This window comes from Erithacus rubecula, assembly GCF_903797595.1.
Source record: "Erithacus rubecula genome assembly, chromosome: 3".
NCBI lineage: Eukaryota > Metazoa > Chordata > Aves > Passeriformes > Muscicapidae > Erithacus > Erithacus rubecula.
Window position 1 is genome coordinate 131,200,199 of NC_136689.1, and position 144,179 is coordinate 131,344,377.

Sequence of the window (144,179 nt, forward strand, 5' to 3'; positions counted from 1 at the left end):
AAGCCACCTGCAGCAAAGATGGGCAGGAGCCTGCTGGGGTACACCTGAGAGAGCAGTCAGCAGGCCAGGGAAGGTGATCCTTCCCCCTGCTCAATCCTGGTGAAAAATCTGGGATGCTGTGCTGGAGCCTCTCAGGACCTGAGAGACATGGACAGGCTGGCAGGAGTCCAGTGCAGATCCACAGAGGTGAGGAAGGAACTGCAGCATCTGACATAGGACAGGCTGAGAGAGTTGGGATTTTCCAACCTGGAGAAGAGCAGGCTCAGGGAATCTTACCAGCATGTAAAATACCCGATAAAGATAAGCTCCAAGGCTCTTTTCAGTGATGCTCTGTGACAGGGCAAGAGGCAACAGACACAAGTTGAAATACAGCAAATTTTACTTAAACATTAGGAAAAGTCACTTTTACTGTGAGTGTAGTCAAACACTGGAATAGATGTCCCAGAGATGTTATCAAGTTTAAGTTCCTCCCTACAAACTTGACTCTTTCAGTTTTCCCTAAGAGCTCTAGATTGTATCAACTATTTATTTTCTACCACTAAGATGAACTATTTGTTTGGTGAACATGCATAATTGTCCTATTCTTTCTGCATTTCTCTCTTACTGCAAGTGAGTTATTTTTTTCTGCTTGTTTTGAGAGGTTCTATGAAGTTTATAATATGTGTGCTCTTATTGATGCACCAGGGCAGCACTAACAAACATCTATTACACCTGCACAAATCCCTTCAGGCTTATGCTGGCATTTGGAGTCACTCTCAGCACTTGATTTCAGTGGGGAAATTTAAGGGAAAGCAAAGTTGCATCTGAGATGTTGGTTCATGTTGCTGGGAGAGCTGTAGCCTGAGTGAATGGTATTCCATTCACTCCAGAGAGGTATTTCTGCCCTGCACACATTTTGGATCCAAACAGGCAGAAGAGAAAAGCTCTTGGTCTCCTAAGGCCAAATCATGGGACAAAAAACAAAATATAAGAAATCATGGAAAATAATAACAATCAAATATGATAAACTTCTATTTTGTGTAGAGGAAATAAATGCTCCTTATTGTTAACAACCATGTATATCTTATAGCTTGGATATATACAAATATGAAATAATGATAATAAGATTATAATAATAGATTTCTCCTGAAATCTTCACTTAACTTGTAGCTTCTAATAAAATAAAGAACAGAAAACACCTAGTGTCTAAAATAAGTGTCTCTCATCCAGCAAGTATGATTTTTGAGATGAGCTCTGTGATGGGCATACCATGAGCTTATATTAATTTCAGAATGTAGTTATGCAACTCTACTGCTACCTCCACAGCAGAAAGAGGTCCTGTAACAATGGATCAAATCCCTGTTGATCACAAATGGGTTTTTCTTTCAAGTTCTAGTCAATAACTCTATGAAAGTAAACAAACAACACCACTCCCAGTGTCTGGGGAAAGTAGAGACAGCAAAACAGATTTGTCTCATATGCCACTGATTTATATCTGAAATACAGCAAAGCACTTTTAGGAGGTAATCATGTAAAGATACAGGGTATCTGGAAAGGCAGGCTGTATTATGTTCAGGCAGACATTGTCATTCAGGAGAACAATGACCAGAAATTACAAAGGGTAATAAGTTATTTAGCACATAGGACACACTTTTAGGAAGGAAATAGGAGATGACAGCTCTGATTGGAGGAAGTTCTTCAAAAATTGACCCTTTATAATGTAAGCATGCCATTTTAAAATGTTGTATCCTACCCTGTTTATGCAGAACAATTAAAAGAGCGAGTGAGGCTGTGAGAGGACACAGTGGAAGTGTGGGAGAGGCAGATGGCCATGCCTACTGCACTGAAAACAGGTTAGCCTCACTTTCTGGAGATCATGTCTAGTAACAAGTTGCACATCAAAGGAACTTCACAAGCTGTTGCTGTTACTCCAAAATAGTGTGTGACAAGATGCTTGAAAGAGACTGTTGTGTCTGGTGTACTAGAAAACATAAGGGACCATGGACTGAGCTTGCATAACAAGACTGCATTTTTCTAAATTATAAAATCTAGCTTCTTTTCCCCAGTGCTATGACATTCTGGACTGTCAGGCTGAAGTTGAACAGGCTACTTCTATTATGACTTCTTAAAATAAATATTTTGGTGCTAAGGAACACTATTCTGCAGGTGATAATTGCCTGTAGTGAATAGAAGGGAAGAAAGTAGCAGCTCAGGCTGCATCATTTATATGATGCAGGCACAGACGTGGTGCCTGTTGGATCTGGAGCTGGCAACCAGATTGTGGTGAAGTTTGAGTGTTAGCATAGCACAGCCACTCTGCCTCATTGGAACTAAATGACTTTACTATCCTTTATTTATGACTCCTCTTCTCCAAAGGTTTCCACCCAGTGTCCATAACAAAGTTAAACTTAGAGCAGTTGTTTTGTTCTCTGCCAGCAGTTTCATCCTTCACTTCCAGATATGAAACTGACTTGTGCATTGGAAAGAGTGTCTGATGCCTGGAATGCTAGGATAGGAGATAAAAGATACTACTTCTCCCTAAAAGCATTATTCTTCTATTATAAACAAGAATAGGAAAATAAACTTTACTATAATATGCAATTATGCTTTTCACAGCCAAAGTGTTTTGCAGGTTGTGTTGCTTTTCACCAGAGGCTAGTGAAAGAACAATGCAAAGAAAGATCAACTGGACATGGTTAAAAACAGTATAGAAAGGGTAAATATAATCTAATTGCAGCACTAAATAATTACAGTTTTGTAAGTGCCTGTCTTGAAGATTCTGACTATGTGTTGAAATGCTATTAAAATTCTCTCTACCACCACGTTCATCAAACACAAATACACTCTTGGTGACCTCTGTGTGCATAAAAGCTTTGCAGAACAGCACTGACTAATTAATTACAAATTTAGTTTTAAATAAGAAGACACTGGAATGGATTTTCTTTCCTCATGTAATGAGAGCTGTCTAAACACCAATTTTTTTGATTATGGTTTCAGCAAAATAGCTGGATTTCAGAAATCTGATCTCTAAGACTGTGCCAGAAGCAGCAAGTCTACATGAGCATATTAAATGCACAGTGGGGAATAAAAGGCTGCATCAAAAAAATACCTCAAATGGAAACACATTCTTCTAATTCTTTCTACTTCAATACTCAAAAGACATTCTTTGAAGGGATATCCTTCAGTAAACCCAAGTGAACACCGTGGATATATAGGACAGCTGCCATCAGCAAAGCAGCTGAATGTAAATTTGAGATGTATATCTCATAAGACTAACAACTAAAACCTGTGTTTATTGACAGTGGGTGTAATCCACATATATTGACAGCAGTAAGAGAAATGAAAAACAGGTAATCTCTGAGCTCTGCAGCAGGGATTCAATCTCCAGACTTCTGGGGGAAGATATTTTTCTCTCTAGCCTATTCAGAAGGATTTATATTTTATTTTTTCCCGAAGGATTCTATCTCATGCATCCTTTCCTTTGTGCGCTAGGCCATTAATTATCCCTAATTGTGCTGTTCATGCTGCAAATCTCATTTGATAGTTTTTGGCTGGGAGGAAGTCAAAGTCTGATTTCTGTCTTCAGTTGGTTTCCTTTGTTCATTAAGACAAAATATTGAAATTCTTGGAACACATTAAAATTAGCACAAGTCCTCACAATCCAAGAGTTCTTTCTGCTCTCTAAAACATCTGCTTTCTGGAGCCCCTATTTTAAGAGACTGACTTTGAGCAAGGCTCACACTTGACAGGTACATGTCTGGTAAATCATGTGCCTCAGTTCCATGAAAGATGCTCCCCTCTTAATTGTGGCATCTGTGAGGACATCACAGGGGCATCATCCTGCAGTCAGTGCTCCCCACCATAATGGTTGTAAGAATCAGTGACTCTTTAGGGGATGCCAATGCAAAAATGTCTTTGAGCATTTATTTCCATGAGAGGCACTCTGGTGCTTTGTAACCTGGTTATCACAGTTTCTGGGAGCTCATGGTCTTGGCTGCACTTACTGCCACAGCACAGGCAGAGAGGGGCTGAGACTGTGCCACGAGGCACTGGCACAGGACTGCAGGTGGGGGAAGTCAGGAGAGCCCTGCTGTGCAAAGAAGAAGAAACAAACCTTTTGGGGAATTCTCCTGATGCCAGATGAGGCAGTTGTATTGGAACACAAATTCTTCTTGCAGTTAAAATTTCCAATCTTCTTAATGTCTTGGGGTTGTTTCCAACAGAACATTTCTCCCAGTTTGTTTATTCATTTTCAGGAAACTTTCCTCTACTTAGAGTAGATCTATAGAGCATTTCTTTATGTCCTGGATTCTATTTAACTTATTTTCTTCAGTTGTTTATGTGTTGTTTCCCCAGTAATGTGTCTGGGATGGGCTAATGTATGAATTGCAAAATGTGAGGTAAGCAACAGGTTCTTTGCATCACCAGGGACTGTGTCTTTGTGAGGCTTGAGTAATTAAAGTTTGCAATGTTCATTTGGCAAAGGATTAAAAGAAGTAATGCTCAGATCCACCTGCTTATTTTCCCCAGGAAACTCTGTAAAAGAGAAACAAGCTCTGAGGGGGAAAGGGGAAATTTTCCCTTTAATTAAATTATAAACCACTCTAAAGGTTGAATTGGTGTGCTACTGTGGTGTCTTTTACAGAATGACTAAGGGGTTCAAAATCTAATTTTTGTGATACACATGACTCATTCCTTGTCAGCATGACTAGGAGCTGTCCATTTAATTAATCCATCATTGCTCCAGTCTTCAGAATATTCTTTTTTATAGTCCCTCATTTGAGGAAATTAATTGAAAATTAATTACAATTAATTGAAAATTACTGTAGTGTTTTACTGATCAAGAATGGAAAGACAAGGCAAAAAAACCTTCTGCTTCTTCATCTGTTACCATCAGTCCCATCAATAAATAGGAATAGATAAAAAATTTGTTTGGTATTTTTTTCAAGTTGGTTGAAATACAGAATATTGATTACTTGTTCATGGAGTAATTATTCTGACTGTTGATCCAGCTGTTAATAAAAATTAAAGAAAGCAGTGAAAACCTGTGTAGCACAGAATTTGCCTTTCAGAATGAGTAGTTTCTGAATTGTGGTGCTGGACCAAGGAAAACCACAAAATTGCACTGCACTGTATCTCCTTTAATAATGCCACATGAAATTGGAGGATAAAGCTTGGTAAGAAATATTTTTTAATCTGAATTCTATATCAAGAACATGGTTCAGAACTTGCAAGTTGAGGAGATAAATATGTGAACCAGAGACAAAAATACCACATAATATTGAAGTTCATCACAGTATGTACCACTTCCAGCTCCTTTTCCCTCCCTTCAGCTGCCACTGCTTCTTGAATAAATCAGCATGAGGACTGATCAAGGAACATCCTTGATTTTACATAGGTTAATTGTTTTCAAAGAAAATATTTGCTAAGATTCCTGCAAATATAATCTTTCTGTATTAAAACTAAACTATTCCTAACTGGATGAGTAATCAAAGCTGTAAAATGTTTATATTTGGGTGGCTAATCAGAGCTGCCTCGTTGCTTAGAGCTAGACACGCTTTCATGTCAAGCTGAATAATTAAAATAGAATATTTTCCAGTGCAAAATGAGATACTCAAGGCCTAATTTGCAAAATATTTTAATATTAGAAGCTTGAATCCTCTGTGAAGCTAGAGAGGAAGAACTAAAGAGCCCTGTAAGTATCTAGGCTTTGAATTAGGATTTGTTTTCTGCCAGTGGAAGTTCAGCTTTTCAAAGTAATCAAAGTTGGGGGAAGTTATGTCTTAAGAGTGGCTGTCTCAGAGATTCCATCTGTTTCAGCTTTAAGGAAAGATTAAAAATAAATCCATACAATTAGGTGCACCTGCTCCAGTCACAGTAAATATTAGAGTAAATGGAGGATTTGGTAATTTTTATCTCCAGAGTCTGCAAGTCTTTTGGGAGTGCTCTTGAGCTCCAAGCACTTCAGGCACCAAAGAGGGTCAGCAGGCAGGGTGGGTGTGCATGTGGAGGGCACCTTCCAAGCAGCTCAGTGCATCCTCCAAGACCTGTGGGAGAAAGCACACAGCATCCAGATTGAAGTGACAAAAAAGAGATATGAGCATGGAAGTACAAAACACAACAAACCATCAGCAGGCATCTGGTCAGGACTTGAAAAGGCAGAAGTTAAAATGATTTCAAACCCAGATAATTAGCTAGATTTTTAGCCATGATGATTTGGAGTGTAACTTGCAATGTCTTGCTGTCATCACTGCTGAAAGGAGCTTGAACAAACCCACTCACTTTCTCTCTAAGAAAATAAAGGCAGTCCATCTAAATGAGCAGAGTACTCTGGTGCTGCAGCTCCTCTTCACCACCTTTAGCCAAGTACTAACTAAAGCAGAGGCACTCTTGTTTTCCAGTCCTAATCTCATCTGAAGATCCCCTTGCATTTCAGATGTGCCAGCACAAACAAAGGGGGACAGAATTCCATCTGCATGATGGTGGCTCTGCCCATGTAAATTATTCCCCTCCCTGTGCTCAGGCTCACAGAGCACCTGCAGCTCCCTGTCTGGCACATTTGCTCCCAGCTTTACCAACTTATTTTTGTGCCAACAATGAGAAGTGCATTTCATGCTGGGAGGTCCAACTCCTGGGCAAGACTGGGCCTAGGGATATCTTATCAGGTGTTCAGTTTCTCAAATTTCCACAGACAGCCTGATTGCCAAGGCTGCTTAGGCAAATCTTCACATCCTCCTGTTTAGCTCTCCTCCAGGTCCATGCTGTCCAGCACTCTCATGCTGCCTCTGCAATTCAGTCAGACTCCAGACTGGACACAGATTACACCTGTGTGCATTTAATTGTTTAGTTAATTATATGCACACTCTTTGGAACAAATTCTACCACATTTATTAAGAGAGAAGTCAATCCTGTTGCATACAAATTTTTTTTGAGGGACTTCTTGACACTGGTGCAAAAGAAAAGTAGCTCTGACTAAAGATGTCAGAGCTTTGCCTCAGCTGTGGCATTGCTGGGGTTTCTTTCCTCTTCTCAGTATCTTATTGTGGTAAAATTATAAAAAACATACTTTGAAGAGTTCTTTGTGTCACTGTTCAACTGGGTGGGAATCAATCAATGTAGAAAACCAACCAAAAACAAAAATAATTTTTCATTTAGAAATTAATTTTTTTATTTAAGAAGAATGTTTTTAAATTTAGTTGAGAGCACCATCAAGCTGAGAGCATTCTTTACACTTTATGAAAAAATATATATCTTCCAAAAATTCAATGAGTAACAATTGTAAATGGCACTTGAATGCCATGGTATATCAAAGGATCAAAGATTTCTCTCATAGAGAGAAAACAAACCAATTTCCTTTTGTGACTAAAAAGATGAAAAAAAGAGAGAGAATAAAGCAGGCTGACAAGATCAATCTTTTTTGATGCAGCGAAAACAAATCCCTGTCAACTAGAACCACTCCATGTGTCACAGAAAGAAGGGTAATAGGTTTATTCCTACAGAGGTGATACTTCTACGACATAAAAGATCTCTCTTTTGTGCTTCTTCTCAGGTTCAGCCTGATGTTTTTTCCCTTCTCTCCTTAAGACATTCTAGTAGCCCACTGCAGGTACAAACCTCCTCAGGCAGACAAAAAGCAATCTCTCATGGGCTGGCTTGCTGCCCCTAAAGGCACATGAAAAACACAAAAATTATGTCTCACTTCTTACTGTCTTCAATATTTGTTCTGTTCTGGGAGTTGAAAAGGAAAATTCTCTCCTACCAGAGAATTATCCCTTGGAATGAATGCACACCTGATGGTGTCAGAGAGAGTCTCAGAGGGCAGGACAGAGCTGGGAGGAATTTCCCTGCTCCACCGCAAACAGCAGCAGGGACAGGTCAGAATCCATTCAGGGAGAAAAACAGACTGGAAAGGGGAGCTTTCCAGAATAACTGCATTTTCAGATTCCAAATAAAACACTAAAAACCCCCAAAGGTTCTAAATGTGCTGTTTAACTCCTCTCAGAAACAAAACTCTGCTGTGAGCTTCCAGGGCCTTCTAGGAGAATACCACCATCTCTTTTCAGGTGAGGAGCAACATAAAGACTGAGGAGCAATCATAAAGAAAAACACCTAAATCTCATCAGGAGAACCAGGTGGGATGAAAATTCTCCACTAATAGCATAAATTTTAGCACAACTTCATTTGTGGTAGAGTTGGGTATTCTCCACAAGAGCAACTGCTTCACTAAGAAATGTTTAATACTGCTAATCAAAGACCTTTTTTAATGTAATTTATTGAGAAAGCCAAAAGCTTTATCTCTCTTTTGTCAAACAGCTCTTCCCCTCTCTTTTGTGTACAGCTGCAGGGATGAACTCCAGAACTCATCTGTTGACAGTGCTGACCTACAGCCAGCTCCTCAGTGCTCCTTTTCATCCAGGAAAGGCAAAGTGTGTCTGTGAGTAAGTCTGAATCCTCCTCAGGAAGGAGGAACTCTGGCACTGCAGAGTGCTGTGATTATGACCCTGTGCTGAGTGTGGCTGAGCCAGCATGTGCCAGGGAAAAGGCACCCCCTGCATCCACTCCTGCAGACTCACAACCACTTACACACTGCTCATCTCAGTGCCAGAGCAGACTGAAAAGATAAAGATCTAGCATTCTCCTTTGGGATCACTTTTTAACCCTGCATCAATAGCATTTGAGCCCAAAGGAAAATCCAGCACAATACAATTTAGCCTGAGAGCTGTGGCCAAACTGGTGCCACCTGAGCCCCCACTGCCAGCAGGGAAAACCTGTCATGGTTTCACATACCTGTGTTTAAAACCTTAAAATGAGGAGAAACAAACAAGTTCTGCCAAGCAAGACACCAATTTCATGTTTATCATCTAGCACCATAAGTAAATAGCTCTACATAAATAGGAATCACTAAGTCCTCTAGTTAAGGCAGCCAGTTGGACAGCAGTGTGAAGGTATAATTCATTCTAGGTATTAATCCTCAATAAGTAAATAATAAACTAAATAATTTCTATTTGTATATAGAGCTAGGTGTACAGAGTACTTTATAAATACATGAATACATGAACTTGCCAATATTTACTTTCTGGCATTCAAATGAAAGCCAGCCAAAATCCTAGCAGCAAAAAGAAGTGAGGTGCAAATGGAGAATATGAATTGAACCAAGCAACAGATTACTTATGTCATATCTTTACAAACAAGTGCTTTCTACCCATATTGAATCTTGACCTATGTTTTCATATTCTAAACCTGAAGATTACTAATGGATTTTGAGATTTTAGTTTGTTGAGGAAATCATTGGGTTCATAAGTTTCTGGGATTCAGTGCTAACAAAGCAGCCAAAAAAATTAACCTGTCTAGTAATATCACAGGCAAAAAAATCAAAGTTGAAGCAACAAAGAACGTGTTTCAGTGTTTCTACTCCCACTCAAATTTTTACCAACTGACCAACGGACCTTGAATTTTGAGGGCATCACATTTTGTGGGGTTTTTTTTTCATCCAACTCACTGCAGTCCCTGTTTGATGCCTTACAGTACATAGCTGCCTGCCAGGTGAAGCCAGACACATTCTTACATTGGTAACACACATTTTACCAAGCAGCTGGAATGGTTAAAAAAGTAATTTAAAGCAAGTAAACAAACAAACAAGCAAACACCAAACAACAAAACAAGAAAAACGTGAGATGGTGTCTGAACAGGAAGACCACAGAGTATGTCTTTACAAACAGGACTACTCAGAAGGTGATATAAAAGAATGCACGTAGAAAGGGAAATCAGAATGGATATGCACAGTTATTTAATCTAAAGATAAATGCACCCCCTCTCCCCAAGAGAAATAAAAACATTAAAGTGCCAGATGATGTATATATATTAAAAAATGCTTGTGAAGACAAGTCATTGACAGTCACATCAGCAAAGGGTTTGAGCAATGTGTTGAGACTAGAGCACATTCTTCTTGTTCACCACTTAGAGACAAGCCTGCCCAGGCCAAATTGGAGCTGGCAGAGATGCTCAGCAAGCCACTCTCCAACATTTATCAGCAGCCCTGATCAGTCCAGGGCATCTCAGTTGACTAGAGGTCAGCAGGTGTGACAGCCAGGGACAAAATGGGTGGGAAAGAGGATCCCAGGGCTGTCATCCTGAGCTCAGTGCCAGAGAGGGTCATAGAGCAGATCATCTTGAGTGGCATCACATGGCTCAACAGAGCAAACAGGGGATCACACTCAGCCAGTGTGGGTTTGTGAGAGGCAGGTACCTCCTGGCTAACCTGATCTCCTGCTTGGTGGATGAGGGAAAAGCTGTGGATTTTGTCTGCCTGGACTTTAGAAAACCCTTGGATGCCACTTCCAATAGCACTCCCCTGGAAAATCTGGCTGCTCATGGCTTGGACTTCTTCAGGTTACTGGAGACATTGAAAGCAGCTGGCTGTCAGTTCACTAATATCTGATTACATCTCCTTACAAGTTTAGCAATACCACTCTCCAGTCTCACATTAATATGATGTGATTTTTAATATTCCTTCAGAGTAAATCTACACAAACAGTGTGGTGCACTATTACTGTTTACCATGCCTGTTCCTTTCCAAGGAAAGCACAACGTTAAGAAGTCCCACTCATGTGGGTTAGGGCATATATGCCTTGCAAAGTCTCAGCCTAAGTGCAGAGAAACCATTAATGAGCAGCTTTTCTGGGCTGCTGTTGTTCTGCTGTGGAGCATTTACCTTTATGCAGTTTCCAGTGAATGTCTTTCCTGATAAATGTTTGGTCTTCTGACAAAGACACAGAGGAAAGAAAGAAATCTTGTATACAAACTTTTATATTTTTTTATGAAGGTGGCAAACCTGTATTTTGACTAAAAGTGATTGGTGTCTCTTAAGAATTCTTTTAATTACTCTGATTCAGTAATAAAAGAAGTTAATATTGATTTTGACACAATATTTTTAGAGGCTAAGGCAAAAAAAACTGCAAAGAGTAGATTTGCACATTAATGAATACATTATAATACAGGTACTGTACATAAACGTAAAGTAGCTACAGAACAGAACAATATATAAAAATAAACAAGTTCATTTTAATCTTACATGTATTCCAGTCTTAGCAGAAGCCCCAGCCTTTTTTCTAAGTTCTTTTTATGGGGATCTCTGAATTTTCAAGCTGGATACTGGCTGAGTGTTTTGTCTTTCAAATGTTTGTTTATTGATTCAGCTGGTTTCTTAAAGCACCAGCATGAGAACATGTGAACCCCAGCAGGCTCATATATACCAAAGCTTAGAGTTATTAATTTCCCTAAGCAGTAGAGCCATTTGTAACCCACTGCCATATGGCTCTCTTCTCTCCTCATCTTCTGTGCATATTTGCATGCATATAAACACATATGATAATTTATTTAAAATACACCCTTGTCTTCCTCTGAATAATTTTCTCAGTTGGCAGTAATCATATACTCTATTTCCACTCAATTTTAATGGGAAAAAAATTAAAACAGCTTAAAAGACGATGTACCTTCCTTGGCCTGGCTTTTGAAGAATTTTCCTGAATCTGGACTCTGTGCTATCATCATAGGAAGTCTAACCCCACCACACCAAAGGCACAAAAGTTTCCACCATTAAAATAGAGGAGGAATCAAAGGCTGGCTCAAAAGGGACATTAAAGCTACACAGCTTAGCCATTGCTCAATAACTGCACTGTCTCACAGAACCCTTTGGACCAGACCTGCTCATACCCATCATGCTACCTTGAAACTCATCTTACAACTCTCCAAACCCATTCCCAACATCTTTCAGCCTTCACTCCCCTGTCCCTGGAGACATGCTTAGAGTTTACCTGTGCACATAGATGGGGAAATCCTCCAGCAATGCCCCAGAGGGCAATTCAGCAGTGCCCTCTGGACTGCTCAAGCACACACCCATTGCCTGGGTGTGCCTGGGATGCACAGACCCACTGCCTGAAGCTCAGGAGGGCTCTGCTTTGCCACTGACCTGGTTTTGGCTGGAATAGAGCTAATTTTCTTCCTAGTTGTTTGTACTGTGGTTTGGATTTAGGATGAGAATAATTTTAATAACACATTGCTGTTTCAGTTGCTGATGAGCAGTCCTGACTGACTTTTCAGCTTCTCACCCTACCCTGAAATTGAGGAGGATGGGGGTGCCCAAAAAGCTGGGAGGGGACACATCTGGGACAGCTGACCCCAAATAGCCAAAATAATATTTCATATGATATGGTGTCATGATCAGCATACAAATCAAGGGGAAAACTGGCAGGTGACCACTGCTCAGGAGCTGTTGGGCATTGGCCAGTGAGTGGTGAGCAATTGCATTTTGCATATCTTGTTCTGTACAATAACAACAAAACAACATGTTGTTGTTGTTGTTGTTGTTAATACTCTCTTCAGTTTCTATATTAGTAACACATTTTAATCTTAAACCACAAATTTTCTCTAATTCTCCCCCATCCCACTGGCAGTGGGGAGTGAGGGAGTGGCTGTGTGGTGTTCAGCTCCCTGCTCTGTTAAACCACCACAGCCACGACCACACAAGGCAAACCCTGGCTGTGTGATTGTAACCCAGCACACGACAGTTTCCTCTGACTGAATGGCAGAAACACCAAGAGCTGGGCACAACCTGGCAGGTTATAAGGAAAGCTGGAGCTGTGCCATTGGCTCAAATCCAGCAGCCTAAGGCTGGAGGGCTCAGGGCTGCAGACAGCACAGCACTGGCTGCCTGTTTGCTCAGGACAAAGCACGAGGAATTGTGCACCCCAAAGCAGCTGCTTAAGGGAAATGAGAGATGGACAAATTGAGCTTTGGCCTGACCACTTTATTATGTGTTTTATATCTCACATCCACTTACATTTCAGAGGAGTGTGCTGTGGGTATGGACACAGCTGGACATCACTGGTACAAACACATTGTTGTTTTAATTCACACAGTCAGAATCTCTGCAGAGCTGTAAAGCAGGAGGGGTTGGGTTCTGCAGGATGCTTCTTCCTAGGCTGTAATCTTGCTTTGGAACAATGAGGGCTGCTAAACTCAGGAAAGTGGTGGGATTTAAGCATCTGCACTCCCTTTGCATTGGTAGGTTGCTTTTAAAGCACCACGAAGTTTTCCCTAGTTCTCTCTGGTCCTGTGCACTTCGACCATTGCCAGTACTCAGGAGGCAAAGCTCCACTTGCTTAATCAGAATCACTTAAGATTTCAAACTGAACTAGTTCTTCATAGGTTTCAAGAAATTTAGTTCGTATAATAAAGGCAGAATAACCAGCTGAAGACTAAATGAGAAGTGCTAATTATCTCCAGTTCTGAATTAATGTTCTCATATGTTTGCTTACAAATCTGTGAATAATTCCACCAGAAAATGTGAGTTGTGGGAATTCATTAATTGTGAACATTAATCAATTGTAGTCAAAACCATGTAACTGATTTGTCATGGTATAAATCACATTAGATATAGAAATATATCTTCAAGAATCTACTGTGTGCTCTTTCCTTCCACAGCAGATACTGCAGTCAGTCAGCAAGGTAACTTAGTTCTGTTATCAAAGGAAACAGACAGTGGGAAATAATTTGAGATGGCAGATAACTGAGTAAGAGCAGGAAACTGTAGATATATCAGATGGACTCACATAGTGAAAGGTGCTCACAGCTCCCTGTTTGGGCACCTGAACCTTCCAGTGTGCTGAATTACATGGGCCTCAGAGACTGCAGCCATGCAAACAGACAGTGAACCTATTGAAATAACCTGACTTCACTTCTCCCCACTTCCTCAGGGAACAGCTGGCAGCCTAACCAAGCTGCACACTGATTGTCCCTGAAACACAACTGAATCAGTGACAGATATCCTGCTGCCCCCACGGCATTAGGAGACATGAGGTTTAAACTTTAAGGATATTGCATCTTTCTTTAAAGCACAGGAAAACATTTCTAAGAGAAGAAAGAAAAATATTGTTGATGTACTTCCTAGAAAAAAAGGTGAAACAATAAAACAATCTGAGTTTTAGCATTTTGGAGGGTTTTTGTGTGTTTCTTTGGGTTCATTTGGGGTTTTATTTTTTTGTTTCTGGGGTTTTTTGTCTTCTTTTTTGTTCATTTGTTTTATGTGAAATGGCAGATTTTATCAGATGTCACACTGGATGCAAAGAGGCTCATAACTGTGTTGCTAACAGCAGCCAATTCTTATAGCCTATAGCTATGAACTATATATTATGTAACTATAATGATATATATAGCTATAATTTCATATATAGCTATTTCTATAGCTAATGTAACTATTAACTATTTATTATAGGACCATTAACTGAATTTTTCAGACAGCAGCAACCATCTGGAGCTACACCAGCTATGAAACAGGACAAAAGGAGTGACTCCAATCACACCAGCATCCAGGCAGTTCTACTGGTGACTTACCCTGGCCACATGCAAAGAAAATGACCATAGAGGAGGTCGTGGTAACAAACAAGCTCTCTTTCTGCTTGACCCAGCTGCTTTGAGCAGAGTGTTGCATATATCCTAGATTTTAAAAGGGAGCCTCTATGTGTATGTTTTATCTTGCCTAAGTAAGCCTATTCTCCTGTGAAGAGAGGCAGAGAGTGTTCAGTCCAGAGAAGGCTCCAGGAAGATCTTGGAGCACCTTCCAGTACCTACAGGAAGCCTAGGAGACTTGGAGAGGGACTTTGGCCAAGGACATGCAGTGACTAGGACAAGGGGTAAGGATGTTAAACTGAAAGAGGCAGGTTTAGATTAGATATGAAGAAGAAATTCTTTACTGTGAGGATTGTGAGGCACTGGAACAGATTGCACAGGGAAGCTGTGGCTGCCCCATCCCTGGAATTGTTCAAAACAGGTTGGATGGAGCTCTGAGCAGCCTGGTCAAGTGAAAGGTGCCCCTGCTCATAGCAGGAGTGTTGTAACTAGATGATCCTTAAAGTCCTTTCTAACCCAAACCATTTTGTGATTCTATAATGATTTTGCACAGAGTCCCACGTTTTTACTCTTTTTAGAATCTGAAATTGCAACTCATGAAAATGTCTTCAAAGCATCCATTTTTATTTCTGCTCAGATGGCCACCAGCCCTTGATCAAATCAAGAGCCTGATTTCCTGATCTCTTTATGACTGGGTGTATCCATCTTGTACCTCATGCCTGTATTTTAGATACTGCATGTGCAAACATAATTCAGTTATTCTGAAATTCCCGTAAACTGCTCAACCTTGAATTACCATAAGGGACTCTACGTTTATTAGAGAGGACACATGCAACAGAGAGAATGGGTAACTTCAAAGAGAAGGATCATTAAAGGCCAATCAGCTGCAATTTCAGTGCTGAAAGTGACTGAATTAGTATTCAGTGGGTCTTCTTTCTATTTGTTCTGATAAAAGCAAATGCTTATCACTTCTGCACCAATTCTGCCAGCTTGAGGCATCTACTCAATACTTGGCCTCTGAGCTGTTTAAGTTTGGGTAAAATGAAATACTGAGATATCTCATATTTAATCCTCAGCAGAGGAAACCACCACAGGATTCATGACTGATGTTTTCACATCAAGCAGTTGTCATTACATTACACCACTTGTTTGGCAGACTCATGAACGTGTTAATAAAGAACCCAAGCTTTGCTGGCAGTAAAGTTAAAAGATTCTCCTCCCCAAAAGTCACCCCACCCTCCCCAGTACCTTAAGGCAGTATGAATTCACACAGGTGTGTGCATGTACAAGTGAAAATTCAAATGTATATACACAGTCAAGTCCTGCACATTCAGAATATAACTAATACATTAAGAAATTTATTATTGAAATACACTAGAAAGTGTATATTCATCACAGCATAATGAAAGACACGTTCTAAAATGATTAATTTTTTAATATTTGCTTTCCTGCACTTTTTTCTGAGAATTCCTTGCAACTGACATTAGATTGAAAAATGCATTGGAACGGTCTATAGAGGATATTTTGCATAGAGCATTAGATTGGTAAAGACTATGTAAAGTATTTTCCAGGTCTGCACCTGAAACTGTTAATTAGATCTATTTTAATCCATATCCAGCTACCGCTTCACGATAAAGATCTTTGTGTAAAAAAAGCTTTTCAGAAGTACATTAAACCTTTTATAAAGGAAAAACAATTATCCAGCAAACACTTCTCCAAGAAAAAGGGACTTCACCTTGAGTTTGAAATTATTGCAATAGTATTGATGAAAAGGTTTGCTTGATGCTTGGCTCTTCTACGTCAAAGATGTCAAGTTATCTTTAGACCTTGCTGAGTTTTATCCATAGCACAAGTGAACTTGTATTGGGGAGGAAACAAATCTGATCAGATTTCCAGAAATATATTAAAAATGGCACATACGACTGACAGCACAAAATTTTAAACCAAAATTTTTATTCATGGCTAATATGTGATTGACTGCAGGCTTCAAGTTCATCTAATCTGCATAATGAGAATAGAAAACAAATTGACAGAAGGCAAGGAAATTAAAAAGTTCTAGTGGCTCATTGAAACAGAGCACAAAAAATTGAAATAAAATATAAGCTTTAACCTTATTTGTTACTCTCATAGGATCTGTTGTTCCATTAATAAAGAGCCACTTTTTGACAAAGGACAGACACACAGACCAAATCCTCTTTTCCTTCACTTTCCTGCAAGAAAGTACCCATGTTGAGGTAGTGGGAGCAGAAGGAAGGACAGATCTCTCTCCTGCCTTTAGAAGGGCTTGTCCAGATCATTTGGGCTTTGTACATAGAGAAGACACAGGATCAGAGGCACATTGTGCAATTTAACATAAGAATACATCTGAACACTTATCAACCCCCTCCAGTAACTACCTCTGTAAGTTTGTGTTGGCAGAAATGGAACATTAGCAAGGGGATTTAAACAGGGAGTGCAATAGTGCATGTCAGGGCAACAGCACTGGCCCTGCAGTGCAGACACCTGCTAGAACTTTGTCCTAGCAGAAAACTCTTTAACACAAGCTTTATTTTAAGGAATTTCTTATTTCTATTTTTCTATTTTATTTCAGTAGCACAGGAAGGCTATACATTTGAAATTGATATAAATCCTTTGAAATAATCTTAAAATTTTAACATATTTCCTATTTATTTAAACTTGTAGAAGAATACATTATGCATTCCAAACATGCAGTCAAGAAAAGCACTGAAAAATAATACTAAAATCAAATAATGCAGTAACAGCCAAGTAAGCCTGTAATAGTCAAATATTTTCTCAGAAATTCTGTAAACAGATTGTGATTGGGATCTATCAGAAAGAACTGTCTGAAAAAAGTAAGATTTTAAGAAACAAAATCCTAGAAAAATTGAGGCATGGTTGTCAGAAAAGCATCTTTTACATATCCATATTTTATACTTTGTATAAGCTTATTGAGGATATACTGAACAAATGAGCCTTCAGAGTAATTGAACACAGAAATGGAAATACTGATAGGGAGTGTCTTCTGGTGGCTTGCAGCCATTTAATTATTACAGAGCATTTGGAAAGGGACCTTAAAGGTCATCTAGCTCCAACTCCACTGCCATGGGCAGGGACACCTTGCACTAAATCAAGTTGCTCAAAGCCCCATGCAGTCTGGTGCTGAATTTCAAGGGATAGGGAATCCACAACTTCTCTGGGCAGCTTTGTCCTGTGCCTCACCACTCACACAGTAAAGACTTTCCTCCAGTATCTAATCTAAACCTACTCACTTTCAGTTTAAAGCCATTATCCCTTGTCCTACCACAACATGTCCTTCAAAACCCCTCTCCAACACTCTTGCAGGCTCCCTCTATGTACTAGGAGCCTGCTCCAAGGTCTCCCAAACACTTCTCTTTCCCAGGGTGAACAATCCCCACCTCTCAAGGTGCTCCAGCCCTCTGATGATCCTCATGTCCCTCCTCTGGACTTGCTCCAACTGGCCCATGCCTTTGTTATGCTGGGGTCCTCAGAGCTGGATGCACTTTTCCAGGTGGGCTCTCACCAGAGCAGAGGGGCAGAATCACCTCTCTGGACCTACAGGCCATGTATTTGACATGATGCAGCCCAGGAAATGTTTGGGTTTCTGGGCTGCAAATGCACATTGCTGGTCCATGTTCATCCTCTCACCCACGAGCACTCCCAAGTCTTTTTCTCCAGGGCTGCTCTCAATCCATTCTCTGTCCAGCCTGCTTTTGTGCCTGGGATTGCCCTGCCTCAGGTGCACAGTAGCTTGCTGTGCAACAGCACTCCAGCTTCCTCAAGGTAAAAAATAATTTAAATAATATTCTTGACTCTAACAGAAGCAAAGTAAGAGAGACACTACTTGATACATCGTTCCTGGGAGCCATGATTACAAACAGATTAATAACATGGAAAAGGGATTAAACTTTTCCCTGTGTTCAGTTATTTCAGACAACTGTGTTCAGTTTCAGATGCAAACAAGACCTCCCTTGAAACAGACACACATTTGGAATGTGAGTTTGAGTCATTGCATATTGTAATACCTCTGAAGAGGCAACCATTTTGTTTTGTTCCCTCTGTTGCAGGAGGCAGCAGAGCATGCAAGTCACAGCAAGAAGAATTTGACAAAGAACAGCTGAAATTATCATCTATATTAAAGCTGCCTGCAGTAGACCAGAGGTGACAAAAGCATGTTTACTGTAGCTCTTTTACACTTTCATTGCTCCATTTCCCAAATACTACATTCTTAACTCCATGTCCCCAAAGATTAAACCCCAGTTACTAAGTAATATTCATATACATCTAAAAGCACTTACAGGACCTCTGCAGGAATTCTACCACCTTGTTTGACACTGGGCAACAAATAAAATTTAGATGCAGAATAGTCATGTAATGGTAATACATTCACTGAGCCTTTCCAAAAAGCATTTTCAAGACAGTTTAAAAAGGACAGAATGAAAAGAGGTTTACAAATCCTGTCTGTTTTAACTTACCCAAATAAAAGTAAAGAAAAGCTTTTCAATATCGGATTGACAATATAATCCTGCTGTGAGGAGAAGGAAAATCAAGCCCTGGAAAAGCTTCTGCATTTGGAGGGTTATTGCAAGCCACAACTATTTGCCTCCCTCTTGCTATTTAATCAGTTCACTGGTACAAACCTGGAGAATTTACAGGAGAGTCAAAACAATCACAACTAAAGAAACACTCTTCTCTGAATTCTTACAGAGCTCTGAAATAATATTGGTAGGGAGATGCAAAATGGATTTGTAAGCCAACTACAAAAAGAGCCCAACCCAGGGTAGAGCTGTCACAATTGACTCTTTGGTTTAAATGTATTGACAATGCCAATTTAAAGTAAGAAACAAAAACCTTCAGCTACAACTCAATCACACCAGTTTGTTAAACTAAAGCATCCTCATTGACTTGAGCACTCTTGCATTGCACATATACCACATTTTGGCTTAGGCATCACAGACAGAACAGTTAAGTGACAATGCAGCATTTACAGCATCTGAGGCAGAGGCAACATCTCTGAGTCTCCCATTCCAGGTTACAATACTGGCACTTTTCTTGTCAGCTGTTTTCTCATTATAAATGAGTCATTTGAAATGAAGTATAAAGTCAAGTGAAAATGGTGCAACTGAGTATGACAAGACCTTAAGTAACAGCACTCATTGTGTAACTGCCAGCTATATATTGACCCTTAATTTCTTCTGGAAAAAGCTAGAAAAGTGTATTCTAGAAATGTGAACTGATTTTACTCCAAGTATAAATAAGTCCCAAAGCAATAATTTAAAATGTGCATAAACAGTAAAATTGTTCCATTTAATTACCTGTATAAGAAATAAAATACCCCATTCATTTCACTCACATTTCATTCAAAACTACTGAATGTCAAAATATCAAATCAGTTGTTTTGGTCAACAGTATTTGAACTGGAGATTTGTTTTCTTTATGATACATTCTACTTTCCACATCATAACTCTTTATGTGACTACTTTTTTCATAGGTTAACAGTGGAAACAGTAGTGAATTCTCAAAACTCAGAAATATAGCAAATAAAGTCACTTGGAAAAAGCAATGCATAAATCTATTCACCTATGCAATAGCAGCATCTGACAATTACTTTGACAAAGATGTTAATGCAGATGATATTTTCTCATAGCTCTGAAAAACTTACTTCCATGGCAGCAAAGTCAAAAAATTTACTTTCTTAAAGAAAAAATCTAATTAAGAAAGTTGATTCCCCTGTAAAACATCCTGTTTGATTTTCAACAAATTGTACTGAACTTGTCAGATTGTCTACCTATTCACTTCTATAACAAATCGTTAACACAAACTCCAGCAGAGCACACTGAATAATTAATTTCCAGAGTTCACCTTTATTAAAAACAAGGTTTTTGTTGTGAGAACAAATAATCTCTCAGTGGTAGCTTGAAAGCCTAAGATAGGATCATTGGCTTCCAGGGTTGCTACCAGCTGCTTAGCAACCTGTCCTACTTGTCTTCCCTCCTTCCTGTTGTACAGAACTGTGGCCAGAGGAGTCGGCTGGCGATAGATGAAAACGCGGCGCAGGCACTCGCACAGAGCAGCGTAGGAGTAATCTGGAGCACAAGCCATGAACTTCTTGTCTTGCTTTGATGCTTGGACATAACCTGTGCAGCCCAAAACCACATAGAAGGGATAAGTAATATATGGGTTTTAAGAGAACTTAACAGTGAAAGATTGAAAAATCAAGCTTAACTTAAAAAATAATATGCGATTTGTAACCCAACCGAAAACAACCCAAAACAAACAGCAACAAAAAAACAACAAACAGAAAAGCAAAAAAACCCAACATCAACCAAAAAAACCCCAAACCACCAAACAACTCTTATTATATAAGCCAGTACTTTCTGAAGGGATGCATTAACCAGTTTAATACCAATACATAATTCTTGTGTACCTCCTGGTGTATTGGATGAACAGGTCTTTCATTATCTCAGCTGGATATAAGGCTACAGACATGGTCCACATGGGCAACCCTGGCCCAATACTAGTGGTCTAAGTAGAGTAACTATCTTCTCTGTCCTCATCTCCCAGTGTGTTATTACATTTAAAAATTAGGATTTCTGAGCCTACCTAATCTTGAACAGACACTTAAAATTTGTCTTCTGCTTAGAACTGACTGAAAAAAAAAACAAGTTACTTTTTAACACACTCAGAAGGAAAAAAAAAAAAATCTGTCTTTTCCACTTTCATTACAGGACTCTAGCATCAAATAGACTAATTTTAGACTGATTTCCTTTCACACTTCTGTAAAGAGAATTGAGATAAAATCATTGCAAAGTGATCTTTCTGCAAGGTTATTTGCTTCACTTCCATTGAAAAATGTATGCCAATGGTTACTACATGGGTCAAAAAGACAGGAAAAATCTAAAGGTCATTTATTAAAATACCTTACCATAAGATTATATACACATAGACATATAATCAATTAACTGAAGCTATTGCCCTGATGATGTCTGTGTGAATGTTAAGGTGGTGATTATGCTTTTCAGTCTCAAAGTCACTTATCCAAGGAACTCTCCATTTTACTATGCAGTTCTGTGCTTACATTCTATACAAGGTCTGAAAAAGCTTGTTTTACTCCAAAGGCACCAACATTTCATTTCTGTGTTCTCTCATTTCTAAAATTAAGCTACCATGCTGCTATCAACAGAATTATAATAACTTTCAATTCAGATTTAAGTAAATTAAACATCAACATGAGCCATACCAGAACTATTCAGATAGAAAAGTCTCAGAGATGTAAGTCTTCTTACCTAAAGCATTAAAAGTTGCAATGTGCTCCCACATATTCTCTGGTTGGTCAGAGTGAGGCTGCCAGAGAAGAGCATCAACATCATGCCTCAGGCAGAAGCATGGCATTTCTTTGGGATTCACAACAACTGAGAAAAGATACTGGTTGCTTCCAAGATTAATCTGAAAACAAAACAAATACACAATATTGATTCAAAGCACAAACAGCAGATTCTGTTACACATACAGCCAAAGTTAGATGATCAACAGTTTAATGTTTGCTACTTGACAAAATGTTTGAATACATTAAGCTGCATCCCACTGATCCACGGCTCAATACACCACAGGTACCTTGCATAGTGCAAGGAGATGCAATTAAGTTTGTTAGAGTAATATTCAGAGAAACATTATGTCCACTACACAAACAAATGGGAATGTGTTTTGTGCAGAAATTGTTTTCTAGGATAGATCCTAACCAACAACTTCTCGTGTTAGGAAAGGATTCTCTCTAAGTAATCACAGCAGGTTTTCTGCAGGGCTAACAGGGAAGGAAATACTGTCCCAGTAAGGTAAAAGCTGGCAAGCAGTGGAACAAGGATTAGTTGGAATACTAAAACTATGAAATGTCAACATTTTTTAATTTACTCACAATCAAGCAGTTAGTAAATTTCAGATTAGCACTCTTCAATAAAAATGTTTGTAGGAATTGTGGGTAAAAAATCCCATTTCTGAAGCAAAAGGCCCTATAATTGCTAACAAAAAACTCCAAAAAACTTGAAAGAAGAACAAAATCAAAGTCAAAATATATTCCTGTATGCTGAAAAATGTACTAAAATATTCATACTTCTACATACTCTAATAAGGACCAAAACTACAAGTTCCCATAGAAGAGGTTGAAATTAATATTTCCTACTCACAGTAACTGTCCTTTGACCATAAAGCTTTAAACACATTAACCTTTGAATTACTTTTATGCCACCCATTTTAAGAACTCTTTACAAGCACCCTTCAGTTCAAAATTGCTCCACAATGTCTTGCTGCCAGCTAGAAAGAAGCCTTTTGTGACCCTATGAGCTCATGCTCCTCCTGATCTGTGAAATGTCTCTGGGGCATTTCTTACCCTTCACTGTGAGAAGCAGTAATTTAGGCTGAGTTATTTAGAACTTTATCCAGTCTAGCCTTAAAAATCTCAAGGACAGAGGTTGCACAACTTACTAGAAAACCAAACCATGCTACAACAACACCATAGTTTTTGGTTTCATCCAATTAAAAAAAAAAGACAAACAAAAAACCCCACAATGACTTAATCTGAAATGTTTTCATATGATTTTGTTGTTTCCAACTCTAGGCAACAGCCCAGATCAAATCTTAGCTTACTGTTAGGGTTGCTTACAACCCAGATCAAGCCAACTATTGAAGCATTTTGCCCTCAATCTGTTATTTTCAAAGTGATTGACAAGGAAGTATTATCTATGCTCCAGCTTCTTAGTAAAAAAGGTCAGGTTCTACCAGGCTGTCTGAAAAATTACTGAAGAAAAAGCAAACTAAGTCATTTAAAGAATTTTATGTCATTGAAAAAGACCCTTTTCTTATAATTACTTTGATGTAACTTGGTTTTTTCAAATGGCTCACTTGTGAAAGTATATGTATTTTTTAAAATCAGAACAAAAGGAGCTTTGTTTTTGTATTAAAATGACACTGAAGGATACATATGGATTGACAATTTCTGTTGCTACTGTGATTTGCCATTATGGGAAAAATTTATGTGATTTCAACAGTCTACATATTTTTGTACTGATAATAGAGGTCAAATTCCAAACAAAAAATGTTTTAAAGTATTTCTGTAATAATTTGAAGTACTTACTATATGAGTGACTTTCAAGGTATTGCCATCAAATCTACACAAGCTTGCTCCATCTTCAAGAAAAGCATCACATTCTTCTAACTCTTGAGCATTACAAGGTGGCTTTTCCTTTTCGGGGTTTGGATTCTGAAAAAAAGAACAAACTGCACTGAAAATCAAAACTACTAAAACAATATATGAATAAAAACAAAACAAAACAAAACAACAACCAAAGAAGAACTGAACATGAAGAATTATTTGCATATCCATATATACTGAAAAATTAAGCTATTATGTAGTTAAAATTAATAAAATGATTTCTGCTGTGGAGGACAGCAGAAGTGGTAGGTACAATAAAATCAATTGCAGTTTGAGGAAAGGTACATAAGCCACTAAAACATGGACAATAAATTCCCTTCTCTAAGTAGCAAAAGCATACAATCCTGAAAATATATGCAAAATTAGTAAATGTACATCAATTTAAGATTGTTTCAGCTTGCCATCAGTAATGCAATTAAAAAATTAATTAATTCACTTTATAAACAGCTCTAAATACATGACACATTTTAGTTTTGCTAGTAATAACTTTAATTTATTAAAATATGTTTAAAATTAATGAAAACTTATGATTAAAAATCATCACATTAAGCTCAGTATGAAGTAAAAAAGAAAATAAATTTGAAGTTCCAAATAAATCTATGGTCAAAAGATATAGGACAATATCTTGCTCATAAATACTGAGGGAGAGAGGAAAGAAATCAATCTGGAGTACTAAACAGAATTTATTTTAATAACACTTTTCAGCCTTATTAAAAACAAAGTAATAATCCAAACCAAAGATATCAAAAGCCACAGGGAGGCACACTTTACAAGTTTCAAATGAGATGCCATTTTCTAATTAAACCAAGTGTCAAGAAAATAGCAGCTAAAAATCATATTTTATTTTAAGTGGATTTCCTTTGTAACAAAAATGCCAGAAAGTTCATGAGTCATGATTTTAGTTTCCTAAGTCTTCCTTTCAAGCATGTCATTTACACTCACAGTGTGTAGGTCAAGTACAGTACCCTTAGGAAGACAGTATAAAAGTTTTGCTAACCTATTGATAAACAAGAAACAGACACCTTTCAAAATCATTTAATTAACTGCTTTGAAACAAACTGGCACATTCCAAATGGTGGAACAAAGTTTATTTTCACTGTTAAATCAGGCTTCTCTTCATTGCACAGACACCATCATAAATTCAGTCCCTCTTGAAGATGGTTTTACTGTTCAAAGTACATTCACAACTCTAGTGCCATTAGTTTGTTACAGTTTCAATTAAAAATTAATGAATAGTAAATGAACTGATGAGCTGGGTCAATGCAGTGCAAATTAGAGTATCAAGAAAAAACAACATGCAAAAGTACAAGAATTATAAGTGTTTGATTCTTGACTCTTTACCATTACTTCAGAGGTAAGATGCATCAGGCTTTCAGCTATTTCAGAGCACTGGGAAGGGTCCATAATGAATTCCCCTCTTGTGTCACCAACAATTAGCTCTGGCCACCGGGATCCCTCATTTTTCTTAATCAGAGAAATTTCCAAACTAAAATGCAAAGAGAAGACAAAGAGCAGCACATGAAAACACCACATCCATTTGTCTGATTCATCAAAAAGCTCTAAATGTAGATAAGAGCACTTCTCTTCAAACTGAATTAATTATGAAAATCACATAACAGAAACTATTAGCATTCAAATTATAAAATAAACTATTCTAACAAAAATATTCTGAAGAAAAACAGACCAAGGATGTGATTTCTAATACACAAACCTCAGGGTTTTCAATATAAGTGCAGTTTACCATGAAGCAGTCTCATTAAAATATTTCAAATGGTAGGAAATTACTTGCAAAGTAGTCTATACAAAGACTCTCAAAATTTTACTATACAGGTTTATTTGAAACATAAGTAGTAGTTCTTAGGGCTGCTTAAGTGTGCCCTACCTCTATATAAAATCTAGGACAAAAATATTTGTATTTTATAGACCTCATAAATACTGTATTAATTAATGATGTATATTATCTATCTAAAATCATACTCAGAAGAGATAATATTTCCATAGTATGCTAAAAAAAAAACCCCAAAACCAAAAAAGATAACTCAGTATAATCACTAAACTGCTAGGAATAACTAAATGAGCAAATGAGAAATAAGACACAGCCCAATGCACCAACACAGTAATTCCATATAAACACAGTGTTGGATAAACACATGGATATAATGATAAAACTGGAGTCAATTTTATTATACTCACTTCTTAGATACACTTACAGGTTCTCCAGCAATAACAGCTGTAGTGCTCCTGACAGAAAACCCTCTAAGTTACTAATTACTGCACCATAGCTCCAACTATTTAGTGAAATCTGAATCAGTTTCTAAAGCATTACATTGGTATTAGGAACAGAATACTCTTATAGAAGACATTTGGAGCAAATTTTTAACTTTTAATCAATAGATTTATAGCAGCACTGCAGTATGAACAATAAGAACGAGTGCAACTTACACTGAAATAGGGAATTTATCTCTCATTAAAGTAGAAGTCTGAGATTTATGCAATAACACTCAGACAACTCGAAGGGTGGTCTTTGTTTTAGATGAACAGCTATGAGCTGTTGAGTGGATCACCTGGTGGTGTACATGTTTCTTCCTGAGTCCATTAAAGCTGTGAATATCTCTGAGATAACCAGACCAGAGCAGGTAAGTGAATACATAGCTCAGCCCAGGCAGAGTATGGAAATTACACAATGCAAAAAAGAAAAATCACACTGTGTTTTAGGGAGCTCTGAACTGTTGCTTTGCATCCTCTCCATTCTTTCATATTTTTATTTCAGAATGAGAAAAACATCTAAAAGTTACTTCTGAAATAAAAGCAGGAACATTTCTATTTGAGGTCTACAGTATGTTAAGTTCACACAGACTCATTTTCTGTAATGCACATTATATATAATTTTTTAGGAAAATATATTAAGGAATTTATAAGTCAAGACTAAAGAATTTCCATTGTATTATTATTATAATGTTTGTTTGTGGAAAGTAGAAGAGAAACTAACACAAACAACAAGGTACATTTAGACTAATCAATCTTGAAACACAGTGAAAAAAATAATTGTTGAACTAATTAAGTTTACTCTTCTTACAAATGAATGCTTAACATTTTGATATTGGGAGGGTTTTTTTTCCTGGAAAATAACTGCAAAAGGGATTATTTTCACAATTAGATAAAGAAACAGTACTGAGACAGCAAAAGCCAGTGAACTGTTTTCAGGAGAGGAGACATTCTTGCAAGAAGAGACATGGAGTGTAGCATTAAATGAGACCATCCCAGAAGGGCCAGAAGTCAGATATGGTGTATGTTTTGAAATCAGTTCTTATAAATAAAAAACCTAAAAAATATATGCAATACCTTTTGTCCTCCCTAATTACCCATGTGCAGCTTTCATGGTCCACAGATGAATAGAGCTTTCCTTCCATCAAAGGAGGCTGGTCTTTTAGTGTAACACATATATTATCAGGGGAAAACCGTATTTTTATGTCATCTTTTGTGATGTCTTGAGGCAGGTGAACTGTTATGGTCACATCATCTTCAGTCTGCTGCCAGTAGTACAGAGGGTCTACAATTGGAAACATGCAGCAAAATACAAATTAGGTTATAAGGATTACTGGATTCCACAGCATTCAGTGCTGAGACATCTGCAGTTTTCCAGGAGTTTTTAAAGAGTTGAAATTATCTTTTACACTGAACAATTTACACAAAATATATTCTCATCATAAAATGGAGAAACACCTTTTTAGTGATCAAATTCATTTGTGTCCCTCATTTGAAAAGTGTCATATCAAATATGCTGATAGATATTACAACAGGCATTATTACTCTTAAGTTTAATGTGATATTGGAATGCAAAATGTACTTAAATACAATGAAACATAAATGATTAGTAATTTGGTTGAGGAGACATCAGGGGCAGTATGCTGAGACGCTTGAGTGCATCCAGAGGAGGCAACAAGACTGGAGAAGGGCTGGAACACAAACCCAGTGAGGAATGGCTGAGGGAGCTGGGGGTGCTTAGCCTGGAGAAAAGGAGATTCAGGGGTGACCTTGTCACTCTCTACAGCTCCCTGAAAGGTGGTTGTAGTCACATGGGGGTTGGTTTCTTTCTCCAGGCAGTAACTGACAGAATGAGAGGACCCAGTCTTAAGCTGCACTAAGGGAAATATAGGTTGGCTATTAGGATAAGGGTGATAAAGTGCTGGAATGCTCTGCCTGGGGAGGTGGTGGAGTCACCATCCCTGGATGTGTTTAATAAAAGATTGGATGTGGCACTCAGTGCCATGGTCTAGTTGAGGTGCTAGGGCGTAGATTTAAGGTTTCTTCCAACCTACTGTGACAAGCTACTACATGCCTAAAGTACATGCCATGCAGAGATGTGAACACTTCTTTCTTATATATTTTGCCATAAACTAAGCTAACTATTCAATAAACATGATTTTATAAGACTAAGTAGTCTTAATCTGCCTCAGCTAATGGAGATGGAATAAAACTGTTTGCCCTGAGGTAGTGATTGACTTTTTCTACTGTGTCTAGAATCTATCTGATTGTTAAACTGCTAGAAGAAATGGCCTTTCAAGAGAAATGTTTATACAAAAGGAAGGCTATGACAGCACAGGTGGGTAACGCACAGAAAATAGAAATACAGATGAATATATTTTCTAAAGAGCAATCTTGTACAAGATTGCCTATGTTGAGAAAAAAGTAAAGTATGGGGTCCTCTTGAAAGCTCTCAAGTTGTCACAACTCAACCCAAGATTCCACTGATCAAAGCCTCACACCAGCAACTGTGTCTCTGGAACTGTTGCCCTTTGCCACAACTGCCCTGGTTGCAATGAGTCGGTCACAGGTGCTAAAATTATACTTCCCCAGAAACTATTACTATCTGAGACATGACAACCTCCAAAATTCTAAAAACTGTATCTGATATTAAGAGTCCATTATGCCTGCAATTTTAAATAACTGTGCAAATAAAACTAGAGCCTAAATAAGATTTAGCAAAAGGCAACTGCATTATGGTGCTCAGTGCACTGAAGAACTCCTTTACCTCTAGATTTATATGTATAGACTATTCTTAATAAAATTACATGTAAAATATCACAGTCATCACAGTGTTTAACATTAACACATTTCAGAAATTTGATCCTTTTGTATTATTTTCCAAATAGATTTTCACACTATTGACAAAGATTATGCTGCTATCCTTCAATTAGAATTTGTTCACTAACCAATGCCTCATATGCAGAAACAGAAATCAAACATGAAATAATCCAACATAATTATATAAACATAGACATTACAGATCTTAGTGATACTTAGGAATAAACAACTCTATTAATAGGTTTTTACATACTTAGTTTCGTTTTGATTGCAAAGAAAAAAAAGTATGACTGCGTTTTGTTGAAGTTTTTCTGAACTTTCCCACTTGAGAAAAGAGAGTATTTTACAGGAGTCTTGTTCTTTCAAACTAACCATTTAAATTTTAGAAAGACAGGAATAAATTACATATCAAAAAGCTTAGTAATGAGTAACAGTTTGGGGAGGTCAATGTCCCTCTCCTATCTAGGAAGACTGATTTTTTAATTTGAGTACTTCAGACAAATGCCTAAGTTTAGGTATTAGCAATACAACTAATATAAAAACTTATTATAATTCTGTCTGCAAAATATAATTTTTCTGAAGACAAAAAAATTCTTTAAGTGTATCCTATCAAAAAGAAAAAAAAACACCTAATACAGGTTTACGCACAATACAATTTCCAACAGTAAATGCAAACAAACAAAAGTCAATCTGTCCACAAGATAGATATTAAAACATTTAATGTACAGTTTACAAATAAATGCTAAACTAACAAGATATGTCTCAAGTGAAAGAAGAAAGCAGCCTATCATGACCTGTCAGACTAAGTCTTACCTTTCTTTTCATTTGATACTTTTGCATCATCATTTTCTTCTAATTCGTCACTTTCACTTTGCATGAACGTGAATGGTTTGTGGGAAACAATCATTAGGCCATCCCCACTTGGCTCTATTGCTGCATAATGGGGGACTGATTTTCCTTGCAAAACTCTCCTTTTAATGATTTCGTATCCATGATCATCTATAATATAAATTTTTAAAAAAAGTATTTTTAGATGACAAATTATTATCTAAGGAACCCATTACATTTAAAAATACTATGCAATCCTACCTGTTAAATCATTGGTTTTCCAATGAGTTTTACTGGATTAATCTAAGACTGCCTTTTATTCTCACAATATCTTTGCTAATCACAGCTAGTCCAGCACAGCCTCTGTACAAACAGGTTTTTTTCTTGTAGAGAAGGTCAGAAGAAAGCTAAGCATGTCATATTTTGTGAATCTCATAAGGCAGCATGGTGGCTCCTCATTTCAAGCTTTTACAGCAAGTATTCCTAAAAGTTTGGTTAATGAAAGAAAACCAACTTTGAAAGGACACACCTTTGTTACAGTCCTCTAAAATATCATGGAAGGTATGAAAAGACCTGTCCCCATTCTGATTTATTTTCATGTTTCCATAATTTTGTTCTTTGGTAACACAATAGTGGTGAGTGTGACCCCTTTGTCCAGTCTGCCAAACAGGGCAGAGATCTCACATTTCATGATGTCAACAGACATAACCATGTTTTAAGGCTTTGCTATGATGAAGCACAGATTTTGGTAATTTAAGAAATGGCTTGTTGATAAAATACTTACTTTTACTAAAATTCAGAGACAGAGTATCAAGGAAATGCAAGCAACAGCAATTGACTACTGAAATTGATTACTGATGAAAGAGATTGTTAAGTATTGTAATTCCTCAAAACAGCTTTTATCTTTGAGACTGGTTCATATGTCAGTCTGATTTGTGAGATGTTTGTTTAAATGAAATCAAAATTTATTTCTCTCTTCATAATTAAAGACTGCTTTGAATTTTGTTATTTGCATCTCAACTGACAGTAATTTCACAAATTTTCTGTTTCCTGGAAATGCTGGAGAACTGGCAAGTCTTTTTAAAAGATTTTTAAATCCACTTTTAGGGATTCCAAGAATATTTGCCATAAGTTACAAAACACACAATGTAAAAACAGTTTTTTATGGACGTGTACAGTATTAAAAAATAGAATAAAAGTCTGTGTTGGTGCTCTCATGAGTAGCTTTAGATTGGCAGTTACTAGTTAGAAATAATTCTGTACAACCTCGATTTTACAAGACCAAGCTGAACAGAAATTGCATTTCATAACATTCAAGTAAGGTGGTATCTTGTTTTCTAATTTCTTAATGACACAAGCACAAAACTTTACTTCTTCCTGTTTTCCAAATATCTTTCAAAATTTAGGTTTATAACCAAAAACTTGATCTCAAAATATAAGAAAAAACTGCCTATGTAAAATCTAGACTGTGGAAAAGAAATATCAGAACATATGGAAAATTAACTTCTAAGACAAAGCATAAAAACCATGATTTTTATTTTTTTTAAACATCACTCACCAGTAATATAAATGTAAAACACTTACCCTCTCTTCCTGCAATCGTAACCCATTCCAAGGTAACATGAAATCCACTTCCTTTTGTGTCCAGTTCATCTTTTTCTACCCTAAGCAGCAGCACAGCTAGTGAATGAGCATCAGATTTTACAAATGAAACACTGTGTGCTACAATAAATGGACTTCCTAGCTCTTCATTAAACACAATCTGGAAGACAAAAATGTAATAAAAATTCAGACAGTTAAAGCTGGAAGCCTTATTCTTTTACAGAAAGCAGGGAAGGGTTTCAGTGAATGTCAAATCAGTAACGGTTTGTCTCCCACAAATCTCTCTGCCAATATGAACCCACAAATGTCACACATTCCTGGTTCCTCCTTCTGGGCTATCAAGCTACTCCACTGAAATGCTCTTAAACATCATTGTTTATATTAAACAATCATTATAAGAGTCCATTAAACAAAGCACAAAGATCCCCAAACCTGCCTGCATTGTGGCTGTTCAGCACTGCAATAAATAGATGTATAGCAACTGATGAGAACTACAGAGTCCATAAACACTGCCTGCCAACTGGGCAAAGAGTCTCAAGACAAAAATGTAGGCATTTTGCCAAGGCCCTCACTAGTTCTCTAGACACTTCAATATTCTGAAAATCTTTGTAGACCTTCACTTATGCAAACAAGAAGACATAAAGGTCCAAAACATCACTATCAGTTGTTCAATCATCAAACATGCCATTATTTAGCTTTGCAAAGAGATCCCATTTTCTTCCTCCATGAAGTAAGAAACAAAAAGCTATAATGCAATGAAGGAGAATAATATTCATGTTTAGAAGAAGCTAGGGTTAGAAGTTCTCAAATTTTTATTTATGTACATGGATTGTGAAAGTGCATCTAATATTTGGATGTGACTAGGAAGGCAGAATACATAACTATTACTGTCATATTGAAAGGCTAATAAGGATCACAGAGAATATAAAACATCATTAATTATGAATTAAAAGTTAATTAATTAGAATTAATATTATATGAAAATTATTTTATTAATTTCATATAGAAGGACTCCATATCTTCTAGCATGAGACATTTGGTACCTAACGGGACCAAAGTTTTAATTCTAAAAAATCATGTCTTCCAGCTTTTTTCAAAATGTACTCATTCAGCAAAAAAAACAAATATAAGAACAAAATCAATCTGAACAACAGAGAAGAAGAAAAAAACCAATTATTTGCTAGAAGATTAACATGCGAAAATGAAAGAACAAATGAAAGAATAAATTACAAAAAATTCAAGCTGCAGTGGTTGAGCATAGACTTAGCCCAGCTGTTGTTACTGAAACCTGATAAAGTTTGAGGATTTATAGGGTTGTGATATTAACACAATTCTAAACCACTGGATGCTCTACATACCAAACAAATATATTTAAATGGTGACAGAACCTCATATATAAATCTTGTCTTTTCATGACTATAATAACAATAAATAACAATTTCAATGTAACTTATTTATGTGTCAGCATTCCCACACAGAACAGAATAAAAACCAGATGGAATTTATTACCAAGCATCTATAAAGAGGATGATCAATTTCCTTTCCTGAACTCTCAAAAGATGTAGAGAAAGGAGCTAATTCATCATGTTGAAATATTCCATTATGGTACATACACCCACATCTCTGCCAATGCAGGACTTACCTCCCACTTTTCAGAGGCACTGTTTCCACGCTTGCCTGATTTAATTAAATACAGTCTTCCTGTACCATCAGAAAGGGTGACCCACGTGGAGGATGAGAAATGCATTGAGGCACAAAGGCGATTATCACAAGCAGCCAAGTCTGTAGGCAGCCTGAACACTTCTCTTGGTTTTTGTAGAGCAGTGTCCTATAAACAAATAATCATAACTAAGACTTATGAAGTATTTATTAATTTCAGTAAATATTACAGGGAAATTAAGAATGATAAACCTCAGTTGAAATGTACCAGTTTTGTGCATCATTAAACATATTTGGAAAAAAGTGAGTAGCAAGCACAATTCCCACATGTGGAAAAGGTGGTGGAAATTAATCAAACTGGTTTCTATGAGTGTTTCCTAATTGATATTTCAGCACTTTTTTCTGCAATTTAAAGCAGTAATTATATTTTGCATTAGAAAAGGCTTTTTTCCCCTAGCATTCCTATATAATAATCACCTCAAATAATTCTAGTCCAAGGAAAAATACGGAGAGTTAAAAAAATGAAAGCCACAGAATTGTACTCAGAAAACTCACCTGTTAATTTAAAAGCATTTTAGCTTATTCTGTTGCACAACTGAAAATATAACTTTTCATCTTTCTTAAGAGTGTGCACTTTATTCCATAAGCTAAGAGAAGTAACACCTACAATTAGCTGGCAAAAAAAAAAGCTGTGCTAATGCATACCACATTTTCAAATAACTTTTCTATCACATTATAATTATACTATGGAATTAAATCCAGCTGGTGGCCAGGCACTAATGGTGTTCCCCAGGTCTCAGTATTGAGTCCAGTCCTGTCTAATATTTTTATGAATCATCTGGATGAGGATTTGAGGGTACCCTCAGTCAGTCTGAAAAGCTGGGCAGGAGTACTGAGGGTACTGGAGGGTAGGAAGGCTCTGCAGAGGTGCCTGGACAGGCTGGATTGATGGGGCAAGGCTGGAAAGCTGCCCTGTGGAAAAGGACCAGAAGTGCTGGTCAACATACATATACATATATATATATACATACATATATATATATGAAACAAAATTAGACATAATGGGTTTCATAGGTATTTTACAAGCTAATGTAAGTGAGAGAATGAAAACATTCAAGATTAAAACTCTGTCTCATTACAGATCTTGAATATTCAGCCACAAATCATGTAAACATCTTATCCTTCTATTTTCACTCAATCAGTAGCTTGGGGAGCACAATCTACTTCTAGCAAAACAAACTTACTCATTCTGCTCTGTGAAATAAGGCAGTCAAAAATATACATACAAAGGACTGTCTCCAAAAGAGTCCTTTGCACTGGGGCACATGAATGCAATACAGAGAAAGCACACTGTGCATGCCAAGTGTGCAGTGGCCTCATTTATTGAGAATCCCACCTTCGAGGGCACTTCAAAACCTTCCTATTTTCCAGATGTTAGTAAAATCAGATGTGCATTTAACACATGCAGAAAAGTAATTGAGAGAAATTGCATTTGGATAAGTACCATTGTAATGAGCAACAGCAAAAAAGACCAGATAACAAACAGCCTGCTTGCCTTTTGGGCCTACTTAAATTCATAGTAGAGATTACTGTGTGCTACAAGAAGATTATGAAACCTACAATAGAAAATTCACAAAATTTTAATTATTAGAAGCATTCAGGGTCAGTTTCTGGAGTTAGCTGTATCACTACATCCCTTGGACTACTCTGCTAATTTATAACACATTCAGAAGGGGAGAATGAAAGATTTAAAAGGAAAAAAACCCAAATAAACCAAACCCATAACCCAAACAAATATCACACAATCACTAGATACAATGAATTTTAGCTTCCTCATATTTTATTTAATTTTTAGATTTCACTGAAAGGAATTTTTTCCCTACAAAGTAGGATATAGTTTTCCATTGTAACTAGCAATGATTACTGAGCTTACCAAAAAAAAGTCGAAATCCTGTGTATCTTCCCATGGCAAGAGGAAGCATCATTCCTCTTAACAGTGACTTGCAGGGGTATACTATATAACATTACAGAAGACCACACTTTTGTGAGCCTTCAAGTGAATTTTAACAGTAAGCTTCAAATAGTTTCAGATGCAATTAAAATAAAAAAGTATCAACTACTTAATTTTCTGAAGCTCACACCAGATTTATCAGCATTGAGCAGAAATTTCAGAACCTGACCTCCTGAAAAAATGAAAAATTATCTTTACTACAAAGCCTTTCTTTCTATAGGCAAGAAAGGAAATTATCTTATTCACAACCTTTCTCTTCACTGATTTAACTTTAGGCAGTTACTAGAACAGTCTCTCATCTCATTCTGACAATGGAAAGGATGGACTTCCTTGAAGATGAAACAAAACCTCCTCTCAATCCCCTTGTGTGAGGTTATCTTTTTGACTGTTTCTTTGTTCACCAGGTGGTTAACTGGGTTAATAGTTACTCCCTTCTTTAGAAGCAAGAGGGGATGGTGAGATTCTGTAGTCCTGTATTATACCAGCAAGAACTGGCTGAAACAACTCAGCACTTGTGAGTAACTGTACTGTCCATCACTTTTTTCCCTGCTTTATTTCTCTCTCACTATTGCTATTATTTTGTTGTTAGTATTATTAAATTTTGCTTTATATAAATTGTTAAACCGTTCTTATCTCAACCTGTGGGTTTTACCTTTTTCTGGTTCTCCTTCCCATCTTCTGGGATGGAGGAGCAGCAGTGAGCAAGCAGCTGCATTGTACTTAGTTGTCATCTGGGGTTTAATGACAATACTGTACAAATATGAGATAGTTCATAAAAGATTTACATTTTTTTTTCAAGGAAATAACAGGGAATGAGAAAGGAATAAAGTAATAAAAAGAAAGAAAAAAAATAAAAGTTATATGCCAATTCCCATAAAGTAGACACAACAAATACAAGACTACATTTTTTTGAAAAATCAAAATACCTAGGCATTTGACACATCTCTTTAACTGAAAAAAAAATGTCCTTACCCAACATTCTAAATAACAAAGAGACAAGTATTTAAAACCCTGAAACACAACACTGAAAGATTTTGTACTCTATCTGCTTTCTTATTCTAACTTGCTTCAAATAGAATTTCTACATTGTATCTGGTGCCACTATCACTTGTTCTGAATTCAAGTTAACTGAAAGTTACAGAAACAGTATTCCATAGCTAATTCTTATGGGAAATTAAAAGATGAAAATACATATACCATTAAAGATTTTAATTAAGTGTGAGAAGAGTTCCTATTGTCACAATTTTTCAATTGATTATCCGAAAATAAAAAGAAACCAAGTTGTCTTTGTAAGAAGAGTTTAAGATCAAAAAATCAAGTCCAACTGCTAAGAGAGAAAACTGAATGTTTTGCAGCTATATTTGAATGCTACAAACACTGAGCAATCAACAAAGTTGAGTTAGATGCAAAAAAAGCGACCAACTAAAAAATCTCAAGTCAGTAAACCTGTCACTGTCCTCCCTACCCACTGGATGTTTAAAGCAGAGTATTGATTGCTGCTGGCATACTGAATGAAAAAAGTCCAACAGCTGTAAAAGGAGAAGGTTAAAGCTATTATACAGTATTTCCAGCCAAGTCAGAGCAACAATTTCATCAATCTGGTATAAAAAGCCCACCTGAAAACTCATCCATCAACACAGAAGTACTGCTTGTGTTGATCACTTTTCTTTTTTCAATTATGTGTGATTTTGAGCAAGTGGCAAGGTGTTATATGCACTTCTTTTCCTTCACAGATAACATCTTTTCAACACCTAAGTTGCAGGGACAATTAATGATATATGGATAAGCAACATATTGTCATATTATAATCAAAGCTGCTGCCAAAATAAGAAATAAAAATAGAAATCATGATGCATTAGAAAGCCTACGTGTGTTCTTTCACACAGATTTCAGGATGAACACATTACTCTGTTCCATCATCTGTTTTAAAAAAGACTGACATTAATTTTAATTGTAAGCTGTACTTAGCCAAAACCAATCTTATTTTTAATATACATTTGACTAATATATGGCTGGGCACATTTGTAATGAGATACCTTGTTGATGTTTCTGAACACACATTCCTTCTTATTCATATGCAAATGTGTTTCCTTTGCAAAACAGCACAGTATCATGTACTAGGACACAAGATGGTGCCTTTTTATTTCCCAGTTTAATCAGTTCTATTTCTCCCCAAAACTTGTGACCAGAAATTAGTCAAATGCCACTATTTTTAAATAGGTCTTAGGAAAGAATATTTCTTATGTCAATTTATAGCCTGTTGTAAAATCTTTTATCTGCTAAGAAATAAATTGACACACATAGTGCCCTCCTAAAAAAGGAATGTATTGGGTGTCTGTGTTGTGCAGGCAGAGGGGATCTGCAGGGGTGGCCTCAGTGAGGAGGGGCCAGGGCTGCCCCCTGCACACACAGCCACTTCAGCTGGCTCCACTGGATTCACAGTGGTGTGCAACAGAGGTTTGCCTGCAGCCCTTGGAGCAGACCATGGAAAAGCAGGCTGTCCTGAAACCCACAGAGGACAGATATCCACACTGTTGCCCATGGAAATGGAGAAAGTTCCCACACAAGCTTTGGGTGACCTTCTTTCTTATCATCCTACTAGTTCTAATTGGCAATATATTAAATAGTTTTCCCAAAGGCAAGTCTGTTTTGCCCACCATGGTAACTGGTAAGTGATCTCCCAGGTTTTATCCTCATCCACAAGCTTTACTCTCATTTTTTCTTGCCATCTTGTTAAATAGAGGGAGTGAGAGAGAATTTGGGTGGGTGCTCAGCAGCAAGTCAGGGTGAACCAACCCCAAGGATAAAACAAAAAATGAGACTGTGACAAGCCACTGTTAAGAGAAGGTTTTCTTTTACATGTTTACACTAGGAATCCAGATGATCTCAAGTTTTGGAAGAAGTCCTAGAAGATTATTTTGTCATAGTAAGAGTTTGCCAAAGTCTCCAACTGCTACATACTATGAAAAGCACAGCAACTGTTCTCACCCTATCATCTTCTGGAAACCTGTATTTCCTGAAAATCTAAAACTACAATTTCAGAATTTTTCTTAGTTTAGTCCTGATCTAGTAATTTCTGTCCCCAGAACCTTGCACAGGCTAAGCAACATGTTCTCAAAAAAACACAAAAACCCTGTTTTCTTTTGTCTGACAAAGTTACAAGTCAAATTCTCTGGTAATATGACAATGGATATTTTCCTTTCCATACAGTCTTTTCTTCCTTAATGCCCAATTACAACTGTATGTGCCAGAAACATGGTGCCCTTCCCTCTCTGAAATGTCCTGAACCATGTCCTTCCCTCTCTGAAATGAAGTATAGTTTTTAAAGGAAACTAAAGCATGCATTAAAATGGCTAAAAAGAAATACAAAATTTAATTACTTAGGACCACCAGTACAAAAGCAGAAATTTCAGACTTGCCCTAACTTGCTTACACAATTTCAAGTTCCCTCATGGCCACCAGCATTTTTTGCCTCCAACAAAGGATGTCTAGATTAAACATTTCTAAATCTAACATATATATACAATGACTGGGTTTTCAAGTTAGCAAACAAACATCAAGTAATGTCAGAGAGAAAGAGAAAAGCAACTAGAAAAGAAGCATCTTCAGTTTTCTTCAACTTGCTGTCATGTCCATCTTGCCCAGAATGGAAGCAGATGTAACACTGTGTAGAAGCCTAAAGTAAAGAGCTAATGTGTATGACTCCAGCAGTGATAGACACAGGTTGTGGACTCAACCAAGGTGTGTTGGTGAAACACACTGTGAGAAAGAACAGGATGTGGCAGGAGATGGGGGCCACAAAGAGGTATGACAAACCTGCTTTCTGGGACAAACGTCCTTGCTCTGGCTCCTAGAGATAAGCACAGCACAGTACAGCACACATATAGGAATAATGTGGAGAAGTGGATGTGGACATGGACTGCAGGGGGGAGATCAAGACCACCAGATATGCCCTAAGCCCTCCAACCCATTTCCAGAAGGGACTGGAAGTACAAACTGCACATGATAACTGACTTGTATAGAAAGTGAGTCACCTATTTTACAAGTGGAGAAAGTGACCCATCAGCAGGTACCCCCACCAAGCCCAGGCAGCACCTCTAGGATCCTGAACATTCCATTAGCCCATTGCCTAACATTTCAATTTCCATGCCAAATGCATAACCTACTAAAAAAACTCTGTAAACTTTTGTGGCTTTTGCTGTTCCTTTTGGCCACAAGCCTCTTCAACTCCTGAGTGCTCCTGTCTCCTTAAGGGTGGGATGCCACACACTATTGCAACACTAATGCAATATTATTAACACAAAGAAGTCAGAAACCTCTTAAAATCCTTTTATTCTTCCTGGTCAAATGCATTTTTTTGACAAACCTATCTTCCTGGCAATAGCTTCATCCAGTTTTTGCATTTGGATCCTACTTCAAACATTTTCTATCTCATCTGCTCCCATCTTTTTCAATTCAGTGGTTTAAATAAAAGATTTTATTCTTACCAGAGTCACCGACAGATTCATAACCCTTCCAAACTGATCAACATAGTAGACATTATCCTGGTACCAGGAATCAAGGTGAAGATAATTATACATGCCAAAAGCACGCATGTGGTCAAGGGTATACTGATCATCACGAAGCTGCACTTCTGCTACAGCTGGAGGGAAAAGAAAAAGACTATTTTAACAATTATTTATTTACAGTTTAGTAATTTAAAATTCAAACTAATAATTTAAAAGTAGTTCTTCCATTTTTTTCCATAGGTAAGCTTTATTTAAAGAAAAATACATTATGTATACATAGCTTAAAATTTCACCATAAACTTGGAAAGCAAGTCATCTGCCCTAAAGGCCACTGAAGTAATTAGCTTTGATTACCTCATCACCATTACCATTTGCAGTGGCCTATCATGGTGGGTTTCCCCTGGCTGGATGCCAGATGCCCACTAAAGCCACTCTATCACTTCCCTCCTCAGCTGGGCAGGGGAGAAAACACATGATGCTCATGAGGGAGGATAAGCACAAGGAGAAATGGCTCACCCTATTACTGTCACAGGCAAAACAGGCTCAACCTGGGGAAATCAGTTTTTATTTCTCATTACCCTGGTCTGATTGGCAATAAATTAAACTATCTTAAAATGCATTTCCCCCAACCCTCTCTTCTTCCAGGGCTCAACTTCATTCCCAGTGGTCACTCCCTCCTCCCCTCTGCAGTGGCACAGGAGACAGAGAATGGAGGTTGAGGTCAGTTCATCACACCCCTCTGCTTCTCCTTCCTCCTCATTCTCTTCCACTGCTCCAGCACAGAGTTCTTTTCACAGGAGACAATCCTTCACAAGCTTCTCTAAGGTGAGCTCTTCTCACAGGCTGCAGCTCTTCACAAACTGCTCCAGAGTGGCTCCCCTTCTGCAGGTCACAGTCCTTCAGGAAGGACTGCACAAGGGTGAGTGCCCAGTGGGGTCACAAGTCTTGCCAGCAAACCTGCTGCAGTGTGGCCTCCTCTCCCCATGAGCTCATCCTACCTGGAGCCTGCTCCAGCATGGCTCCATGCCATCACAGCCTCAGCCAGGTGCAGGCACCTGCTCCTGGGTCCTTCACAGGCTGAAGGTGGATCTCTGCTCCCCTATGGGCCTCCATGGGCTGCAGGGGTACAACCTGTCTCACCATGGTCTTCATCACAGGTTACAGGGGAATCTGCTCTCCCACCAGGAGACCTCCTTCCACCTCCTCCTCACTGACCTTGGTGTCTGCAGAGTGGTTTCTCTCACAGTCTCTCACACACTCCTCTCTCTGGCTGCAGTTCTTGTGCTTTTTACACTTTTCCAATCTATTACCCAGAGGTGCTCCCACCACAGCTGATGGGCTTGGCCAGCATTGCTGGGTCCATCTCAGAGCCAGCTGGCACTGGCTCTGCCAGACATGGGGGAAGCTTCCAGCAGCTTCTCACAGAAACCTGCCCTTGGAGCCCCCTGCTACCAAAACCTGGCCATGTGAACCCAATACACCTCTACCCCATCCCTCACTAGCATGCGTTGAGGTCCAATTTACCAACAACCCTCACACATGAAACACACATCTACACACATGCAACAGTGTCAAACCTACTTTGTATTACAGTAAGGCAAAAAAGGTCTGCTCTATAGTAACTCTTGGAAAACAGCAACCAAAAGAAATATTCCATAACTACATGGATTTCATAGTCTTAAATTCTGAACTACTCTACCAACACAAGGCAAAAGATTAAAATAGTACAGAGCAGAATTAGTTCACACTAATTACAGAAAAAAAGCAAAAACAAAAGCACAAAACAAAATAAACCAAATCAAAAGCAAACAAACAAACCCCCCACCATGTTCCTAGCACTCTCACTGAGGCTGAAATTTCCAGAAATGTCCAAGATACCAAGAATTTCAAACTAAGTTTTTTGGATTGAAAGAGACTGCAAAGAAGGGCTGTTCACAAGAATAACTACCTTCTTCAAGGCAAGAAGCGTGCTACCTACAGTCATTCACTTGAACAAGATTTTTTCAAATAGAAAACATCTACTCAACTACCATTAATTATCTGTCAAAGACTAACGAGGTTTTTATTTAAATTAGGTGCAGCTTTTTTTCCTATTCTGCATCTATACAGAGATGAAGCAACTGTAGTCAAAACATCTCAAAATACATTAGTAGAGGTCTAGTCCATCCTTCTGTAAATTGTCTCAGATCAGAACTCCATTTCATTCTCCAGTACAGTCAACCCAGGATTCTTAGCTTTCCAGCAGGGAACTTATCTTGAACTTCACACAAGAAAAATCCTTTAGGGAGTTACAAGTAAACTCTGTCAGCCCACGATGATTAGCACTCAAGCCCAGAGTATGGGAAAACACCTCAAGGCTAATCCTTCTCACAGCAGCAGTTTAGAGTTAGTGTAGTTCCTAATCTCTCAACTTCTACCTTCTTCCCTTTTCTGTTCAGAAACAGAGCAAATCTATTTCCAGTATTTCACTTCCACCCCACCCCATAATAGGGACCATACTCTCTGTAGCAGCACTCAGACCTTTTATTCTTCTTTAGCATCTTCTTAAACCCTCCTGCAGCAGTAGTTTACTGTGCCAGAGCACCAATTCCTGCAAAGAGCAGCTCATTTGGCAGTGCCATCAGTGCCACTGCACAGCTATCACCAACTCAACAACCAGCCAATCACTACCTGTTTCAGAACAGACCCCATTAGAGACACTGGCTACTAACATAAAAGTGGCTTTAGAGAACTATTCAAGATTATACTGCCTGATTAATAAAAAATCCAGTCATACTATACAAAATGCTTGCAAAATGACAGCATAATTAGCAATTAGTCTCCTAATCACTGTTGATATTTGCAAACCAGCAGTTTTAATTCCACCCAGATCAAATCTTTATTCATATTCATCACACAAGAGGGATTTCCGTACCTCTGCAATTAATAAATTACTGTTCCACAAACTATAGCCCTTCTAAACAAGCTATCAACAAAGAATATCAACAAAGGAGTGAGAAGAAAATACACCTGTCTTAATAGCAAGGACTGCTACCCATTCCAATTCCTACTTTAATTTATTAGAATATTTTACTGTAAAAAAAATAAGACCATATTGTGAAAATGCATTTTAAAGCTGTTTTATCACAGATATATTTTTTTCAACACAACAAAAGATTATATGATTGTTGTGTAAACAATTAAAGACTAAACCAAATATAATCCAGGATAATTACTTTCAGTGAAGCCAAGCACATATCACCTACTTCCTGCACAGCTGATCCTATGAAATTAGAATATACATGTAGAAACAAAACACGTAAAGAGTTTTTAGAACAAAAATTCTGAAATGGTAAGGCTTTCTTCACTTCTCTTTTCCCATTCTCCTAATTATGTTGCTCTTGTCAGAACTGTAACTGAACAAACAGTCTAAATACTCCAGACTAGATGATTCCTAAAGTAAATGTACAACTTTTAATGAAAATTCTTGGAACAATAAACTATTGATTAGCTGATTGTAAGATTATGAACTTTATAAAATCTGGAAGAACATGACTTCTCTGTCCTTGAGTTTCCTAGACTGTAGTTCTGATAAACCCTGAATAATAAAAGGGGTCAGGAATAGATCCAAATCCCTTGCATTACTGCAATATGTAATTAATACCACAAAAACAGAAGTCATAAACTATACAATTCATGGGTGATTTTAAACTAGGAAATCTGACAAATGTGTACTTGTGTCTTGTCATGAAACACTTTAAATGAGGTAGCCAACTGCTTTCAGAACATATCATACACACGTGTAGCTCTGCCAAGATGATGCAATTAAAGAACCTATTCTATTCTCCATTAATTGACACCCATACTGTGACCAAGTGAAATCTGTGCACAACTTCCATCTGCTATCACATACCATGTGCTTAGATAGTTTATAGAAGATCCTACACTAGGGTGAAATTCATTCCTCCTTTTCTACAGCCTTCAAGATTCAAGGTTTCTTGACGGTCCTTCAAAAAAAAGAGAAAACCAACTGAGCTGAGTGCAAAAAAAATAAAGGAGAAAAGAGAAAAGAAACAGAGCCTTTTAATAAAGTAAATTCAGAGAAAGGCAAATTAATGTAAATGGAAAGGAAGAAATATTTCAATCAGATCACCTTATTCAGTCTCAGTTACACAGTTTTGTGAGTTTTTATTTGGTTGTTCAGTCGGGATTTTTTTTCTGATTTGTTGTTTGGTCTGCTTTGTATTAGCATTTTTAATTTTTTGTCCTTTTTTTAATTTTTTTTTTTTTTTAAAGTATCAGACTAATTCACCAGTCTCGATGGATTCACTAGGCTGTTTGGGTTCAATTAAGAAGCAGCAGTCAATGGCAGCTATTAAATAGAACAATACGTGGTCTCTTTCAAATTTCTGATAAATACATCTGCACCATAACCTGGAAACATTGATTTATACACTGTTATTCATAGTAGAAAAGAAAGCAAGAATGTATAAACTAAATCTCAGCTTTCAATATTATTTCCCAACAATCCTAGTTAGATGGGGTATTTTGGACCAGTATAAAGAAAACTATGCTGCTTTTAAAGAATTGTATTTATCTCTACTAGTTCCATGCTTTAAATAATAATTTAACTCAAAATAGTTTAAACTTACTTAAAAGCAAAAGCACTAAATACAAAGTAATTCATAAGAGTCAACAGAAGTAATATATCTGTAACCTAACTCTTACTATCAGATCCCTAGCTGGATATTATTATAATTATTAGTCTGCAGTGGAAAAAAAAAATTCTTCTCTCAATAAAGAACACTATCAAGGAACTTAGACTTTAAATGAATAGAGAGGTCTTACATCTACCACCAAATACTACACAGAAGAACTGGGATGAAAAAAAGAGAAAGGTAGAGAAAAAAAGGGTGAGGAACAGCCCCCAAACAACCCCTTCATTTTTGGATGTTTTCCTGAATACACCAAAGCAACTTTATAAAGCTGTAAAACACACAAAGTAATTATACTGGCATATTTTGTAGTATCAAATATTATTTGCTTGTACATCATGCCTTGCTTTGCAGTGCCACCCAGTGGAAGTAATTTTGTATTGCAGATACACTGGTCTATTAGTGCAAGAAATTATTTCTTTTCTAGTATCAGCATTCAAAGATCCTTCTAATCTTGGATTAATGCTTTTTCTTTTAATTGTAAAAACCATGTTTGTTTTGTTAAAGGCAGGATCTCGTTGTTGCCGAGTAAACATGTGCCTGAGACCTAAACTTCTATGAATTACAGCTGCAAATGTCTGACAAAGCTCATACATTACTTCAAACACTTTTTTTTAATATTTAATTTTTCAAATGCAAATGGAAAATGCAAATGAAAATCACTGTAAATGCTTGAAACATACTGGTGCCTTTTGCCCCATAAAAAGTCACAAACATATGTTTTTCTGTAGCACTACTAATGAGCAACTTTTCACTGAAGCAGACCTCCTAAACAGCATGCATTACTACCGTTTTTCAAAAAAAGTAATAGAATTGCTAAATGCAGGTGATCAAAGGAATGCATTCTCTGCATATTCTTCTGGCTTGCACCAGTAGCTCCATCTCTGAGCAAATGTTCATTCTGCCTTCCAGCTGTAGCTATACTGAAAAGCATCCACTACTACATTACAGGTGCAAATATATATATATTAGTCCTACCAAACAGACAAGACAGAGAGGAAAGGGATCAGGAACATCCACATCTGAATAAATTACAAACCTCTGGAAAGGAAAAGGAATTATGAAACATCTAACTAGTAAAGGTTTGGGTCCTTTAAAAATGTTGTGCAACTTGGTTCCTTGCTGGAGACAAGGATTCACCCCACAATCTCTGCTTTGGACTCTGCTGATAACAGATTAGGGCAGAAGACACAACCACAAACAAGATGCTCATTTGCCCCTCCTAAAAGTTTGGTGATCTAAAAAACAAGGCATTACAAAACTCAATGCAAAGGAAACATTTAAAAATAAGTTATGGAAAAAAAAACTAGAAAAGTAAGAAAAAAGTCAAAATTTACAATGAAGAGTTAGAAATTAAAAGCATAATAACTCACTACTAGTTGTAATATATTACCAGGAGGAGAGATGAGAAAACAAATGACTGTGAGAGTTTAGCATTAACTAGGACAGAATGGGTTGCAATAAGGAAGAAATAAAAGAACATAAAAATAATAATATTTAAAAGAGAAGGGATGGCATTGTACTTCCCCTATTCTTCAATATGACCATACATTTTAAGATATTTACTAGAAAATAATTTTCTATTACAGATCTAATAAAAAATTTTTCTTAAAATGTATTTCTTTGTCAGTCACACATCTGACCACAGCAAATTCCTGGCAACCACAGTCAATCAGTTGAAGGCACATTAGAACTGAACACTTCAGATGAGTTTTACATGATGGTCAGAAAATGTCCTCAGGAACATGACAACCACCACAAGTTGTCACACAGCACCACATGCTGCTATCCACCTGCTTCAGGGGCAGAAGACTGCATCAATTCCTCAGGGCAACTTCTTTTCTCATTTTATTTTATAGATAGTAGCGAAATTCATGAAAATAGATAACTATAAAAACAGAGATAGAAATATTGAGAGAAGATTGATACTCTAAAGTTCACTATGCAAGTTTGTAATAACACTGCATAAACACTTCAACTACAGGTGAGTTTAAATTCAGTTCTACTTAAGAACAAGCATTTATTTCTTTTTATTGCCATGTATTCCAAGTACTCTAAAACTCACATATTCCTCTTAACTGCCACCAAATTTGGGATGCCACACAGGCAGAACTACAAATCTCAGGTCTTTTGAGACAAACACTTACTAAATCTTTTTCTATAATACAAAATAATCAACCACCTTTTTACATTAATCTTCCAGATTCTATTATGGTATTTTTGCAAACGGTTGTGAATAAAATCAGAAATAATTATATTGACAGTGTTCCTAAACATTTGACTTTTTTTTAGCTATTGTACTCAGTCCCATTTTAAGGAAATGAAATCAAATTCTTCATGCAGTGACAAATACTGATTTAATAACCCAAAAACTACCAAGCTCTTCATCATGTTCTAGAGTCTGAATCTGCACATGAGCGCACTGGAAAGCAGAAGTTCTTGGCCTTCTACACAATACTGGTTTCTTCTCCCACACAGTAATTTGAAAAAGCCACAGCCTACACACCATCCACAGTCTCTACAACTCAACCCATTAGTCCTGTACAACACAAGAATCAAGTTTTGGAAGGATACCCTAAATCTAACACGTATGTAGACTACTGACACTGGGAAATACAGAAATCAGATACAGAACACCTCTGCACTGTGAGTAAACTGCCTTGAAAGACACAAAAGAAATCCAGCAAGGAGAAAGAGGCAGCTGTATGGCAGAAGAGCAGGCTGCAACCAAAACATCTGGAAGACAGATATGGCTTGATACATTTCCTATTAATAATTCCAAAACACAAGAACAACAATTAAAGGTTTCCACTCTCCAGAGAACGAGTATCTATATCTATATATGTGCACAAAGAACAGAATAAGTGAGTTAGCATTAGTGAGTCCATAGGACAGTTGAGTAAGTTAGACTGAAATAAGTCAGGGTCTTTGTTCTGTGGGAAGTGGGGAAAGAAAAGAACAGTCACACATATCAATCCTCTGTAACTGTTATGTAAAATATCTGAATGGACAAGAACTGAGTAGATCCATCTCTATATTAGCAACTCCACTGTTCACTGTATTTTAATGAAGATCTGTAATCCTCACCTGCACAACTGACTATCTATGAACCACGAAGATTGCTTGCTCATAGGCAGAACGGCAAATAAAAGACAAACTATGGGAGAGTGCCAATGCTACAGTGTTGCTATCTCTGAAACAACTGATGCACACTCATAACAGCATCCACTCACCTGTATTTGGGCAGTTTTTTGAAAAGTGACACCTAGAGCAGTCTTACAAGAAAAGTGTTACTCTCGTTGTATTTTCCAGCCCTACCACAGACACACTCAGTCTCATTCACTTAAGCTTCAAAACAAAATTCATCTAAAAACTTCCTTCCTACTGCTGACAATTCAGCATGGCAAACATACCTTTCTGATCTGCTATGAATACAATATATTCTACACAAAACTAAAGTAACATGTAATGAGTAACTCTGTAGACAAGTATATCGTTCAGTAAATATATAGAGACAGAGATTAGTCCACACAAACTGTGTTTACTGTCTCAGCTTTAGAAAGAAAACCAAACTAATTCATCCACCTGACAAGCAGATCTGAATTTCACAAATCAGTAAACGCAGAGTGCTGAGAAATTTCAGGGCATGGCTAAGATTGTAGGCACATATCCAACAGGACTTTGTGGTATTGTGCTCCTCAGTGAATTAGCCTGTTAATGGACCATCATCTCCAATACTAATGATGCTTGGCAGAAGAAGCAGGGCATATAATGCACGGCATGAAGATGCACCTCTGAACTGAGGGCAGACTAAGAAAGAAAACCAGCTGATTTGGTGAAGTTTGTATAGGATGTTAATTTCACATGCATTTCTCTAAACCACACGTGCTCCGTTCACGCTCCGCTCTGAACTGCCTTGCTGGTCATCTGGCCTCACCTTGCCCGCACACACAAGACCAGATTTAGGACACAGGTTTCCTGGCTCATTTAGGAACTAAGCGCACCAGGAGCAGGCAGCTGCAAGGAACAGGTCTGACATGTCAGAGACTCGGGCCACCGGCAATCCACCCGGCGGGGAGGATGCCGGACGAACACGGCAAACAAACTGCAGCGCACGCAGCGAGCACCCGCAGCCCTGAGCGGAGCGCTCGGCCCTGAGCCCGCGGGACCCGCACCGAGAGCCGTGCCCGGCCCGGAGCACCGCCCGGGACGAGGGGAAGGCGGCGGCTCCGTCCCACCCGCGCTGCCCGCGGGATGCCCGGCGGGAGCGGCCCCGCGCCGCGCCCGCTCCTCACCCGCGTCCAGCCCCAGCTGGTAGCAGGCCAGCGGCTCCAGCGACAGCTTGTATCCCTCGAACTTGGGGTCCAGCAGCAGGCGCTTGGCCTGCAGGGAGCAGTGCGCGGCGCCCGCCATCCCGCGCCGCCGCGAAAACTTCGGGAAGCGCCGGCAACTCCGCGGGCCCCGGGGAACGCGCGGCAGCGGCCGCGGAGCACCACGGGAGGAGGGTGCGCGAGCTCCCGGCGGCCGCGGTGCATGCTGGGAGCTGTAGTCCGGGCCCGCGGGCAGCCGCGCGCCCGGGGCGCGCCGGGAGCTGTAGTCGCCGAGCCCGGACTACGTTTCCCGGCGGCGCGCGCGCCCGGAGCGGTGGGGCAGGCGGCGCATGGCGCGTCCCGCGGGCGGCTCCGCCTCTGCTGCACGGACCGGCGGGGCTGCGGCGGCGGTGAGCCGGGAGCCCGCGGGGAGCGAACCGGCCGGGCCTGCCCCGCCGGACCCTCGCTCCGGGGCGCGCCGGGCGGGCCGAGCGCCGGGGGCGCCGGGCGGGAGGGCCGGGCTGCGGAGAGGCCGCGCCCGGCGGGGGTGGGCCGTGCCCGCGGGCCGCCCGGTGGGTGCCGAGCCGAGCTGGTCTCCGAGCCCGCCACACGCCGCTGCTCCGCTCCTTAACCGCGGGCATCTGCCGGTGGACAGAACACTGACTGGGTTTTTTGTTGGGTGAATGACACCAGCACTTGTCGAAACTCTGCTTTGCTCTGTGTAGGTTTGTGGAAAACGTAGATTTCCAAAATGAATAAAGATGCGCAGATGCGAGCAACCATTAACCAAAAGCTGATAGAAACAGGAGAGCGAGAACGGTAAGTTGACTTCCTGCTCCATGTCGGTGAGAGTTTGATTAAATGCATCAAACCTGCACTACACCTAGAAGTAAAGTAAACTCACTCAAATAAACTCTATTCTAGATTCTTTAAATGTTTGCACGTGAAAGTCTCGAATATTATATAAACTATTTTAAAAATGCCTTTTGAACAGTTTTATTTAGTTTTCCAATTTGAAAGAGCTAATGGGGAAATAAAGGAGGGGCTAAGTGGCTTATGAACTCTAAAGCTTTCTCTTTGTAGGTATTTTGTGTTGGAATGATTCATGTAAGAATCAGTGTTCCTTGCAATTTGTTGCAGTTTAAATCTTATTGTTTCCTGATAAGAAGAATGAAACAAAACTTCCCTTTTTACTTTTAAGTTTTTCTTGTGTTTCTAGCTCTTTTGTTAGGTGAGGCAATACACAGTAGAATACATAAAGCAACACTTGTGCAAGTCATTGCAGAGATCCCAACAAAGGCAAACAAGTAAATTGCACAATGTTTTTGGCCGGTTGTTGTCCCTTCAATCTCTTTTATTGTCCTTATATTTACATATCACTAAGAGTGCTTGTGACATTTCCCTCCTCGTGGTTTCACTGTGCTTGCAACACCATGCACCAAAAGCTGTATTTCCTTCATTTTTAAAGGCCTGTATGAGAATAATTTTTTTTTCTTGGGTCATGACCTAACCTTATAGCTGGTGTAACCTTTTGTACCCTGACATGGTATCTCTGCTCTACATCTTTTTTGGTTGTGACCATCCCCTTGGACATTGCATAGAGCTTCAGCAAAGCAAGCAGTTTCTTGAAATGGTATTGAGATCTATTTTATGCTAATTTAAGAATAGGAACTGTTTTATCAAGATGCAAAAGCTGTCTTATAAACAGGCTTTATCAGAGCTATTCTGTGATTAGGGGCAGAGCACTTGGATTTCTTGAGCTGAGAAATATCCAGAGGCACCCATTTCATCTGTATTCTTACTCTGCTTTTTTTGTCATTAGTTCATCTGTCCTTTACACAATTCACTGAGTAAAAGGGATTAAACCTACTCTATTCAGCCTCTTGCTACAATCCTTTCATTCATAAAAACAGGGTTTTGCTAGAGCTATTTATGATAGTACCAGATAAGCAGGCTTGCTAGCTAATGGAGAAAAGGGTAAAAGATTGAAGTTATTTATCATAGCTTACTTTCATTTTCCATTCTCCTGGTTTTTAGTACTAATTTTCACTTTTCTTTTAGCTATTTTTCAATATTCTGTTTTGATAAATGGAGTAGATGCTTCATTGTGGCAAATTGTTATGTCTTTCTAATGCCTGAGTCCTTGTTGCTTGAGATTACATAGCTAACCATGCTTAGGAAGATAAGATATAGGATCCTTCATTTTCAACCAGAACGAGGTAATGTGTAACTGAGGAGATAAACATGCAGTTGAGCAGTGCAGAATTCTTCCAGAAAGGTGAGGGAGAAAGTTTTACGTACTTTAAAGACTTGGTATCAGGTGAAATACTCCAACTTTGAAAGTTTGCATACATCTGCTACCAGAGTAGACTCTGTTTGAGTAATTCAAGGGCCTCTAACTTTTTCTCTAGGCTGCAGCATCCACATTGCCTGAAGCAGTTCTGTGAGTTATCCCTGGAGGTACCAAATCCTCATATCCAACATGGTAAACTGAAATTGGAACTCATTTGGCTTTGGATTCACCTGCAGTTCAGCCTTTTCTGCTGCTGGTCTGGGAGCTCTTGGGTAGTAATTACAGGCTTGGCTTTCAAACTGGAGCATATTTAAGCTGAGAGGAATGTTTGCTGTTCTAACAAGTTTTATATTGTCTTAACAGCCTTAAAGAGTTGCTGAGAGCCAAGTTAATTGAATGTGGCTGGAAGGATCAGTTGAAGGCACATTGCAAAGGTAACAGTGGTCAATTAAATAATTTTCTTTGTAGTCAACTGAGATTCTGGCCAAATAAAGGTCCCAGATGAAGGCTTTTCTGACAGTTTAAACAAGACCTGGGCAAGAGGAATGTATCCCTGGCAACATGACATTTATGTTTAAACATGTTACTGAATTGAGATTTTCTCAGTTTTGACATCTGTATTTTTCAGTAGTGTGCAAGGCACTATAAGTAAACAGTTGTTTCAATACTGATGTGTGTTAATAATAGCCTTTATTTTGCTATATATTTATTCCTTTCTCTCTGACATACTTTTTGACTTGGCTGATGTACAGAAATCTTGTTTAACCCATTTGGAAGAATAGTAGGGATTTACTGTCTGTGATTTTCTTTATTGTATGTTCCAAAGTGTTTTTTCAGTTGCACCTTTCCTACTACTTGTAAATAATGTGTTTTAAGAGATAAGTGAGCCAACTTGTGAACTGCTCCAACACACCAGTAAAAGGCACATCTGGTAGTGCTCTGATGAGATAAAACATTTTAATGTTTGTTTTTGGAATGTGAGCTGATCAAGATGCATCAGCAGTGACAAGCCATCCTTAAGCCTTTGGCTTGAGTGAGAGACTAAAATCCACTGTACAATGCAGTAGGTACTGAGCTAATAACCCATATTTAAATCCCATGCTATTTCATATTCTCCCATGACTATCTAGGCAGGTTTTGTCTCTTAAATCACCAGCACAGGTTGTCGTCTTATGAGTGGATTAAAAGACTTAAAGTATTGTTCTTGGTCTTCCCCAGATGTCATTAAAGAAAAAGGATTAGAGCATGTTACTGTTGATGATTTGGTGGCAGAAATCACTCCCAAAGGCAGAGGTAAGAAAATGCAAATGTAAATGGAGTAGTACATCAATAAACATACATGCCTCTATTTCATGAATGTTTTGAAAGCACCATCATGAGCTTGCCTGTGTTGGATTCAAGGAAAAGTGTTAATAGCTTAATATTAACTACAAATGAAACATGTGAATTTGTATTGTGTAGCAGCCTTCAGATTACTTTTGCAGATTATATTATTTAGTCATGTCTAAATTAATTTTTATAATTGACTTAATAGTCCCAAATCACGTATGCAACACAGATGTTTTAAAATTCCAAATATTTTAATATGGAAAATCAGAACTAACAGTTCTAGTGGAGTGGGAATGGGAAGAGTAAAGGACATAGCATACACATTCCAAAAAAAGTGAAATCACATAAGGAAATTGCAGTTGTCTTTATATCGTTCTTCTCGGGCTCTCTAGCAGAGTTCAGTATTAATGGTAGAAACTTCATTAAGGTCTAAATAAAAATAGGCCTTCAAAATAGCTTGCTTGATTCATTTACTCAGAGGCCAGGGTTGAGATTTTTTTGGTCTTAAATTTATGAAGAAAAAAGGTAGGATAATCACACTTGTTCTGGTTTATATCCTGTTTCATGTTGAATAATCCTTTTCCTCAAACTTTCCAATTTTCTGAACTAGGAATAGGCAAAAAAACTGATCAGTAACAACATTGTTCTCAACAGATCTCAATTTTAGCCTGTTTTAAATGGGAAAAATATAGATATGCTCTATGAAAATCAAGTAGCTTCAGTTACTTTAGGTATTAATATAATTGCAAGAACAGTAAAAAAATAGAAATGGCTGTTGTGAAAGAACAGAAATGGCTCTTGTAAAAGTATGGGTTTAGCATTCTTTTTATTATGTCTTTTTTTACTTCTTGCTTTCTTATATGTGTTTCAGCTTTGGTACCAGACAGTGTAAAGAAAGAACTCTTACAAAGAATAAGAACCTTCCTTGCTCAGCATGCCAGTCTTTAACTTTGACATTCATCTGGGATACAGTTTCCTGTATTGCATCAATTGTGTCAGGATTGGAATGCAGTTTACATACTTGAGGAAGAAAAATCATTAAATTTTCTTCACACTGCGTCGATTGTTTAAACTTGGTGTTATTTTAATAAAAAATTTTGTGGACTCATGGTTCTGAGGTGATTCTCTCAGTGGACTGTAATGTGGTGTCACTTGTTCCAGTTTTTAGTAAGCCATAACTTTATACAATTGTGGAACCTTGCAAAGTTTTTCAGAGAAGAAGCACAGTTAAAAAGTATGTTGACCAGAAATGCAGAGAAGTATATAAAAAAGTGTGGGAAATGGGATACTGCTGAGCATAGCCTTTCTGATTTTCCCAGCGTAAGCAGGAAAAAGTTAAGACTATGTGAAACTGTTGGTGAAATTCCTTTTGTATTTCTTTTCTAGAGAATGAATTGTTTGAAGTCTCTGACATGGGTTACAAGTATTTACTCAGCAATTCATAAGAAGTTGAATTCTTCAAGAAAAAGGCAGTTGTATCTTTCATTAGTAATTCTTTTCACATTTACTTTGAGTCGCTATTCTAATTCTGAACAATTGCTGCTTTCTAGCCTTGCCCATATTACTGGTATTTTTTATGTGGATCTTTGAGGCCTTTTGAAATTGAAGTATAGTTCAGTAACTTGCCACTGAAAGTCTGCTAGCAAGTCTAGCATTTTTAATTCATGTATCTAGAAGCGTAACATCAGACAAGTCTATATATAGCAAAAATAAATTTTATGAATAGAGAGGATCAAGAAAGAGACTTTGAAGTGAGAATGTTTAATTTCTCCCATCTTATATTTGTGGTTTAGAATAGGCTATAAAGTGGAAGAGAAGCATAAGCAGAAACTGAATGAGCAATCGGATACTATTGTGACTCGGTGGCTATTGTGAAAAATTACTGACTCAACATAATAGTCACACTCCTAATTAGAATTCTGTAAAAACTGTCATTTAGGAAGTCACTCCAGTGCCAGTGGGTTGCGCTGTTCATCACTGCTGCGAGCTCGCAGCTGAGGAGCCGCCCGGGGGCAGCCGCGCCCTGCGCACAGGGAGCGCTCCCGTTCCATCCCAGCCCCAGGGGTGCGGGACAGAACCGCGGTGCTGGGCACAGAGCGCTCCCGTTCCATCCCAGCGCCTGGGGTGCGGGACGGAACCGCGGTGCTGGGCACAGAGCACACCGAGTGTGAGCGCTCCCGTTCCATCCCAGCGCCGTGGGTGCGGGACGGAACCGCGGCACCGAGCGCTCCTGTCGCTGGGACACTCGGCTCGCAGCCGGAGCATCAGCGGCGCGGGGCTGGCAGAGCCACAGCGGCAGTGCCGGGCTGAGAGCGCTCCAGTGCCTGCTCAGACCGGGGAAGAGAGGTCTGGCAACAGCCAAAGGTAAAGTTTGTCAATAGACAGGAGTTGGTATAAACAGGGTAATACCAACATCAACAGGACAAGATGTAGCTGGTCATGAACTTCTTTTGTCTATAAAATCCAAGTTCCTGCTAAGACTGAAAAAATGCTGGAACCAAGATTGCAGATCTGCTGCAGATATCCCTCCTGAAGGCCTTGCCTGTGCTGTTTTAAATCTACCTTCATGCCATTTTGAGCATATTTGCTGTATGCCATTGCCTCTGTGTTGTTAAATAATGGTGGAGGTTAAGAAGTAGACAATTCTTTCACTTAAAGATTCACCGTGTTTTTTAAAATGTGTTTTTGCATTAATGGATTAAACCCTGCTGGCAGCTCAGCCCCACACAGCTGCTCACTCACTCCCCCCAACAGCCAGTGCGATGAGAAAAAGAATCTGAGGCATAAAAGTTAGAAAACTCATGGGTTGAAATAAAGGTAATTTAATAGGTAAGGCAAAAGCCATGCACACAAGCATAGCAAAACAAGGAATTCATTCACGACTTCCCACCAGAAGGCAGGTATTCAGATATCTTCAGGAAAGCAGAGCTCCATCCTGGTTAAGTTACTATGGAAGACAAATGCGACCACCCCAAATATCTCCCCTTTGCTTCTCCTTCCAGCTTTATCTGCTGGCCCCCAGTTGGGGTCAGTTATCCTGGATGGATCCTCTTCCCACTCCTTATGCATCCCCAGTCCCCTCACTGGTGGGGTGGAGTGAGGATAAAAGGCCTTGATGGTGTGTAAACACCACTCAGCAGTAATGAAAACATCCCATCTTAACACTGATTCGAGCACAAATTGAAAACAGCCCTGTGATAGCTACTATGAAGAATATTAGCTCCCTCCCAGCCAAACCAGCACAGTATGTCAATCCAATGTTTGTAATTTTATTTGCAATATGTTCTATTTGAATTGCACATATATACAATTATTGTGAGTTCTTCATTCCAGACTTGATACACCCAATGCTAGTACTTGATGGAGTACATTATGTTTCTTCACACATTCTAGCAGCATATATGCTACCTGAGCCTGTTTTATATACATCAAAGCTGTAAAATACCAACAGCAGTCCTACCCTTTTGTTCTTAGAGGTCTTTGCTAATGTTCTTCAGTGTTTCACACATGACTTTAGAAGTCTTTGCTTAATGAATGGCTGCAGCATGCCATGGGCACACAATTGACTTGCTCCAGAGCTATCAATTGATTTCCTTTACTGTGTCAGAGAGGGCCAGATTTAAGGTATTCATACATTGAACTGTGGAAGACTTGTCTCATCTGTAAACATTTGAAGTTCCACTTGGAACATGACAGCTAAAGTGCAATGTAGTCCTCTGCAGTCAACTCACACTTGGCACAGAATAAAAATTGAATGCTGTACAGATTTTCAGAAAATTGTGCTGACCAATCTGAAGCTAAAGGCTTGACAACATGCTCTTCACATGCTGCCAAAAATAAGCTATAAAGTCCTGCCCAGACTGGCTTAAAATGCAAGAGTGTTCAGAGACTTGCAAAAGGAAGGGGAGAGTGACTGCATTCCAGAGACACACCAGTGGCTCCTGTCTCAGGGTACCTCTGGCTGCTCTTTGATGTAAACAGCCCAATGCCACTTGTTCCCCATGTGAATTCTGTTAATCACACCAGGGCAGCCTCCATTAAGTAGAGAGCAGATGAGCCGGGAGCATGTTGGACAATATATGCACTTCCAAATTAGACTGGAGTGTCCTGGTCAAAGGTATCTCAGTGGATCTTCTAAGAGTGAAGTTAGATTTGCAGTGATACCAGCAATGAGAGATGGTTTCTTTGTGGCCTCATTTTTTTGTTTGTTTGTTTGTTGTTTTTTTTTTTTTTTGTTTTAACTGCAGGTTCATTCTCAGATGCACAGTCTCAGTTTTTGCACATTTGTTTGAGTATTGAAAACAGCACCACTTAGGATTCAGTCAGAGCATTTTTGTTTTCCCACACTGAAAAATACAATGATTTGTGTTTTTAAAGGTTCTATACCTCTAGCATATACAGACAGGGAGATGCATTAACTAATTTTTCTTCAAAATTTCCACATTTTCAATGTCATGAAATGCACTGATTCCTTACAAAGGAAGACAGCACCCAGAACTAAACAGCTGTGAAGTGAGAATTCAGGATTTATGTGAATTCCCTCAACTGTGGGAATATAATTTTTTAGCTGGCCTAGTGCATATATATTCCAGTAGCTGGTTCAGCTTCATATTTTTGTAGACAAGTCTGCAAAAAATAAAAGAGTTTGTAAACAGACATGGAAATAATGGGTTGGATAACAGCTAGAGTAAATTGGTATAGCTCTGGATGTGCACTAATCCAAATCCTATGTGACAGAAATTGAATAGTTCTACTGCTGTCAATGAAAGGCCAATAGAAAAAAGTTAGATTAGCCTACCCCTTAGTCAGGTCCTGAGGGGTCTGAAATGCTCCATGAGCTGAAATTTGTTTGATTCTAGTTTGTTTGATAATTATTTTTCCATGAACATTTCTCTATATTGACATAGTTCAGTAAAAAAAATGCTACAAACCAGTGACATCACCAATATTTTCTGCTGGGATGTCAAAATTATACTCACATCTTAGATAGAATGATTTTGCTATCACAGGTTTTTCCAATTTTTTTTTTTTATTTTTTTATTTTTTTTTTTTGGATGAGGGTGTTATTTATCTTCTCCCTGTTCCTTCTTCACTCCTATTTGCTGCCAGAATGTTGCAGTATGGCCCTTTATCACTTGGAGAGCAAGTACATCTGAACTCTTGTTTAAATCCAGTAAGATCCCATCAGTGCTATTAGAAAATATTTGCTGCATCTCATTTCTCTCTGGAGGGTCCTTTGAGGTGACAGCTCTGCACTTTCTCATCCGTGCCATCATCTTATTGAATGTGTTTAATTGTAGCAATTGTGGCACCTTGTGAGTTTGGCTTTAACTTAGTGATTGAGTTTTTACTGGAGCAATGAAAATACCCAGTGTTTCTACCTGCTGGGTCTCTTTGGCTTTATTTAAATTTCTAAGTATTTGCAATTGAAATCAGAGTTGTGTTCTACTTGGCTTGTTTTTCTCACTATTCATTTTCCAAAAAAGAAACAGCTGTGGCTGCAGAGCCAAATGTGTAATGACTGGAGCTCAAAATGAGGAAAAACAAATTCCTTTCCTCATAAATAATTTATATTTCACCACCTTAGTGTAATAAATAGGCTAATTGGTATTCTGCTTGGAATAACAAAGCCTAATCTCACTTCAGTGTTATTTCACATTTACCATGATGCTTTCCATCTGAACAGTACTATTCTTAAAAACATTTTTTTATGCTTAGCTTTTAACTAGTTATATAGTAACAGATCATAAAAATGTCCCTCTAAGAAATCCCTGCTAATTTCTGTTTGCTGGAGTCACTAGGAAACAGGTATCCATTCTTTCCATCACTGATCCTGAGGTAAGATATAAAGTTGCTGTTGATCAAATTAATGTTTGGCAGCCTGTGGGTGAGCACTGAGCAGGGCAGAGCAACCTGGGCTCTTCTGTGCCTGGCTCTCATCCAGGCACACTGTCTGTGAACAAAGCACAGTGTTGGGGTTTGGTCCAGTGCTCAGGGAAAAAGCTACACAATTCTCTGGAAAGCACTGACACTGGAAATCACAGAAAACCCAGCATCTGCTTCCAAGGGTTCTTTGAATACCTACGAGCAGAAATGAGCACAACACTGACCCTAGCTTTGTTGCATTGGTGAGTCTGATGCTCAGCTTGCAGTTTTGAAAGGAAGTAGGAAAAAATGGAGTACTGAAAGAGAAAAGGGAATTATTGAGGGCTAGCACTGCTAACTAAACTTGAAAAATCTCCCAATGTTATTCTATTGAAAAAAAAGGTGACACAGAATATGGTTGTGATGTGTCATAATCTTCTCAGGGAGAAAAAAAAGAAACAGAGGAAACTTTAACAGAGAAAGGATTAAAGAATACATGCAAAATAGAAGTCAGACAAACTCAAATTTAAAATTACAAGTGCTTAATCACTCAAACAAATAGTGAAGAAATGTTGTGGATCCTTCATTTTTTAATGCTTTCCTGAGTACATCACGCCTTCAAGGAAGAACTGCTTTAGTCCAGAGTTAATCAAACTTTATGGAAATACAGTACTCACCTATGATGCTCCCTAGATCTGGCAGCAGTTGCTCAGTTTCTCCCAGAAACAGAGAAATGAGATCCAGAATAAGCACTTTCCACAAAGAGAAATGCTTCTTTAGTTGAACACAAGCATCTGTTGTCAGCCCCAAACACAGGTGTGGCTGGGTGGAATGCATTGTCCTCAGAAGCTACAATGGAAGAGGCAGTAAAAGTTAAGCATTACAAAATCTTTTTTTTGTAACCTGGATGTAAAAATTCTGTCTCTAGCTAATCTGTTAACATTTTCATGCACATTTCATTCTGAGGTGAGTTTCTGCGCAAGCCCTGGATCCATTTGCTAATATTTGAGTTGTTCAGCTTACATTTCAAGATCTGTTGATGGATTTTGCAGGAGTTTCATCAAACAGTCAATGGCCAGAAGAGGACTGTTCTTTTGTTGAATGAAGATCAAAAAGAGTGTGATCTAAGCCTGGTTTCAGCCTACTGACTGATGTAATGATAAATATAACTTAAAATGCTTCCTCACTATCATGAAGTGAACAGGAAAACTTGATAATCACAGAATCACAAAATAAGCTGAGTTGGAAGGAATCCATAAGGATCAGAAAGTCAAAATAGTAGCTGTGCACAGGACCAACCCCAAGAACCACGCCCTGTGTCTGAGAGTATGGTCCAAACACTTCTTGAACTCTGTCAGGCTGGTGCTGTGACCATTCCCCTGGGGAGCTGTTCAGCGCCCAGCCACCCTCTGGGTGAAGAACCTTTTCCTGATATCCATTCTAAACCTCCTCTGGCACAGCTTCAGGCCATTTCCTTGAGTCCTGTCACTGCCACCACAGAGCAGGGATCAGTGCCTGCCCCTCCTTCCCATATGAGGAAGTTGTATATTGAATGAAAGGATGGATTTATTTTACTTCCTCATATCCTTTGTATGGTTGCTCTCTCCCTAAGACTGTATGTACATGAGGTTACACAGCTATATGCAAAATGAACTGTCAGTTTTTTAACCCGCATCAAAACTGAGATCTAATTTCCCAGTCCAAATTTTATTGAGACAGTAAGGTTTGTCTGAAGCTGTCATTGTTTTTAGACAAATTTTGGGAACTCAGCACTTCCAACAGCCACTTGGTCTTGGCACACTGCCATGCCTAGAGAGGCTCCCTGGAACAGAGGATAGACAGGGTTAAAGGAATAAAGTGGGTATTTATTAAAAAGGCTTTCAAAGGATACACCTTGGGCAGTACAAGAGCCTGGCTGTGACCATACCCAAGATGGATGGCATGTCACGAGTTTTCACACTTTGATAAGTTTTGGTCTATTTACATATTGGAGTTAGTTTTCCAATTACAGCTTCAGGTAATGAAGTCCCATCCTCCCAGACTGCTCTCCTCAATTCACTGTTGTTTACACTGTTTAGACCCAAACCTGCAACAGTATCCTTGTTTTTCGGCCTGGAAAAGGATTGTTTTGCCCAATAAACTGCGAAGAGAGCTTGCTAACATTTTATATGAAGTTCAGAGTCGCACACTAAGGCAGTACAGAATATGAAAAATATAAAAGCTAAAACTTAGGCATCAGCTGGTGTTCAGATAAGAATGCAAATTTTGAAATTTTTGGAGTATAATGTAGGTATTTTTTGCTGAACTGGTTTGTTTTAAAATGGGAAAAGCAAGGACTCATTATTAATATTTTGTTATTAAGTTCTTTTCCTAACTTCAGAGTAATCCTGCTTGAAATTAGACCATTTGACCTGTCATAAATTAGAGGCATAAATTAGAGGAATTTTCATTTTCTAAATTTCTAACAAATGCTGAAGTACAAAGAAACAAAGAACAGCTTCATTATTCTCTCCCCTCAAATACCAACAAACCAATCACAGCCTAAAACAATCTTTGGAAGAAAATCCTTTGCTTTCCTAAATGCTTTTTCCAATAAAACTTTGTGACATTGTTTCCATCCTATGCCCTCTCTCTCTTATTTTCTTGGAAATAATACATTTGCAGGCATGCACACACAAACACATCCATGTAACTAAATATTTTTATAAAGCAACATGCTGGTACTCAAGTATTTAGAGGATTTGAATTCAAATGCTAACATAGTCCCAAGGATTCACTTTCTGATAACTTCTACTTAATGAATTTTTTTCCTTGTAAAAACAAAAGACAGGCTGTGTAAGTTAAGAAAGATTACTTAATGGCTGCATAGGACAGAATTAAAGGAAGATTTTCTGTTTAGTAATGAAGTGATAAATTAGCTGTATAAAATAAAAACAGGTCCCATTTTCCTCTCTTGAATTTTTAGTTGAGAAATATGAGTAATATTGCAGGGACAAGGAAAACCGGATTTTGGTAGCACTCCTACCATCTATTCTGCATATTAACTCATCATATTAAATACAGAAACAGCAGAAGGAGCTGATGCTGTCAGCAGAGAGGAGAACCCAGGGTAGTCTCTTCAGGAAATTACTCAGCACTAGGCTAAAATCACACATTCCTCATCACCTCTGAGATAAAAACTGCCTGCCTGTTTCAACCTGAGTGGGTATTCCTCTAGCTGGCTGGGGATCCTGCCTCATAAAAGGTCCTGTCAGCTGGCCAGGCTCCAGGGTGAAGGTCAGTGCCTCAGACAGAGATGTGTAAAAGAGAGAGAACCCCTGAAACATCCTCAGGGGTGCAGTGAACCTGCCCAGTCCAGCAGAACAGCAGATCTGTGCAGTTGTCTGAGCTCAGGGAGACCTAAGCTGCTGCTGCTGCTCTTTGGCCCCTTTTGGCCACTGCTTCCAAAAAAGCTACTTGGAGTGTGCTCCATTTCAAAGTCACAAATATTCTTTTTATATATTACATTCTTGTTAAGTCAGTTTGTTGAATATTCCTATAAAGGCCTCTTACCAAGGTCACTGGTTTGGAATTTTCCTCTGCAAGGTATATCAAGTCTTAGTGGGAATAAAGGAAGTAATTTAAGATTCACTGGCAGAGGCAGAGGAGGGTACAGCTTGAGCAAGGAAAACCTTTAGAGAGAAAAGTGGCTTTTGTGACTGCTTGGCTACTTACTTGGGTCATATTTTCACACAGGCTAGGATACACATTTGCCTGAATTTAAGCAAATTATTTAGACAATACTTAGATATTACCCAAAATATATGCTCAGGTATACTACAAAGAAATGGAAAATGTATCTAACAATGGAACTGCCTCTTCTCATCTGGAGTTTCAAGACATTTTAATGAATAAATTTGCAGCAGTAGTGTATAAAATTACTTATGAATTTTACAGTAAAAACCTGCAATTTTTCTGTGGTTAGAACCATGAAAACTCTACTTTGACCAGAATTAAACACTCATTGAAGGTAAAATTTATTCTGTAAACGTAAAACTTGAATTACTACAAAATGCATCAGGAGGGTAATTGAGGAAAGGTACTCTTAGTTAAAAAGCTATTTGTAGCTTTAATAAACCACTTGAGAGAACAAACAAACAAATGAAGCACACATCCCATAGGAGGGAGAATTAATATTGAAAGAGAGATTGTATCACTTTTGCAGAGTGAGACTATTAAATAGATATGAATGTATCAGGATAATGGAACTATCAAACTTAGAAGTGATGGAAATTGCCATAGATGTAAAAGAAGTGACATTAGCACACTTGCAAATTGTCAAGTAATGTGGCTTAATATGTTTAAGTGTTAATCTGTAAAAGATATTAAAAAAAAATAGTTCTTTAACAAACTTGATTAATTTGCTGTAGCAGTACTGCATACAATATGGCAACAAAATACCCAAGACTTCAGGAGATTTCTTTAGGAAAATTAACTAAGCCAAAGGAATCCAAGTTTAAAACTTCAGAGCTGAGGGTTAATGACATTTTTGAACAATGAAGTATTTATCCCTGTGAACATTGATTTTAGAAATTAAGATATGTTTATAATTGTTATATTATTATTGGTCAGCCAATTTCCAGCTTTTTTTCATGAATGCAACAGCCACACACAGGTCTATTGTGCTTCAGGTGGATAGTGTGGGTGAGCCTTTCTGGCAGTTTTTATATTAAGCGTAGGTGTTCATATGCATATGTTAAAATCCTTCCTTGTCACTGTGGCATATTCCCTACTGAATATACAGAGTGTAATGCCAAAACCTGAATGTGTTTTCAATAGAAATGTGACTATCTGTCTTTATAACCTGACCTTTTCCAGTGTGTCACGCTTGCAGTTTTACTTTTCTGTGTGAATGAAGATTATCTCCCAGTTTCTGCTTTAGATAGAAAGTTATACTGAAAGGCATACCCCTACTACACAAATAGTTTTGAAATGGTTTTACAATTAAAACCAACATTGCATATGTGTTTCTCTTATTGAGGGTGGGTTCCGCAGGCATGAGGGTGTCAATCCTCAACAACATCATAGGAGTGCTGCCCTTAAGCTTGGCTACAGCCGTGTCCTGACTTGCTTTGGACTCTCCTGATCCTGGAGCAGTGCAGACTGCAGTGCAGGCTGGCTTGTCCTCACATCTGCCTCATCACCACAAGCCTGCCTGCTGCTCCGGGCTCTGAGCTGCCCCCAGGTCACCCTGCTCGTGTGGCTGGCAGGGTCCGTGCCCCATGGCCAGCTCTATCATGTTTGGCTCCTTGTCCCTTTGGGGCCTCTTCCTGAGGAAGAGTTGTGGAAATGCAGTCATGGTGTCTGTTAGGACATGGGGAAAGGGAAATGAAGGAACTCTATCTGAGACCAGTGTCTCCTCACAAGAGCCATTGTCCCATCATCCATCTCCTCACTGCCCATAGGGAACACACAGGGAGCACAGCGGCTGGGCAAATCCAGCGGCAGAACAGGACGTCTTTACGGGAAGATATTTAAAGAGCACGCCAAGAACTGAGTGCCACAGCTTGGACTTGAAAGGAGTGCTGTATTAGTGCTGCTCTAGAGCTGACTAGACGTCCATGGGAGAAAGAGACGAAAGTGTTTGTCTTTACCTCGCCTACCGAGTGTAACACAACAGGAGGTTCACACCGAGCTCTCACATTAACATCGCTTAAACAGCCATTAAAATGGACAAGCAGTCGGGGAACAAACTGGGACACTGGGGCTGCGCCGGTCAGAAGGAACTTCAGCAATGTTTGTTTTTCAGAAGCAGTCAGTTACAGCTCCTGTCGACCACAGAGGAACACATTAATTGCCACGTGTGCAGCAACCCGACACCTCTAAAGTCCAACGCCTTTTTCTCGAAATCCGAAAGAGGCGGCTCAGAGCCCTCAGCCACTGTGTGCGCGGGCCGCGGGCAGGGCAGGGCAGGGCAGGGGCAGGGCAGGGGCAGGGGCGGCCCGGTACAGCTGCACCCCGGGCCGGCCGCAGGTGCTCGGACCACCACGTGTGCCCGCCGGCGGAGCGGAGCGGGGCGGGGCGGGGCGGAGCGCACGGCAGGCGGGGCGGGGCGGGGCGGAGCGCACGGCAGGCGGGGCGGAGCGGAGAGGGGTGGGGCGGAGCGGAGCGCACGGCAGGCGGGGCGGGGCGGGGCGGGGCGGAGCGGAGCGGAGCGGAGCGGAGCGCACGGCAGGCGGAGCGGCCGGAAGGGGCGGGCGCGTCTCCCGGGTGACGGGGCCGAGATGGCGGCGGCGGAGCGGCGCGGGCCCGGCTCTGGATGAGGGGCGGCCGGAGGCTGCGGGAGCGGCCGCCTCGGCCCCTGGAGCCCCGCGACCCTCGGCGAGGCCTCCCCCCCGGGGCAGGTGAGCGGGGAGGGTCGGCTCCTGCGCCGCCGGGTGCCGCTTCCGCCTTGCTGGGCAGGGGCCCGGCCTCGGCGCCTTCCGTGCCGGGGAGAGCCGCCCGCGCGGTTCTGCCGCCGCCCGGCCCCGCCCGAGCCCGGGCCGCCGCCCCGCGGCCTCTGCCCGGCCGGCCCGGGCCCCTTCGGCCGCGAAGTGCGGGGATCTCTTGGGCTGCCAAGAGCATGAAGTGGCGGTCCAGGAGATGGGCAGCGTGTGGGGGTTGAGGGGCTCGGCAGCCTGTGGGAAAGGGGGAAAGGAAGGGCGAGGGCGCACGTCCTGTCAGAGCTTACAGTGGGAGGGCTTTGCTTGGGGTTAAATACTCTAACGGGCAGGTTTAATAACATGTAGTGTGAGCATTTCTTAGCACACTTTTAAGTACTTAAGAATTTCTAATAGCTCACAGAAAAATTAAGTGCTACTCTCTGGCTTCGGTGGTGTCTCTAATAATGTTCAACCCTTGGCTGGTCAGTAGGATGGTAGGGCACTGCTTTTTGGTTATGAGTTCACAGTGCCTGAATTGCATATCTTATGAAAAATGGCATAGCTTGCTGTTTTATAGCTCTGTGGAAATACACATGTGCACTACAGAGATTTCTTTAGGCCGTCTTGTATTGCCATTGTTTATAAATGGCTGGTTCTTGTCAAGACAGGTATTGCAAGATGATTTTTGTAGTAGTAACAATGAGTGTGTTAATTTGTTGTCTCTGGCATTCTATGTAGTTACAGAAAACTTAGGTCCAGGATGGCAAATAAGAACTGGAACAGAACTAGGGTCTCATATAATCTGGTTCTATGTCTGAGAACTTGAGTTTCGTGAATTAGTGCATTATGTAAAAGACTTGTTGCAAAGGTGAATGAAGTTATAGTGCAGTCTCACAAGATTACTTCAAGCTGTGTTCTGTATGCTGGTTTTCACAAGACAGTGATATATATTGGTAAGGAATTGTCAAAGAATGACTGATCATTCAGTGGACATAAGCTTTCTATTTTAATTAATACTGCCTTGAAGAGTAGAAGTTATTCTAATTCAGAACAGAAAGCTTCAGGAGCTCACATTAATGAGGCTGTGGCTATATTAATTTTATTGGAGAGGAAGAGGTGAGATGTGGTATTACTACAGAAGTTTCATGGCTCTGGGAGTAACACGTTTAATAAAGAGTTGAAACTCTATATGTTGTATATCAGAGTATTTGGTGTCTAGAAATAACTCAGGAATTGGCAGCAGTCACCAATTTTTGCTGCCTTTAGTTAGAGAGAGACATTCTGCTTTGACTTCTGGTATCTTCTGCAGCTTTTGATAGTGTCTCTTTCTGGATTTGAGTGCCTTGGATGATTTTACTCTGCCTGTGATTAGTGTGAGTGAGCTGTCTTCTGTCCCAGCTACTTCAACTGCCTGATTATTAGGGTATTTGCACTGAAAGTTGGAACATCAGTGTTGAAACTACAGTACTTCTACAAACATCCCACAGTCACTTACCTACAATTAGATAGAGGAGATGCCTTCTGATCTTCCCTTTTGATTCTGCTTCTCTCACTAATGCCATAATAGCATGGCTTTAAGGTTCAGTGATGCTGCCACTTTATATATCTATTTATTAAACTTGGTGGTCAAGACAGGATTTTTTCCCTCCACACACACATGTTCCCAGTATTATTTTTCTGTGTAAAGTAAACCAAAAAACCAAATAAATCAACCAGGAAAAAGGCAGTGGAACCTCTCATCAGGCTACAGTCATGGTTGCTGCCTTTTAAATGCAGGAAATGCTGATCTTGTCTTTTAGTACCTGACTGAAAGCTGTTCTCGAATCATTATGTTGTATTTTTTAAAATACAAAGTGTCTTTATACATCTGTAACATACATGATTTGGAGGAGCATTTGTGTGCTTGAAATCATGTTTATCTCTATCTATTAATCTTAATAAAATTATATCTCCCTCTATACCTACTTCTGATCTTTGATTGACTGTTCACTTATATGGAACATCATACAAGATCAACTTTTAAGAGATTCTGTTCTTACCACTGAAACTTTGCTAGGGTTTTATCAGCCCTTCTAGTGGTAACACAGAAGCACTACTGAACCAGTATGGATTTTTGGTGCTGACAAATGTAAACACTCAAGGTCATGTTAGTCTTTTATACTATGGAAATGAACTTCTTGTTTTGCTTTAGGAGGGTGAAGCTTTTTTTTTGGTCTCTTATGTAAATTGGAGGGGAGCCTTTCAGTTTCAGACAAGTTATTTTAGGCATCATTGTCTGGTTATTTATCTAGCTGTGTTTAATATGGGCTGAAATCACTGATTCCAAGGTGTGTTTACATTCCAGAGTCACCACTGAGCTGGTGTGAAAGAAAGCTGTGACAGTAAAAGATAAGTTCATTAGGAGAAAACAAGTTTCTAAAATAATTTCAGTGCCCCACAGTGACTTTATTTTCGAATTGTCTCTGACTGTAGAAATCCTGTTTAAATGATATTTGTGTGTACAGTTAGGTTATGAAAGAGGAAGTGTTTCTCCAGTGTGCTTATTGTACAATGATAAGCAGTGAGAGTCTTGTTTATTGCACCACAGTTGAGTAACCAGTCCACCTGCAGTAGACTCTGCTGGCTGCTGTCACTGAAGTCAGAGGTGCCAGGAGTTTTAATGAGGCCATTGTTGCAAGCTGTAAGCAAAGTAAAATTGGTCAATTAAATTCTGACCTTTACCTCCCTTCATTCTATTTCCTTTATGAGTCTCTAAAATGTTGAAGTTTCCTCATTCTTGTGACACTTGGCTCTAAAGTGTTTTACATCTTGTGGCTGTTGTCTGTTAGTCCTTTCTGTGCTCATATTCTGTGTGAACACCTGTTGTGACATTTTACCAGTGCAAGGCAGTATGAGAGGCACAAGTCAAACTCCAGCTAAATGTGGTGTCTGTTACAGAATTGTGGAGTTGATAATGAGTATTAAATTGATTAAGATTCATGTCTTGATTTTTTGCTTGTTTATATCTGTTGTAATGGAAGTTCATTTGACCCTAAGTCTTATAAATGTAACAAAGCAATTCCAGTAGTGGGAGAAGGAAATCTATCCTGTGTTATAAATGGGAAGCTGAGGCATGAGGTGTGATATGCAGAAGGATGTATCAGGCTGGCAGACAACTCTTAACAGATTTTCTGAATTTTAGTCCAGTGTTTCACATTTACCTCAGTTAAGAAATGTTTTAGGATTCGTGATGTAGCATTGCAAATTTGCATTGTGTCTGTCATCCTGTGTTATAATTGACAGCTGGTACAGCTGTAGTTCTTTTTGGGATTGTTTATCAAGGAAAGGCTTCAGAAGAAAAAGATAGAATGTGGTGGCCTGCCATTTGGCATTACACTGTTCAATATTTTTTCCAGGGAGAAAGAGAAGATACATGTCTGTGCTTCTTTCCAATGTCTGAGAAAGATGGACAAGAAAAAGATGAACACCTTGTTTCACTTAACAAGTTTAGTATAATGGTATTGTGTGAATTAAATTTGCAATGAACTGAGGAAAGTTAGGGTTCTGTGTACATCTGTATTCATACAACTACTTCCAAATATAAAATGGTTTACCTTGAAATTTAATTAACATAAACTGGCAAGCACAGAAGAACCCAACCCCAAAAGGCACCAAACAAAACTCAAAACCACCTTTAATTTTTCAGGTAGTGCTGTTCTTAGAGCAACAATGCACATGTTTCAAGCGCCGTTTCAAACAAAGGGGAAAATTCTTATCCTTACCTTGAGACAATAATTCGTTCAAGATTGTATTTTAAATTAATTTATAAAAAATAATATTAATTAAACTTATATATAAATGCTTCATATCATAAATAGTACTATGAAAACCAGGTACATAGGGGAAAGTTCTTTTTAGAGGTAAATGATTGCTAACACTAGTATGGCTGACTGATAGCATATTATTGACCAAACTCTGGTTGTGCATTTGACAGTTTATAGTGTATGGAGTTTAACTGGGAAGACTGCAATCAGTACTCAGAAAACAGTGGGTGAAACAGTGCTTACTGTCTTGAATCACAGAGTCACTGAAGTTGGAAAAGACCTCCAAGATCATCAAGTCCAGCCTTTGAAAGGCCTAGTTGTAGCTCAGCTGAAATGAAATGCAGCTCTATCACAAATATATTAACGGGCCATAGGTGTCTCATTGTAACTCTGAAGTCTTTGTCTGACACATGGAAAGTGGAGAGGTTTGAGTTACCTGAGTGTCATGGGGAATAATGATAGCTATTGAATTCTGCCAAATGGGACTTTACTGTTGTTGAATCAGTCCACTGACTCTGAGATCTTGTGGATTATGTTTTTTTCAGTAAACTTTATATTGAGATCTCAATACAGTATACAATTTGATATATGAAAAAGTAGAGATGAGTTGAAAACTGGGCTCATTTATATGTACACATATAAATACATATATTGGTAACTGACACAGCTGAACATTGTTCTGGTTTTAGTTTTGCACTCATTAATCTTCTTAGGTCCTTGACTTTAGGCATAAACAATATTAAGTCTGCAAAGATTTTTGGTAGCTTCCTAAAGCAACCTTCTCAGTCACTAGTTATGAGTTTTTAAAATTTAGGGTCTGTCTGTACTGTCCAGTGTAGGAGTTAGTCTGAAAAGGGAAAAGAGCTTTACTCTTGCTAATACTGAGTACTGTTCTACTCCTTCCCTCCTGCCTGCCAAGCTGATAAGAGTGGATTCTGGTGGAGTGGAGTGAACTTCCTTTCAAAAAATAATGTACCTTTATAATCATTTCAGCAGGTCACATGCTCTTCATGCCTCAAATCCCAGGCAGATAGTTTCTGGCATTTTCTTTCACCAATTCAGCGTTAGTTTGCAATAATTTCTACCTTTAGGATAGAGAATTTTCCATCTTATTACTGTTCACTCTTTTTCACTAATTTGTTATTTCCTAATCGTTCAAATTCTTGACTGATGCATTCTTCTGTCATCTAGATATTGTCAACATTGCTCATCCTGAAAGCTAAGGAAGAGCTTGAGCATAATATGAAGTGACAATCCAGTCTTTTAAGCTAAAAACTAAATATGTGGGACAATGTCTGTTCTTGCTTCTTTGTGGGAACTGACTACTTTCTAATTCTGTTAGATGAAAAGCTAATCCAACCTGGTATAAAGTTCTCTACATTTTTAAGTCTCCCATGAAATGGAATAAAATAGCACAAATGTTGAAGTAAAGGTGATAGATGTCCTATGAAACCTTTCTCCTGAGCTACAGGAGAAGTGCAGTCTGTAATTTTGTGGGTACTACTGACTTAAGCCTTCCATTTTGCAGTAAAAGTTAGCCCTGTTTAACAGCCCCTGTGTGATTTTTCAGTAGCAGAAAGTCCTGTTCTGAACAATATGTAAAGCAATATTTCCAGTACTATATTACTGTTGTTTAATAGTAGTTACATTATTTAGCAAATGAGCACCAATAAAAATACATCTATGCTCCATGAAGCTCACAAATCCCATTGTGTACCTTTTTAATAAAATCCTCAGGACAGTGTTGGAGCAGCCTACCTAATGATCCACCTTCCTGACTCTTCCTAACTTAAAGCCTGGAATATAAAAAGTGATTTAAATGCCATAGCATATTTGAAATCAGCCTATCCTTCCATGGAATACTCATGGCCTGAGGAAAATGTCACAGGGCTGCCTTCTCTTCTCACCAGGAGGTATGTTAAACTTGCAACAGAAAATGTTGTTACAAGTGTAGATGTGTATAATGAGAAGCTGTTTATAATGCCTAACCTCTTATTCTTTACTCTGAAATGTTCACCTATGGAAGAGAAAAGGGGTCCTTGAATTCCAGCAGATTTTTCTGAGTCAGTCTATAGCTATTCAAGGTGGTGTGTTGGAATGATGTGATGAGTATAAATTCTCTAGATTATCAAATTGTCACTTAAAAATAGCTACAAACAGGAATGGCTTCTGCCAAAGATGAATTTTTTATTTTCTGTGTTTGCTATCATGATTCAGTCAGGCATAGAAGTATCAATAGCTCTGTGGATTAGCTGCTGCAGTAGTTCACACATGATGAACACTCTTTCTTCAATGATTTTTCAGTGAGACTAGTTCCAAAATAAGCAATATTTGTTCTCATCATACATTTCCATCAAAATGGAAGGTAAATTTAAACAGCTAATTTTGGCGTTTCACTGAATGACTAAATCTATAAATTGTGTATGCCAGACATGCTCAAGCAAGCAAGAGCTTCTTTCTGATGGTTATTCTGTTCTGCACTGCCAGTGTTCAGTGTCACTGGTAGTGTGTAAAACACATCAGCTGCACTGGCACTGCAAATGATTGCCCATGCTTTGCTTTAAGAGTGTGTTTAACTGTGACTTTCCTGTGATTTTGTGCTGTTTCTTTAAATATATTAGATATTTGTGTTATTTACATCAGTGAAATGTTCAATAGCAGGCTGGTAGCATCTTTGCAGCAGGTACCTGCTCTCTTTCCTTACATTAATACAGCTTCATGGAATGCTCCTAACTTAGTAGCAACTAAGCTAATTGGCTTTAAGTACTGTATAAAGATGTATAATGCTCTGCATCTGACTTTTTTCTTTTGCAGGAGGGGTTTCTTACCATGGCCATAACACAGTTTCGACTCTTTAAAGTCTGTACTTGCCTGGCAGCAGTGCTTTCTTTCATTAAAAAGTTAATATGCAGGTAAACAATTTAATTTGATATTTAATTTGGTTACCTTTTCTTTTTCAATTTTTCAATTATGGGTTCTTGCACTTCTGCCCTTCCCCCAGCACCCAGCCACACTTTTACCAGTTCTGTTTTTACTAATTGCAAAACAATCAACACAGATGAAAACTAAATCAAATCAATAATTTTTGTATTTGTTCAGTTACAAATGTCTGTGTAGTGTGTTGTATGGTAGCTGAATGAGGTTTTGTAAACAGCTATGACACAATTTTAAAATGGCTTTTAAAACTATTCCATGTCAAACTTGAAGAAAAGCTGTGCTGTGCATTTTAAGAAAAGTACTTAGTGAGTGATACTTCGTGTTTTGAGAGATGCAGTTAGAGGGCCTCCACTCTGTCATCATTCTGTAGGCTGTCATTACAAATGTAGGCAGTTCTCATTCTGTTTGTCATAAAAGTTGCCCAAGACTTCATGTTCTGCCTATTGAAGATTCTTTGAGAAGTTTGGAGAACAGTGATTGACATTCAAGAAACTGCCTTTTTTTTCCTTTTTAATGATGAAGAATGGTGTATTTTTGCACTCTCAAGTCATATATGGTGTTCTTTTGAGTTGTAGACTCATGAATGCTGCACTGTAGTACTTAGAAGCAATCTAAAAACCCTTTAGAGGTAATAGTAATAGTAGAGTTCAATAATACAATGGTAGAGTACAGTAGGGGCAATTCTTGGCACTCTGCTGTCATATGAACTCCTGTGCTCCTGCCACTTCTGCAGCATATTGTTTACACAAATACCAATCTAGAGAAATGTATTCTTTTTTGTGTAAGATGACAACTACTTTCCCAGTGAGGATTAAAGCATATGCAGAATATGTGGTAGACACAAAATAACTGTTAATTTCCCCTTCACCTTTACTTATTCTAAGAATAAGAGGAAACTCTTCACTTGTTGGTAAATTGATTACAGATCTAGTGAAGTATTAAAAAGATACATTTTAATGCTGCATGCAATTATATAGATGTCAGCTTAGTTCTGTGATTTGATTCCAAATTAAGAATACTTGTTGTTCAAGTTCTGAAAGAAGTCAAAACATGAAGTTGATCTTAACTTCTGTATTATGTGGATCCTTCATTTCTCTAAGGAAAAAGGAAAAAAAAGTGTAAAGATATTTTTTATAAGCAGATAATTGTTTTCTATGTATAGTGACTTGATTTTAATAATTTTTCCAACTTCTGAATGAGCTATAATCTTGAACAGTTGAGAGACTGCTTCAGAGTACAAAAAGTAGGGAACCCTTTCTTTGCTGAATAACAACTAGTTGAAGAAATGAAAATGTAACATCTTTCACATAAGCAAGTCACTGAATCACATTAATTCAGACCATTCAGACCACTAACTGCAGATGTTTCTTCTGTTCACTGTCAGCTGCAAAGTGTAGTTTGATAAATTTTTTCCTGTAATGCACCCCTTCATATAATTATGCCCAATAACCAGCAAATGTGATTTAATTAAATGTGCATTTTAATTCAATGGATATGAGCTAATACTTAGATTCCCATTAAGTTTTCATTTGACCAAGTGCCTGTAGAGATTGTGCAACTTTCTAGGCAGCATAGAGCTTACATATAGTACTAGTCTTTTCTTCAGTTAAACCTTTTCTTAATAAGCAACACACTGCCTGAATCCAGTTTTCAGGAAATAAAACATGTAAGTATAAAAAAGAGATTAAACTTCCTTCCATTTAAAACATCTAGTTGTCTCCAACTGAGAAATCTAGATGCTGCTTATTAGTAAGGAGAAACAGATCCAATAATTCTTGAGCAATTGGCATTCAGAGCAGTGATCAGTATCTCATAATGGCTGTGGAGCAGCTGTTTCTATAAGCATCTTGTTCCCTTCCTAGAAGAAGTGGAGATCTGTAGCTTCCTTGGTGCTGCTCTGTGTACCAAATTCTTTCAAGTGTTGTGTGACAAAAGCTCTTCCACCGTCAGCCTTTTTACTGTTTCATGTTTGTCATGAGCCACTTGCTAACCTTCTAGATCATACAGAGGAAGTCAGTGCAGAAGTGATGGCTTGTAAGAATATTAAATGTAAATAGCATTTAGTATATTGTAGAGGTCTGAAGGAGGATGTTTCCAAGCTTGGGGTTCTTTAGAGATGTCAAAAAAATCTCGTCAACCAGAAGTTCCTAATGTATTTGAGGGAACAGTGTTTTCACCTTCTTTTACCCCTAAACTCTGTTGCTTTTCAACTGGAAAGAACAGTTCATAAAGAGAGTAGAGTTAATTAAATAAAACTTGAAAATTTGATTATAGCACCTGACCTTTCCTAAGGAGGAATATTTGGTCTAGAGTAGAAAAAATATATCTAGTCACTTACCAGCATACAGTAGAGGTGATGTTACAAGCAGTTCAGCTAGTCAGTTGGTAGTAGGTTTTCTAACACTAAAACTAATGGATAGAAACTAGTAATTGAAGTTTCCCAGTTTATTCTCATCAGTAGTAAGAAAAAAAAAATTACATTTTCCAAGCTACTTAAGGTCAGTTATATGAGTGCTTTGCTGTAAGATCTTACATTCTTTGGCAAAAACATAAGTGTGAGCCTGAATTGCATTCTGTTGTGTGTGTTAAAATACAGTCATGTATTCCTAGTCAGCTAGGAATATTTTAATTATTGTTCCAATCTTTGAATGTTGCCATGAAGTAAATATCTAGGTGGTTTATTTACAATGCATTGGTTTTGTTTTCAATTAAAATTATTCTGTATAGTTGCTGAAAATGCATTGAAAATGTTCTTTAAGTAGAAGCATTAATTGAGTTAAAGCTGTTGAATTGCATAAACTCATACTACCTCTGTTTAGACTTTGAAGAAAAAAGAGCTTTAGAGGAACTTTCAAATCAAGCAGCTCAGAAAGGTATTTGTTAGATATAATTTAAAATTTAAAACAAATAGAAAAATTTCTCATTTTACAGTAGAAACGGTTCTTTGGCAAATGTAGATCACTAGTGCTTGTTTCATAAGCACTGACAATCTAAAAATTGTGATTGAATTATGCAGATGAGTTGGTCCATTTTTGTATTTCTCTGAAGTGTTTCTCCTCTTTCACTGCAATTGCACTTTGATATTCTTGTGAACACAACTTTCAATTAATGAGGGAGTTCCTTTGCTTAGCAGTATTTTACTGACAGTAGTTAATACAAAGGTAATTAAAGCACTAAATGTTTTAGCCATGACTATTTTCAGTGTTGTTCTCAGACTTCCTTTTTTTGGTTTTTTTTAAACTTAGTGCTTATGTTTTCAGAGCTTGGAGGAATCCTACATTTTTTTTTCAGGTCTGGAAGAGGGCGAAAGTTAAGTGGAGACCAAATAACATTGCCAACCACAGTGGATTATTCATCTGTTCCTAAGCAGGTAATTGTTAAAATGCTAGGTGACTTAATCCCTTAACAGGGTGATTATACAAGTTTTACAATATTGGATTGGTATATATCCAAGAACGATATAATATTAAGTATATATTTTAGCAAGATATAAAAAGACAAGTATTTACCTGCAGATAATATTGACTTGTAATATATTCTTATATTCAGCCTGAAGTAGAAGACTGGTCTTCATGGGATGAAGATGCACCTACAAGTGTGAAGATTGAAGGTGGCAATGGTAATGTGGCTGCTCAGCAAAATTCTTTGGAACAAGTGGAACCTGATTATTTCAAAGATATGGCACCAACTATAAGAAAAACTCAAAAAGTAAGTATTACACATACCTATGGAGGGTTTTCTTTGCTTTAAAATAAAAGCAAGTAAATAAAAGGAAGTAAATTGGCAACTTACAGATGGTGCTGCTGGTAAATGAGAGTAGATACTGGTGCATAGTTTATCATGTTCAGTGTTAAGAGCTTTGAGATCTTAACAAATGTGATGCTGTCACATGTTTACATCTTTAGTCTTCAAGTTATTGGAAACTTATGAATAGTTTCATACTCTAAAAGTTCTGGGAAGTATAATGTGTGAACCCTTTAGTCATTTGTGCTCATATTTTTATTTGATCAAAGACATGCCATGTCATGCTCTACTGAAGTCTGAGGGAGCAGCCCTGCTGTTTCAGAAAACAATGGTTATTTGTTTCACCAATTATAATGGAGAGGCTGGAATTAGAGAACTGATATTTCAAAACAGCTTGTTCTTCAAATATCCATTTCTACAATGGAGACAAGATGGGAGGCCATCTCTACAGGAGCATCAAGATTTTAAATAAACAATGATTAAAATCTGGTGGTAACAGGTTTTGGTTTTATGTGCAAATCTTTCAGCTGGGTACTTACAGGTCTTGGAGTCAACTGGAAAATCTTCTCAAGTACTGGAATAGGTTACCAGAGAAATGGTGCAGTCTCCATCTCTGGAAGTTTTTAAACCCCAAGTGGATAAGCCCTAAGTACTTTCATCAGCCTTAGAGTGTTAGTGGTTTGAGGAAAAAGTTGGATTACAAACCTTCTGAGGTCCCCTGCAACCTGAATCTTCCTGTAGTCCTATGAACTGAAGGTGATATTGGTGTCAGCTTTCTGTACATTCAGAATCTGCACTATCCAAAATTCTGAATTCTTCTAAGGATTTTGATCTCCCACAATCTGAGGAGCAGAAGAGAACTAGGGAGAGGTAGATTTCTCCTTTATATTCTACTGACATTTTTTGCCAGATAGAATGAACTTCAGGTTCAGAAAAAAACTGGGTAAGAGTTGATGCTGTTTGAGTACTGTACACTGGATTTAGTTTAAATATATCTCTAGGGATGACTGCAGGCACTGTAAAGAACATCCCTGTTAACTTGGCCAAGTTAACATTCAGTATGAATTTGTGTTTATTTCCACTGAATTTGAGGTACTGTCTACTCATGTTGTCACTCATGTATACTCACCTATTTGGAAACAGAACCTCAGTCAAATAGCAGTCTGTCATTGCTCAATAGGATTGTGTAGTTCTGTTTCTGTTCTTGGATTGGTACTAGCATGCAGGCAGTGGAACTGTGGATCTGCCTTGTTAGGAAGCAGCAGAGGCTCAAAGTAGCCTAAAAGTGTGTGACTTGAGGTCAAGACAAATGAGGATACATGATCTTGGCAACTGTTTTGGGAAAGCCAGAGAAGTACAGAGCTTTATTAGTTGATGTTGACAGAATTTGCAGCTATTAAAACTGCACAGATATGTTATTGGAGTCGTTGTACAAAAGTAGTACCTTAAAGTGACCTGTCACAGAAGCAGGATTTCTCCAAGCAATATATCACATAATTGGTAGCTTTTATGAGTACTGGGAGGTATGGCTATTTGATCTGTGATTCTTTGTGCCTGTTCTCTGTCTTGGTACAGTCACAGATTTCCATGTGACTAAAGAAAAAGCTAGTGGGGGGAGGAGGTTTTTTGGGGTTTGTTTGTTTGTTTGTTTGTTTGTTTGTTTGTTTGTTTGTTTTTGGGGGTTTTTTTGGTTGGTTTTTTTTTTTTTCATTTAGCATCTTGCACTTGTAAGTTCATTTGGCTGTGCAGCTTTCAGAACCTGACCAGGTTTAAGAGACAGTGAGATGTTAATTACTGTACACTCAGTACTCAGAGTTATATCATCACCAAAGAGTCTGTGTAGTGCTTTGATTTAACACTTCTTTGTTGCTTTTTTTTAATATTTTCAGATAGTTGTTAAAAAACGAGAGCCTTTAAATTTTGGGATTCCAGAGGGAAACACAGGATTCTCCAGCAGATTAGCAGCTACACAAGATATTCCTTTTATTCATCAATCTGTAAGTATACTCTATATATTTATCTTGTATTTGTTAGTTAAATGATGTGCTGTAGGAGAAGGAATAGTCTGCCTAAGGTGTGCATTTGGGGGAGTAAGAGAAATAGCTGTGGAATAATTGAAATAGTTTTAAAGTTGAGTGGAGAATGAAGTAATCCAATATGTTCTGCTGAGAAACTTGATAGATCAGTGATAAAAAGGTAAGAAGCTTCCAAATACTCACATGATTGCAAATCTACTAAAGCAATGAACTACAGTTTTGGATTTTACACAGTAAGTTACTAATAAAAGAGTAGAAGTCTTTTTTGAGAGCCTCTAAATAAATAATAAAGCCTTTGCTTTATTATCTTGGACCCATTTTAGCTGCTTCTCCTTTGATTAACATTGTGCACAAAAGGGTGCAGGCAGGAAACAGTACAGAATGGTCATACCACCTCCTTGCACTGTCCTTTATGGAAATAGTTCAGGAAAAGACTTCAGTGAGTAAAAGTGATACTGGACATAAAAAACATGTGGATGTACGTGTTGGTTTGTCCATGCAACCACCAGAAATCTATCATGTAGTCTTATATGATCTGCTCAATTTATCTTCTTCTTGCTAGAAATTCACTCCATTGCTTTCTTCCCTCCTTTGTCCAAAAAACCCTTTGACAACTGAAAAAAACTCTATTGTGGCAGGGGAAAAAAGCATGAGAAGCACTGCCATACTTCAAATATTTCTGTAAGTCTGAAACATTAAGGTTAAAAATAAATGCTAAGGAAACTTTGCTGTCATCCAGGAGCCACTTTGGCAGTCACAACACCAGTGTTCTATCTAATTTTTCTATGTGCTTAGAACTTCTCTTTTGTTTCAGCCTGAATTGGGAGACCTGGATACTTGGCAAGAAAATACAAATGCCTGGGAAGAAGAGGAGGATGCTGCATGGCAGGCAGAAGAAGTTCTTAGGTAATTGAAATTACTTTAACACTATGTAAAGGTTTTACATGTAAAAGAATCACATCTATTTGACACCTTTCTGGTAAGAGCCAAGAATTGTTAAACAAATTGTTAAGACAAATTATTTTTATGCATCTAATTTCTGTGTAGCTGGTGTTCACCAGAAGATATTTTTGATCTAATTAATTTAGCAGATGACATAGTAGGGGGAATCTGAAAAATCACTGTAACAACACATTGACATAAGCGCATGCAGGTGCTAAAAAATCCCCAGCCCAACAACTTATTATGTTCAGATCATACTACTTAAGTAAAATACCACTTGATGTCCTTATAAAAAGTACCATAACCATGTATGTAAGGTAAAAATAGTTCAGGGTAGAAGGTGAAGTGATGAGTGTATGCTTGGAATCCCTGTAGGAGCTAGGCTTGTCTGACTTAACTAAACTAGCTGATAAGGCTGGATGTAAAATCAGTATCTTGCACAAAATCAGTGTGAATACTTCAGCCATTCAGTTTGTGTTCTTTTTTTTCTTTTCTTTAAGGGGTATGAAGGGTAAAGAGCTGCAGATTGAGTTTATCATACACAATGATTTGAACAGGTAGTGACTTACAGTTGTATCAAATTTATTGCTTGCTACATCATCAGGTAACCAGCCTCAGATAACTTTAGCTTCCTAGGCTGTCCTAATTCTGCTCTCTGAATCACAAGTGTGTGGCTTCCATGGTCCACTAGTGATAATATGAAAGAAAGACCTGATATATTCCAAAATCATTCTAAGGAAAATAAGTATTGTGGGGAAAAGAAAAGGATTCTGATCAAGTTATTTTAATGATTTGAAAAATTTACTTTTTCAATCTGTGAAATAAGACAGGAAGGAATTTACCAGCTCACTTTCAATGCACTAATCATAACGAGAATTCTTTCCATTTATTATCTCTGTCAGTCTTGCTCTGCAGCAGCTTAACATGTGAGAATAGGATTATAATACAAATATTTTTGTAACCTATGTGTACATTCTGGTCAGTACCTTGCTTGCCTTTTTCTCCTTAAACTTCATTACTGTTTCAGGTCTTGTACTGAAGTACAAGCTTTGTGATGTGAATGATGTGCTTTTGGGCTGGTTTTGTTCCATGGATGATAATACTTTTTCCTATAAAGAATATCAGTAGACTCAGTAAGATCTTTAATAGCTAGAGTGCAGTCTGCTGAGACTTAAATGAAAGACAAAAAGACTCCTTATTTTTTTAACTGAGAAATGAAACAGCTATGTTTGCTGCAGAGGCTGCGTTGTATTTACTTAACCGTTGCCACATTCCATTGCAGATGGTGTTAGGACTATCAAAAATGGTACTCAAACTTTCTGAAGCAGAAGTTTTTCATATATGAATTAGCTACTAAAAATTATCTGGTGTATATACATGCCAGTTTATTCGTGGAGTGTACAATTGTGCAGTGAATATTTCCAGGATGGTCAAAGTTATATTTTTGCCAACTGTTTTAGGTTCATGCTCTAGAATATTTAGGAAGAGAGATCTCTTGCATGATAATAGTGGAATTTCCCAAAAGCTTTAATTTTTTAAAGTGTCATGGTATTTGGTTGAACCTATCCTAAAGATTTCAGCCTATTATCTTTACTGTTGAAAGGGTTCAACTCAAATTTCTCATAGGATTTCTTTTTAGCCTCTCTAAAAATTATCAAACTGCAGTTGTTTTAGAGTGGATGGATGTGTGCTTAAATATTTCTAGTAGACAGAGCATGATCAGGACTCCAGCTGTCTAGTCTTACAACTTGCCCAGCTATGGCTGACTACAGTGCAGCTGGTCATTATGTAAGCTGTATCCCAGCTGGGTGAAATAAAACCTTTGTTGTATTCATGACACAGAAATAACAATGTTTATCTGTAAATGAGTGAAGTCCTGGCTGATTTTTAGCAAGACTGATGGAAAATCCCTTCTGGGTTTAGTTTCTCCTGCAGTAGACATTACTGGTCTTTAACATCTGACATTTAACATAAAACTCAAGTATAGTACTAGACAGGCCTGACTTTGTTTTCAACAGAGTGTAGTAAGGAAGTAGTATAGAGTCTCTTTAATGGAGGAAGTTGGATTGCAAAATGATCTGAAGATCCTGTGGCCACTCTGGTGACCTAATGTGTAACACTTGAAAGAAACTTGCATAATATTTCATACTGCCAAACAGAAGGTAGAGTCCCCCTAACGTTCCAGAGTGTTAATGCTGACTATATTCCAGTGGTGCTTTTTGAGAATGAAATGAGTGTGCAGAAAAAGTAAGAGTCTCCCTTAGTCTGCTGTGTCTGTAACCTGTTGGTGCTGAGTAAAGACCAGAATAATTTTTGTGTAGTAATGGAGTGCTGATGAGTCATGCAAAAATGGGCCTGTCCTGCTAATTAGCAGTGAAGACTGTTTCCTGTCCTTTCTGGTGAGTTCATGAATAAGCATAACAGTTGAAATGAGCACATAGGTGCTCCCTGGAATTAAGGGGTGCAGAAAGACAGTGCTGAAGTGCCTGACAGTGCTATCAGAGCCTGAGAAATTCCTTTAGTGTCTTTTTTCCCCCATTTTCCAGCAGGTTCTTGGCTGTGGTGCAGTGAAATCTTCCCCTCAGTGATGAGTTGGTGTAGTGGATGATAAACTGCATTTTCAGTTGGATTAGTTGTCACTTAGTTTCTTCTGCAAGTTTTAGATACCTATCTGTAACTTCAGATTTTCTATTACCAGCAAAGTTTTTATCCCAGTGGAAGCAGTTAAGCTGAGGTTTTTAGTTTGTAGCAGCTCTTGTTTGTGTTTTTGTTGGCTGGTGGCTGTGTTTGAGGCAGGGTGGAGGTCTCTCTCTGGGCAGGACTGAATGCAGGTTCCCAGACAGCAGAGGGCGTGTGGCTGCTGCTGTGTGCAGGAGCTCCCTGTCCTGTGGGTCATCCCTGGGAAAGAAACAGCAGCTGCCCTGATCCCTCCCTTCAGAATTGCACATGAACAGCAGCAGCAATACCATGTGGCTTTTTGCAACTTTGCTGTCTCTATACATGGCTGGTGTGAATAGCATTTCTTCCCTTCTGCATCAGTTCAGACATGTGGAAACTATAAAAATCTGCCACTGTAATGTGGCAAATATTATTACTCTGAATAATGCTAGACTGACAGCTCTGTCAGCTATCAGGTAGAATGTACAATAAGGGGTGACAATCTCAAAGAAACCCCCAAACCAGCAAAAACTCAGAACTTTTGATCTACTGCTGAAAGCATTAGATAGGTTTTTAGTTTTTGCTCTAGGCTGTACAACTGTCCTATACTCTCACTGATTCACTTCCTCTGAATCTTTGAGAAGCTAGTGTCTTTTAAATTGCAGAATAATTGAACAAATATTACTCCCTAAGTCTAGATTGGATTGGGTTGGATATTATGAAAAGGTTCTTCACCCAGAGGGTGATCACTGGAACAGGCTCACTAGGGAAGCAGTCACAGCACCAAGCCTGCCAGAGCTGTTTGAACAACACTCTCAGGCATACAGTGTGATTCATGGGGATAGCCCTGTGCAGGCCAGGAGCTGAACTTTGATGATCCTTGTGGGCTCCAGCTCAGAATATTCTACAATTCTAGATTAACCTGATAAAAGGACTTCAGCAGAGTAAAAGAATTACTGTTCTGAGCCCAATGACAATAGACTGAAGCTCTGCTTTCATTAGTTATAATAATGTATGTATTGACAGGAATTTAAGGTATGACCATGTTGAAAATTGTCTGTTATTTAGCAATTCATGTTTTCTGTAATTACAGACAACAGAAGATAGCAGAAAGGGAAAAAAGAGCAGCAGAACAGCAGCGAAAGAAAATGGAGAAAGAGGCACAAAGGCTAATGAAAAAGGAACAGAACAAAATTGGTGTAAAACTGTCCTAACAGAAACCACACAGCAATGGCAGTGCCAGTGAAAAGAGAATTTCAGCTCCACAACATATGTATTGGTATTGATTCAACTATTTATAGGACTTCAACACACTGCTTGGTTCGAATGCATTCTTCAGGTCATCTTGGAAGCCAGGATTTTCCCAAAATACCTTGAACTACTAGTACGTAGTTCTTGAAGGAGAAAAGCCCCACAGAAAATCACGCCTTGATGGAATGTTTCCTGCATAGTTCTTTTCCAGCACCCTTCTTTGCAGCAAAAGTGATTGACAAGGATATTGATTGAAAAACACTCTTAATGAACAGCTCAAGCCTAGAGAAAAGAATGTAAATATTGAGTGGTGGGAAATCTACCTGTAATGTCTGTGCTTACCTGAAACATGTAATTAAACAGTTTTAAAGAACCCTTTGCTTCCTGCCTGATAAAAAAAAGTCTGTTTTTGCTCGTTATGAAAGTATTTGTAAACACTTGAAATTTTTCCATGAGAGATCATATTGACCTGTGTAGAAGAAAATAACTTATTATGGATGACCTGCAACTCAAAATGTACTCCTAATGGGTTATGAAACTGAACACTGGAAATAGATTTCTTGTCACTTTGTCACTTGCAGCTTCCTGTGCTCACATTTACATGTGATACTGCAATGACTACCAGCAGTGGCACAGTGGCATCACTACACAGGAGTGTGGTGCACCTTTCCTACAAAGGCTGACTTGAATGTAAGGGAACATTTTAATTACTTGTATTGGTAAATTTGTATTTCTAGCAGAAATTCTTATATTTCCTACAGATAGGAATCCTCACAGCTTACAGTTGTTGCATAGTTAGTGTAATTGAGAAAAAAACCTCATGTCTTCCTGCTAATAAAGCTAGTGTTAAAATTCTCAGTTCAGTTACAAGCACTTTTCAAACTCTATTTTTTGCACACTTACTTTCTGTGTTTACTTTGGTGAAGTGTGAATGGTAAATGTGCAGTAGAAGGCAACAGTTCTTCAAAGAAGAAGTTCAATGTCTGCTGGAAAGAGGTGGATGGGAGGAGGGGAAGGTCTCTGTGCTTCCTATGTCCAGCCCAGTGCTTCAGTGAATGCATTTTCCAGTTTCTGTTGCGTTGTGCTTTTATCCCTGATTCATGGATGGATTTCTTACCTTATGACAGATGAGAGATATCAGCACATTTTGCATGTGGGACTTGCTTCCTGTTCATCCAGGGGACAGCACAGGAAGTGTCAGTTTTAAGAGAATGTGAAGGGGAGGGAGTGGCATGTGACTATTTCTTTCCTGCCTACAAAAACAGAATTTGTAACTAAGTTCTAGTAGGTTCTGGCACAAGTTTTGCTGAGAGTATAAGTAATTGGGAAGACAATAAGAATTAATTTTAGTGGCTTTAGTCACAGAAACTTTAAAAAATGTTAGGTATACTTGTCATATGGGTTCAAATCTTGCACAAGTCAACTGATTTGACAGCAATTTTCAGGTGCTAAATTTAAAAATATATTTTGAAAGTCAGTCCTGCTATGCCTGTATTTTGCACAACTGTTCTGGCTGGGATCAAATGGATTACTTCAAGTGCAAACTTCAGTGCAGCAGTATGGCAAGTAAATCTGCTCCTACTACACATCTCCAAGGTATTTGACATGGGATGGGAGATGAGAAAGTTTATGAATAAGCTTTAATAACAATTTGTGTTTGTCCTTTTAACAGCACTCAGGTAGCAAGGAGTTATCAGCCACAATTCTTTCACTATTGCTGACACAGGGCAAGGAAACTGGCTATCTACTGACTATTTCAAGTAAAATCTGTTGAAAGCTGTGTCTCATTTTTTTAGAAAACTAGTGATTATTGTTGCTATTTTTGTGACAATAAAAAATAGATGTAAATCAATACTATTTATTAAAAATAACAACAGGTGGGCCAGTTACAAAGTTGCAAAGCCCCTGAATACATCATGAAAGCACATTTGATCTTTGAGCCTTCAGCTATTTTACAAAAAACCTTTGAGTTCTGCCACCTTCTCAGTTCTTGGGAGTCCTCCTGCTTTGCTTTTCCCTCCTGCTCTGTACTGCATTCCTGGTCATCCTTCCATCTACCTGCCAAACTTGAGCACAGCTGCTGTGGTGATTCCTCCCAAGTCTGTCCTGTGCTGACATGGGGCCAGTAGGGAGGACACTGCTCTTGGAGGAAGTCTCTTGAATGGTGATAGACCATGCACTATTACCAGTTTGTCTTTTTCCTCTGCTCTCTCTTCTCCTTCCTGCATCTGGATTTTTGTCCTTGATAAATATGAAAACACTTTTGCTAAACTTACTGAGGCTTCTGCTCTGATGCTACTTTTTCCATTGGTTTGAGTTTCTTGAGGATCCTGTACACCCCTGTGTGCACTTCTTGTCTTTCCTTCCTGCTGCCATATGCTCCTCTATTTCTCTTTCATATTTTGGTTGTTGGCTGTGTGCTACTTTTTTCCCCCTTTCTTGGCTGAACCCTGGACCTGATTGCTTTCACTGATAGTCTTGACTATGGAGGATTGACCTTCCAGGTTAACTGAAAAATCATCCTTTTCTTGACTGTGCTGTAGTTGTTCATGCTTGCTGGGTCCTGTGTTCATTTGTCTGAAGGGTTTTGGAGCAAAATGCTCCTTCTGTAGGGCATATGTAAAAGAGTTCTAAATATGTTTCTGGAGTTTGAGATTGAGAGAGTTGATTTGCAGGGAAAGGAAGGAGAAATGTGTAATTATAAGTTAGGAACAGCCTTGTGAGAAGGACATAAACAAGGGTGAGAAGAGGCAACAGGCAGAAATTCCACCTCAACATGAGAAAGAACTTTACTGTGCAGTTGAATGTACACTGGATCAAATGTCCCAGAGAGGTTGTAGTCTCCCTCCCTAAAGAAATTCAAGAACTGCCTGGATGCAATCCTGTGCCGTGTGCTCTGGGATGACCCTGCTTGAGCGGGGAGATTGGACCAGATGACCCACTGTGGTCCCTTTGAACCTGATGCATTCTGTGATTCTGTGGAGGATTGAGATGAATCTCTGGTGGGAAGGCAGTCAAATGCCTGAGCCTCAACATTTTCAGCAGCAGGGCATGTTGGGTACTCTTAAGCTGAATATGAAAGAAAGGCTGTTTTTGTTCCTGGATTAGAAAGAAAATGTCTAATGGGATTATGAACATGCATCCATTTAGCCCAGGAAGGAGCTGATGGTTCCTATGCCATGAGCCCAAATTCAAGTATCCCCTGTCAGACCCATAGTGTATGAGCTGCATGTCTTTCTCACCTGCATGTTTGGAGAATAAGCTTTCCAGTGGCATACAGGTGTGGGTATGAGCATTTTCTAAACTAAAAATAAAAAAGGATGGGAGTTTTTATTGAACAGTTTGGAGGCTGATGGTCCTCCCCTAGCTGTGTACAATACCAGTGAGATTCAGGTGAGACATGGCTAAGACTGAAGTGTAATATTAGAGGGAAAAAGCTAAGTTAGTATGTTTGGAGCAACAACTGGCATATCCTGGATCGTGGAACAAAGACCAAAATCTGGGACTGATGAGTTACAGTAATTCAGGTGCATTTTAACAAAGAGCTGTCCATGTTCTTGCAGTATGGAAGAGGAAAGGTGGAGGCTTAGAAGCAAACTGAATTTGGACAGAGATCAGAGCAAAGGCTTTTATCAGGAATGTGATCAGAATGCTGTCACCTCTTGCTGAGCATAGTAGTTAATGCTTTATGAGAGTTGAACTGACTGAAGAAGCTCAAGGGCAGAAGGAAACTGACATTGTGCTGGTTATGAGATCAGCCTATCAGCACCTTAAACATGTAGGTTTCTGCTGCTTTGTTGCCTCTTGCTGCAACCCCCCCCCCATCATCACCTGTGAATGTATCTAGAACCGAAGATCACTTTTCCCTCTAAATTATGGTGCATTGCACTGTCACTCAAAGCAAAGATCACTTAATCAATAATGGCTATGAAAGAAGAATCCTGCGTTGTAATGAAGTTGGTAACATCAGTATAAAATACTGCTGTCTCAGCCCTGCACAGACATATTTTGATGTAGGAGTAAAATTTTCTGTAATGTGTTTCAGTCCCAAGAAGAGACATTCAGGAATTACGAAATTCCATGGTCGTGTAAAATTTATATTAATAATACCTCCAACTGGTAATTTTGGCCCTAGTGTCCCTGTAATTTAAAAGCTTTTGGAAGTGACATTTGAGCAATACACATTGCAGCAGTATCACAAGGCAAGCCAGATGGCTGCAGGCATGCAAGAAGGTGGGAGAGCACAGAAGACAAAGTTATGGCAATGCAAGCAAGATGCTCTCATGCCCATCTCTATTAGATGGGGATTATATCACTTCAAATGATCTGTTAAGAGTTCTCTTCCTTGATGTAATGCTTAGTGAAGCCTCTGGAATCTCCACTGCAAACACAAAATAATTCATCACACAGGCATCACAGGGACATGAAAGTTGTGCGAGTCACCTCTGTAAGCATCAATATCACTCTCTGGAGTGTTGCAAATGCTCCCCACACCCCAGCCCATTATACTCCTTTGTGGATTGCTTAGAACTTCCTTCCCAAAAGCTGCAGAGCAATACATGGCCACTCTCCAGCTTCCCTAGATCCCTTCTCTGGGTCACACAAGGAAATACTAGACTTGTTTTGCTGAAGGGGAAAACCAGAGGCCAGTGAGGTTCAAATGGCCAGAGGTGGGGTTGAAAGCTTGGGTGGAGCCATACAAACCCCACTGTTTTGCATGTTGGGTAGCATTGCTGTCTGACCTATCCACAGATCTTAGGTTTCAGACATGGAGAATTCATGTTTTGATGGTCACAGTATGCATGCACACTGAGACCACATGACTGTCAGATGGTTTAAATGCCAGAAATACTGGTGTTGTTCTGCAGTGCTGAGGAGTTACAGGTTTCCAGATAAGTGCATTGGGTTAAAGATTAGGTCACTTCCATCTGTGAATGCAGCGTGAGGCAGCAGAGCAAGTTGTGTGTGCAACTGCAGCCCAGCTGGAGCCTTTAATCAGCCTGGTAAGTACTTGGAACTGGACTCAGGTTTTCTCAGTCTAATTCTGTTCTCTTGGAACAATACCCAATAAGTATCTCCCCTAGCTCAGCTTGTACCTGACAGCTCAGCTAGAAGGGGATATATTTTTATACCTTTCTACAGTAAAACACAACGTTTGACATTTCTATCATGCTTTACTGAACTTGTGATTATAAAGGTAATTTACAATAAAGCAATTAAATAAACAATAAGTTAAAACACAATACATTTATACATAGTATTTCAAAGGGCTCAAAAGACTATCGGGTTTCAATACATAAAGACTTTCAAACATTAAGAGTCAAAGTGTATCCACGCCTATACTTATCATTGTAACAAGTGTTAGGACTCCCAACAATGTACATTTTTGGTTACAGTCCCTGTATACGCACAAGACCAGTGAAATGCTCAAGCAATTGCACAGTTGAGAAGAGCACTACATGAGACAGGCACAGACGATGTGCTGGAAGCTGCCTGGGGAATACGGGTTTTATCTCTAAATTGAACTGACACTTGGGAGCACGAATGGAAAGCGCTAGCATGCTTTCAGGAGCACAGGTGTGACACCCTAGGGAAGGTTAGTGCTGCCACAGAAACACCCCACCCTTCTCTGGCCGCTCGCTCCTCGTGCATCTTGCACTGCCCTCGAGCCAGTGCAAAGTGCCTGTACATTCACTCAGTGAACCATCCAGGGACAGTGACTGAGCTTAATCCTGGCTCAGCACTGGAACATGAAAGAGCACTAGGCCCACATTCCTGATTTCCCTGGTTATGTTCACTGTGCAGATGTGCTGGCACCAGAAAGTCACCGGCACAGGGGAGGAACATGGTGCCTCTAAGCAGGAGGACTATTTCTGTAAGCAGCAGTACTTTTAAAAACATCTTGTGGAATTACAAGGTTGAGCTTATTTGTTTTTTTCTATTTTGAAACAAGGAACATGTTTCTGATTTATAGTGCAAATCAAATAGTCAAAAGCAAATGATGGACACTGCCAGAATATACAGTAACCATTCATGATCTATCTCATCCCTCTTTCTCTCTGCCTCAGCAGCTGGTGCCCAGGGACAGAGCAGACTTTAGGTTTTGATACTGAAGGGTGTTCGGCGTAAGGAGTGCAGGGCCACCAGGCAGCAACCACGAAGCAATGCTCCAATATTGTAAATAGGATCTGTTCCTCCTCTCTGAGTACTCAAAGCCCACACAATAGTTGGTACAACAGGGGCTGCCACAGCCACAAGATCCCCGAGGAGACTGCTGCTCCAGTATCTCCTCTTCACTCCTGCATTAACATACTCAAAGGCTTCATCATCGTGAGTTTCTGTAAAATCAAGTTCTTTCATGAAACGGTTTTCATTAACTCTGTGCTCCACCTTCCTGCATGGAGACTCCATAGGAGACAAAAGGATGGCAGAATTGGGATCACTTGGAGTTAAGTCCACTATGATACCAGAATCACTGAAGCTTCCAAGAGAGAATTCACCCAATTCCTTCAGTGAAGAAGGTGGGCTTAGAGGATAGGTGTCTTGAGCCCTGAATATATTTTGAATGAGCTGCTCCACATCTAAGCTATATGGCACCACGTCAGTCTGGATGGCCTGTTCTACTGTCATGTTGCTTTCTTCTTCCTCCTGGCAATAAGTTAGTTTTCCATCCAGAAAGATTTCAAGCATCTCTTTATTTACAGCAGCACTGAAGGGAGCTGGATCACTCAACCCAGAGGTTGTGGTGGTCAAACTCTCTCCAGATGAGTCAGTCCCATTAGCTCTGTCCTCACTAAGAGGCAGATCACTGTCTGCCACCTCCTCCAGACCTTGGTCCTCTGTGATGGGGCTGTCTGGCAGGGTGGCACACAAAGCTAACAGCTTCCCCTCTGAGTTGCTCATGTACTCCAGGCACTGCTCATCCTTCACAGAGTGATTCTGAGCCATCTCCATGCTCTGCAGCAAAGATTCCAGTTTCTTGTTTTGAATGTTTATGTCTATGAAGTATTTCTGAATTTTTTTGTCTTTCTCAGCCAAGCTGTTTTTCATGCTTTCAATAACCTGCTTGAGTTGTTTAATTTCACTCCTTGCTTCCTTTAAGGCCAGCTCTGCCTCCACACGATTGCACTCTTCTTCAATCCAGTCTTCCCTCATCCGTCCCAGCTGAGCTTTAAGCTCTTCTATTTCTGTTTCCCTGTGGCAAAATAAAAATGATGTAACACTTATGCTGACTGCTCAAAAGTCAACATGAGGCCCACCACCCAGCAATGGCTCTGCTGCTGAGATGCTCCAAGAAAGAAGCAAATTTCTCCAAGTGCCATTTGTGGCCACCTCTGAGAGAGCCAAGATTTGCCAGCTGGTTGCTAATGAGAGTCACTGACCTCCCCACAAAACCAGCAGCCTTGTGAGCTGTGCCATGATCCTGGATGATTTGAGGCACAAGTGGTGACCTCTAGGTCAGGTCTAACCAGTGTAGTGCTTAAAATCTCCCCTATTGGCTCTCCCTGGAGGAAATGGGAAACAGCTGCTGGGATGCATCCCCAGTGCCTGCCAGCAGCTTGTCACATAGTGCCAGAGCCAGGGCTGGCCTCAGCCAGCCAGGGAGCTCAGGCTGCAGCCACAGGGCTGGCTCTGCCCAGCAGGGAGCCAGAGGCTGCTGCAAGCACACCAGGAGCAAGTGGGGGAGAGGGGACTCCTGTGACTCCTGTGTCAGTTCCAGGCCTTGCAGAAGCAGAGGAGGAGCACAGGTCCCTGGAACTCTGGGGCTCCCTTCAAACACGCCTTTGTGCCCCCTTGGGCTGTCTGTGCTGGAGAGCCAGCTCTCAAAGTGCAGTTTTGGTAAAAGAGACATCTGTGGCTGCATAATGCACGTTGTCAGTTCTTTGCTCAGCATCCATACAAAGGGCTATTGTGAAAAAATCATTATATAAGTGACAAAAACACAAATGGGCACAGTGATTTGGGTAGGAACTTTCAGTGGGGAGGAGGGAGACATTTGCAGTCCTACTTCACTGCAAGAGGTAGAACAGGACATTAACACATGCTGCCAGGTAGAAATTATTCTGTGTATAAAAGGTCTCAATCCAAATCAGACTAGTAAAAAGTTGTCCTTTTAAAGTATCCTATTGTCAAAGTTCCAAAAAGGAAAAAGAGACAGCTATATTTATAAATAAACTCATTGTTTTGCATCCCCTTAGTACACTCTGAAACCTGAAATACTGAAAACAACCTAATCAGACTAATCATATTTCAGATTTCTTAATGGAAACTTTATTGGTCAAGAAATGAGTAAAACCACTCAGGATTCCCACCCCTAAATGTTCCCAAATAAATCTTTCTGGTTTCTGATGTGTGGTTTACCTTTCTTTAAGTTTGCTTTCAGATTCCTTCAGCTTGGTTTTCAAGTGCCGTACTGCCACTTCTTTCTGCTGCAGAGGGGTCAAATACTGCTCTGGATTTTGTGGCTTAATGCTGTGATTGTCACCACAAGAATTGTATCTCCCTGATCGCCTGAAAAAACCCAAAACAAACCATCACATAACATCACTGTTCCAGTTCTTAAGTCCTGGCAGAATGAAAAACATCTCATTGACTGATAAATCCAAAACTTGACTCATCTGGGGCTCCTCAGTGTCCACACAAGTTACTTCATCTTCTGAATCAAAATACTTGAGGGAACAGTTGATTTGTAGCTACAGTGCAAAATTTACTATTTATTGTATTTGGCTTCAGTGTCATTACATCAAATGAGACTTTTAAAATACCTGGCCAAATGGGAGGTGTGCCCAAGAGCAGGCAGGGCAAGGGCACCCATCTACAGACAGCCAGGCACTGCAGCCCAAGGAGTCAGTTCAGCCCACACAGGAGTTATAAAGCTGAGCACACTGAAATCTGCACTCATCCTGTCTAGCTCTGGGTGTGCTAAGTTGTCTGGGAGAGGGCAGCAGCAGCAGCATGGTGGCCATTTCTTCTCTGCAACACGTGTCACGCTCTGGCAGGTACCTGTGCTCTTTCCTGTGCAGGAAACTGCACTCCTTAGGGAGGTGCCTAAGGCTAGGCAGGGGAATTTTCACCCAAGTGTATCATGTTTCCTACACTACCCCACCCAACTCTCTTCAAAGTGAAAAGAACCCTACAGCAAATAAACCAGTAAATCCTCATGAGAATTGATGGCATGAAAATGCATGAAACAGCCTGCCCTGGAGTGAAAACCAACTGCAGAGGATTTTGACTTAAAGTAGACTTGAATTTTACAGTGCTGAAACAATAAAACTTTTACATGGTATGGAGAACCTTGCCAACCAAGTCATCTCTAGGAGGCATCACATCTATGGTGAGCAGCAAGACGACCAGCACAGCAACTCCTACAGCTGATCCCACACTGCAGTGCAGACAGGGTGCCAATGCACCCAACACCAGGAGGCTGAAACACAGACTTGCCTCATCACTGGACTGCTGTCACTTCCTTTGTATGAGCCCGAATTGCTGCTGCTGGCTGAAGAAGCCCTGTAACTCTGATGGATGTTGGCAGGACTCAGATGGTTTTTGCACAATGTTGATGAAGTGTCCTTTCCATGTGAAGCAGGTGGACTGGCTCCAGACTTGTAGGATAAGGATCCATTATTCCGACCATAAGGACCACGACTGGAGAAGAACCAAAATGGTGAAAGCATTATTCTCATCACACAGCCCATTATGTGTCTTATTGTACACACAAAGTTCACTAAACAATAAACCAGAGAGATAACTGAGTGGCTGGAAAGAAATAAAGTTCTGACATGATCAGCTAGTCCTGTTCTTTCCCTGTCAGGGGGTTCTCAGTCTGAATTACATGTTCTAAGGAAATCTCGGCCATTTTACATCTCTCTGTGGACAGAACAGTTCCCAGTAACTCCATCAGATCGTCCCCATTCCCTGAATCTTTGACTCTGTTAAGTAATGAGAGGCCTGTGGTCTGGACTAATGCCAAAAGAGCCACACTCCAGCTGTCCCTGGCCAGGCCTGCAGAGTGGAGCCTGAGCAGGGAGGGTTTCTGTGAGACTGCTTTCATGCTCCTGGGCAAGCAGCCCGAGGGATCACAGCATGCAGAGAAAACAGATTTTGTTTGGGCCACTGTTCTTTTCTGCCTTTGGCATACTGGGTGCTTCATCTGTCATGGTCAGCTATTCATTCACTTCGATACAGTTTGAACCCCATGGAGAGCAGGCTGGAATAGTATTAAAAGAGACAAAGGAAAGCACAGCTTCTCTTTTATTCTTCCAGTTTTTCTCATACATATTTACCTTTCTTTTCCCATTCTTTATTAAAGAATCTGTTAACTGTGTGTGCTTGAAAGCAATTGGTATCCTCCCTGCCTGACAGCTGCCCAGGGGCTGGAGTGCTGAGGCCAGCTTCCCAGGATGTGTGCCTCTCCTGCTCACTTGCTTTGCCATCCTACACTACTGCACTGCTCTCTTCATTCTCCCAAAGTTGTTCTTCTAAACGGCAATGAAAGGGCAGGTTAAAAAAAAATAAAATAAAATTTAAAAACCCAAATAAAAAATACCAGAAAAAGGCAAGCCCAGCCAGCAAAAGAGAAGGCTCCATAAAAAAATCAAATACCACAGAACTATGAAGCAACATCTCTTCTTTAAATTGTTTCACTTGGTTTTTTCCCTTCTCTGCAAATGGAACAGTTTATAAGGAACAGATGGTTGAGTGGCTGCTGTGAACCTTCATCACACTGCTGTGGTTTGGGTGATTTTGTAATTATTTTACAATGAAGTACAGGACCGTGGTTTGTGACAACACTGAACTGTTTCATAGCAAGTAAAGTCAAACAGTTAAAAAAAGAATACATGCAAAGGAGATATCTCTTTCCACTTCACACAATGGATCATCAGCTCTGGTATGTGGCACAACTTGCAGAGACTGTGCTTAACAGAGCAGCACATCAGAAGGAACCTTATTACAGAGGACTTCTGTCCAATGCAGGATGTCACTATGCTCTAGTTTAAAGTTATATTAAAATGCACAGTAATGTATGAAATGATACAGAACTTTACTGAAATTAAGGTGATTTTAGGACTTCATATATACTTAGTACCATTTTTTCCCATAGCCCGTAACTTTACTAGTTAGATGTAACCTAGAGGGAACTTCAGTGGAGTTTATTTTTCTAAGTCTCATGATGCAGGTAGGAAATCACTCTCAAAGACTTGCTCTGACAACCTCTGTACACATTGTGACCTTCACACGCCTGTGTGAGTGACTCAGGGTATCCTGCTGCTGCTCCCAGCCTGCCTGCCAGCCCTTCCACAAAAAAAAAAAACCAGGCAGGAAACCAGTCCTGTCAATTCAAACTCCTTCCTCCTGATCCACAAAATGGAACCAGCAGGGATTGCGTGGGCAGAACACAACATGCACTGCTCCATCCCAATGCCCCTGTATAGTCTGAATTTGCAATTCACATACAGCAGGGAGGAGTCTTACAGAAATCTTTCAGGAGAGGTTCACTTAGACAGATAACTATGATTTTTAAAATTTTTTTAATTGCCTATAGGCTGGGCAAGAGTGTTTCAGAAAAAAAAGATACAACAACATCAAAGGCAATATTGTCTACTTCTTACAACAATAAGATCATGCTCTGGAAAGGTGTAAGCTGAGCTGAAAATTTATGACAGAGATAAAACAAAGCGTTAGGACCAAAACCAAAAGGTTTAGGTTAACAGGTTAGAAATACTGCTGTTAACTAACATATCCAGCTCTCTCTCTCCTACAGGCAATGTCTTTTCTGCCTTACCTGATTTTATTTCCCATACTTGCCATGAATAAACAAAACAAACCCCAACAGCTGGCTGATCTGGCATACTAACAATTTTTGTGCACTGAACACAGCATTTTTTTTCTTTCTTAGATTGCATTTCTCACCAGTGTCCTACCCAAGATCCTTGTGTTATCCTGATTATTTTAAAATGCAAGACCTTACACAGCAGTCTATCCTTGCACTAGAAATATTCAGGAAAAATTGCTTTTCTTACTTGCGAGAAAAAGAAGATCTCTTGCTTCCAGCAGCCGACATATGGACTTCAGGTGCTGAAATACTGCCCGTGCTGCTTGAGGAGCTAAAATCAGCTTCACTGCCTGGAAAGGAAAAGGAAAGAGTGAAAACATGATGGAAATTATAGCTCAAAGATTGTTTTCAAAATAACAGTGAATCACAAGCATCCTTCCTTTGTCTGTTCTGGGTGAATTTCAGAAGTTGCATGGATTTTCAAATATCCCTGAGGACAAGAACTGGATCTGCTCCAGATTTCTTCAGAACTGGGACTTCAACAAGAGCAGAAAAAAAACATTTGGACACAAAACCCTCACACTACAGAAGCCATTTCAGGTCTCAGACAGGAACACTTGCGACAACCTGTTTGCTCTCTCGCAGCCATGGATAGATGAATGAGGCTGCTCATGTGGCTCCTTCAGTGACTAGGAGCACAGCACTGCAACTAGACATTTCTCAGGCTTTAAACCATGCAGAAACACTGCTCACTACTTCTGTTTTGTTTTCTGAGATAACATAAATGCACACATATATATATATGTATAGGTATAAACCTGTAAAGGCTAATAGTATATCTATATATTTACATGCATATGCAGGTTTTCATGTGGTGCAGAAGCATAATGAGGCAGTCTAATAACCTTAAAATAATCCAGTAATCACATGTAGGTCCCAAGTGCTTCTCAAATACCAAGTCATCTGTCTGATTACTGATTTTCTACAGATCATAGCTTTTATTTCACAAGCTCTGGCACATACAAGGAAAACTGCTCTCATTTTGCTAAGGTCAATAGTAGATAGATGTACTAAGAAATTTTATCCTCTAGAAAAAAACCACACAAAAACTACAATTTTTTTTTCCAATCTGTTAATCCAGTGGCAAATGTCCTGTGCCATACCCAGGTCTCATGCTGTAGATCCACAATAATGAATGGTGACTTTAGCTGAGGGGATGGAAATAACTCTTTAACATCCTTCAAGCAGCTGACCAAGGGGTGCATTTCTCACCTGGGAATTTTTGGGTGTCATCCAATGGATCCACAAGCCCCAAGCCAGTAGCTGCAGACTTGCCATTTTTGCTATCTTTTTCATACAGGGGAGATGCAGCTGCAGCTACCATCATCCCCCTATTGCAGCTAGACCTTCTAGTCCTCAATCTCTCTTAACTTCTTCACAGAGCTGATGGTGAAGGGTGCATCTTTCCCCCTGATTACCTGAGACTGGGACAGGGCTTTGTCAGAGCCTGGCTTCATGGCCTTAAATAGGCTGATATAGCCAGCAACCTTTCTTACCACATGGCAACACTTAGCAACTGGCCTTATCCTAAGGTGTGATTTGATTTAACCAAATACTTTCCCTACCTCATGACATCTGAGACGAGCCTCCTTTTCTCTGTGCTTCTGCATCAGCCCAGGATATTCCCCAGCCTAATTTTAAAGTACTCACATACAAAGCTTAGTTCTTCAAAAGAAGATGCCAGGGATCCAGCTCTAGCACCTCTAAACAGCTCTATACCCATTACAACACCCCTGATAATCAGACCCAAGCCACCACAACCATAACCAGATCAGAGCTGTGTGCAAATTTACAAGGGGAGGGAAGGAAAAAAGCAAAGCCACTCGGTTTCACAGAGTATTTTTATCATATTTGCAGATGTAAATGTGAGTGACCCTCTCCTTGGGGAAACAAAATTATCATGGGACATGACGTTCAAAGATGCAACAGAGTTTTCCTGATAAACAAAACATCCCCATCTACAAGACTAACGTAGATTACAAGTAATCCCTTGGTATCACACTGCACCCAAAACCACTTTTCTAAATGAGACCCAAGCAGGTAAACACGTCACACAGATGTCATACCTCTGGTGTTCGGGTCCCCAAAACATTCCTGAGCTCACAAGGCAGCAGCTTTCCCAAGGCAGGTCCTGGCTGTGGCGCAGAGAGCAGGAGCCCTAGCCAAGGTTCAGCTCTGGGTAAGCAGATCACATCATAATCAGATCTCACTATCGGAAGCACTGCCGAGCAGCAAGGCTTAGCAATCGTCTCTGCCTGACCTGCCTGGCTTGGAGCACCAAGAGCTGCAGGGCTGGGCACTGCTGGCAAGAGCCAGCAGAGCCTGCAAACACAACCATGCCATCAGCAGAGCTTTCTGAAAGACTGAGCTGCATCTGAGACCAGAACTGTGTCTGCAAAGCATGAACTAACCTTTCTGGCCCCAGTTCTAATAACAGCTATACACAAGCTTAACACTTAGCACAGGAGACTACTTATGTTTAAAATTAGGCATGTGGCTATTTATAGGATCTTTGAGAACATTTTATAAGTTAAAGGGGTCACTGCTAGCAACAGTTCCAAGTGTATAAATGATGTTCAAGCCAGTTTTGTGTGTAGCAGAGCTTGACAGCAATGTTATTAGGAGACTTCAAAAACATCTTCTTCCATTTGGTAGACATCTTGGAGCAAAACAACATGGCATCTATCCATAAAATAACCATTGCAACATATTCTCCTGGGTAGGCATGACTTCTGCCTTACAAATATCTTACAAAACATGAAACTCCTTGTCTAGAAGCAGTGCAGGCAGGAGCTGAACACAGCTCCTCATTCTCTAATGCCATTCTCCAGGCTGACAGCTTCCTAAGGATGCCTGTTGACTATTTTTGTCATTGTGACTATGTAATGACAAAAGCTCACACATGAAAGCCCCAAGACAGCCCATTAATTTAGTGCGAGCTATGAAAGAGACTAACATTTCTCAACCCCACGTTCCTTTGTCCTAACTGGCTGCAACACTTGTTCAGCTCCAATCACAGACTTGCCTCTTGAAAGGACTGCCTTACTAACCCCTTCCTGCAAAAGATGCTTCACGCTGAGTCACCAGCTTCAGCAGCATGGCCTTTGGAGTTTACTCGAGCATATTCCTCCAGGCAGCAGCCGTCAGTGTCCCAGCCCGAGAGGCCAGCCCGGTGTCCGTGCAGGAGAGCCCGTCCTGTCCCCGGCTCGCCCCGCCTGGCAGCGAGCAGCCGCCCACGCCTCGGGAGCACAAATCTGCACAGCTCTGCACTGCTCTGAACAGCTCTGCACTGCTCTGAACAGCTCTGCATTGCTCTGCACTGCTCTGCACAGCTCTGCACTGCTCTGAACAGCTCTGCATTGCTCTACACTGTTCTGCACTGCTCTGCACAACTCTGCACTGATCTGCACTGCTCTGAACAGCTCTGCACTGCTCTGCACAGCTCTGCACTGCTCTGCACAGCTCCACACTGCTCTGCACAGCTCTGCATTGCTCTACACTGTTCTGCATTGCTCTGCACTGCTCTACACTGTTCTGCACTGCTCTGCACAACTCTGCACTGATCTGCACTGCACCACTCTGTACTGCTCTGCATTGCTCTGAACAGCTCTGCACTGTTCTGCACTGCTCTGCCCTTCTCTGCACTGAGCAGCTCTGCATTACTTTGCACTGCACTGCATTGCTTTGCATTGCTATGCACTGCTCTCCATAGCTCTACACTGCTCTGCACAGCTCTGCATTGCTCTGCACCTCTCTGCGCTGCTCTGCACAGCTCTACACTGCACTGCTCTGCAGCGGGAGGAACAGCACGAGCATGGCCAAGGCAGTGCTGTCACATTTTCCAGGGTTGCTCTTTGCCGGGAATGGGTATCTGAGGGGGCAGAGTGAAGTCCTGCAGAGCCCGGCGCTGCCCCTGCACTTTACCGAGCTGGGAGCGCTCTGTGGCAGCATCGCCCCGACAGCATCGCGACAGCCACGGGCAGGCCGACACCGAGGGACCAGAGGAGCCCGGCCAGCTGCTGTGCTGCCTGTGACGGGCACGGACACGCGGTGACCGCGGTCCGGCAGACGCGGGTGGCATCTGCCACCGCAGCCCGGGGAGCTCACACCCCCTGTCGCTGCACGGGAATCAGATGGGACACTCTCAGCAAGGTCTCAAGGGCAGGTTTCCCATCCTGCAAACGATGCAATTACAGATTTGGAGGCGGACTGAGGAGCGGGAGAAGGTGCGAGGGCCGGAACGCCTCCAGCTGGCACTGCCGTGTTTATCCCTCCGGGCAGGGCACATCCCGGGCGTGGACCAGCCTCACCTGGAACTCTGCCCTCTGCACTGCCTCAGGCAAAGGGCAAGGACAACAGCACAGCGCACGCTGCTGTATCACACACTGCTCTCACACCTCTTACAGGCACAACAGAGCAGGTGTATTGGGATCAGGTATATGAACTGTCGTTAGGATACTGCTGGGAGCCAAGAAAGCCCTTTCTCAAGCTGCTCAATGACAAGAAATTGTAACAATGATTAAACACCTGCTGGAGACGTGATGTTTTGCAGAAAGCATGTTTTCAAAGAGGTGTTGCCTTGGACCAATAAGTCTTTTCTATTCTGTTCTGCACATACTACCCTATATAAGTGTAGTGTTTCTTTAAATAAAGCTCTCTCTCTCTGATTCTCCAACACATGAAGAACTATGTTGCATTACCCTTTTCACTGCTCTCCTATAGCCTAAAATGCAACAATAAACCACAGAGCTTAGCTATCTTCTGACTCCATAAACATGACCTCTTTATATGTATATCACTCTTGAAGCAGGTGTTGCATATAGCCAGTGAAACAGAGCTGTAAATAAAACAGTGCTGACAGAAACAGCTTGTCCTCAAAATGTGAAACACTTAAATTTGCTGAGCTTTCTTGCCTTCAGAAGCACTCTGTTATACAGCAAAGTGACCAAAATATGCATACATATTAACCACTTTGGTGCAGCTTCTTGAGGAATAAGCGGTATGCTGTCTCTCTAGATAGCTTGATTTAGAGACCCCAGGGGTAGAGCTTGGACCTGACTGAAAAAATATCCAGCAAAGTCACCAGAAGCTGCTGGAAAAGCAGAGAGAATTCAGCTGTAATAATGAAAGGACCTGTATTTTTAAGAAATTTGGTTACATTTATCTTGAGAGCTTTACCTCACAGCTACATCTCCAGCTCCAATATTTAACAGCATAAGCAGAATATTTCCAGGAAGCACTAATGCTGTTTCTATTTTTTTATTTAATACGGGGCTGTTCCTACAAGATAGATTTTGTAGACCACAAACAATTAGAAAGAAAACCACACTGCTCACATACACTGACAAATGTAAAAAAACCCCATAAGCTGCAAAGAAGCAATGAAATCTTGCTTTAACATTTCAGGGTTTTCTTCAGATAATACCCTTAAAAATGACCCATTTTGAAGGCAAAGTCTCCTAGTGGGAAATGTGCTGAATTCAAACTGTCAAGACCATGGATGACAGTAGGTTTTGGTTCCAGTCCCTGGCTTTTGACTTATTACTTTTTTGAGTTAGGACTACTGTATGGGAGACTCTTATTTTGGACTTAATTATTACATTGTATGCTCAACAGTAACTGGGTAAAAGCAGATGTAACCTTGATTGCAAGGAACAGGACACAGCTCTCCTCCATGTGGAATGCAGTTATCTTTGGGTGCAGAAGCTGCTCCCACATGCTCTACCTGTGTCACTCTCTCCACTGTAACGAGGTCTAACATCAGGGGAGGAAGCTGAGGACACCCAGTAGGTTGCATTGGTTCAGGAACTCCTAGGAGAAGTGTAGATTTGAGCTCTTTTGGTCTAAAGAGGGCACTGGACTCAGACCTTTTCCTCAAGCTCTGACTACTCAGGTGTGACACAGCACAGACTGGTAGCACTAGCAGTGCCCATATTTCAGAGGAATGAAACCTGCTGGATGCCTGCACTCACAGGGATGGACTGGCCCTGGTATGGAGGTTCACAGTGAGCCCAAGGCATGCACATGGGCACACCCAGGGCAGGTGACTAAGTCTGGGAGATGGGCATTTCTCTCTGGTGTCTCCTGTTGGGCATGTCTGGCGTGATTTTAGTAGCTAATCATCCCTCTGCTTTTATATCAGGTTTAGCCATTGAACTGACATTTGTGAGTTGGCAAGAGGCTGGGTACAGCAATGTCTGGCATCCTCAATCCTAAGGGCAGCCACAGGCACCCTCCCCTATCCCTCTGCACTGGCCAAAGAGTGAAGCCATCACTCCCCACTGCTGGTGGACATCCCCCCAATGCTGGACAGTGCTCCCTCAGCAGACAGTCTGGTTACATTTCAGCTGAGTGCTTGGCCCAGTAACACCTGGGAACCTGGCAGCTGGCAGACACAGTCAGAGGGGATGTGGAGCAAAACTTTGGGTGTGGGTCTCCATAAATTGTTCAAATGTGTTGGGCAAGAAGATTTCCAGCTCAAAAACAAACAGACTTTTGGGAAAGACTGCAACACAGATCCTGATGCTCTGTGTTTGGATCTAAATGCAATTTTAGGAATGCTTATTTATATTGATTTTCACTCATTTTTCTTGTTTATTCTTTTTACTTTGAAAGAAGGATTGTTATCTAATAATTAATCTCATTAAGCAGTCTTCTGATCTAAGTACTATAGTTTTAGTAGTAATCTGAACCACACTAATGCAAATTATAAGCATTACAGATCTCAGCATGAATAGATAATGTGACTTATGTATTCTGTGAAACCACAATCAATCAAGCTCTTCTCTCAAAACACAGTCACTACAAAATAATTACTGACATTGGCTGGGAGCCATCATGCATATTCTGCATATCACTATGATCTGGGCTTGTGTTTTTCTTAATTGTTTCTAATTCACTGATTTGCAGAGAAGCCAAAAGCGGATGTTGGAATAGACAAAGAGCATTACAAGTTGGATTTTTTTGCTGCTTCATGTATTTTTAAGGATATTTTTCATACAGAAGTCAGCCTGACCCAATTATTTTTTCCGTGATTCTACATGGAGCTTGAGCCATTCTAACAACACCTTAAAAACTACTCCCATAATTTCACTCTTCTCAGCTTGAAGTGACCTTTGTCAGGGGAACATATGCTCGTGGAGCAGAAGGGAACAGTCTGGGGAACTTATCTTCATGTTCAAACAAAAAGGCTCTTTGTTATCAGAGACAGAAGGATGCTGCATTTCTACACCAACCTCAATACAAACATTGAGACTGGAGGTTCAAAAAATACACTGAGAGTTGTATAACATAATGCTAGCTTGCATTTGACAGTTTTATGAATTATATCTTCAATCCACCTATGGGCAAGTATTTTTTATGCAGTATCACCTCAGGGGATGTTTTTATGTACCAGGCAATACTATTTGGTCTGTTTGAAGAGAAATGGATAGGCTGGTCAGAAGTATTTTTAGGAACTGGAAAATGTCATCTTTGGCAGGAATAAGAGGAGTACACAGGCAGCAAACTTCATCAGAGACTGGGAAAAGATCCCAGCCCTCCCGTCACGTTGGTGGCAGAAGTTTAACAAAGGCTTTCAGAGGCCCCTTCAACACATCTCCTAAATCTGGTTCCCCTGTGCAAGGAGGAGAGAAGCTGTCTGGGGCACAGCAAGGAGCTGCACAGGCCCACAGGCACAGGGTAGCTGCAAGTGCATGAAACTGCATGCTAAACCTGATTCAGTGAAAGCTTTTGCACAGTCACCCTTAATGGAAGACATATGGTTTTCATTATAATGTGCATAAAGCATTTTAAATCAGTTTGACATGTTTTCAACAGGCAAGTGAAAAACACTGGAAGGAGAAATGTATCTGGGAGGTAACTGGTGAAACAACCCTGCAATCCCAGGATGAAAAGCAAAATTTGTCATACACTAATCAAATATTTACTGTAACACACATGTTGAAGTTCTTGTAAAAAACATTACAAAATGAAGTTCAAGTGCCATCTATTGAAAATAACAACAAAACCTTAGCCAATTGATTGCATAAACTGTATTTTTCACTAGTAACAAATCCAAGGTAGGTCTGAAGCCAGTGCATTTCAAGTCATGACTGCCATCACTTGCTGCTTTTTTTCACTCTTACTGTTAAGAAGCAAACATGACAGACAAGAAGTCTGTGATTTTTCAGCTTAATAATCCTTGCTGGTTTGTGGTAAACTGTAGTCCAGTAGCTCCAGCCAACAGACACAGCCTGCCCAGATTTCAAAAGCCAACAGCTTCCTGTTATTTACAGAATCCAAGAAAGGTGGAACACAGACCTGTAATGAAGTGCCTCAGCATGGAAGCAAGGCAATGTAATGCTAATAAAAATATGAAACAAACCTGGCAGAGTTTTCATTTCTTTCAAATACATTTTATGCAATGGTGTATATAAAATACACTATTATTAAGCAGGCTTGCTATATATATTGTTTTTATGCCACATTAAAGGCAGCACATTTCAGACTCCTTGGGGAAGCAATGCCCACTTTGCAGTGGCTGGGGGCTGAATGTACAAACCAACTCTCCAGCTCCTGGGGGAGTTAAGGAAATTTTGGAACTGGTCTCTCCAGCTCTCCCCAGCTGCCTTCTCAACTGGGAACCACCTCCCACCAGTCTCACTCAGCAGAGCTTCTCAGCCCTGCCAAACTTGTTCCTGTGCATGCCTAGAAGCAGGTCAGCCTAAAAGGTGATGAACAGTTTGGAGCCTCTTTTGAAAGACCTGGGTGGGAGTTTCACACTACACCACAAAAATCAGGATCCACACAAAACCAGCCCACTGACAGCTCTTTTGTGCTGTCTGCTTTACTGGGGAAAGAAAGGCTCCACCTGGGTTCTTAGGGCAGGCTTAGCTTTGAACTGGGAGGATGCTGCACATGATCTCCCCATCACACCCCAGCAACACAGCATCCAGCAATAAGAACTTGATGAAGAGATGAGGTCCCATCCTTGCAGCTTTTTATGCCCTTCTCCAGCTCCTCCATAAAAACACCTAGTTTGGAATGCCCAGGTCATTAACCCCTGCTACATGGGTGAAATCCATACAGGCCTGAATTTCCCACAGCCCCCACCTCCATCAGGAGACTCCACCCTGTACAACAAGCTCAGAAGATTATTCTCTGCAATCTGAAGTTTCAGCAGAGTTGGGCTACTTCTATCTAGTTGTTCTGGCTGCTGGGTTTTATCTGGTACATTGTTATTTATTATGGTTTCTTTACTGAAACAGGGATTGGACAAGCATTTTTCCTTTCTCCTAGGCTTTTCCCAAGCCCAGAATTCTTAACTTCAAGGGAGAACCAAAACAGAGTGAAGATATCTAAAGTACAGCTTCATTAGGATTTAGATATCTAGGTACATGAAAGCAAGTAAAATACCACTGCTTAAATAGGTCAGATGTTTAAAATGACACCACTATCTGCAAAGATCTGGTAAGTTGTTTATGCTTGACCTTCCACTTCTGAGCCCACTCACCACCCACTCAACAATGTCTTTATACAACAGTGAAATCAAATAAGTGAGATTTGCATGACTAGAATAAAGATATTCCCTTAAAATAAAGATATTCCCTTAGATTTCCCTTCCTATGCATAAATACAGATATATAAACACAAGGAATATATAGACTTATCCACTTAATACTGCTCAAAAGTATTTGAAGTAATGTCTCTGAGGGAAACAAATCTTTTAGGTAGTAATTTGGTTACCAAAAAAAAAAAAACCAGATCAGAGAACACTGGAAATATTTATGATTTGAAGTCAAACATGGCCAGAAAAATGGAAAATCAGATTTTTCTACTTTCTGTTTTAAATTATGTTTTAATTATGAAAACTAACAAATGCCTTTCTTCTTTTTAAAATGGGGTAAAACATAAAAATAAACCCCCAAAAATTCAAAATATTTTAGACTGAATATGGCCTTTGTTCAATTTGAAACAAAGATTTTCTTTAATGTTTTGATTTGGCAGCAATCCCCAAATCAATTGTTTGCATATCTGCTTCGAACATAGTAAGATGTCAGACATAAAAGCAATAGGGGATGAAAAGAAAAATAGAAAAGGAAATAATCTATCAACTCCTGAGTAAACACTGCTCAGAAAACACTTTAAATCCCATGATTCTCATTAAAAAGGCATTAATAACCTGGAGAAATTCCAAAAAAGGTCAACAATAATGATAACAGCATTACAGGGCACTATTTATGAAGGGAGATTAAGGGAATGCAATTTGTTTATTCTAAGATAAAAATGCATACTGACAACACAGTTTAACATGGGAGGAGGAATACAGCTGGAAACTGTAAAGAAAACTATGTACCAGCACCACAGGGTTCTGGTTGTGATGCATGTTATTTTGTGAAAAATTACTTGAAGTAAAAGCTCATAATGAGTGGGAGTTATGCATAGTAAAATGTATCTGGAATAGGTTCAGAATACTTTAACCAGGGAAAGTTAGAAAGCTATTTTAAACATTGGTATAAATAATACAGATTGTAATTTAAAAGCAGAGGACAAAAAAAAAATCCTAAGGGAAGATCCATAATGGACTCTTTCGTATGCACAGAATTTCATCCTGTAAATGGGCTGAAACCCACAGAAAGCAAGCACAAGGCACAGAAAACTCACTGCAGTGAATACACAAATTTCAAATGTTCTATGTTGACCTCACACACATTTTAAAACAAATACTTAAGAGGGTGCAGTGTGTATAGCATTGGTTTCTCCTTTCTGGCTCAAATTCCACTCTGGATTAGCAGAGGAGAAAAAAAAAACCCAAACAAACCTGCTTGAATATACAGAAAGGATTTTATTGTTTTTACTGAAGATCACAGCTATTTCCATCTTCAATACCTACCTCTAAACCCCAGGGCCCTTCTTATGCCAGCCCCCAGCTGTCCTTCCCTGATGCAGGAGCACGTCCCCCCAGCCCCAGGAGACCTTCATTTCTATCAAAAGGCATTTGGGTCTAAATGATGTATTGTGTGGCAGGGATCTCATCTTATGCAGCTTGCCAAGCACTCCCTGCAGAAGCCCCATATCCCACATATCCCATATCCCCTGATTTGCAGTCAGAGCAGTGTCTCTCTCATGGACCAAGTGCAAGGTTTAGCTGGAGGCTGCAGGAATCCTCAGCCCCCGTCTCCTTGTGACCATGGCTGTCCCACTTTCTGTGGGTCTGGAGCAGCACCAATGCAATTAATGGGCCAGGGAGAGAGACAAAAGAGTGACCTGTGCCTGCTGGGAACTCAGCTCCCAGCCCCCAGCACAAGAGTAACTAAATTAAAGTGGAGCAGCTTCCCTGGGAGCAGACACCTGCATCCCTCAGCCTGCCCAGCAGCTCTGGATTAGGGCACTCCTCTCCTCGTGCATCCCTCAAAAGACACACACAGAGGTCTAAATCTTCTTTTCCATTTACTGAAATAAGCAACACGACCATCCTTTTATTTATTTATGTTACTTTCTGTAAGGAAGGAGGTATGTAACTGCAGATTTCTGCCCAAGGCCCTGAATTGCAGGTGGCCTGTGCCCTGAGCTGGGCAGGTCACCATGTAGAACACGTGGGGCTCTCAGCTTTTACTTGCCAATTTCTCCTTTGCAACTTGTTGGCTTCTTTCTTGGATCCTCTATTTTTGCTGTGACATCTGGGCACTTGCTAAGATGTTAAGCCTATGAGTCTTCTGAACAAAGAAATATATGTCCTGAGAGGCACAGCCTACCCACTAATTGCTTATGTCTCTACTAAGCAACATCTAAAATAATGTTTTAGAAAGGGTTGGACTATAAAATTTGTGACACAGAATTAAAAGATGGTTTTTCTATACCACTTTAATAGGAATTTGTAACTTTGTGTTAAATACTATGAAACAGTTCAAAGTTGAAGCATTACTTGTAGTTTCTATTTTGCTTATTTATGTTGATAAGAAATGTTTGGGTATGTGCACATGTTCTTCCACATAAATTCAAGAAAATTTGTTTAAATTAAAAGTTTAAATCTAAAATATATATAAATCTAAACTTAAAACCTACTGCAATGCTAGTAAGTTTTACCTAACTTTCTAAGCATCTCGTGCTTAAAATATTTATATTCTGGTTATATTCCAGTATTATTTTTCAGATGTTACAGAACACTTATTTCACTTCAGTGTGATTTAGTTAGCTTTAGGACTTTAGTTTGTCCTAAAAGTATTTAATTTCTGTGACTCCATAGTGCAAAATGGGATTCAGAATCTCCCTTTGCAATGCTAAGCAGCTTGGGCAGCAGACCTCACAAAGTGGACAAATGGAGAGTGCCTAAGCTTATCAGGGATGAACAGAAGAGGAGAAGGCATCTAATTAGAGCTACTTGAAGGTCCATGTGTGCTCTTTAAGCACAAACTTTCTTCCACAACTGAATGTCTAAGAACTTTCCTTTCCATTAAAAAAAGAAAGGAGCCCAAAGAGATAAAGAAAGACTGTGGTTGACTTCAATAAGAGCCAACAGCAGAGGTGTCAGAGGCCTGATGAGGACACAGGAGATTTTGGTAGGATTTATCTGACTAAACATGGAAGTCCCTCATGTCTGAGTCAACCTTTGTCCCATTCTCAGACAACATAATCAGTGAATCCTGAAGTAAATGCTTTACTATTTGGTCATAAAGATCAATACCAGATACAGAGGATTCATTTGTTCTACCTCCTTTAAAACAAAGTAAGAACCTTAGGGCACTCATGCAGGCAAAGATAATTAGTCCCTACACTACAAATTGGAAATTGAGGTCAGATAAATTAGGGGCCATCCCTGCTCTATTCATCTTGGATGAAGAGCATGAATTCACATGTCCCTCACCTCCAAAACAGCTCCTGTAACCCCTAGAAGGGAAATGGCAGGTTCACCTGTTAAAGCTGTTTTGTGTCCCTTGAGCTTTGGAACCAGTCACTTGGACCAGAGTCAGATCCCAGATGCTGCTGAAGGTTGTCTAAGGAGACAACTTAATTCAAACTTCACTTCTTCTGAATCACAAAATGTGGGGATTTATGGCAGACAGAGGAGCTCCAACCAATGGGATCTACTGGCTGTGCTGGGTCCAGAACTAGAAGGAAATATTCAAAAGGGCCATAAGAATCTGGATATCCCAGAGTATGAGGGGGAGGCTGGGGTTGCAAATGCCAGACCCTCAGCAGTATCACCCCCACCACCATCCCCCAAACCCCACAGGCTGGCCACTTCCAGACCTCACTGACTGCTACAGCCACCAAACCTCTGCAGGGTGATGTCCTTCTGGGCTCAGCTCTGGAGCACAAGCCCTGAGGATGGCATGGGCTGGAACCCAGACACTGTCCCCACTCCTGGAGGGTGAGATGTGCATCCCTCCCAGAGCACATCCTGCTCCTCTGGGACCTGCCTTAATAACTCCCTGTGCTGGCAGGTGAGGCAGGCAAATCTGCACAGCTCCATAGCAACAGACATGACATTAAAGCAGTACAATATGCAGGAGCACTCAGTGCATACAGAATTATTATCCAGAAACATTTTTTATTTAGAAAATCAGCAGTAGCTATTTTGTGTAGGTGCAAAATGAAAGGTGAGGAGAAAGAAGCAAAAGTAACTGAGGAAAACAAATAGGGTCAAAAACTGTCACAACTGTATTTGTTAGATTCTATATTAGAAAAGGTCTCAGAAACTTTAGTGTCACAAATGAAATAATGAAATACACATGTTAGAAAGGGAGAAGAGTGTGACTGGAACTGTACAGGAAACAAATGGTGCATATGATTGGGTTTGAATGTCAGGATGGTTATAATGGCTGCTATCAGGTGAGGGATGGAAGTGAAGTATTCAAAGCATGTGCTTACATCTGAGAAAGATGCGTCCTTCCTTTTTATTGCCAAGGTGATGTTTTAAAAAACAGATCAAGAGCCTTTCAGAAGCACAAGTAATTGACCACTGTATCTCCTCTTTGACAAATAGGAACTGGCTTAAAGATGGAATTCTCAAGTTTAAGCCCTCCTCATCTGGTTTAAGTTACTCAGGGAACCTGGGCTTTTGCTCTTCCTCTTTCCACTTGCAACTTCCTCTGTACCTGTTAGAGAATCTATTCTTTACACTTATCAGTAAACATCATCAGATCAAGAGATTCCTTGTTATCAATTCAAGTAATTTAAGGGAAGAACTAATGGTCAGTCATAGGCAAGATGTTCCATCATTTGCTATCAACTCAATTCACTTGGTCAATCTTCAGAATCTTTTTTTGTTCTATGACCAATTATTTAAAGTACACTGAACCTGGTGCAGCTCATTTCCTAATTTCAGCACTCCTATGCATGGGACACTAGCCACATATCTAAGTAATTGAATATTCCTAGGAATGGAAGCATGAATTTCCCAATTTTACCATTCAGGTATGCTTATCACTGGTTGCAGGATGGGAATATGGTATTCACTGATTAAATACTGCATTTGTAACCAAGTTAAATGTTCTTTGACACATCCTTGTTCTAAATTATCCCTCCCCCAGAAAAGGGGCAGTCTTGGAATGTGGGTTATGAGGTGCTGTTAAATAAGTTCCAGCAAAAGGACAGACACCAGTCTCATTGCTCATACCTTTGTGGGATGGAATGAAGAATGACAATTTGTTTTAAGGATCAGTCAAGGCACTTTGCTATCTCCAAATACAGGTTTTCCATTGGCTTTGGTTTGTTTTTTTTTTCTAAATAACCAAACAAAGTGTGACTTTGTGTTAGAATACACAGTACACCATCAGCATTTTAAGAATGTTTCAACATAATAGGTAGATGTCCTAGCTAGTAGTTAAAAAGATTCATGAATTTCTTTGTGTGCCATAGGAATTGTTCAAGTTAGCACATTCTGTAACTTGGTTTTTGTCTTCTGTACTGCTGCTCCTGAACAACAGGGACAACAGATCTATTATTTTCCAACTGCTTGCAGAAATTTGGTACAGAGAATAAAAAGTCATGCAAATACCAGATACAAGGTTCTTGGATAAATGTGCTGATAAAACATGTCTTTCTAATGTTTTATCAAATTTTCCAAGATAAAACAAAGTCCTATCATTGCAAACTGATGCAATCAGAAGGAAGTTCTTTACAGTGAAATCAGTTTCCAGAATTACCTGTAAGACAATCCTCTCACAGAACTTACACACCAACTCATGTTTTCCAAGTGAAGCACAAACACACACACACACCAGACACTGCTATTCCCAGAGTGTCAGACTGAAATGGGGGAATGAGCTGACAAAAGGCCTGTAAAATAATACAGCCAGACAACCTAAATCAAAACCTTTATGTTTTGTTTTTAAAATAACCAAAGTGACTGTCTTCAGAAAACAATCAGATATGGAAGTAAAGTAGCAATATGGAATAATTTATCTGCTAATTTTATACTAATGGATTAACTAGTCATTGCTCCTTGCTTTCACATGGGACTCCCAGAAATAAGGTCCTGGACATTCAATGTCCCAGGAATATAATCCTCACACACCAGACAATTAAAAAAATGAATAAAATCCTCAACCTTCAGGAAAAGCATTACATTTCAACAGCTAGACATTGTTAACAGATTAAACATATTTTGTACTAACACTTGCATTTTCTTTCTGTTCTGTTTGGCTTATTTAAGTTCTAGTCTTAATATTTCCAGTTGTCTGGGGTAATTTTCCTTGTCTCCTTTTTGATCACTATCAGCTCCAACACTGACTAAAAAAGCACCTGCACCTATTGAATACTCACAACCAAGTCAGGGCAATACATTCTGCTCCACCTCCTCTCCTAAACTCCTAATAGTCCTAAAGCCTTCAAAGATTATCTGTATAGACTGGGACAGCCTATCCCAAGGCTCATTTATGGTGAGTGATAATTAATAAATTCACTGGGAAAAGTAGGAAACACAGGTTGAGTACAAGATTACTTACTTTGCCTTATAATTACTATTTGTTAAAGAACATTTTTACTTGAATGGTGATTGCTTTTCAATATACCTTCATTTTTTATGAACTTAAGAGGCCAAGAAAAGGCAGGAAAAACACAAATTGTGCCTTGCAACTACTTAACTACAGATCAGGCTGATGCACCATTTAAAGGACAAAAAAAAGTCCAGCAATACAGGATTACAGAATTACTGGGAGGTAAAAGGGACCTTTTGAAGCCACCCAGCCCCATTCCCCACTCAAGCAAGTCTAGCTGGAACAGGCTGCCCAGGACCATATCCAGTTGAGTTTTGACTATAACCATGGTTGGAGATTCCACAGCTTCTCCAGGCAATGTGTGCCAGTGTCTGACCACAAAAAAAAAGTGTTTTCTTGTGTCCAGATGGAATTTCATGGTTTTCAATTTGTGCTCATTCCCTGTTGTCCAACAAATGTAGGTGCTCTATGTGGTGGAAACCTCTGAGATTTTCGCATTAATCTGAACAGAAAAAACTCCCAAACTGTCCAAACTCCCAAGGGTGACCCTTCTTGGAACATAATCCATAGCAGTTCAATGACACTGAAATCCAAAACATTGCTATTTTAGCCAGATTCAGTAATAAATGACCAGATATTTTATTAGCAGTGAAAAAAACCAAACTCTTTTTGCATAGCCCTACTACCTGGAATGTTTATTATTGTAGAAAGATGTCAATGACAGCCAGTCCTCACCAGGCTTGGGAGCTGATCCTAACTGGGGCTCACCTAGGGCTCCTTTTGTGCAATGGTGTTTACACCTCTATTCTGCAGGATCCTGAAGATGCTAAAAGGTTTGGGACAGGCTTAATGTTTTTTTGCTTAGATCTTAATAATTTCATGTGAAACTTCAGCAATTCCACAGGCTCTAGGAAACTGGTCTGACAGCAAACATTCAGTGAACTGTCCCAAGTGTGCCTGTAACACCAAAAGCAAGAAGACCAGAACTTTACAGAAATGCTGAACACAGCTGATCAGAGGCCCTTCTCAAATTCTGATGTTCACAGAGATTTAAATGCATGTCTGTGTTAGTTTAAACATGCAAGACTTTTCAAAGTTGACACAACTTCTGGTAAAGATTCTCTTCTTTACCCATGTCTTTGAAAGAGGCAGATTTTGGATCCTTTCACTAAGTGTTGTGATGGAAGTCAAAAATGAAGATGAGAAATACTGCTAAAGGAAGCAAAACAATTCCCACAGTTCTCAACAGGATATGAAAATGAACTACAGGAATTCAGGAGGGATCTTTCTAGGAAGACTACACAGGAATGTGAGCATGTAGAAGTGCTTATGCTCCTGTTTATTCAATTACAAAAATTAGGATTCAGTACAGCATCTTGATACAAAACTAAGACCAATGTTAATTAAGCCTTTTTGTGAGGGCATTTTCTGCAGCACATTTTATATTGCTTTTAATATTATAAAAATGAATCACATCTAAAAGAAGGACCAACTTCTAAAATCCAGAAATTAAAAGGCTTCTAACTATCTCTGAGAGTGGATGTTCTATTATCTTCCTTAATGTTCATCTTCTCTCCATCCTTCCCTGGGAAAGCAGGCACAAGTTTTAAGCCAAATTCACTTCTACACTGCTGTGATTCAGATTTAACACACAATAAAAACCATTTTCATGTCTCTCAAATGAATAATTTCTCCATGATTATAAATATTTTATAGGTTTAGCAAGAACATTCCAGGATTATGCATGGTTCTCTGTGCAAACTACATAAAATATGAATGATAGCCAAATCTATTTTGTTAATACTTCAAGAGGTGAAGATGGCTTAGACTCACATAACAAGGCCTTAGGCTGTTTGAGAGAAAAAAAGCTATGTGTATTTTGCATTTTGAAGTACAAAAAAGAAAGATGAAGTAGAGAAGCAGAAAAGTATCAGAGCTTGGGAACAGCTCAAAAACATCCCAGGGTTCATTCTCAGTGTTGTCCCTTTCTGACATTTCCTGAATTATCTAAATATTTGTGTAAGTGTTTCTTCTGAGACTCAGCATGTTCCAATGAAACAATACTGGAAACAGACAGATTTCAGCAAAATGACAGGAATTCTGAAGGCACATGGCAATTGATGTATTTGTGTAAAAAAATATAGTGCAGGATCTGGTAAAAAATAGTGGTAGGCTGGATTTGTGTCTCTCATATCTGACTTCTGCTATGTGGTCATTGTCACAATAATTTCAGATTAATATGAAGCATATATAATCTCCTTAAATCAATAAGGGCTTTTGTTAAAGACAAAATTACACACATTTATTTTATATATGACAAGGACATGTTGTTGTTATTCTCCTCCATCTCCCACTTCCCTTCTACTGATCCCTGGCTACTCTCTGTGTGTTTTCCTACATGGTGATGCCTCCTCTTTGCAGAGTGGCTGCATCTCCTCAAGTGAGTCAGAAATTAATGTGCAAGTGGATCATGGGGAAGAGGCCTGAAGCCATGGAATGAGATAGCAAAGGAAGAAAATCCCATTAACCCCTGTGGCCAACACTGAGGAAAATGAACCCCAGCTGTCCCCTGGCATCAACGTCTGACACATCCCTCACTTGTGTCAGCTCTCACACTATGACATAATTTGGAATAGCTTTCCACTAAAAAAGTGTGAGATATTTGGCAGGAGGAACTCAGAAGTACTCTGTAAAACAGACATGGTTGGTGAATACAGCAAAAGGTGAATGACTTCATATTATAAGGCAATTTAAAAATAAAAACAAAAACAGTCAGTTAGTTTATTCAAAAAGGTGCATAACTCTTCTCCATGAGTACAGGACTCCTCATTAGAAAAAAACTTTTGCATTCATGATTCACATTCTGCAAAGTGACATTCATATTCACAAACAAAATGTTTTTGGTAGCCACAGCTGCAGATTTGATTGTCATACACCACATTCACTGCAAACCTTGTAAAAAATATTACCTATCACCCAATATGCACAGCAGTGTGATACTGGGAACACTCAAGTAACATGGTGCTATGAAATGAGCCAAAGAACTTGCAGGGATAGTGGTAAATCAGATTTAATAAACCCTTCCAATGATGGAGCCAGTGAAGAGATTTTGCAAAAGATTTTCCACTGTTTCTGGATTAAACATGGTGCTGGCAAATCTGAGCTAGCTTTTCCTGGAAATATCTAAATTGCTTCCAGAGGTAAAATGATTCTGGAAACAATATAGCCAGGAGGTACCTGAGCTCATAAACTATGTCAGTTCTGAAGCTGTACAAGGTGAACTCTGTCTCCATGATTAATTAAACAGCAGTACAAATATCCTGACCAATTGTAATCAAGAAATGCCTGTACATGAATCAAATTATATAAAAAATTATATCTACTCACTAAAATGACAGGAACCAAAGGCACATCTAGGTATTTAGATTTGGATGTGTGACAAGCAGGTGCTGATTTAGCTGGTGGCCTGAGGTGTCCCATTAGTCCCACGCACTGGGAGATAACTCTTGATTCAGCCATTGCAGTACAGGTCCAAATCAGCCCAGCTCCTACACACAGGCTGCCTCTCCCCTTACCTTGGTCTGACATCCTGCATCCCCAGAGCTATCAGAGCCTGGCAGCACAAAGCTTAGGCATGATCCAACAATAAATTTAAAGACATCACAAGATTTTTTTTTTAATATTAAGAGTAGTTTATCTTTGGGCACTGAAATATGTGTGCATTTACTATGAAACAGAATAAAATCTATTTCAGCTATTTGACATCACCATCGAGCCTCATAAAAGAAAGTGAAGATGTCAGTTGATTTTATTTCCATTTAAAAGACAGTAACAATACTGTTGTCATATCTTTCAGGTGGCTCTACAGAAAGAAGCCAACTATTTCCTTTATTATCAGCATTTGTGGTATCACAGTATGTATGCAGACACCTGCAAACATACCAGTCAATTAAAAAATGCAATTAAGGAAATGAAAGGAATTATACTCACCGGGCTTTACAAGGCTTGTCTTTGTCTCCTTCTTATATCGAGCCAGCTGTGTGTTCCCTTCACTCATTGACCCTGGACTGAATTTCTTCCTGGAGAAGTCTCCATCACTACCAGTGCAAAAACTGATGGGACTGTTTCCAGCATCAGAAGGAGTCTTAACTGGAGATACTGACTGGCTACTAGGACAGCCAGTGTCATCTGAAGAGGAAAGGGAAAACATCAACATTTCTAAATAATGAGTACATGAAAGTTAGCAGAATCAAAGAAACAATGTTTGAACATCAGCTCTTTCCAGTAAGTGATATGTACAACCTTGGCTCTGAACCTGGTGAGAAACTGTTTGTTTTACCCATTTTGTGAAGAAATCTTGAATACCTTATGGCAAGCTCAAAGAGCAAGTACTTGTTTTATTCAGTGTGACAAAATACAAAATCAGGGGCTACATAATGAAATTCCTAAGATGAATTCCTAGCAAGGTTGGGAATATTGCAGCATGAAGATACACACGAGACACAAATGGTGTGTAGTGCACACTGGCTGCAGAGCAAGCAAGGGCCACATGCTCTCCTTCAAGAAATGTTCCCATATCTGAACAACAAGACAACAAACTACAGCCCACATGCACAAAGTCAGGAATTTCATGTAACTGGAATTAATACAGGTTCCTCAAAATTGTCTTTCCTTTAAAAGCAACCACAATAATTGAACTCTTCCATTCTTGGCAAGTGGCTGGGTTTGAAGGGAGTGGGTTATACCCAGACTGCCTTTGTCTAAAGCTGAATTCCTCTGAGGGCACACCAGCACTCCAGGGCATCAACAGCCACCCTGGGAACAGACCCAGGTTCCTGACCCCCAGGGATACAAAAACTCCAGCTCTAAACAACTGAATGCAAAGCAGTCTGATTTTGAATGAAATTCACATATCAAACCCCAGCTGCATCTAATCATGTTCCATGTAATCCAGAGTAATTGCAGCTCCCCTAAAAGTCATGATGGTTTAATTGATACATAACAAAACCAAACACACCACTCTGACTCTCCTGGAGAAATCTAATTGTTCTTTCCCATGACAAAACAAAAGCTGCCATCTGAATTATGCCATTGCACTCTTCTGATCCATCATCTTCAGCTAACATGAAACCCAAAGAAGTACCTGCAACTGAGCCATATAATTTGCATGACTGCTTTGCACTTACCTCTTGCACCCAGTTCACAATGTAGGTCAAGGCTCATTTTGCACAGAGCTTTGCATGGGCATATTGATTTAAAAGTCAGAGTGTGACTGCGTGCTCATGAGGCAGAAGGGACTCCCCAAATCTATCTGACACCTTCCTGCTCACCTCCCCTCCACAGGAAGGCACAGCTTTTGCTTTTCTTAGCTATTGCTCCCTCAATACAGCAGAAAAACTTCATCCTTTCATGTGATCCAGTTTCCTTCATGCCTGGGCAGTTGTTCTACCCTCACTCACCTGTTCCAAGCTCTCCATCTCATTTCTCCATGTCCTGTCTTCAGCCCCAAGCAAGGCACCCACAGGTGACTGTCCAGAGCAAGCTGCATGCCTTGGGGCAGGAGCAGCCTGAGGAGCTGCTCCCAGACCTCTGCCAAGAGCCAGGCAAGATGCCAAGGGCCAACCCAGCCTACTGCCAGCAACCCCTCCCAGGGCACAAAGAGCAGTAACACTGCAAAGCACCTAATCCAGCTTCATCACATTTAATTCTTTCAAATCATCCCAATTAAGCCAAAAAACATCCCTTTTTGCCATCTTGCTGCTGCCTTCTGCAACTCAGAATTAGCTCCTAGCAAAATAACAGAAAAGAGAAAACTGATAATAAGCTTTTCAGCCTGTCCCTACATTCATCCTGACTAAGGGCAGGATTGCTGCCCACATGACTTTAGTTTACCTCTTATCCTTGCCATTCCCATCAACATCACAATATAACTCAACACAAAGAAGAGAAAATGTGGCAATTTCCACGCAGATAGCTATCTTTCCCTTTCTCCAAGAGTCTCTTTGGAGTCTCTTCTGCAGGCAGAGTGAACATCACCTGCAGGACAGTGGATCAGCACCACTGAGTGAGCTCCTGAATTGCATTTAAGCAGCTGCTTTAGCTATGTCCAAAGTATCCTCTCTTTAGAAGCACACAAATATTTACAATCAAATATATTCAGAAATAAGTGACAGCTTGCGCAGTTTGTTTTTATTTATGAGTTTTCCACTTAGATGTTTCTGTATGTGGCATTGGTTTCCAAACTTTATGTTAGAACAAAAAAATCCTCACACAAACAAAACCCCCCTCAAAACAAACAAAAAACCCCAACCAAACAACAAAACCCAAGCAAACTCCCCTCCCAAAACCTCCCACCCAAACCCATAAGAAACGATTTACCTCATCTCTCTACCAATGCAGTTACAGCAATACCTGCACAGGTGCTGCAGACCTCACAGATCTGTTTTATGTGGGAGAATTTATAAAGAAGTAACTCCCAAAGCTATAGAGAGGCAGCCTGGAAGAACCACAGGAGCTGATAAAATAAAATTTTACACGATGAAAGAATTAAACTAAAATGTTAAAAATTGGGGCATTAAAAACCCCAAATGTGCAAAATTCCTACAATTAGGAAAAAGGTAGCTAAAGAATATATGCTAAAATAACACAAAAATGTTTTATTTACCACCTCCCAACATTGCCTGTGCTATCACTCTGGTGACACTGTACCATCAGATTATGTCATATCTACATATCTTTGTTTTACTGTTAAGAACTTCAGCTTTCAGTGTATGTCATATCTACATATCTTTGTTTTACTGTTAAGAACTTCAGCTTTCAGTGCAACAGGGCATTTTTAAAAAGAACTAATGAGCCTGGCACAAAGAATAGCTTTTCTCTACTCATACCCCTTGTGACCTTTAGATACACCAATAACCAGGTGAGCACTCCCACTCCAGCTACAGTAAATGAACGATTTTATTGTATTCCCTCTCCTCTGATAGTTTATTTTCTATGTAATGTAAAACTCATAATCCTTCTACTACTATCATCCAGAAACATGAACAAAATTATAAATTTTCCAGAACTAGGGCAAGCTGTAGAGGAAGATTTTTCTGCGTCAGCCTTTTGAATAATCATAAAATTTGCTACCACAGGATGGAAGAACTGCCTATGAAACACTGGTGCTCACCATGAAAGCAAGCAGAGCTCTGCTGTACATTGGGGGATCCACCCAAGCCACAACTCACCCTCCTGGCACAAGGAAAAGTCCTGGTGAAGATTGAGATGCTCTCTAGCTGCTTAGTGCCAGACAAATTGCCTGCACCCACCTTCACCTTTCCTGCTATTAACCTTAACAGGCTATTTATTTGTATTTAGTATGTGGAACTCCCCAGAGGAGAGCAGCAGAGGACCCTGAGGTGGAGCTGATTGCCCTGCATGCCCAGGCAGCCTGAGCACCCTCCTGCTCACTGCTGCAGCCTCGCCTCTGCCCCCCACCTGCCTGCAGGATGTGACTGCAGCACAGTGTGCTCAGCATCTCCCCAGACCTGCAGGCTCCTCCTAAACCCTGCTGGAAACTCTGAAGGGAGGAAGAGAAGACATCCACCTGCCCAGAAATGGGCCAAAATAAGGAATCTCTCTCAAAAAATGTGGGTATCAGGAGCAGATGAGCCCACAATGGGATTCACTTTCTGATATGATGTGCATAATTTCCAGCAAGGTCACTTAAGGATTCAACCCTGTAACTCTACAGGATTTTTGCCCCAGTAAGGACTTCAGACCTAGAGTCCTCAGAAAGAGGCAGACCTGATTTTCCCTCTCAGGCACATCAGCATCAGGAAGACAAAAAAGGGAAAGCTGGTAAATAGTGCTGCGGAAGCCTGTACTTCTGATCTTGCCTGAATTTAATTGCACAAGAGGTAAAATCACATGAATTTATAAACACAGCTTCCATTGCTTTCTTTCATAGTGTCTTTTTATTTCACAGGGGCCTCCTAGGAACATTCTGGGAGTAGACTTTTCCTTTGAACATCAGCTGGATTTCATCACTTGAAATTCTATGTCCAAGCCCTTTCCCAGATCAGACATGCCTGCCAAGTTCCAAAGCCAAGCATGGGATAGTGTCTCCTCAAACAAACCACCAGGAAAGTTGCTCAGAGCACTCTGACATTTGCATGCCCTGACTAAGCTTTAAACAGCAAAGTCAAAATATAAAAACCAGTAATAAATATAATAATAATCTGTTCTTGTAGACTTGTAGGCTGTATGTTAAGATATGATGATTTTCTCAGCACAGATATCTTAGATGATTCACTAGAATATGCCCTAAGAACCTTCTTTTAAAAAATACTGATTTTTCCTAAAGGCTTAAAGGAACTTTGAATATACAACCTCCTTATATAACACATCTAAATAATTAATGATGCTCCCACTGAGGAAGCACTGACTTTTTACTTTCACTCCCAGCTGCCAGATCGAGTTAGGCATTCCTGTGACACTGAATGGTCCAGGTCCTGCCTGATCCCTATTTCACCATCCAACATCTGCCTCCTCCTAAGGGTCCCTTCACCAGTGTTCAGGCTGTATTTAGTATGAATTTCCACTAGGAAATGCAGATTCCAGAATTAAACATGTTGCTCTAATGAAATTTTAAATTTCCAGTGTACCAAGACAAAAACAATTTCCTGTTTTTTTCCTGATGGTTGCATTTCCATTCACCCCAGGATCTGTCAGTCTGGGTAGTCACAGCTCAGCCAGGAAGGTGCACTGCAATCTGGCAATTGGCAGTGAGGGTACCACAAAGGGCAATTTTTCAGGGTAATCTCCCAGTCTGCTTGTCTGCCTCACCTTTTTTGACCTTCACTTTTGAACAGTTTTGGTCTTTTTTTCATAGCCAGCCTTGTAGCACAGGGGTTTTTATGCAGTTATGAAAGCTGCTGACAGACAAGGGGAATGCAACACCCACCTTCCACCTGCCAGTCTCTTTCTGTATTAAACTGAGAGAAAGAGGCTCCTCTGGAGGCTCCATTCAGTGACCCCAGCACTCTGAGCCTTGCCTGCAGAGTCTCAGCTCTCTCCAAAACCAACACAACCACTGCTCTGACTGGGCAGCTGAACCAGTGAGGGTAAGGGCTCAGTGCCCAGGCAGAGAAAACTGCCAGTGGGAGATTCCCAGTGCCATTCTGGAACAACTGGGAAACACAGCAAAGGTAGCAGATGAAATATAATAGTGTAAAGTTAGTAGTGCACATAGAAAAGCAGGGGTAGCATATTCACATTCACAACATGAGGGTCTCAAAAAGTAAAAATCCTCCTCATACCCCTAGAGGCTCCCTCACCTTTCCAGCAACCACAGCCTGAGGTATAAAGTGGGAATATTCTCCTCAGCTCCTGATTGTACTAAAGCCTTTCATTTTCACTAAGGCTATTCCAGTATGTGATTGTATGTACTCTGTAAGTTTAATAATTTGCTAGTAACAATTTGCCACTTGCAAATCATACAGACTGTAGAAAAAAAAAATCATTAACTTTGCCAAAGGTAGAATCCTAAAAATGCTACTAGTTTTGGTCTTTTTGATCAATCTAAAAGTAATTTCTTAACTATTCTGAAGACCTGTTTGGCTTGCTATTTCAGAAGATTTCTCAGAACATGATGTACTTCTGAAGCAAGTCTCCTAGCAAAAGGCAAACACAGTAAAGCAGAGCTGAAGCACAAGGACACTACAGCAGTGTCAGGAAAACAAAGGAGGCCTACTTATGCAAAATCCTGCCATGCAAATAATTTCCACATTTAATCTCCGTGTCTCTGCAGGCAAAACTTGAATTAACTGTGCTCCATTTTGCTGGTGAACAAAGGCTGGCTAGGAGCTCCACCACTCCCTGAGGTCACCTCCAGAGGCTGTGCAAGCTCTTGTCCTTGAAGGGTTTCTAGTCTGACACACAAATACATGGCTGCTGGGATGTGCTGGGAACAGCCCACTTCAAAAAGAGGATGGATGAAATGATCTCCACAGGTCCCTACAACCTACATGCTTTTCTTTTTGTCAGATATCCCACACCTGTATAACACCTTCTATTCACTGTTCCTTCAAGCTAGAACTTTTGACTGCAATGTTTATGTAATGGTCATAAAACCTAACCCAGTGAAATCATGACTAAACATCTCCAGCTGATTGCTGAGGATCACCAGTGTACAGGCAACTTGTACACCTGCTGCTCACCAGCCCCTTTGAGCTTCTGCCACACCCACAGCAGAAAATCCAGCATGAGAGCTGCTCACTGGCTTTGGTGAGATGCCCTCTCTGCTCAGGCACAGCATGGCAGGAATGCTGACAGGCTGAGACTACACAGCAGGGGACAGAGGAAGGTGAAAAAAGATGGACTGACCTGCTCCTAAGCTTGGGCATCCTTTGCAATGCAGGATTTCACATAAACATGTCTTTAAAGGCATCTGCTCTTGATGTCTGACTGTAAAATTGCAAAGTCATACTGAAGCAGCTAATTTTAATTGATTTTGGCAGCTAATCTACTAATATTCCTTCTACATGAACATTTCAGTAACAAAAAGGACTGAGCTCTGTCAAAACATATGAAAAAAGAGGACTATATAATTGTGGCTTACTGACTTTGTCATTGCATTTACAGCCTCACTAATGGTGTATTGCAGAAGAGAAGCACAAGAGCTTACTAGTAAAAATATCAATAAAAATAGTACTGTTACTAGGAGAGCTGTGGTCAGGAATAGCACAGCTCCCTGAGTTTCATTATCACATCACAGAAAACATCTGGACAAGGGGTGTAAGGTGATAAAGGACTGAAAAATCGATTTGAATATTTAATAGAAAAAAATTTTCTAAATGTAAGGACAGGATGGAATCTAAAAACAAAAACAAGTAAGAGTCTTTTCTTTTTGGTATAGGTTTAAGCAGTTTAGTAGACCTCATTAATCTTTTCTGAGGACAATAGCTGGAAGTTGAACCACTGCTGCTACCTCTGGTGGGAAAGCATTGACTGCATCTACTATAAGAAATACTGTGCATTTAATACTAACATTAGGTGAAATATGTGTATACATATAGATGGGTTTCTGTGGTGTTTTATGTTGTTTATTCCATTATGCAGCAAAGAAAGAAATCAGAAATATTCTTTCCAGTTTTGAAGGTACCATTTTTGGAAATAAAATCTTCATTGGACCTAAATTTGCACCTATTCCTCAAATGGTGCATCATGTTATACTCATTTGGCCTCAGATAGCTTTACCTCCATGGCTTACAGCATGTAACTGTGACCCTCACAGCTTCAACATCACCTCAGAAGGTTGCCCTGCTCACCTTCTCATGGAAAGAAATAACATGTATTCTATCTATTGTTGTTTTAAGCATATTTTTCTTTTCTATTAATATCCTCAAGCCCACAGCAGCACTTAGCAGCACCATAGAATCTAGTCACATGCACTTCAAAACACTGAAAAATTTATGGATATATACTAATCCTATAAATGTAGGGCTAAAATATATAATGTTGAATTTCTCTTAAAACATCAAGATTCTCTTTTAACACAAAGCAAAAATCCAAGACTTCTCATTAAAGTTTCATTCCTGCTACAAGTTGTGATTTTCTTCAGAGTGCATGACAGTATTCAACTCAATAGAAAGTTGCATGAAAAACACTAAAAAAAATATCATTGGATGATGCACTTGTGGTGGAGAAAATACTGGATATTGTTTAGAATTCAGCCCATAGTACACAACAAGCTACAGCTGAAAGGGCAGTAGAAAGGCTGAGGTGTAATAGAAAGGGTGATGCTCTCAGGACACCATGCAAAATGTTCCAGAGAGAATGGGAACTGTCCTACTGACCCCAGCAGGTCTGGGTTGGGTTTAAAGGTTCACAGTACTGACAGACACATGAAAAAGTGAGAAAAAACATCCAAAAGGTCAAATATTTTGGCTTCCAGATGTTGTTGTGAGGCAAGAGGAACAAAAGGATTGTTACTTATGGGAATAAATACTGAAGTTGAAAGGGAAGGCCAAAAACTGGGGAATGAGCAGACTTTGCTCTTTAGTAACTAGGGACTTTTCTTATGTCCAGTTTGGAACAGGTCTCTGTGCCACAGAAACAGAAATGGTGGCTCATAATATGAAGCAATAATAAATTATTGCATGTAAGCTGATCCAGCAGGAAATTCTCTAGGGAAGCAGCAGTGAGAAAAGGAAGCATGTCACCAGTGTCACCCTCATGAAAAAGGCCATATGTGTATTTTTGAAAGCAGATTTTGTTTCAATGTTTTTGTAAATTAGTATCACAGTCATCACTGAACTGCCTTACAAAGTGCTGCAAACAGAAGTGCTAGAAAAGACCTCCAGAAGTCTGAAAAAAGGGCAAAATTACTGTGAAAAGGCATAGCATAAAAGAATGCAGGAAACAGAATCTAACTTTCAGTATCACATATTTGAGAACTTTTAAGCATGTTTCTTTGAATCATGAACTCAGAGTAAAAATCAAACACATAAACCAGCAAGGAACTATTTAAACAAAATATTTTTTCTTATAACAAGGAACAAGAAGAATGAGAGAGCTCTCTGTTTCCATAGTAATACATATATATATACAAACAACAAAATAATAAGAGCAATTACTTTCAGTAATTTAAACTAACTGTCTGGCCTCAATCTGTTGACTTGTTAAAATACAAAAAATTTCATTTTCTGTATCTATTTCTACTCAGGAATATACATTTCAGTACACATACTTATTTAATGTAGTCTCCAAGGCTAGCTGCTTTATAAAGCAATCTGCTTCAATGCTCTAAGAGAGAAATTATTTAAATTATTTACTGGAGTGCAAGAAGGTACAGCTTTTTTCTTCAGTAATGGTTGTACAACCTCTCCTTCTTGTCTGTGGCAAACAAAATGGGATGTGCATTCACATGGACTTAATAAGCCTGCCTAAAGCCTACCTGCTTTTTTGGGCACACACTGTGAACTCAGCTCTAGCATCCAGCAATAGCTGGGCCAATTGGCAAATAATCTCTGTGACCAAGGGGAGTGTGCACAGGAGCAAGTGAGGAAGGAATGGGAACACTGAGATTCCTGCTGCTGAACCCACACCCCAGGACAGCCACTGCACATTTATTGTGCCACACATGCAAAGGACAAGATTTAAACAAAATCTTTACCCCAGAAAAGAACAAGTTATGAAACAAGGATTGAGCTCAAATATGAACTGGATCTTGAAATTTTAAAGAAAAACCAAAAATGAAGCTTCAGCTCCTATTTTTGAAGGCTGCGTTGGAGTGAGTCACAGCCATTGATGTGCAGAGATGCTACTGGTTTTCAATAGGACTATTCAGTCTCATTAGAAGGGTGATTTACAGGAATGCCCAAGAAAAGAGGAGCTGTTTGATATGGCTATTAACCAAGTCCTATGGCTCAAATATTCCTTTGCTGAACTAATTATTAAATGTACAAGTGCTTCCTGCAAAGCTGCATCTTGGTAACCAAAGCTTCACTGCATTCCCTGCTGAAATTCTGGCAGCTGGCATCCTAGAAAAGGCTGAAAGAGAGCTTGAGCATTGTTGTAAAGGTACCATGTAATGAGTCATTTCATGAAAAATTTAAAAGCTGAGATATTAAAAAACCAGAAATAGAAAAGGAAGTATATCCCACACTAAATTCCTTTTTAAAAGAAAAACTGAATATACACTTGGTGAGCTTAGCACAGGCTGACTTCAAACCAAGGACATGTACACCAAAACCAAGGATAGTGCTCTGCCCCAAGTATCCTATTTCTTACAAAGCAAACACCCCTGCAATGACCAAAGGCCCAGTAGCTGCTCCTCCATCAGCAGGATGCTGGTTGAGATGCTCTGGATCATGTTCTCTGACAAGGTAAGTGCATGCAGCCACTTGGAAGCCAAGTGCAACTCAGGAGAGAAACACAGGCAAATGCTCAGTAGCTGCTCAGCAATAGCTGATTCCCACAAAGCTGCTGGGAGAGTTTTTCCATCACTTGACATCGTATGAGTTCTGTGGCCAACATCCAAGCCAGAGAAGAGAAGTGCTCCCACATCAAATGCCAGCCAGGACCCCAGATGCTCTAAGGTTTTAAGAAAGGGTTGTGCATGGTGAATGCTGATACAAAAGCTCAGCTTGCCTGCACAACACCCAGACAGCATCCACATTCACTTGGCAGAAACAAAGAATATTAAAAACACACTTTGTCAGGAATATCACAGATATGACAAACACTCTCACTGTGTTTCATACAGACTTACAAAGCAAAACTGACATAAAGTCAACTGCAAATAATTGACCAACGTGATCAAGTGAGGCTCTGATTCACTCAAACAAGACAAAGAGGGAGCTGATCATGCAAATTTAAACCTATCATGGCCAGAACTAACAACTTCTTCAAAAGAAACTAAGCATTACTAAAGCTGTCTCTTTTCTGCTGCCAAGAGATATTTTTTTCTGTTACCACCACACTTGCAGCACTGCCATGGCTCCCAAAACCAACATTAATAATACCTACAAAATTTACCCTCATTTAGAGGCAAGGAAGTCCAAGCCTTCACTAAGGCGCTAAGACCAGTGTAAGCACCCAGGAAAAATGGATATCAGAAGCTCTAGGGAATCAAGCAAAAATGACATATTTAGTGGATGAGGGGAAAAATAATTTCTATCAGGGAAAAAGAAATATACAGATCATAACTACTTGGTATCAATAATGGAAGAAAGGTAGAGAACAACTTGACAAGGATAAAGAGGAAAAGAATTATTCCAGGGAGCAATTCATACAATCTGAGTTACCAAAAACATTTTGGGGTTTAATGCTCAAAAGAAATTACAAAAGAGACATTTATCCAAATGCTCACCAAGTTTCTCATACTGCTACACTAGTGTTCCCATCTGCTCTCATCTTCCAAATGTACTACTTGCTAATTTTAAATACCCTTTTTGCACATGCTATTTCTCAACTCAGAAGAGGCACCAGGAGAGGCAGGTTAGGGGCTGTGGCCTCTCCACTCACCTCTCCACACATCTGTTCACCATCCCCTCCCCAGAAACAGCAATCAGCAGCCACCTGCTGCCCCTGGGGGATTTCACTCTAAATCAGACAAACGAGGATAAAGAAGGATCATAAGTGGAAGACAGGAAAGAGATGTCAGAGAATGAGGAAATCAAGTCAGTGACTGCTGCCATACCTACATCCCAGTGAAAAACCCTTCAAACCTAGCAATAACTGGACCAGGGTCTGGGATGGGGCACAGTGCTGATCCATGGCTCCACATAGTGTGTACCTGTATGGGTGCTGCAGGCAGCTTTAGAAACACAAAGCTCTCAGATGGAGGAAAAAAAAAATCAAACTAAATCAATGTAGCATGCATGAAATAATAAAAGACGAATACAATAAATGAAAGAGATGAGCAGTTGTGCTTAAGATGCAGGGTAAGAGACCAGCATTGCATGCTGCAATACCTCTGTGAAATCTGCCTTAAAACTGCCAAGCCATGGGATCAGACACACCCAGAACAAAAACCATGCTGCTGGGACTCAAAACAGCCTATGCAGTGCAGTGGGACAGCAAGGGTATATGACAGTAGCAGCTACTTGTTGAGTAGATCTGAAGAGCAGGGTACCAACCCAAAAGATTAAAAAAAATGTCAGTGATCAAGATGAAAGGCCTGTCAAACACAGAAGGAAAAAAATCAGGATGAAAAGCAGCCATTTGGGAGAGATCATTAAAAAAAACGTATTTCTAGAAAGCTTTAAAAGATTTTATTTCTTTGGAATAGGCAAACTCAAGCAGGTAAGGTGGAGGGACTAAAAAGGCATGGGAAAAAGACTCCAGCATTCTTACAATCTTATGATGTTTGTTTAATGCTCTGCATTGTTCATTAAACAATAACCAAATAGATCATTCTACTGAGCTTGAATTGCAAAATCTGGCAAAGCTAGACTCAAACATGGATATTGTGTTTCTCATCTAAGAAAACTTGTACACTGTGTTCAATGCACCATTTTTCATGAGAGGAGTTAAAAAAGTAACAATAATCTAATCCACTGTAGTGAAGACCAAGATAAATAAGAACGTTCCCATCTATTCCCAGGAACACCTCTGGTAATTGAAAATATTTATGAACTAAAATAAAGGAAGCTGCTCTGATACTAACTATTACAAAAAAGCTTTTTATAATTCAGATTTTTAAATAGAGAATCACAGAATCATAGAAACATTTAGGTTGTAAAGAGCTCTAAAGTAATTGAGTCCAACCACTAACCTAGCCCTTCCAATTCCACCTCTGAAAATGTTATGCTTTCCAAAAAACTAACCATTGAAAACAAATTTCTCTACAGCAAAAATACTTTTTAAATTACCACAGGTATATTGAGTCCAAGGTGTTCATAATGTGACCCTCAGTTTTGTTATGCAAGTGTATTAATATCATTTATAGTGAAGAGTTTCACCGAATTAAAAAATTACTCACCACTAGTAGGCATCTGAGTCTTTCATTGCCAGTTGAGGCATTTAAATTCTGCTAAACTCTACATAGGGCAAATATTTAATACAAAAGTAATCTATTTTCAAGGTCCCTCATATAATATTTTGAAGAGCAAATGACACTTTTTTTGTTCTACAGTTGGAGAGCAATAATTTACTTCTGATCACCCATCCACTGCCCTCTCTGTAGAGAAGCCATCATGCCCAACTCATGTCTGGCGACACACTTATCAGCAGAAGACAGAATTCTGAAATAAACAAAACTTATTTCAATATGACAGTGAAGACTTCGCCTACATATTCTGTTCCAATTCATGGAGATCACTGTCAAAAAAACCAAAAGGAATTGCAGCCTGATACCCTTAATATCAACTCCCGTTTTACTGACTTTTGACTTAAGGGCTTTTCAAAATGCCTTAATACCACACTGCGGATGTTAAGGCAAATCTTTCTCTTTAAAGCAACGCTTCTGCCGCAATAAAACTGCCAACTTTTTTAGCAGTGGATAGCAGAACTCGAAATGGAAACATCTGGTGTCAGTTACGGACACATATTAAAAGAACAGATACTAGATTTCCGTGGAAAAATCAATGGTAGCCCTTCTCCATGGGCACAGCGCTTTGCTCATGCGGGCTCGATGGAGCCCGGCGGATCCGCACGGATGCTGCGGCTGGGATGAAGCGAAGCCTCGGGCGGGCACACCGAGCTCCCCCGAGGCTGGGGGGTCTCTGCGGTACCTGAGCAGAAGCTGTTGCTGCTGATAGTCCTGCCGGAGCCCGCGGAGGAACTGGGCGGGTTGAATTCCCGGCTTTCCTCTTCCGAAAAGGGCGATTCGGAAGCGGGAGATACCTTCTGCTGCGGCCGAAGGACCAAGCGGGGGATGCGGCTGCGGGACACCTCCTTTTCCAGCTGCGCCCTCTGCTCCTGCTCGGGAAGGGACACCCCGTCAGGCACCTCTCGGATGTGCCCTCCTCCTTCCATCATCGAGGCAGGGCAGGCAAATCCCGGCCCCTCCGCCTCCCCAGGGCGGGGGCAGGACGCGATGTGCCTGCCCTGCTTCTGCTCGCTCCCCGCCGCGCCGTCCATCCCCGGCTGCTCACCTTGCTGCTCTCCCGCAGGGGCCCCATCGCTCCTCAGTCACGGCGCCGCCGGCAGCGGGCACCTGGCATGGGCGGCAGGGATGCGCGGAGCGGGGCTGCGCTGCCGCTGCGGCTCTGGCTGTGCCAGTGCCAGTGGCTGTGGCTGTGGCTGTGCCCGTGGATCGGGCTGTGGCTGTCGCTGCGGCGCTGGGGGTGGCGTTGCCCGGCCCGGCCCCGCCGCCGCTCCCCGCCCCGACACGTGGTGCCGCCGCAGCGCCCGCGCCGCCCGCCCCCGGTCCGGGCTCGGGGCTGGGGCTGGGGCAGATGCGGGGCTGGGGCAGGGGCTGGGGCAGATGCGGGGCTGGGGCAGGGGCTGGGGCAGGTGCGGGGCTGGGGCAGATGCGGGGATGGGGCAGATGCGGGGCAGGGACTCGGGCAGGTGCGGGGCTGGGGCTGGGGCAGGTGCGGGGCTGGGGCAGATGCGGGGCTGGGGCTGGGGCAGATGCGGGGCTGGGTCAGGGGCAGGTGCGGGGCTGGGGCAGGGGCTGGGGCAGGTGCGGTGCTGGGGCTGGGGCAGGTGCGGGGCCGGGGCTGGGGCAAATGCGGGGCCGGGGCTGGGGCAGATGCGGGGCTGGGGCTGGGGCTGGGGCTGGGGCAGGGGCAGATGAGGGGCTGGGGCTGGGGCAGGTGCGGGGCTGGGGCAGGTACGGGGCAGGGGCAGGTGAGGGGCTGGGTCAGATGCGGGGCAGGGGCTGGGGCAGGTGCGGGGCAGGGGCAGGTGCGGGGCCGGGGCTGGGGCAAATGCGGGGCCGGGGCTGGGGCAGATGCGGGGCCGGGGCTGGGGCAGATGCGGAGCCGGGGCTGGGGCAAATGCGGGGCCGGGGCTGGGGCAGATGCGGGGCTGGGGCAGATGCGGGGCTGGGGCTGGGGCAGATGCGGGGCCGGGGCTGGGGCGCGGCCCCTCGGCACCGCTGCCGGCAGCAGCCCCGTCCGAGCGGGCTGGCCGCGACAGGCGGAAAGGAACGCGCGCAGGAGGAAAGAGACGCAGGGCAGGTGATGCCGGGATGGATACCATGGATGTATAGCCATACGCTTAGCAAAATGCACCGTCAGATTTCTCTGCTCCTTAGTCAAAGAATCATAGACTGTTAGGCGTTTGGGAGGGACCGTAAACATTTTCTAGTCCTAGCCTCCCCGGCTATGGGCAGGGACACTTCCCTCTAGACCAGGTTGCTCAAGCCTTTATCCAGGCTGGTCTTGAGCACTGTCACGGCTGGAGCATCCACATCCTCCCTAGCAACCTGTTCAAGTGTCTCACCACCCTCACAGTAAAGAATTTCTTCCTAATGTAAAGAACTCCTCCCTATTATTTTTCAGTAACATGCATTTATGGGACATGGAGAGAGAAAAAACTTGCTTGTTTCTGACAAGAAAACATACTCGATTCTCAGATGATACATTGCATAGTATATTTAGTAGCTGTATTTTCTCTTACCATTCATTTTGGTAATTGTCGTTACCCTCCTATTGATTAATGCACATGTGGTAACCTTGTTCATCTGCTCCCCAGAGAAGGTATGCTTAAAAAAAACAACCATTAGCAGGACTATAATGTGGGCTTTAAGCATATGCACACTGTGGGTGAAAAGGACTGCTTTTCCACAAAAAGAATGATGAAATTCTCAATATGAAACTCATTTGAGGTTCCACATATATGTCTGCTTATAGGACTTCGTGAGCTTGCAGAAGTTGTACTTTCAGCAATCATATTTTTGGGGAAAGATTCCCTTTACATTTATGTATGCTGTCCTGGTTTCAGCTGGGATATAGTTAATTTTCCCATGATACTTATAAAAGGCCCCAATTTCTGTTGGGAACTTCTGTTTGCTATTAGACCATGAATATTAAATACTGTCTCAAAAATAATGAAGAGCAAATGTGCCTTTAATGTGTAGTGCAGAGAGCATCAGTAACAGGAAAGGTGATGCATTCATCTAGACCTCAAAGAGGAAAGAGGACACTGGTGAGTGCTGACACACTGATTATTGTGTATCCAGGGTCATAATTACTAATTTATTAACCTGGCATCAGAATTAGATCCATTACTTATGTAGAGCTCCAAGCTATGCTCTGCCAAAAAGATGATACCATCCTTCCTTGGCAGTGACAAGACATGTATAATTCAGCGACATGAGGTAGTTACAGCTGAAAAAACCCCTAAAATTCCTGTAATAAAAATTCTGTGCTTCTGGCATCTACCTTCCTGCCAGAAGAGATCAGGAAGAATTCTGGATCTTTCCCTGTAAAATGGTTTCCATGGAAAATTGCAAATCACAGATATCAATCACACAAATTTGCTTTTCTGCTCAGTAGGGATCAGGGCACCTGAGACCGTGGGCTTCTCTTGCAAGCACGTGTGGGGTGGAAATTTCCCACGTACATTGCAAAGCTGTTGCACCACTAGCCAGAGTAAGGAGAAGCTGTGCAGCAGCACTGCCATTGCCATAGTAACTCAGCTCCAGAGCTGAGCTCATCCAATTGTCAGAGCCTGTTTTATCTTTTTCCATTCCAAGCTCAAATTTTTGCCTTGCTAAGAAACAAGATATGAGAAGTGAAGTCTTCAGGCTGCCTCAGAATTCATAATGGGATGTGATTGCCTTTGATCTTCTCTCCTCTTGGCCTAGAGATTAATAGTCTTATCATAAATCATAAAACAATCATTAACTTTCAAGCAAACATTTTTTTCCCCTTACAGTCATGTATATCTTATAAATATTGAGGAATTAAGTCACTTTTCAGTAATTGATGAATTAATTCACTTTTAAGTCATTAAAATATTTTTAGTTTGCACTAGTTAATAATCAGTACTGGGAGGAGCTCATATGTGATATGAACATGTGATATCACTCTTATTCCTCTCTTATGTCTTTCACAAACCAGCAGGATCTCTGCACTACCTATAAAACTAGTTTTATAACCAGAGTGTAACTGAAGAAATCTGTGTTTGCTGGAAAGAAAAAATGTTATGCATTCATAAGGACCTCAGAAAACCTACAGAACACAGTGTCTTCTTAGCCTTTCCTTGCTTTACTCCCTCCTGAAAACCAGCAGCTCTCTGGGAAGCTGCAGAGGGCTGCAGATTCAGCAGAAGCTCCTGGCCTGCAGGAGCTGCCAGGGGAAGCTGGGCTCTGCTCCAGGCCCTGGGGTGAGACCTTGTGCTTTCCTGAGTGGGGAACAAGGTGTATGAAGCAGTTTTTTATTCCAGGCTTTGCTACCAAGGTCTTCATTCTGGTTGAGTGTTCTGCCAGAAGAAAGTTGTGGGGGAGAGATGTGGTGGAATACAGAGGATCATAGAGTACATTTTGCTGCTGCCTCTGAATTTTCTCAGTGGGAGGGGGAATGGGATTCCAATTCAGCAGAGTTTTGCTGGCCATCAGCTAGCTGTGTCCATCAGCATGGTCACAAGGAACTCATTGCATTGATACTTCCACAGCTGAACTGCTGAGAGAAAAGCTTCCCCTGATGTTTTTGCTAAGCTTTCTGTGAAATTTTTTTTCCTAGGTTTATTTGTTCCATCTGATGGTACCTTGTTTTGAGACATCCACAAATGCTGCTTTCCAGTTTGCTTTCTTGCTCATGAGCTGCCAGAATAACAGTGGGAAAGCAGTACAGTAAAGGTCTCAATATCCTAATTAAGTACCCAAATACCTCAGTTCAGAATTGGGCACTGGAGAGAATCACCAGCAGTGTGTACAAAAGCACCTTTCCACCATTCCACACAAGTGGTTTATTCATGCTGCCAGCAGAGACCAAGTCTCAACTGCTACCTTCTCTGTGGTATAGCCTTTAATGGTTCTTTCTGTTTCCAAGAATTTTCCTTTTCTGTCTAGTAGCTCAGCTTCAGCACGAAGGCTGCAACTTCTCACTTTTATTTTGACCAGTTCTTCAAAATGGAAACAGGCAGGACTTGTAGGAAGTCAGAGACAGTAGTCAGCCCAGGTGTCAAAAGGACTGGGTTTTTTTTAATGTGTGTGTGTGTGTAAGAAATAAAATATTTAAAAGGCTGAACAAGGATTCCTGCCTTATGTGAATTTTTGCTCAATAGTCACCTCACACAGCTTTGTTATTTTTATGCTGTCATCATTTGGTTGTTGCATATACTTGCAAAATTTGACTTTGTGGAGAAGTGAGGTCAGGTTATCACCCAAAGAATGCTGGTCAAAAACCAGGCTGGTTCATTGCTCAGACCAGGACTGTTTCAAATTTTTATAATACGAAAAGTTCTTGTGGACATTTGGGATGGAAACCAATGACACATTTTGTGATCTTATGTTCATTAAGTGGCTTTCCCACAAACTTATTTTGGATTGGAGAGTTTCGGTGCCTAAATCTCTCTAGATTCAATTTCATGTCTCTGAGTTTTTCTTTTATGTTTTGGCACTGGGCTTTCACAGGTTGACGAACTGCAGGCATTACCTGTACTGGCCATAGGCCATGTTTTGGTTTTGAATTACATCACCCTGTGAGGTCATTGATGAATGAGGCAGAGGGCAGAGCTGGGCCCTGTAATCCCAAGACTACATGATTTCATTAATGCAGGCACATAGCTGATAATGCTTCTGTTGCTGACTTAGAAAGCATCTGTACTTTGCCAGCTGAGACAAGTTTGCTTATCAAATGTGTCAATGCTGTTTTTCTATTCAGATGGGTTGTATAATATCAGCAGATCTCACTCAAATACTTCACAAATGCTTAAAAAGTCCAGCTGGAGCTAACCATTTTCATAGCAATACTTTACATTAGAAGGCAACAGGGAATTACCTGGAAAATTTTTCTCATCTTCTTTCAGAAATATAGAAAATGAGAGAAAGATGAGAAGACTATGAATATCATTATAAGACAGAGAAAACAGAAAAAGGGAAGGATTGCTTCACATTGGTCTTGGGCAAAATAACAGAATAATTAATTGTGACTCTCTCAGCACAAACCATAGGTTAAAAATATAAGAATAGGTATCAGGACATCTTTATAGGAAGCATATCCTGCAAGAAAGGATCATTGGAGTGAATAATAACTTTTTAAAACTTACAGCCAAATTCAAAGAAAATACATCTGGGACAAATAATAAAGTTCTGCCAACAAGAAGGGAAACTGTTTTGGAAAACAAATTTGAGAAAAATACTTTGAGCCCTTAGTAGCCAATATCTCAATATGAGTTCTCAGACTTAGACTGTGGTTAAGAGAATGAATTCAGAAGAAGTGGAATATTTAGCTGAAATAGGGGAGGGACCTTGCCTGTGTACAGTGTGAGATGTCTGCTGGAACAGTGTGTTCAGTGCTACTGGGAAAGAGTTCAAGGGAAATACTGCTTTCTGCAAGACATTTATTTAATCTGACTTCTGATAAGAGTCGTGTGATCTGTTTGTACTGGACAGATCTCTGTCAGTACTACCCAGTGAAATGCAAGCCAGAGAGCAACCTAAAGCACTGTGCACTCTCAGATGTTTGCGAAGGAGCCTATATATATAGAAAGGACTTGGTCTGACTTCAGACATCTGAAGTTACTGTGTGAAATTGTGAGATATAGAGAGGCAGAGTCATGGCAAGCAGGCACATCTGTGCCTGTGCCCACACTGGAGATAGAGGTGCAAGGAAGGATCTGTGGCCAGCAACTGCCTGGATTTAAACTTCTCTCCCCAGGGGTCCCAGAACTCTGCCAAAACTCATGACTCAGGTCTGTCTCCAAGCAGTTTGGTAAATACATGAAATTTGGGTTAAAGTGCAGATTTGATCTGCTTTTGAAATAGCATAAACCCATTAAAAAAATCTGTCTAGAAATGATTTCCATTACTTATTGTAACAGGCACTCCCATCAAAGTCTGTTAGTTTGTAGATATGTGGTCTAAGTGGCATAGAAATATTCTGTGTTTTAGACTGCAGGTGTGCCTGAGCTGTGACAATAAAATCTGGTACTGTTGTATGGGTCCAATTGTTCATAAAATGGTTGCACATAGGAGGACACATATTTATAATCTCTGAGAAGATTACTGCATGGAAGATTAGGAGTGGACTTGTTATGATTCCTAAAATCCAACCATCTAAGCTCAGTAATGGTACCCTACTGCAACAAATGGCTTTTTTTAAATATAATGTAAATTCTATACAGATTTGCAGTAGAGCTTGGGATGCAGCTGTGGTGAGGTCCTGAAAAAGATGAAGGTGTGCAGCTATTTCTGGCAAATGAGTCCTGGTGTAATCTTCAACTTTAATTGGTTTAGGTTTTGTTATGATATTTCTGAAACCTGAATACTCAGGGGAAACAGGTTGGTCAGAGACAGACACACACAATGTCTCTTACCTTGTTTTGAAAGCTTTTCTTCTCTGGGGCAAGTGTTTACTTTTATCTTGGCTCAGTGGTATCAGCCAAGCATTATTTAAGCTGGAAGATACAGACATCGTGGATCTGAGAGACGTTTTTTATATTATCAGAATAAGTGAGAAAGTAAGTAGTGTTAATTATTTCTGAGTGCTGCATCTCCTAGGATTATCAAAGAAATTATTTTAGTATCTTGCTTTACTTTTCTCAGTACCTTATGTGGGAAATTATGAGATCTAGAGAGGCTTATAGTATATATCACTTGCATCACAGAGTGGATAGAAAAAACATTTGATTGGGAATCTGAAGTGTAACTTCAGATATTTTTAGATATTGGATATTTTTGGTTCTATCTGGAAACAAGGGTCATTTGTGATAGGATTTTTATACCCCAAAACAGTGTCTGAGAAATGTCTGCTCATTTAACTTTCAGATCTAACTGGATTTCTATGTACTGATGAGTAAAAAAAAATTATTTCTGGTCTACTTTTATTTTGTTCTTAGCATACAGGTAGAGTCTGACATTGAATCCTCTTCGCTGTGGAAAAGGATGCAGTGAATGTGTGTATCAGAAAATCTCCCAGGAACTGAAGCACACTCTTGCAGAGCTCTTAAGGTGAGCTCAAAATTAGTTGAAGGCATTTAATATGTTTAAGAGTATGAACTCTCACTGACCTGGTGTCTAACATGGCTCTTAAGAGCTCTCTCCTTTGAATCAAAGTAATGCCTTGCCAATTACCACATGCTTCTGCCAAAATGCAATGATTGGAACCAGTACAATTTTCATCAGTTTGTAAAAACACTCACCCAGGAACAAAAGGCAAAATGAGATGTTGTAGGAGGAGATGGCATCTAGAAGTCCCCCCAGGCTCCTCTGTATGAGCCAGAAAGCAGTGCCCAAGCTGCAGCCAAGTGAGATGGGACAAGCAGTTCTAAGTCCCTGGGAGGCAAACACAAGGCAGTGGGGAAAGGATGTCAAGGGGGCACATGTGATCTGAGGCACTGCTGATCAAATAATAATATGATTTTCCATACTCCATGAATGAAGCACAAATCCATTTTGACAGCAACTGGAGTAAGAAAACCAGCATAAACTGTGCATAATTGTCAATGTCAGTAGCTGTCCAGCTTCAGGGAAGAGCAGAAACTGTATTAGCAGAGCATTTGAGCTCAGGATAATTAAACTTGATTTAACCATATCTCAAAGGTAACAGCAGAAGAATAGTCAAAGAATGGTCAAAGCAGAAGCTTTTTACCTTGGTCCTTTTAAATGGGAAAAATATGAACAATACTTCCCCCCTCCACCACCACCAAGTAGACTTTAAAAACTAAGAATCTTGCAAAGTCTTTTATCCTATTTTCTTATTATGCACTCTACTAGCCCTCTGGGGTTACATTAATATTAAGATTTGGGATATGCATGAATTTTTCAGTACTGAGGTTCAGTATTGTACAAATAGGAATTTATATATGTGTATCTGTAAACTGGTTTATGAGAACTTGAATAGCTCAGAAGAGGAGCTAGGAATATGCTTTTTTAATTTATTCAGCTGATGCTTTAGTGCTTATATTTTGATCTTGTTCTTAGGGCCTGGTCTTGCTTCTACTTCATAGTATTGAAATATATAAGCCAAGGAGCATAACACTGTTACACTCCTTTTCCTGCCCTTGTTCCTTTCTGTCTTTACTGCCATTCTTGGCTAGACACTTGCCCAGCAGTGATGGGTAACTCTCTAAGAGGTTATACCCAGCAGGGATAGGCACTAAGAAGATACAGAGGTTGATTTGTGAACAGGCACAAGGCCTTTTAATCTATTTTTTCAGTATCTATTTCAATATGATCTTCAACATGGCTCTGAAATGCTACTTCATATAAAAAATAGATGGTAATATTAATAGCAGTAAATGGTTAAGCTTTATGACTTCAACATCAGAAGGATTATCAGTTGGGCTACAAGTTCTTGATGACAGCTGCCCACATAACATGTGAGTAAGGTATGTTGTTACCATCCTCTCAGTCCCTTCCAACAAGATAAGTGTGCCATCTGGGGCAATTAAAAGGCAAATGTAATTTTTTAAAATTTATTTTTAATCTAGGCATCTACTTTAGCAATGGCAATATCACATTTTCCACACCTGTCAATAAATAACAGTGAGACTGCTTTGATTCAAAGCCTTGTAAAATTTCTGAGAACATTGAATACATAAAGGGCATATATAAAAGAGCCTCACTTTAAAAAATATGTATGTTTGTAAGGCTGCTGAAGATTTTTAATGTTTATAAATGTCTAGAAGAAGAAATGAGAATTTTAATTGTTATTTTGCATCTGTTTCGATAATTTTATTTACACTCTCATTTTTCTCTAAAAGAAGACAAGATAAACATGAAAACATTTCCTTGTGATAATGAATTGTTGACTGTGTCAAATATACTGTTGATTTATAGTGTGGTTATTAAGGTGGAAGCACTGAATGCAATTTGAGACATGAGTTATGGGCAGCAGTGCAAGGCTGCATCAGCCCCCCTCATCATTTTGTTGGGACCCAGCTGTGCTTGCAGGCAGCTCCCTTCTCTTGGCTGCAGCCAGCGTGGAGGCAGAGCTGCTGCTGGAGATGTGCTGCTCTCTGACTGCTCCAAACTGGCTGGAGGCACCCAGCCAGAGACCCCCAGCTGCACGTCTGACACCCATCCCTCGGCTCAATTCAATTGCTAATTGCAACAAATCCTCCTGGAATTCGAGTGCAGGGGCATCGTGTGAGTGCAGGGACAGGAGGGAATCCCGTTGGAGCTGGTTCCACATCCCATTCCCCTGGGAGCTGCCCTGAGTACTGTGCCACCTGGCACCATGGATTGCAGCACTCCTTGCTGCAGCACTAAACGGTGCTGGGCAAGCTTTAGCTCAGGAGAGATAAGGGATTGGGCTTATTTTGTAAGACATTATGAGAGACTATCATGACTTTACTGTGGGTTTGGGTTGAGTTTAAGCAGTCAAGAGCATCCACTCAACTCACTCAAAACATGAGTCTTGAGTTTTCATGGAAGGCAGATTTAACCCACATCAATGCACAATGCCACAAATGCAGGATTTTGATGAGAGGACTGCCATTCTGCTCATGGCAAGTCTGCAGGATCTGCCCTCAGATCAGTATTAAAACTGCTGTAAGATAACTTAAAACCTTCATAAACAATATTTAAATAACACCCAGTGTTACTTTTTATGGCATCAGTAGAGTTAAAAGAAACATACTTTGAGCCTGGATTGAAGAGGGAACTTGTGACAAAATGAAATATAGCCTGCTGAAACATACTGTAAGCAAATACCACAAGCTGTGCCAAGCAATTATGTTAGTTTCACATTAAAAGTAATACCAAATAGAAAGAGAGGGCTTGCATATTCATGTCACCACTGTTTTTAAGTGGTACACCCATGAATAAGGCTAGCAATCATCTGGGGAAAAGGCCATTAAACCATAAATTGTTTATACAAATATCCAGTACAGAAATGAGTTTTAAAGACTTGTTTTTTAATAAGGAAGAAATGGATTCAAGTATCTGAACTGCTTTCTAATGCTATTTAGGCATATTAGAAACACTGTTATTTAAGAATTTAATTTTCATTACTGTTTAATTCCAGATTGGCTCCTCTGATCCTATGTATACATACAGACTGTTTTTTCTCTTTTAATTGTGAGAAGTTATGGTGTGACATCTGCTCTTTGCAACAAAGCAGCAAATAGTGGATTGGTGTTCAGTTCATGCCTGGTACACAGCAACTTTTGAGTTTATAAATGGATTTAGGTGAGGTTATATCTACTTAAAACGTCAGGTGAGGGACTTGTGCCAAACCCAACAACCTGAGGTGCAGTATTGCCCAGACACAAGTTCTGTATGCTGTTGCTTGGTGTGGGATCTCATGCTCCTGCCTCAGGGACATGAAGCAATTTCTGATCAGATACTCCAGTGCTTTTGCAAGCAGTGACCTGGCCTTGACCTCCAGAGAAATTCCCTTCTCCACTGCAGCAGGCTTCATAACGAGGGGGCATTTTATCTTCAGAGGTTGCCAGAACACGCTGACAACAATTTTTATTTCAGAGCTGAGTTCAACTTTTTTTCTAAAAGAATCCCTTGTTTTTGCCAGCTGGGAATCTTCACAAATAGGTTGAGCAATGCTTCAACAGAAATGCAGGTTCTTCTTGGTTTTATATCTATGTTTTTCAAAAGTTTGTGTATTGGTCTATTTGTTGCCCCAAATATGTATTGAAAGGCACCTTTCCCTCACAAAACTTCCTTTTCACAATCTATCATGAATCAAAATTATCAACATATCACTAATCCTACACAGTCTAATCTAACCAAAATTACTGAATTCAGCTATATTTTTTGTATCATTCAGCACATTTTCAGGATTCTCCAATTCATCTTCTCCTAGGTACTGTACAATTTCTCCTTCCTTTTTCTGTCTACTTCAATAGGTAAGAAATATTAGTTCAGAAATCTGAAGTTTGTTTTAATCTAAGATAGGAACATTTCAGGATTTCAGAAGTTAGTAGATTTTTTTGTGCTTTGTAAGGTGGAAACATTCACTGGCAGGCCTTCTTTCTATGGCAGGCAACTAATGACATGAGCAGAGGTGATGTTCCTTTTTTCTTCTTCAATTAGAATCTCGTGTTCTGTAGAAATAGAGAGAGTAATTACTCTTACTGGTTTTGCATAGTAATTTGTCACAAATGCTGTGCATATTCCTGACTTTTTCACAGTTCTTAGATTATGGGATGCCTTTTCTAATTTTTCTTAATGATCACTTACTTCTGCTTTTATTGAAGACGTTGTGAGTTTTCTCCAGCTTCTTGTCAGAAGCCACTATTCAGTTCCAAATAGGACTAGAAAATAATATGAACAGTATGAAGTCATACTTGGAATTGTTCCCACTCAGAAAATGCTTTTAGATCAAGAGTGCAACCTCATTCAATATTTAAAATGATGTCAATACTAAATAAACCTGAATTCTGTCCTGTGGAGTGAAGAAGTTAAATGGTAATTAGTAACTTCGAGTAGTTAGGAAGTTTGCATGGAAGATGGTTTAGTGTTTCAAATAACAGATTGTTTTTTTATCATCATCCAGCAGGTTCCAGGTCTTGGCAAATATAATTTTCTTTGTGATAATTATAAATGCATTTGAAAAGTTTTAAGTGGTAAAATGGCATCTTATTCTGTTGCTTCTTATGGGAGTGTTGGAGCAGCATGAGAAAAGCCCTGATTCTGCAAAGGCAGTGGTGTGCATGTGCATCCCCCATGCTGTGTGGAAGCTCAGGCATGTGCTTATCTGGTGATGCTCAGATTTTTTGTTGCTGAATGTAACAAATCATGTTCCTTCCTATCCTCAGGCTCTATGTGATTTGGCTTCCTCCTCTGTTGAAGATATCAAATAATAAATATGTTCTATAGATGGTGATAAGAATTATTCTAGAAGTAATAATTTCAACTGTACCTATGTTGATTCTGGTAGATACATTTCTAACTTGCTCTTAAAAGTCTCCAGCAATGGTTTCCATAATCTCCCAACTACATTACTCTTCAACTCTTAGTTGTCTTTACTTGGTGTTTGAACTTCCTGTGCTAAAGTGTTAGTCATTACTTCTTGCCCTGTATTCCACAGCTATGAAGACAGACTGTACTGTTTTTAGCAACTTTTTATGCACATGAATATTTCCCCCTGCTTATCTCAGTTCTTCATTATTCCGTTCGGTGCATGATTCCTTAATTTATTTTCATTTATTCTGTTTATAACAATCATCTTATTATACTCAGATGATATAACTTGTTAGGATGATTATAAATTCTAACCATTCTTCAAAGCTCTGACAGTCCCATTCAGCTTGGAGTTGTCAGCACATTAACAATATAGTCCTTATTTCATTGTACAGGCCACTAATGGAAACGTTTGCCAGACTCAGGATGGATCCCTGAGGACCCTACTGAAATACATGTTGCCATTTTTACAATGAAGCTGACTGATAACTGTCCTCCTGATATTATTTTGCAGTTGGTTTCACATCTAGTAAAAGACAGTTCCACCTCTATCACATGCCCCTAGTTTGCTTTGAGAATGCACTGTTAGTACAGTGTCACAAGTACTAAAATCAAAATACATGACTTCAGCTGTTTCTCTCTTACCCACATGTCTGTGACCCTGTCACAAAGGAATTTATATGGGCTTGACATAATTTATTCTTAACTAATCCACTCTGACTCTTAGTCATCTCCTTCTTTTCTGTATGCTTACAGATAGTTTGTAGAAAAATGCTGTTTTGGTTCAGACTGGGAGGGGGGAGGAACTGAGATGAGACAGTGACCATGGGTGGCTGTCAGCTGAATATCAGTGGATAATACCAGAGTAAAACCCACCTCTTCAGACTTCACCCTAGATGCCCTCCAGGCTGCAGCAGGGATCCTTGCTGCCTGGGAGTTAGTGACAGGCTGTGTCTGTGTCTGTGCCAGCCAGCCCTCCTGCCAGGAATGGTTCCTGGCACATTCATTTGACTCCTTGGGATGCAGCTCCATTCTTCTTAACCTCTTGCATCCCTCTTGAAACCTAAAATCTAGCACAATTCCCACCAGTGGTAAGCACTTGATTGGCAAGTGATCTTTTTATGGAAATGAAACTTGGCAGCATGGTTTGTTCATACTCACTGAATGGAAGACTAACAGTTCAGCTTTTTCCCTTATGATTGAAGTCCTCCAAATGTCCATTGCATCACTTTTCTTTCTCCCTTGTATGAGAGCAATTTTGTCTTGAAGTTAAAATCTGTTATCTGATCACCCTTTTAGAGTGAATTTTATTGAAGTGTTGGCTCAGCTGCTTATTTTCACTAAAATGTGACAGCTTAATAGCTATATCCATCTCACTACATTTTAAAATAACATCTTGTGTTTTTTTTTCTAGAAAGGGAACATGTCAAAGATGAGAACAAATAACATAAACCTTTATATATTTGCATGCATTATGTATAATATATTAAATGCATTTATCTAGGAATAAACTCTATAGAAGTGCTTTTTCAAAATAAAATAATCATCAAAATGAATTTAATGAAGTTGTTCAATTAGCCCATACCTCTAGTACAGAAAAAATGAGACAGTCCCTGGATATTGCTGCCACATTCCCTGGAAGTCGCTGCAGGCAAGTTGCAGCACTGCCAGGCAGGGCATTCTGGGGGAAAGGTGGGTAGAAAAGGTGCCTTGGTAGGTTGTAGTTGTTGTTCCATTCCCAGAGCTGTAGACTAAAAGGTGGCCTTGCTGTCTCTTTTCTTCCCTTTTGTGACTGAACCAATAATTTATATTCGTTGCCTCCAGTTAGGAGTTTGTTCTGCCAACTTGATGCAGACCAGGTGACACAAGTTCCTCCATTTGAAAACTCAAATGCATTTAAAGATAAGCAAGGATAATTTCAAAAAGCAAAACCAAACCAAAATAATAATAAAAAAAAAAATAGTCAGGTGGACTTCAGTTTTCTGTAAGTGATAAATTATTAATTCCAGAAAAAGTCATTATGCAGCTAGCATTAACAATATGGCAAAGAATTCTCTTATTTGCTTTCATGGGTATCACACAGAGGTGTTTCTGCTATTAAGGCTGGAGGACACACATGACTAAATGTGGAAGCTTCTGCAAATAACTAAAGCTTGGGAGAAGGGACCTCATAGACTCTTTATGCTTGTCATAAATTGTTATTAGCCAGGATCTATTGTCTGCCTGAATGTAATGCCATCTTTCTTGGTTTTTTTTTTCTTTAATTATTACTGCTGTTTGTTAATTTATTAGGTTAGGGGATCATGGTAACATTTATAAAGGTAGAAACACCATTTACTAGTGCACATGCATCTGAAAATATTCTGATTTGAAAGGTGAGATAGTGCACTCTTTTATTTAGATACTTCCCACTCCAGGAGACATCTGTTTCCTAATTCTAGGCTGCAGGCTAAGAAAATTAATACATTTGTTTTTTTCAACTTGAACAAACTATTTAATGGATAAGGAGCTTGTTGGATGGCCACAGTTTCAAACTAAAAGAGAGTAGGTTTAAGACTGTACTAAAGGAGCAAGTTTTTTACTGTGAGGGTGGTGAAGAACTGAACAGGTTCACAGAGAAGCTGTGGATGCCCCATCCATGGATGTGTTCAGGACCAGGCTGGATGGGGCATCCACAATCCACAGAACAATCTGGTCTGGTGGGCAGTTTCCCTGTCCATGGTAGGAGGGATAGATGATCTTTAAAGATCATCTATCCAAATCATTATAGATTTTCCAAAACAAATGATTCTATCATTCTGTGGTTCTACGACTTTATATATAAACCTTTAAACTGATACATAAGTGAGATATAAATTCAGATTCAACATTAGAGGATGTTGATTCAATCTTTTTCAAATAAAAGGCAAATTAGTCTAAACAAAATTCCAGACCTGAAGAGATCTGGATATAATTTGTCTGCACTTGTGATATGCCATTTGAAAGGAATAGAGTGGGTACCAAGAATTAGCAAGGGAGGAAATTAAAGAAATGAGATAACAGAAATCATAATAGCTTTAATGGATTTTGGTTTGTGTTTTGAGAAGGAAACGACCCAGGGAGCTCTTTGCAGACTCTGTTCTCAGGCACCCTCTCCTGGCTGGCTCAAGAGAGGCAAAATGCCCTTGGAAAGTGCCAGGTCTTTTGGGGAAGCAGATGACAGACTGCATCTACATTTTCAATGAAAACTTCAAGTGGAAATGAGGTGGATGAGAGAGAAAAAAATAAATTCTGTTTCTTGTAGGTATCATGAACAGGATTGAAGAGGGGCTTTGTTTATAATTTGGGGAATGAAATTATGCATTCGTATTCTCAGGTGCTCAGACACAGACCCAGACCAGCCACCTGCAATATGTGGTGAAGGCACAGTGCTGGTGCTGCAGGAAAATCACCCCAGTGGGTACCAAGACACCCACCTCCCTGTGCCTTCCCAAGCAGTCCATCCATGGCTTCTAGTCACTAAGCACAGTGTGTCCCAGGGATCACAGTGCAGGGCTTTTAGCTGCAGTTCTGGAAGCAGGGGGCAGTAAAACAAAATCTGTGCACTGCCAAAATTGATTTAGTGCCTAACATGAATAATTTCTTCCAAGTGGGCAAAACGGGGAGAGAAAGAACATTTTCTAACGAGGTAACCACCAACTTCAGTTGCAGATGTAGTGCTAAAGTGCAGTAATTTCATTAGTCTTAAATTTCACGTGATGCAGATGAATGTGTAAGATGTTATGACATTAGAGGCAGGGCTCTTAGTACCAGGCTGTTTTGTGAAAACATTGACATTCTATATTTTAAAAATGTCTCAGATACATGTTTCTCATGCCTTTAAGGGATTTTGGTAAGGATGTTTATACTTAGAGACATATGCAAGAATAAATGAATATTTTATAACATATATATATGTGTATATATATAAATACATATAGAAAAGATTGCATCTAAAAGAAAATACATTTCTAAATTACTATGAAGATGTGAGTGATTTTCAAGGCTTTTGGTAGCCATTTTCTCATAACAATCAGAAGAAGACAAGCACAAGGCAGTAGTTTATCAGAGACTTGCTATCTTTGATCAGCAGGTATGTCATGAAGGTACACAAAAAACCTCCACGTTGATAACAAACTCAGCCACACTTCAGCACACAGCCAGAGCCAAGGCCAAACTCAGACATGAGCTAACACCCATTGGGGTGAGCACAGTGACACCCCAGTGACAATTTACAGGTTACAGGATTGGTGCCAGATACCAGTCAGGGATATTAGAACCAAAGAATCATGGAATCTCCAAGGCTGGTAAAAGACATCTTAGATCACCAAGCCCAATCACCAACCCACCACTGCCACCATTTGTCCCATTAAACCATTCCCTCAAGTGCCATATCCACATGCTTTTCTGCTTATGTTTTCATGTTTCACGTGTTTTTTGAACATTTTCAGGGGTGGTGACTCCACCACTTTCCTAGTCAGCCTGTTGCAATGCTTGGCAACCCTTTTCATGAATAAACTTTTTCTTGTATTTGATCTAAATCTCCCCTGGTGCAACTTGAGGCCATTTCCTCTCATCCTGCCACTTGTTACTGGGGAGGCTGACACCCAACTCATTCCAACAACTTTTTTCAGAACCATTAAATCAGTCTTCCACTCAGAGTAACAATAGTCATGCACCAGTGTCTCCATAGACATGAATCTGACATAAAATCACACCCCTTGTGCTGCATGAACAATGGGAAAGAATAATTTTTTCCCCCTAATGCATCTATTTTTACTGTTAGAGAAATTATTACTATCTGAATAAGAACAAAAATTGGTTGGAACTAGTTTATCAGTATTCTTTTCATTTGCCAGCTATTTTTAGCGTTTTAGAGATATGACTTTTTTGGGCAATTGTGCAGGGGAAGAGAAAGTCCCTAAAAGATTTACTTACTCCAGTGTTAGGCAGACAAATGCAACTGTCCAACCTGTGAATCACAGAGGGATCTCAAGGGACAAAGCCAGTGACAGTGAACCTCTGCACCCAACATATCTGCCTTTGTGGGCTTCATCAGATATCCAACCTCTTTGAACTGATGGCTTTTAGTGGGTAAAAGCACTTTCCATTTTTTTAATAGACTCTGAAATATCCTGTGAATTGTGCTAGAAATTTCTGCTGATTAAAATGAATGCAATAATTACTTTTACATGAAGAATAAAGTATAGATAATGGCAATCATCTTGATAATCTAGGCTGCTGCAAAAAAATTCTGCAATATTTAATGTTCATTTGCCAAAACATTCAGTTTTGAGATAGAGAATCTACATTCAGCCCAAATTAAATTTAAATAAAAATTGTAATTATATAATTGAATTAATATAATCCTAAC

General features: G+C 39.9%; 4 protein-coding genes across 9 annotated transcripts; 2 read left to right on the forward strand and 2 right to left on the reverse strand.

The window, feature by feature from the left end:
* Positions 1-17,027: 17,027 nt before the first annotated feature.
* On the reverse strand, positions 17,028-48,574 carry NUDCD1 (NudC domain containing 1). Of its 3 annotated transcripts, XR_013773715.1 has the most exons (12): positions 48,291-48,491; positions 43,194-43,287; positions 39,281-39,435; positions 32,766-32,951; positions 31,106-31,283; positions 29,507-29,692; positions 26,951-27,158; positions 24,950-25,094; positions 23,531-23,656; positions 21,690-21,849; positions 18,707-20,540; positions 17,028-18,635 (listed from the first exon to the last, which is right to left on the reverse strand). XR_013773715.1 is itself a non-coding variant. In XM_079301577.1 (10 exons), exons 1-10 carry the CDS (start codon positions 48,406-48,408, stop codon positions 20,248-20,250), a joined length of 1,755 nt encoding a protein of 584 aa, XP_079157703.1. In that variant the 5' UTR covers positions 48,409-48,574; the 3' UTR covers positions 19,284-20,247. The 3 variants fall into 3 exon arrangements, 1 of the variants encoding a protein (XP_079157703.1); XR_013773714.1 differs by lacking the exons at positions 39,281-39,435; positions 43,194-43,287 and having other exon boundaries at positions 48,291-48,561; XM_079301577.1 differs by lacking the exons at positions 17,028-18,635; positions 43,194-43,287 and having other exon boundaries at positions 19,284-20,540; positions 48,291-48,574.
* Positions 48,575-48,706: 132 nt separating this feature from the next.
* On the forward strand, positions 48,707-53,031 carry ENY2 (ENY2 transcription and export complex 2 subunit). The gene is made up of 4 exons (XM_079301582.1): positions 48,707-49,124; positions 50,962-51,032; positions 51,817-51,891; positions 52,799-53,031. The coding sequence occupies exons 1-4, from the start codon at positions 49,057-49,059 to the stop codon at positions 52,873-52,875; spliced, it is 291 nt and encodes a 96-aa protein (XP_079157708.1). The 5' UTR covers positions 48,707-49,056; the 3' UTR covers positions 52,876-53,031.
* Positions 53,032-64,030: 10,999 nt separating this feature from the next.
* EBAG9 (estrogen receptor binding site associated antigen 9) lies at positions 64,031-81,945 on the forward strand. Of its 2 annotated transcripts, none has more exons than XM_079301580.1 (7): positions 64,031-64,175; positions 70,811-70,908; positions 74,225-74,303; positions 74,483-74,641; positions 76,567-76,674; positions 77,528-77,619; positions 81,407-81,945. In XM_079301580.1, the coding sequence occupies exons 2-7, from the start codon at positions 70,826-70,828 to the stop codon at positions 81,525-81,527; spliced, it is 642 nt and encodes a 213-aa protein (XP_079157706.1). In that variant the 5' UTR covers positions 64,031-64,175; positions 70,811-70,825; the 3' UTR covers positions 81,528-81,945. The 2 variants fall into 2 exon arrangements, with proteins under 2 accessions (XP_079157706.1, XP_079157707.1); XM_079301581.1 differs by lacking the exon at positions 64,031-64,175 and adding an exon at positions 69,775-69,909.
* Positions 81,946-86,718: 4,773 nt separating this feature from the next.
* SYBU (syntabulin) lies at positions 86,719-127,111 on the reverse strand. 3 transcript variants are annotated; one of them, XM_079301574.1, is made up of 7 exons: positions 126,903-127,111; positions 126,540-126,726; positions 113,308-113,505; positions 93,585-93,687; positions 91,006-91,209; positions 89,926-90,075; positions 86,719-88,759 (listed from the first exon to the last, which is right to left on the reverse strand). In XM_079301574.1, exons 1-7 carry the CDS (start codon positions 126,927-126,929, stop codon positions 87,661-87,663), a joined length of 1,968 nt encoding a protein of 655 aa, XP_079157700.1. In that variant the 5' UTR covers positions 126,930-127,111; the 3' UTR covers positions 86,719-87,660. The 3 variants fall into 3 exon arrangements, with proteins under 3 accessions (XP_079157700.1, XP_079157701.1, XP_079157702.1); XM_079301575.1 differs by having other exon boundaries at positions 123,841-126,726; positions 126,903-127,020; XM_079301576.1 differs by lacking the exon at positions 126,903-127,111 and having other exon boundaries at positions 126,652-126,729.
* Positions 127,112-144,179: the final 17,068 nt, after the last annotated feature.

Bases quoted from the DNA above. Each gene is read 5' to 3' on its own strand.
- NUDCD1 (XM_079301577.1), bottom strand. From the start codon at position 48,408: ATGGCGGGCGCCGCGCACTGCTCCCTGCAGGCCAAGCGCCTGCTGCTG. The intron at 32,952-39,280 runs GTAAGAATAAAA...ATTTGTTTATAG, and splicing joins TGAATCTGTCGGTGACTCTG to GACACTGCTCTACAAAAACC. The intron at 25,095-26,950 runs GTATTGCATATA...TTTGCATTTTAG, and splicing joins GTAATTAGGGAGGACAAAAG to TTTGGAAATTTCTCTGATTA.
- ENY2 (XM_079301582.1), top strand. From the start codon at position 49,057: ATGAATAAAGATGCGCAGATGCGAGCAACCATTAACCAAAAGCTGATA. The intron at 49,125-50,961 runs GTAAGTTGACTT...TTGTCTTAACAG, and splicing joins GAAACAGGAGAGCGAGAACG to CCTTAAAGAGTTGCTGAGAG. The intron at 51,033-51,816 runs GTAACAGTGGTC...GGTCTTCCCCAG, and splicing joins GTTGAAGGCACATTGCAAAG to ATGTCATTAAAGAAAAAGGA.
- EBAG9 (XM_079301580.1), top strand. From the start codon at position 70,826: ATGGCCATAACACAGTTTCGACTCTTTAAAGTCTGTACTTGCCTGGCA. The intron at 74,642-76,566 runs GTAAGTATTACA...TAATATTTTCAG, and splicing joins CTATAAGAAAAACTCAAAAA to ATAGTTGTTAAAAAACGAGA. The intron at 77,620-81,406 runs GTAATTGAAATT...CTGTAATTACAG, and splicing joins CAGGCAGAAGAAGTTCTTAG to ACAACAGAAGATAGCAGAAA.
- SYBU (XM_079301574.1), bottom strand. From the start codon at position 126,929: ATGGGGCCCCTGCGGGAGAGCAGCAAG. The intron at 113,506-126,539 runs GTACCGCAGAGA...TTTCCTCTTCAG, and splicing joins CAGCAACAGCTTCTGCTCAG to ATGACACTGGCTGTCCTAGT. The intron at 93,688-113,307 runs GTGAGTATAATT...TTTCCTTTCCAG, and splicing joins GACAAGCCTTGTAAAGCCCG to GCAGTGAAGCTGATTTTAGC.